At 42.0% G+C, this 133,696-nt stretch overlaps 2 protein-coding genes across 26 annotated transcripts; both read left to right on the forward strand.

Annotated features, from left to right (window-relative positions):
* Positions 1-14,649: 14,649 nt before the first annotated feature.
* On the forward strand, positions 14,650-71,446 carry PTP4A2 (protein tyrosine phosphatase 4A2). 10 transcript variants are annotated; one of them, XM_058195326.1, is made up of 7 exons: positions 14,651-15,000; positions 21,473-22,151; positions 28,446-28,538; positions 59,560-59,695; positions 65,579-65,709; positions 67,081-67,155; positions 69,033-71,446. In XM_058195326.1, the coding sequence occupies exons 3-7, from the start codon at positions 28,489-28,491 to the stop codon at positions 69,139-69,141; spliced, it is 501 nt and encodes a 166-aa protein (XP_058051309.1). In that variant the 5' UTR covers positions 14,651-15,000; positions 21,473-22,151; positions 28,446-28,488; the 3' UTR covers positions 69,142-71,446. The 10 variants fall into 10 exon arrangements, with proteins under 10 accessions (XP_058051311.1, XP_058051309.1, XP_058051314.1 ...); XM_058195325.1 differs by lacking the exon at positions 59,560-59,695 and adding an exon at positions 21,158-21,267 and having other exon boundaries at positions 14,659-15,000; XM_058195328.1 differs by lacking the exon at positions 21,473-22,151 and having other exon boundaries at positions 14,650-15,000.
* Positions 71,447-83,374: 11,928 nt separating this feature from the next.
* SPOCD1 (SPOC domain containing 1) lies at positions 83,375-128,584 on the forward strand. Of its 16 annotated transcripts, XR_009156571.1 has the most exons (16): positions 83,389-83,622; positions 90,440-92,062; positions 95,881-95,934; positions 97,185-97,289; positions 99,739-99,823; positions 102,894-103,017; positions 103,761-103,920; positions 106,563-106,676; positions 108,064-108,189; positions 109,354-109,402; positions 112,867-113,008; positions 114,609-114,762; positions 116,581-116,670; positions 118,322-118,508; positions 125,330-125,884; positions 127,165-127,292. XR_009156571.1 is itself a non-coding variant. In XM_058195403.1 (15 exons), the coding sequence occupies exons 2-15, from the start codon at positions 90,566-90,568 to the stop codon at positions 128,088-128,090; spliced, it is 3,813 nt and encodes a 1,270-aa protein (XP_058051386.1). In that variant the 5' UTR covers positions 83,399-83,622; positions 90,440-90,565; the 3' UTR covers positions 128,091-128,584. The 16 variants fall into 16 exon arrangements, 10 of the variants coding, with proteins under 10 accessions (XP_058051391.1, XP_058051392.1, XP_058051389.1 ...); XM_058195403.1 differs by lacking the exon at positions 125,330-125,884 and having other exon boundaries at positions 83,399-83,622; positions 127,165-128,584; XM_058195405.1 differs by lacking the exon at positions 125,330-125,884 and having other exon boundaries at positions 83,400-83,622; positions 90,440-91,843; positions 127,165-128,584.
* Positions 128,585-133,696: the final 5,112 nt, after the last annotated feature.

The raw sequence follows: 133,696 nt of genomic DNA on the forward strand, positions 1-133,696 counted from the left end.
GCGGCTGGAGTTGGCTCTTTTTGAGATGCGGAAGTGCAGCGGTTATCTTGGCCCAGGACATGATTATGATTTATTTATTTATTTATTTATTTATTTATTTATTTATTTATTTATTTACATTTCTATACATTTCCTTCTCCGAAGACTCAGGGCAGTTTACAGCCAAGTTAAAAAGACATATACAAAAATTAAAACATAATATTTGAAATTTAAAAATCTGAAACCATAAGGCCGAATATTAAAATAACAAGAAATAAAACCACTCAATTAAAAATTACTCTTAGTCCAACCCTGCTCGTTGAAACAAAAAAGTCTTGAGCTCGCGCTTAAAGGCCCGGAGGTCGGGAAGAAGGCGTAGCCCCAGAGGCAGTTCATTCCATAGGGTAGGTGCCCCAACAGAGAAGGCTCTTCCCCTGGGGGCCGCCAGCCGACATTGTTTAGCTGACGGCACCCCGAGGAGACCCTCCCTGTGGGAGCGCACAGGTCGATGGGAGGCTATTGGCGGCAGTAGGCGGTCCCGTAAGTAACCTGGTCCTATGCCATGGAGTGCTTTAAAGGTGATCACCAACACCTTGAATTGCACGCGGAAGACCACCGGCAACCAGTGCAGCTTGCGTAGGAGAGGTGTTATATGGAAGCTCCGAGACGCTCCCTCTATCCCCTGCGCAGCCGCATTCTGTACCAGTTGAAGTCTCCCAGTGCTCTTCAAGGAGAGCCCCATGTAGAGAGCATTGCAGTAATCCAGGTGGGAGGTAACGAGGGCATGAGTGACCGTGCATAACGAATCCCGGTCCAGGAAGGGACGCAGTTGGCGGATCAGGCGAACCTGATAAAAAGCTCCCCTGGCAACGGCCGTCAAATGTTCTTCCAACGACAGCCGTGCATCCAGGAGAACGCCTAAGCTGCGAACTAACTCCTTGGGGGCCAGTGACTCGCCCCCCACAGTCAGCGATGGAACTAGCTGACTGTACCGGGACACCGGCATCCACAGCCACTCCGTCTTGGATGGGTTTAGTCGAAGTCTGTTCGTCCCCATCCTGTGTCAATCTCCATTCTGCATGGGATGCCTTCGATGTAAACAACTGTGAATATCTTTTCCTCTGGGCTGGCAGTGGCTTGGCCGACTCTGACTCTGGTTTGATTAGACTTCGCGCTCTTTTGTGCTCGGCCAATGGGATTTCTCCAGCTGAAAGGTTGCTGCTGATTGGACACATTGTATTCAGCTCTGTTCTTTTGGCGGCAAGGCTGGCTTGCTCGGCATACTCTCGCTAAATGCCCTTTTTTCTCATACCTTCTGCAAATAATGTCTTTAAAACGGCATGAATTTTTATGATGGGCATCTCCACAACTCGCACAGCCTTCTCCCTCATTTTGCCCCCGTTTATCAGTTTTGAATACTTCTGATTCACCGTCACTCTTGGGCTGAATTCCTTCCCGGTGTACTGGGGTTGTTTTTGAAGATTGATTGATCGGGGTTGGCCTCTGTAGCGTTTCGGCAGCTTTTGAAGATAGTTGATGAACTCTGGCTTCATCTAGAACCGCGTGGAGTGTTAGGTTTGATTTAGCGAGTAGTCGCCTCTGTAAATGAATGTCTCTCACTCCACAAATTAGTTGCTGTAGGAGTGCATCATCGAGGTCTTGGTATTCACAGTGCATTGCGGCCTTGCGCAGGGCAACCGTGTAAATGTTGATCGGTTCACTTTCGCGTTGTATTCTTTGGCGGAACTTGTAGCGTTGAACAAACTTCGATGGCACTGGGGTGTAGTATGCTCTGAGGGTTGCCTATAGAACTTGCCAGGGCACAGATTGGACTGGCGTTAGCTCGGATAGCGAATCGGCTGTATCAAAGACTTCCGCCCCGTAATGGCTCAAGAAGTATGCTCGTTTCCAATTGTCTGATAGGCCCTGGAAATTGTTTGCCTTGAGGAAACACTCGAAGCAGGCCATGTATGATACCCATTTCTCTTTGGCCGGATCAAATGGCGCTGGCAGTGTGTTAGTGGATATCTCTCCGGTCCGCCTTTACTTTGACTGCCCTAATACTGGCTAGGTTCAGAAGCTATCAGCTCTTTTAGGGTTTCTCTGCCAGCCTCAATCCCATCCTCCTCACCAATGTTGTGTTGAGTGAATAAGGAGGCAAAATAAGATTGGACTGTTGGACAAAAAGAAATGAATAAAAATAAAAAATGAGGGGAATTTGGGAAGAAATTACATTATTAATTCAGGGTGTTAAAGGCACTTTGACAAGAAGATGTGAGGAGATCTTGAATAAAATGCAGAGAATTTTATGAAAAGCTGGAAATTACAACACAAAAGACAAGGAGAAATCAGGACATTCAGGAGGAGGAGCTAACTGAAAGAGCAGCTGGAAACAGACAAAACAAGTAAGAAGACACGGTGGACGTTGCGGAATGGCGGCCATTTTGTGTGCCAAATTCGAACGAGAAAAAGCAGCAAACATGTCTGCGTTCCACCCGCCTATGCCCTTTGATCCAGAGAAAGGAGAATTGGGCCACCTACATGACCTGGTTCGAGTGCTTCATGGAAGCCAACGATCTCCTGGGATTGTTGGACAACTGGAAAAGGGCACTGTTCCTCAGCCATTGTGGCCACGCGGTGTTCGACACAGCGGAGTCCCTGTCAGAGCCAACGCTGGCACAATCCGTACCGTGGCAAGTCCTTCAGAATGCACTGAAGACACATTACGCTCTGGCTCTGTCAAAGGTGGTTTGTCGATATGAGTTTCGGCATTGGATGCAGAACGGTGGCGAATCTATAAACCAGTACATGGCAGCAGTTCAAAAAGCCGCTGCCCATTGTGAATTCAGAGACTTGGATGATATTAGACCAGCTCATCTTTGGGGTGCAAGACCTCTGCCTACAACAAAGGCTACTGGTTAAAACGAACTTGACTCTGCAAACCGCCTTGGACTAGGCCAGGGCATCAGAGTCCTCCAACAGAGCAGCCGAATTGCTCCAAAACCTTGCCACAATCCCCGCAGTGGTGAAACCCATAGCCACAGTGCATAAGGGGGACTACCAAGAAACTGAAACAGAAGGAAGCAAGGACACGGTCTACCAAACTGACAGGCAGAGGACGCAAGAGCAAAAGAGCAAGAAACTATATTGTGAATGTGAGAGAGAAGGATTATAATTGTGTTAGATTTTAAAAATTTAATGTATGACTGTTTTGTTTAATGAACTATACCTTGTGTTTGCTCCGGGAAGTCCGGGGGGGGAGGGGGGTTTTGGAGGGAGGGGGGGAGGGGGAAAAATTTAATTGTTGTTGTAAAACTTTTTCAATAAAAAAAAAAAAGAAACTATATTGTGACAGTTGTGGGGGACAGTACCTGCGAGCCTCCTGCCACTACCGTGAAGCTGTCTGCAGAAGGGGCAGCTGGAAGGGCACCTAGCAAGAGTCTGTTGAGCACCCCTGCCCAGTGGCTGCCGAGAGATGCCAATGATCACCTCGTCAGAGGTGCCAAAGCCATTTAAACGGGACTTGTGCAGGCCTAAGCAGGTGAGCACCAAATCAAGAACCCCAGTCACCAATCAAACAAGGATCGGCCAAGCCAGCATGCCATCAAAAAAGAAATTAAGTATTTCCATTCAAATTGAGGGGTCGCCCCGCGAAATGGAAATAGATACGGGGTCCTCCGTAACTATCGTGTCTTGGCAGGCATTGAAGAAGGCCGTACCTAAACTAAAAAAGCAACAACTAATATGCCAAAGCTTAAGACTGAATGACTACCAAGTCAATCGGATCCTTGTGCTAGGCTGCGGAACTTTCAACATCAGCTACAACAAGTTCCACGGCCGTCTATCCCTAACTGTCAACGGGAACCTCCCAAACCTGTTCGGCCTGGACTGGTTCAGCACCTTTGGACTGGGGGTTACAGGCATCAACCCCGTTGCCAGCGCTGCTGCGCACAACTTGATCCGGAAGTTCCAGGACGTCTTCAGCCTGGAGCTTGGCAAGTATATGGCCACCCCTATATCCTTTAGTTTGGACCCTAGCATCGCTCCTATACGAATGAAGCCACGAAGAGTTCCCTTTGCATTAAGGCCCAAAATTGACCAGGAATTCGATAAATTAATTAAACAGGGCATTTTGGAACCGGTTGACCATGCGAAATGGGAGACCCCTATAGTGACACCAATAAAAGAGGATGGATCAGTATGCATCTGCGCTAACTATAAGTATACAATTAATAAGGTCTTCCAGCAAAGTGCCTACCCTGTGCCAGTCGTCCAACACTTGCTACATTCCCTAGGCCCTGGCGCCATTTTTGCAAAATTAGACCTCGTGCAGACGTATCAGCAGCTGCCTGTAGATGGCACTACCGCTGACGCGCAGACCATCGTAACACACAGGGAGGCATTCAAATGTCACCGCCGCCAATTTGATGTTAGCATTGCCCCGGCATATTTCAAAGCTTTATGGAGCGGCTCTTGTTAAAAATTCCCGGGGTAGTACCCTATTTTGACGACATGTTGATAACTGCCAGCACGGAACAACAACTGTTTTCCTGTTTACAGGAGGTGCTCACGAAATTCCGTGAAGCAGGGCTCCATGTCAAAGGCAGCAAATGACAAATTGGAGTCAGTGAAGTAGAATTCTTAGGCTATAGAATCACCAGGAAGGGTATTCACCCAAGCAAGAGCAAAATCCAAGCTATTCAAGAGGCACCCCCCACCCTCCTGAAATCAGACTGAGCTAAAGGCGTTCATGGGACTGTTGAACTCCTACAATGTGTTTCTCAAGAACAAGGCTACGGTACCCGAGCCGCTTCACAAACTGCTGTCGAAGCGTTCCCTGTGGGAAACAGAGAGGCTGCTGCTTTCCAGGCTGTCAAGTGGTTGCTCTCTGCTGAGTTTCCTGATCCAATTTAATGACACTCTGCCTATCGTTGATGGTTAGTTAGTTAGTTGATGGTCCCACTCACATTGGGGAAAACACTCTGGACTTAATTTTTGTCTCTGGAAAGTGGCTGAATGATTTGGAATTAAGGGATTTAATTACTCTACCCTTGTCATGGTCAGATCATTCGCTCCTTTGGCTGGATGTTCGAACCACCAACCCTCACCGCAGGGAGACGGAACCGATGCGTTGGTTCCGTCCCAGGCGCCTGATAGACCCGGAGAGTTTCTGACGGAGCTTGGGCCACTTCCTGAGGACCTAGCCCACGACTCGGCTGAAGGACTCGTCTCCGCCTGGGAAAGGGTGGCGGCGGGGGCCTTGGACCGCATTGTGCCTTTGCGGCCTGTGACCCGGCACCGATCTCGACCGGCTCCTTGGTATTCCAAGGAGCTGAGAGCGATGAAGCGCCGGAAAAGACACCTAGAGAGTGGTTGGAGGGCCAGCCGTTCTGAACCTGACCGAACACTAGTAAGGTCTCATATTCAGACCTATCTAGTGGTGATAAGAGCGGCGAAGCGTGAGTATTTCTTCGCTCTTATTGCATCGGCAGATAACCGCCCAGCAGCCTTGTTTAGGGTGACCCGCTCCCTTCTTACTCAGGGAGCTAGGGAAGATCCCTTGCAAGGTCGTGCTGAGGACTTTGGACAATATCTGCACGATAAAATTGCTCAAATTCGGGATGGGCTGGACATAGATTGGGTAGTTTCGGATGGGATGACAGAGGCGGATCTTGAGACGGTCATCTGGGAGGAGTTTGATACTGTGGCTCCCGAGGACATGGACAGGATACTTAGGAGGCTGAATGCAACCACATGTTTATTGGACCCGTGTCCCTCCTGGTTGGTTCTGGCCAAACAGGAGGTTACACGAGGCTGGCTTCAGGGAATTGTTAACGCTTCTCTAAGGGAGAGTGTCTTCCCTACTGCCTTGAAAGAGGCTGTGGTGAGATCCCTCCTCAAGAAGCCCTCCCTGGATCCAGCTGTTTTATCGAACTATCGTCCGGTCTCCAACCTTTGTTTTCTTGTTGCGAAGGTTGTTGAGAGTGTGGTAGTGCACCAGCTTCCTCAGTACCTGGATGAAACTGTCTATCTGGACCCGTTCCAGTCCAGTTTCCGGCCTGGGTACAGCACAGAGACGGCGTTAGTCGTGCTGGTGGATGATCTCTGGAGGGCCTGGGACAGGGGTTGTTCCTCTGCCCTGGTCCTATTAGATCTCTCAGCGGCTTTTGATACCATCGACCATGGTATCTTGCTGCGACGGCTGGAGGGGTTGGGAGTTGGGGGCACCGTTCTTCAGTGGTTCTCCTCCTTCCTCTCTGACCGGTCGCAGACAGTGTTGGCGGGGGGGGGGCGGAAATCGACCGCGAGGTGCCTCATGTGTGCGGTGCCTCAGGGGTCGGTTCTCTCGCCTCTCCTGTTCAACCTCTATATGAAGCCGCTGGGTGAGATCGTCCGTGGTTTTGGGGTGCGGTGTCATCTGTACGCTGATGACACTCAGCTGTACATTTCCACCCCTAACCACCCCAACGAAGCCGTTGAAGTGATGTTCCGGTGCCTGGAGGCCGTGCAGGTCTGAATGGGGAAAAACAGGCTCCGACTCAACCCTGCCAAGACCGAGTGGCTGTGGATGCCGGCGTCCCGGTATAATCAGCTGAGGCCATCGCTGACTATGGGGGACGAGTCATTGGCCCCCACAGAGAGGGTCTGCAATCTGGGCATCCTTCTGGATGCACAGTTGTCGTTGGAAGAGCATATGACGACCGTCGCCAGAGGAGCTTTTTATCAGGTTCGCCTGATTCGCCAGTTGCGGCCCTTCTTAGACTGGGATTCCTTATGCACAGTTACTCATGCCTTCGTCACTTCTCGTCTGGACTATTCACCTTGAAGAGCACCCAAAGACTTCAACTGGTCCAGAATGCGGCCGCGCAAGTGATAGAGGGAGCGACTTGTTGCTCCCATATAACACGCCTTCTGCGCAGGCTGCACTGGCTTCCGGTGGTCTTTCGGGTGCAATTCAAGGTGCTGGTTACCACCTTCAAAGCGCTCCATGGCATAGGACCGGGTTACTTACGGGACCGCCTGCTGCTACCGGCGGCCTCCCATCGACTAGTGCGCTCCCATAGGGAGGGTCTCCTCAGGGTGCCTTCAGCCAGACAATGTCGGCTGGCGACCCTCAGGGGGAGGGCCTTCTCTGTGGGGGCACCAACCCTCTGGAATGAGCTACTACCGGGTATTCGCCAACTCCCTGATCTCCGGACCTTTCGACGTGAGTTGAAAACATTTCTGTTTCATCGCGCAGGACTGGCCTAATGGTTTTTAATGGTTTTAAATGGGGTTTTTATTGGTTTTAAATGGTCTAGCCAACTTTGAATTTTTGCTTTTAAATTGGTTTTAACTTTTATATTGATTGTTTTATTTTGGCTGTAAACTGCCCTGAGTCCTTCAGGGGAAGGGCAGTATAGACATTTAAATAAATAAATAAAAAAAAATAAAATAAATAAATAAATAAATAAATAAATAAATAAATAAATAAATAAATAAATAAATAAATAAATAATAAATAAATAAATAAATAAATAAATAAATAAATAAATAAATAAATAAATATCGTGGTGGTCTGCGATGCTTCCCCGTTCGGGATCGGAGCAGCCACCACCTCCCAAATGGTACTGAGACCCCAGTAGCCTATTTCTCCAGGACGCTATCTAGTGCGGAGAGAACTACAACCAGCTGCACAGGGAAGCGCTGGCTGTGGTTGCCAGGATGAAATGGTTCCACGAGTACTTATTTGGGAGGGATTTTAAGTTGGTGACTGACCATATGCCGCTACTGGGGTTGCTGGCTGGGGATCATCCTAGGCCTGTAGCCATGCCACCAAGGTTCGTGAGGTGGGCCCTTTTTCTCTCAGCCTACAGCTACAAACTTTCTCACCAACCGGGACAAACTATGGGACATACTGACGCCCTTAGCTGCTTCCCCTTATCAGAACTATTGGACGATCCTACCCCGGGTCACCCAGTCCTACTTATTGACTGCCTAGATTCTGGACTTGTGACATGTGCTGAGGTTGCTAAACATTCAGCAAAATAGCCCTTGTTCCGGACTATTTTGAACTGGGAGTGGAGGGGCTGGCCGAAAGGCCCTGTAGGTACAGAATTTGCACTGTACTTTGCAAAACAAAATGAATTATCTGCCCAGGGGGGCTGTTTGCTATGGGGCGATCGGGTTATTATACCCCTCAGCTTACAAGAAGGTGTCTTATGGTGTCATAAGGGCCATCCAGGTATTGTCCGGATGAAAGCCCTCACCTGAAGTTTGTGTGGTGGCCCAAGATGGACCAGTAGGTACATCACGACCCGCACCCCCAAAGGCACCAGCCCTAGAGTGGGAATGACCCCGATCCCCCTGGTCTAGAATCCACATAGATTTTGCAGGGCCCTGCCATGGCCAAACATTCCTAGTCATGGTCGATGCCTACTTGAAGTGGCTAGAAATTATTCTGATGGGCACAACCACTGCCTAAGTTTTAATAAAGGTACTCAGAAAGCTATTCGCCACCCATGGCCTTCCAGACGTCTTAGTATTGGACAACAGGCCACAATTCACTGCCACACCATTCAAGGAGTTTTTAGCTGACCAGGGCATTAGGCATGCCCTCTTGGCACCCTTTCATCCAGCCAGTAGTGGTATGGCTGAAAGGATGGTGAGGTCTGTGAAAGAGGCATTAGGGCGACTAGGGCCAGGTGATTGGCAAAGCAGGGTGGACAAATTCCTCCTCTACCAACATATAACCCCCAGCGCCATGACAGGAAGGAGCCGGACCAAACTCCTCATGGGCCGCCGGCTCCGATCAGTCTTAGACCAACTTTACCCAAACTATGCCCCTGAAACAAAGAAGGCCACACCTGTTGCCACACTTTTAGCATTGGGGACCCGGTGTTCACAAAAAACTTTGCTGACAGACCCCTATGGCTACCAGGGACAATTGAGCAAATAACAGGGCCAAAATCATATGTAATCGGGTTAGATTTTATTTTTATTTATTTATTTTGTCACACAGTATATATAAGCATAAGCATGAAATAACTATACAATATATGAGCATATATAAGCATGAGTATGTAATAACTATATTAATTGGATATAACAAAAGGAAACAATAGGACAGGAACGGTAGGCACGCTTGTGCTCTTATGCACGCCACTTACAGACCTCTTAGGAATGGGGTGAGGTCAACAGTAGACAGTTTTTGGTTGAAGCTTTGGGGATTTTGGGAAGAGACCACAGAGTCAGGTAGTATATTCCAAGTATTAACAACTCTGTTACTGAAGTCATATTTTCTGCAATCAAGATTGGAGCAGTTAACATTAAGCTTAAATCTATTGTGTGCTCGTGTATTGTTGCAATTGAAGCTGAAGTAGTCTTTGACAGGTAGGACTACTTCAGAAAAATTACTTCAAAAAAAAAAAACCTACTTCAGAAAGATGACGGGTGTCTATGGAGGTGGCACATAGACCAGATATACAGCCACCTCTCCCCTATGCTAACAAATCTGATAATATCGAAATCTACTCCCTCCTTAGCAGACTCGAGCCCAATGGAGACAGAGTACATCGAAAAATCGGCAATCCAGCGAAGCGAATCGGTTCTTGTTGATGACCAGGCCCCACCCGAAAACTTCCAGGAGTTTCCATGGACAGACCAAGAGGCAGCAGTAAGCACTACCACCACACCTACTGAGCTGCACAAGTCCACAAGGACCTGCAAGCGCCCCACCTACTTACGTGACTATGTATGTAGATTGGATTGTTCCATCTGAGAAGGGAGGGGTGTTAGATATTGACAGTTTGCATAGTTTTCTATCTGGTCCTCTATTTAAGCAGGAAAAGTTCTCAAACATGATTGGCTGAGCCCTCTGACAGCTCCCTATAAAAGGGCAGGCTGTCAGAGAGGCTAGCTGCTGGATCGTACATAGTTGCTGAATAAAGAGCTGTTGTCTGAAGCCTATCTCCAGTCTCCTCATTCTCCCAACTTAACACTATTGATACTTTGCAAAATTAAGAGTAAAGCAGGAGGGGCTGATTTTGTTTATGATCTGTCCCCCTTTGCCTCCGTCCTAGTGATGGCTTAATTAGCCGGCACTATCAGCTCTGGCAACAAAATAGCGAACGTCTGCCAAGTTCTCTGATATCTCCCTCGACGCTGGTGAGTCACTTCAGCTCTCAGTTAATCAGTTGATTTGCTGGCTATGAAGAGACACAGCAGTGTTCACTGCCTTTATATCCTGTGGGGTGTGGCTCCATGATTCAGCACTTCCTAGGCCTGCCCCACCCTTGCTTCTGTTGTTCCCTCCTCTCCTGCCTATGAAACCTAGGGTTCAACCAAGCCTGATTGCCATCAGCTGGGTCTGCAGGGATGGCCTGGGGGGGGGAAGAGTCAGGGGACGGAGGCCTTGTTATCTCTTCCACCTGGCCTGTTTCTGACTCCTGGAGCTGAGCCAGGGAATCCGATGCTCCCGAGGTAAATCCTGATGGCCCTTCCCCCTCACTGTCCAAGTCACTTTCTGGCAGCAGACCCGACTCCAAGTCACTTTCTGGCAGAAGGGCCAGCTCGGGGGGCGCAGACACAACAGTTTGTATTTATGTATTAGGAGCCCATTTGGTGTAGTGGCTAAGGCATCAGGCTAGAAACTGGGGGACCATGAATTCTAGTCTTGCCTTAGGCACAAAGCCAGCTGGGTGACCTTGAGTCAGGCCCTCTCTTAGCCCCAGGAAGCCAGCAATGGCAAGCACCTTCTGAAAAACCTTGCAAAGAAAACTGCAGTTCAGGCCGGAATCAAGACTGGCTCAAAGGTACAAATATAGAGAGACTCATAAGATTACCACGTTTTTTAAATAGGAAAAATACATACAAAATAGCAACTTACAGAATGTTAAACTGCTGAGATCTGACTTGGAATCACTAAAACATCTAAATGATTATGTAAATAGTATACCCAAACACTATGAGGCCAAAATGTAGCATGATATAATTCATTTTGTGTGGTTTTTTTTCCTTTCCTTTTTTCTGTTTCTTATCAGTTAGAGGCACACTTTAGACGATCCTGTCTCTGTAAGTTGTTATTTACATGCTGGGATCAGCAGCTGCAGGCAAGGCAAAGCATCTCCTGGGAGTTAGATAATGTTTTTAATTCTGGTTATTTTTATGGTTTTTACTGTTGTTTACTTGCTAGTTGCCCAGAGTCATGTCTATGAGATGACCTATAAAGATGAGATGGCCTGTGGGTTTATTAAATAAATAAAAATATCAAATAAATAATTCTCAACCAGTACTAAGGCAGAAATCAGATTGAAGTGTGTCACAATGGCTCAACACTATTCAGTGTTTTTTTCTTTGTTAATTTTCCAGGGGTGTGTGGTGTGTATAGTTTGAGTGCAAAATGGGTCATAAGTCAGCCATGTCTTAGGGCAATGGGGGAAAAAACCCACCTAACTAAAAAAGTTTATAGGCAGTCATTTATAATGGAAATATTTAAATAAATTTAACATCATGATGGTTTTTAGTTGGTAATGCATGATATATTTAAACACACTTTCCTGAATAGCCAATATGAGCTGGGTTTTTAAAATGTAAACTACAGCTTATAAACCACAATGCGAGGCTGTCACACAAACAAAAACAAAAAAAATATGATGAGTGATACTAGCTGATAAATGTCCTTAAAATACATTAAATGCTGTGCATTTAGGAAATTTTGGAGAAAATGAAAGCCTTTTTTGTTCCACTCTTTCTCTCCAACACATGATGTGTTAGTTTGGAAAAGAGGAAGTCTTTGGAAAAAATAATACTTAAGGCAAACCTGTTTTCTACTTATTTACCCAAGTAGGTGCCTTCTGTAATTTTCCATCGATGTCAAAGAGGAAACAGTCTGTCCTGGATTGTAAAGTTTTATGGCAAGAGGAGGAGAAAGGTATTCATTGTCATATGGTAATGCTACAGGACATAATCTCCCACTTTCTTTCCTGGCATATCTGAGCTGGTTTTAGTTTACAGCAATGGTTCTCAACCTGTGGCCTATGCACCCATGTGGGGTGGAGGGTTCCCGATGTTGTCACAGGGGTCTGTGAAGGCTTGAGAAATGCTATGATTTAAATCTTGAGTTAAGTCTTGGAGGTCCATGGCCATGATCCTTGGTCGCAAAAGGTATTTAAAGGGGGTCCATGGTGAAGAAAAGGTTGAGAACTACTGGTTTAGAGTATAGGTAGTCCTCGACATACAACCTCAGTTGGGACCAGAATTTCTGTTCTAAGTAAAATGGTTGTTAAGTGAGTCATGGCCATTGACTTTGCTTGTTGGAAGTCAGATGGGAGAGTGGCATGATTCCAAAATGCTGCAACCATTATTAATGCGCTCTCACAGGGAGGGACTCCTTAGGGTGCCGTCCGCCAGGCAGTGCTGACTGGCGACACCCAGGGGAAGGGCCTTCTCTGTGGGGGCTCCCACCCTCTGGAATGAACTTCCCCCAGGACTCCGTCAACTTCCTGACCTTCGAATCTTTCACCACGAGCTTAAGACACATCTATTTATCTGTGCAGGACTGAACTAGAATTTTAATTTTAAATTTAGTTTTTAACGGGGTTTTATTATTTTAATTATAATTTTAAATTCGGCCTTATTCAATAAGTTTTTTAATCAGTGTTTTATCTTGTATTTATATTTGTGTTTTTACCAGGCTGTAAACCGCCCTGAGTCCCTCGGGAGATAGGGCGGTATAAAAATGTGATTAAATAAATAAATAAATAAATAAATAAATAAATAAATAAATAAATAATAACATGCCAATTTAGCAATAGCAATAGCACTTAGACTTATATACTGTTTCACAGTACTTTACAGCCCTCTCTAAGCAGTTTACAGAGTCAGCATATTGTCCTCAACAATCTGGGTCCTCATTTTACCGACCTCTGAAGGATGGAAGGCTGAATCAACCATGAAACTGGTGAGATTCAAACTGCCAAATTGCAGGCACATGGCAGTCAGCAGAAGTAGCCTGCAGTCCTGCATTCTAATGATTACGCCACCATAACTCTTTCATGGTAGGTTATTTTCCAATTTCCAAGTGTCTGAATTTTGATTATGTGACTATAAGAATGCTGTGATGGTCACAGGTGACCAGCTAAGTTCCTTTTTTCAGTACCATTGCATAATTCTAGTCTATTAGTCTTCTGTGGAGCTGAGATCTATCTAATGGATGTAAATACTGGCTTTTAAACTATGTTTCATCCAAAGATGTGGTCCTACTTGGAGATAATAACAGAAGGAAGCTCCTTGTACACAAGTGGTCCTTGACTTAAAATTATTCATTTAGCAGTTGTTTGAATGAACATGCTGTTCGAATATTGCAATGGTACTGAAAAAAGGAACGTAGCTGGTCACTTGTCACCATCACAGCATTCCTACAGCTCTGACTCTTAACAGAGTGACATGAGTGATGTCATGTTGGTGACGCCACGGTCACATGACCACCAAACCACGTCCACAGAACCAGTGGTGAAAATTTTTAGATTTTCTTGGCAAGATTTTTTTGGCAATTGACTTGCCGTTACCAACTTCCTAGGGTTAAGAGAAAATGACTGGCTCAACATCACCTAGCTGAGTTTCCGCCTAAGGTGGGACTAGAATTCAGGGTCTCCCAGTTTCTAGCCTGATACCTTTATCGCTACACCAAACTGGCTCTCTTTGTGCTGGAGAACAATTCAGCTGCCAAGAATTTCATTTGGTTACTGAAATGGATGCTGGGCAGCCCAAAAAATTCTTACCCAGATTGCAAATGTTTCAATTTTTGCCTTCAGGTTTCAACATTTCCAGAAATTTTTCATCTCTAGGAATACTCGTTGCTCTGTCCACCTGGAGAAGAAGTCTGTGTCTATGAGTGCTTGGAAACTTTCCAGATTTTGTGCTTGAAACAAACAAACAAACAAAATTCTGACTTTGAGATTTGCCAATTAGATAGGTTTGTGATTATAGAAATGGCCAGTATATATTAAGTATGCAAAAATAAAAAGTTGAGGCTGGAATATTATTACTTTTATTTCTACTGCGCTGAAGAGTTGGAACTTAATGCTTTTTTCTGTTCCTCCCCACACTGCTTTCTCCCCAATTTTCCCATTATTTTTATTTTCATTTGTATTTTATATTTGATAAGTTTAATACAAGTATACAGATAGTCCTTGACTTATGACCACAAATGAGCCCCAATATTTTTGTTGTTAAGTGAGATATTTAAGTGAGTTTTGCCCCATTTTACGACATTTCTTGCCACGGTTGTTAAGTGAATATGGCTTCCCCATTGATTTTGCTTATCAAAAACTTGCAAAAATTGATCACGTGACCTTGGGACACAGCCACGGTCATCAGTATGGACTGCTACAAAGGTCCTAAGTGTGCAAAATGGTCATAACTCGCTTTTTTCAATGCTGTTGTAACTTTGAATGGTCACTACCTATATATAGAACCCCACGGCAAAGACCGTTGACACCACCCCCTCCCTCCAGCCGGGATTTCCTCCAGGCGCGCTATCCAAGCCCGGGCCTGCTCCCAGAGCCCCCAGCTAAAGGCGCCCCGTGTCTCCGCCTGAGGAGAAAGGGGCGGGGCGGGCGGAGGCCGCGTGAAAAGTGACGCACAGGCGGGTGGGGGCGGCGCCGAGGCTACTGGGCCCTCCCCTCGGCCAGGGCGCGGCGCAGGCGCACCTGCGCGGCAAGAGCGGGCGAGGCGGCTTTCCCAGCGGGCCTTGGGGTTGGTGAGAGGCCTCCTGCCTGTCTGGGCTGACTGAGGGGAGTCGCAAAAGCGCGGCCGCCGCTTCTGGTGCCGCTGCTGCCATCACTGTCTTCCCGCCGGCCAGCTCTGGTTTCGAGGCTGGGCGGTGACGTCGTGTCGCGGGCAGGCGGCCCGGCCCGGCTCTTCCTCTTCGGCCGCGGCTCTGGCCCGGCTACGCGCCCTGACGCAGGCAGAGGGGCCTCCCCGCCCAGGCCGTGTGGGAGGCGCCCGGCCCGCTCAGCGCCTGGCCGTTCAATGCTGCCGGTGGGTAAGCGCGGCGGCGGGTGCGGGAGGGAGGGAGGCCTCGGCGGACCTCTGGCCCGGGGCGGGGGGGGTTGTGCTCCGACGCCGTTGGTTGTAGGGAATGGGGCCGTGGGGTGACGCCGGGGTGACATTGGAGGCGCGCGAGCTCCGGGAGCAGTTGGGAACTGGCGGGGGCAGGATACGAGCCGGGGGCCTTTGCTGGCCCGAGCCGGCACGTACCTCGCGCGTGGGTCTTTCCTTTCTCTGAGGGGTCCGGCACTAAGGCCGCCGGCCCGGGGTCGGGGTGCTGAAGCCCTGGACGGGGGACGGGAGGGGGACCTTTGTGGAAATCACAACAGCGTTTAGGACATTGGCAGATCCGGTGACCGTCTCTCCCCCTACCTTCCCGAGAGCCAGGCATTCTGAGCGCGGCTGCCCTTGGATGCAAAGATGGCAGCCTGGGTCAACGAGGAAGGCCGGCTGCGTTTTGGCTTAAGAGAACGGGGCCTTGATGGAGGCAAAGGGCACGTGGGGGTGGGGTGGGGGGGGGCTGAGAAACGTTTCACCTGGAGCGCCCCGGGAGGGGACGGGAGGAGAGGAGAGAGCCGCCGAGACCTTGCTCAGCCACCTGTGGCATGGCATCCTAGCTGGGAAGGAGAACAAAATGGAGGCTGGATAGGAGGCAGGTTGGGGAAGAGCTGTGCAGACTTAACTGGAAGCACAGCTGCAATAGGGGACTTAGCTCTAGGGCAATGTAGTAAGAGGCGGTGGTTATGTAACAATAGATGGAGTTTGGAGCTTAAAACGTTGAGGAAGTGAAAGCTGCCCGTATACAGTAGGCATGTGCTGCTTGGTAATTAAAAGACCAAGGAGAGAGTGCAAACAGAACCGTGGATGGGTGGGAGGGGGTAGTTAGAAATGGGATAGCAAAGTTGGGTGAGAAAGCCCAGCAGAGACCAGCTAATCGAGGCAGAAAATTAAGGCTAAAATATTCCCAGGGGTAAGGGTCCTTTAGAAGCCTAGAAAAAATTGTCTGCAAAAAAATATTTGTATTAAGTGGCTGGCTCCCATCCCATTTTTTGTTTGTTTGCTTCAAACTTTTTTTTTTGTCTTGGGAGGGGTCTTTCTGAGATTGATTTCAGTCTCCATGGACAGGTTGCTAGTTTCAGTTCGCACTTGTGTAAATTGAAAATGAAGAGAAGACTTGCCCACTTCCTGTTGAATGAGCAGAAGTGGTTGTGACTCAGAACTGCAGTAGTAAGGAAAACCAGGCACCTCCTCTAGTGACTCAAAGTGCAGAAATGAGCTTTGGTCAGTCCTTCATGAGAAAGGCTTGTTTCTATGAGACTGGAACAGAAGATGATAGGATTTCTTTAGGACACCTTGGCCTGTTGATTCATTTTGGAGGTCTGCTGAAAGTTTTCTATTTATTTATAAAAATAATGAAGTCTGATTTTTTCCCCCACTCTTAACATTTACTCATTAAAAGCATTGTTTTCAATTGCTTACTTAAAGGTCTTTAAAAAAAAATATGGTACTGAAACTGGTGTTGAAAAGTTCCTTTAAAAGTAACCTTCATTCTGTAATCACAGAAAATATATTAATATGAGTTATGCATTTTTGTTCCAAAAATTAGAATATTTAATTCATCAAAAAATTTAGTGTCATTAAGCTTCTTAAATATTTCACTCACAAATCAAAAATATACCTAAATAAAGTGTAATTTGTTAGAGCTGTCAAAACTCTAGGAATTGATTTAAACGACTAGAATTGAGTATGACTCAACAGGTACACTTGTCACAAAAAGTTGTTCCTATAAAGCTAAAGTGCATATAATCTATTTTCTGCCCCTGTCTTTGCCCTTCTTTGCCCTACTGTGGAATGTTATGCTGGTTAACTGATGAGAGCCCAGAAGGAAAGACAGAATATGTGGCTGTAAAGTCATGTAATTTGAATAAAGTCTTTTGGTTCTATCTGAAGGTGAAAAAACTTTTAGGATGCTACAATATACTTTTACTAGCAAGTAATTTATTTGATACTGTACAGATACTGTACTAAAACTATTTTTTAAAAATATCAGTTTTCAAACTTGGAGGGGGTTGGATTTATTTTCAATTCTGTCTTTTTCAAGTGGAATGTTACTGTGATCATTTCTTAAAATGAAGAAATTTTAAGAAAATCCAGTTTTTCTTTCTAAAGAAAGAACTGGAGGAATACCTTTGATCATATAGCACAGAAGTTCTGCATTTTGTTACTGGAAGGAGATGGGATGCAATTTCCTCTGTTTTGGAGGGGATAAGAAACTTTATTCAAATTGGTGGCTAATGTGATTTTTACTAAAGAAATGGGACAAAGCAGCACAAGTATAGATAGAAAGTTGATTTATAAAAAAGCTGCCAAAATTGCATTTAAAGAATTGATACATCTTGAAGTAAATACAACAGTAATGTTTATGTTGGAATAGCGATTTTATAGAAGATTATGTTTACTTGGAGCTACTGACAATGATAGTCCAATGCATGAAATCTGTTTCTATCTAATCACCACACACAGGATACTACAGGGGAAATTTCGTTATTCTATCATACTGACTTCTGATAAAATGCTAAGCTAAATGGACATTTAGTCTGTGGGGTGAATGATAACTTGTCTAATATGATCGTAAATTGCTTGCTTGTTCAGTAAAAATATATAACCTTTTACAATCTTGCTGCATTTTGACCTTTATCTCACAAAGTTCTCTAAACAGTAAACTTAATTTCTGAAAATGGATTTATACTAATGTGTCAGTGATCTGGAGGTATACCAATAATTAGTCATTTGGATAAACAGAATTGTTGGCATTGATCATAGAAGATGGTGGATCATCAGCATCTAGAGGCTGACATGTGAAATATACCTGAGGGGTGACATGTTGAGAGAATCGCTTTTGTAAATATATTTTATTTCCATTCTGCCACATACCTTTCCCCCTGCAAATTGAAACTGCATATACTGGAAACACATTCTCTCAAAATTGTAATTGGAAATCTTACAGTAATTTATTTATGGATCTAAATTATTTGCTTTTGAAATTAATTTGCTCATTTTAGCAAATTCTAGGAACTCTGCAAAATCAGTTCCTTCATTAGAACTAATTTAATGCATTATTTCCATAGTTCAGAAGTGAGTACGGTATTTGCAGTTTCTAGGTTTTTTCCACATCATGTAAGGTTTTTTGAATTCTGTTGATATAGAGGATACATTGAAAACAAATTGATGATGATGATGATAATAATAATAATAATAATAATAATAATAATAATAATAATAATAATAATAATAGTCATAATCATAATAAAAAGTTCCATGCTGCAGTATGGAAAATTCTCCAGTGTTTTTATTTTTCTATGGAAAATTTTCTGTTCTACATCATTGAAGTAGCTAACTTGTATTGCATCATCATTTATATTGCGTCATAAAGTTTCCACTGAATCTGAAAATCGCCTTATGCAAATTATCTTGAACAATTTGCATGGTGTACTTTTCCAAAATACTTCTCTGTTCAGTGTTTTGTAGAAAATGTGCATCATTGCAATGCAAACGTGTTGGGGACAATTCTTTATATTTCTTTTATAAGTATCATAATACTTTAGCTTTGGTGTAGAATCTTAAAAGCTTACTACCTAACCCAGTGATGGAGAACATTTTAGAGACCGAGTGCCTAAACTGCAAAATATACAAATAGAATGAGACTATTGCCTTATACACTGTAAGCCGCCCTGAGTCTTCGGAGAAGGGCGGGGTATAAATGTAAACCAAAAAAAAAATAAAAAATCCAAAACCCACTTATTTATCACAAAGTGCCAATACGGCAATTTAACCTGAATAATGAGGTTTTACTACCTAAAATAATGATAAACAAGGCAGAGTTCAGCTAATTGTTCTAAGAAAAACATGATAAATGCATTTTTATGCGCCTTAAAAGAAATCAGGATATTTTAAAAGATCAAAAAAGGACCTTTTTGCACACGGTTTTCTTCTATATTTATTTAATATATTTTCTTATATATGTTCTATTTTACTTTGATATTTATTAAGCAATCCTCATAAATAAGTAATATAGAACCTTGGACTTTCAACAGTATTTTCTAAAATTTGTGATCCACATCTCAAAGATGGTCTTGAAAAATCATATATAGTCATCTTGATTATTTTTCTATGGGTTACTAACTTTTTTGATGAGGTTACATTATACAGTTTATACATAATATTTTTCTGTGGTTACAATGCTACATATAAACAAATACATTTCTATTTGTGTTTGCTCACCATTGGCCACCTCTTTATTATGGTTTGAATCATTTTTTAAAATCATACAGTAGTTTTAGGCTGTCCTATTGCGACGTAGGCAGTTGGAAAAATGAAAAGTAGAAGAGGTTAAAATTCTGCAGTACTGTATAAACCAGTGATGGCGAACCTATGACACACATGCCACAGGTGGCACCCATAGCCATATCAGTGGGCATGCCAGCTCAGCTCCGGCGCGCACGCACATGCCAGCCAGCTGATTTTCGGACCTTCTGAGCCCACCAGAAGTAGGGAAACAGGCTGTTTCCTGCCTCTGGAAGGCCGGGTTTGGGGGGGGGGCTCGTTTTTCTTTCTCGCCTGGCTCCAGATCCTCTCTATGCATTTAGGGAGGGCGAAAACAGCCTTCCCCAGGCCCTCTGGAAGCCCAAAACAGACTTTCCCAACTTCCGGTTGGACAGGAAGTGATGTTTTTTGCTGTCCCCAGCCTCCAGAGACTCCTAGAGAGGCTTGGGAGGCTGGGGACAGCAAAAAACGTCACTCCCTGTCTAACCGGAAGTTGGGAAACGGGCCATTGAGGGCCTCCGAGGGGGTGGGGAAGGCTGTTTTCGCCCTTCCCAGATATATAGAGAGGATCTGGAGCCAGGTGAGAAAGAAAAACGGGCCTACCAGGCCATCACATGCCAGGAGCGGTGGGGGGGGAGGGGGGTTGCACGTGAATGCAGGGGCAGGGCGCATAGAATTATGGGTCTGGGCACACGTGTGCATGAACCTTCCCCCCCCCATCCTGGCACGTAATGGCAAAAAGGTTAGCCATCTCTGGTATAAACTACCCATTAGAAGTCTATTCCCTTAAGGATTGTTAAGGAGAGCGATAGCAAGAGCATTCCTTTATGCAAGCAGTAGTAGTTTTATAAATCTCTTCTCACTTGTAACTATATTGTTAATTGATTCCCTAGCGTCATTTGATAGTTTCTCTGCATTCAGTGTTGTTACAAGCTGTTTGCCTAGAAAATGGCTTCCCCTCCCTTCCCTGGCTATTGGACCATTTGAGATATTTTGGGGACCTGAATGCTTTTCATGTATTGATAGGCAAGGAGAAAATTGAACAACAGCATTGCAAAGCAGTTTTTATGCCTCAAAATCCTCTTTCACGCTGCCAACAGTTTCTACATTTTATTAAGCTGTCTCCCTTTCAGCTTATCTTTGCCAGTCTGGTATTTTCTATGTATTGAACTTAATCAGCTATAATCTGTAGTCAGCACAATTGAAGATCATGTTACTTGGGACCTGAGCTGTGGTCCCATACATCTAATGATTTAGAGCTTTAAATCCTAGTAGTAGTAATGAAACTGAAAAAGGTGAGGGAATGTTTCTGTTGCACATGGTTTTTGCATATCGGTCTTTCTCTCCTTCAAAGTAGACTTTGAATCTGCACATATCTATACCACCTTCTCCGTAATATGTGGTGGGGATAGAATTGTGAAACCCACTTGGTTGTATTTCCCCAGTAGGTGAGCATGATAGACTGTTGCAGATATTTCTACACCTGCAGAACTCTTTGTAATAGCTAAATTGTTTTCACACATAATCCATAAAATTTAGGTGTTTTCAGCATTTCCAGGACATGGCTAGCTTTTTGTCTTTGATTAAAAAGCTATGTCCATATTCATATTGGGTTGATGGTGCTTACCTGGAAATGTATAAACAGGCTACTGAAGCATTTAGTCCCTTCCTTAGTATATTGTCTTGGGTAATGTACGTCACAACCTTGGTAAAGATCAACACTGAAGTGAGGCAGGTTAGAATTTCCTGGTATTTGTTTTATGTTGTGCGTCATGGAACCACACTGCCTTGTGAAAATGTGAGCTGAACTGTTCTTGGCTTTCAGCTTCCTCCTGACATGACTGCTATACATATGCTTGATGGAAACAGAGCACTTAACGAAGCTCTCAATTCTCATATCTTGATGCTAAATCTTCCATAAGCAGCCTATGAAAGGTAACAATTTTTTAACCATTGCATTAAGTGTCATTAAAAGGCAGAATTAGTTCTAAATCTGCATAAAAGGGGAATTAGTACAGTGTGTCATCTGTAGAAGGCTATATGTGTCAGGTAATATGAAAGTTATCTTTCATACATGCATTCCTTAAAAATCTATTAATGCCTCTCCGTAAGCCTAGATACTTTCTTCCTTGTCTTCTAGGTTTTCCATTTGAATCCAAGCCACACATTTATGGCGATTCTGAGTGTCAGGGCAGATTTCTGCCGGGCCCAGCACAGCACCCTGGCTGAGAAGTGAGCTGGAGGCTGGGGTCCCTCGTGGGGTAACTCAACCTGGCCTTGAAGACTCAAGACACTGAGAGAGAATCTTCAAATATATGGGGTTATCTTCTGTACATTGGAAACCTCTTCCTCGTAGTGACACTAGGGAAGCAAAGCCTGGCTGAACTCTGTTGGAGAGAAGACTTGTCCTTACAATTTTCTTCGTGCCTCACCAGTGCCTAAATGTAGTCAAGGCTGCCTATTTTTTGCATGTAGTAGAAACCTGTAAAATCTGAAGGAGTGCCATCTGCAGTGATTGAGGCTGAAGTTGAATTCCAGCAGATGCTCAAGAAAACCAGTATTTCTTAAAGTGAAAAATTATTTTGAAGAACAAGACCAAGGAAATAAGGAAAGCTCTCACCAATTCCCCACTTTAGCGTCTTTGATGTTTTCTGCTGTGAAACATTGCACAATTTGATTTTTAATTTTTGTTAACCCTCATACACTTTCCTCCCTTCGCCATTATGAACCGTCCTGCTCCAGTGGAGATTACTTATGAGACTATGCGCTTCCTGATTACCCACAACCCAACCAATGCAACCCTCACCAAATTCACAGAGGTAAGAGGGGTATCCATCTATGATGTATAAAGTTTGAAGCGTTAGAAAAAGTATTGAGAGATGGACAAATGGAAATGAGGAAGAAAAGGGCATATCAAAAGAAGAAAAAAGTAATTTTATGTAGCCCATTCATAAAAATCCCTTTGCTGTTGGTTCACAGATTATTGAAAAGAATTCATTCTTTTAAAAGTACAGCCCCCATGGGTTCCTACCAAAAAAGGGGCCCTCTTTCATAGAAACTATATGGAGTAGATAATAGCTATGATGAAACTAATGCACATAGTGATAACAAGAGTTCCTGCCATTGCAGTGTCCCCACAGTCACATGAACAAAATTCAGGCCCACCCACTTTTACAACCACCACTACTACCCCCTTCACTGACTTTCATTGTCTTCACCTGCCTCCCTTATGCTGGGCTATGCATCCTGGCCATTCACTCATAGGTGAAAGCTATAGGAGGAGGGTGTGTGTGCTGCACTATGTTCCATTACCGGCTGGCTCCTTTTTTTGGCAAGATTCCCAGCTGATAGTACCAGCTGGGTGGCAGGGGCATTTGGTGACAGCAATTAAGTAGGTGGCCAAAAGGGCAGAGATAGGTAGGTGGAGATGCATTGAAGTAGAGGCAGTCCCTTTCTTCCAATAATGTCATGGATCTCATTGAGTCCTCATTTAACCATGTGAGATTCGCTCAGCAGCAACTGGGATTGCTGGTACCACCATTGCTAAGCATAGTAGTCAAATGAGAGTTTTGCTTAATGTCTGTGTCACTTAGTGATGAACTTGCCGGTCCCACTTAAGGTGGTTAAGTGAGGAGGAGTTACACTTCACCATATCTAGGTTAGTCACTTTAACTATTCAGTAGTAAAAATAAACGTCAGTCTATTTCAACTTTTAAAATAAAGGAACCATGTCATTCCTTTGACTTGCTTTGAAGAGACCTTTATTGATCCTGTAAAATTGTCAGCGATTGACAGCTTACCTAATAAAGGACTATGATGAAAATACAAAGAAGGGTTTTTTCCCTTTCTTTGGTATGTTTAACACCTAAACACCTAACACAGTCCCACTTTGCAAAACTGACTAATATGTTTTTCTGGTTTCTCCCAAAATCTCTGTCAGATACTGCTCAGGATCTCACAAATTCTCTGAGCTGGTAGACAGATTTGCAGGTTAAAAATGTGTGATGGACATGTCATAAAATGGTTGCAAAATAATCATATGTTAGAATGCACATAGTAGTACTAAGCAGCATTGACCCACTGCTGTTTTTTTATTCTAAAAATGCCTTGAGCATTTAAACTCCATAGTTCTAGTTCTGCCTTAGGCACAAAAGCCAGCTGGATGACTTTGAGCCTGCCACTTTCTCAGCCTTATAAAGTCACTTCTGAAAATGCTGCCAAGAAATTGCAGATTTGTGTAATCACCAGGAATCAGGATTTAATTGATTGACACCTCCCCAAGAATCCCTTTTGCTAATGGGGTCCAGAGGTTTTGTTGGGAATGCAGAACAGGTTTGAGATGAATGTCTTGCTTTGCAGAATGCTAGTTTCCCTTAATTTTTTAATCAAGTTTTTCATTTTATATTACATATATATATATATATCAGTGTGTGAACAGTGTGACACCTGGGTGCCATACATTTCAGTACAGATAAAATATTATTGGTCATAGTTATCACATTCATCCAGTTTATATATTTCTAGTAGTAATACACATTTATATCAAATTATAATCTTTCATTATTTCATATTTTTAAAACATACATAATACTACCGCCGTTCAGTTTCTAAACCTCCCTCTTATCATTGCACTTGTCTTATTTTATAAAAATGTGTATACTAATATTCCCCCTTTCTTTTATTTGTCTTTATTCTAACTTTTATTCATGTCACCATTATATTAAAAGATATTCCCTTTGTATTACGATACTATCCTTCATTATTTCATTGTTCAATATTTAAATATACAATTCTAATACCTATAACAATATTATTTAAACATGCAAATTAATTATATTCATATTCTTTACATTCTTCCAATCTATTTGATTTCATTAATATACCTGTTTATATTAAAATATGTTCTTTCATCATTTTTTACTCATTATTTCACTTTATTATTCCACTGCAAGTCATAATATTAAACACTCAATAATACCATTATTCAATCTCTAATTTTCTCATTTTTAATACTTAGGTCTTATTCATATTTCCCATATTTCATTCAAATCTATTTATATTAAAATACTATCCTTCATTGTTTCACTATTCAGTGTTTCAATATACTATTCTAATACCAATCACGATATTATTTAAACATACAAAATAATTATATTCATATTCTTTGCTTTCGTCCAATTTATATAATTCTAGTATCAATACATATGTTTATATTAAAATATGTTCTTTTCGTTATTTAATTGCTCAATGTTTACCAATCACAATATTATTTAAGCTTACTTAGTAATACCCTCATTCAATCTCTAATTTTCCCATTTTATTATTACTTTTGTTTCATCATGTAAAGGTATATATACAAGTAATCCCTTATTCTTATTGAACACATTCCTAACTCTGTTCTAATTTTTCCTCCTGCCACCATTATAAAAACAAGGAAGAAAAAGATTTTTCTTTCTTCTTTTTCCTATCCACCTTCTATCCATCATCTCTTGCCCGCATCAATACTTTAATTCTTATTCTTTTTTTGACTTTCCTCCCATATTCTTCTCTTAAATCTTTATCTGTCTGTATCTTGTCTACATCCTGCCTAGTCAATCTAAGGTTTCTCCCATCCCTATCCCCTTCCACTGTCTAGCTTTGAAATTATCAGCCCGGACTCCTGTCTTCCTTCCCCAAGTATCTTCCTGCTTCTCCCGTTGTCTTTTCAGATTTATTAGAATGTTTCCCCTCTGGTTTGATTCATCAAATGTTATTAATTTTATTGATGACTCCTCGTTATCTTTTCGTTGATTCCTCAATTCTGTTTTTCCGTCTATTCCTTCTGGTCGCTCCTTCCTTTCCTGGGCATCTTGGTCATTGCTCATTGTCCTTTGTATAACATTTTACAATTTTTGATCTATGCCATCCATTAATTCCATAAGAGCCTTATGTTCTTTCTGTATCATATCCTTTATGCTTTGAAACATCCAGTCCATCTCATTCAAAGTTCTGCTCATTTCCTCCTTATGTTGCATCCTATCTTGTTTTAATAAATTCCACTTTTGGGTAATAGCCCAAGAATCATTTGTTCAAACCTGAGGTTGCTCTTCAAAAGTATACACTAATCACAGTTCTTTATGTACCATAAGTAATCAGTCAGTTCCATTTACATAGTCCAGGGAGTTATCCAAGCCCCTCACCTTAATAAATTCAGTCATATAATGTAACATTCAGGGGTCAATTGTCTTCCTTGTTCTCACATTTAAATCTCCACTGGTCGTAGTGTAGATGTATATAGTCCAGTAAACATTTTCACAGTCCTTTAAATGGGTATACAGGCTTGTACATTTTCCTTTCACCAGCAGGTGGCACTCTCAGGTTAATTTTCAATATTATTACTAATAATCTGGTTTTAATTATTTTAAATTGTAATTCAATTATAAAAGCAGTGTTAATTTTTTAAATCGGTAATTCCAGCATTTTAAATTGCCTTAATGTCACGTCTTCCCAATTTAAGAGTCCAATTTACTACGTTTTTGAAGAATTTTTTTCCCTTTTCTTTAATCCTTTCCTTCCGGCATGGTAATTTTCTCAAAGTGTTTGACAGATCTTTGTGTTTGACAAAGTGCTTTAAAAGATCATTCTGAGTAAATCCTAGATTTCTCTTTTGGGGTTAACTTTCAGGTAAAAAAAAAAAATCCTTTCACCCAGTTCCACACTGTTTACCAAAATCCACTCCAACTCAAAACTTAGATGGTCATCGGTTGTCCCTGCTTTGTGGTAGCCATCTTAGGCTGTCTCTTCTCCTTGTCGTGGTTGAGAGGGAACAAAGCCCCGGGTCAGACAGGAAAGCTGCAACTCTCCTGAGACCTTGCAGGGCATTCATCTTTGCTTCACTGCCCCTCCAAGGTGGCTTTGGCTCCTTTGGGAGCCCACCAATGGGGAGAACTTGGCACAGAGACGCGGAGACCAACTGTCCGTGTCCGATCTTGCCGCAACATCAACCGGAAACTCTCACCCTTAATTTTTTTAATGATAAGATTTACAAGTAAAATGAAATTATTAGCTTACTCTAACAATTATTGCCATAGATTACCATCAGAAAACAAGGCAGTATTTCAGACAAGTAAAACTTGATGGCTGTCCAAACAAGGCAACCAAACATTTCCATGTAAATGAGATTAGTAGAGCTGGAGGTAGTTTTATTTTTCCTCATTGTGGGGCTCTTGTTTATGTTGGGGACATTTATCATTTGTGACCTTTCTTACCTCTGATTAAAAAAAGTCATTCTTAAATATTCTTTCTTTTAGGCTGTTGATAAAGCTTGCTTGTCTGTTTCCTTCTCTATACATAATAAACAATATGTTAAAGCAAAGCAGTTGTCTTGATAAAGTCACTGTAACCTGTGGGCTTCTGTTAAAAGAGAATTTGATGTTTGGCTGTTACTTGTTTAAACAGTTTTTGCCGTCTGTTAAGAGTTTACTCCAGGTTTACAAAAGCTGATGCCTTTGCTTCTGTGTATATGTCCCCTAAAATATAATTAACTAAAAGCCAGATTCTTCACTATAGTCCCCAATTTAGTGCAGATATCTGTAGGATTATTTTTACCATGTCCAGAAAGCAGGAATTTATATTTCTTAAAGTGGTGTGTTAGTTATTAGGATGGTCTTGTCAATGAATTGATCTAATTCCCGTTTAAAATACTCTGTTACTTTTCACTATAGTTACAAGAGCAGCCACATTTCAGTATGTATAACTTAACTCCTCGCAGGGTAGAGTCTCAGAAAAATATTCTGGAGCAATTTAGAGACCATCCCAACCCTTGAATTTGTTTCTTTCTTCTCAAAAGCTTTTGAAAAACAGAAAAAAAAATCTAAAATACTTATGACACAAAAGAAATTAATCCCTGCCTGGAAATGTTCAGATCAAAAATTATATATATGGGGAAGAATTATATGGAACAAAATGTGTACGCCACATTACTTTCTCCCTACTCCTTTTCCTCAGCTTGGTAGTACATCTTATTTTTTTATTGATGGAGGATGAATTCCAGAATATATGAATTTTCTTCTATTTTCAGAGTTAACCTTACTTGACTATTTCTTCTAATAGGGAAAAATGAAGGGATACCACATTCCTGAGGTCCAACAGCCTGTTGCCCCATTTGTAGGAAAATTAGAAACATTTACAGCAGTGCTTAAAAGATGTGAATCCTTTTGGGTTTTCAATATTTCATCATATACATGACCTTAACTATTACCTGTTCTCTAGGCAAATTAAATAAATTAAAAGCATACCTTATTAGGTGTTACAATCAAAGGAATTATACTTTCCCCTTTAAATGAATTTGCATTCCTAGAGGTTCCAATACTTTTGCCACATGCGCAAATAGTTTTTCCTCAATAATAACTAAATGAACAATGTTTTTTACTCATTTAATATCTAGTTTTAGGACTTGTATGGGGAACCGATCACAAGATGATGTAGGTCCTCAACTGTGACTGGTTGAAGTTGCAATGGATTTACCTGGGAGGGGGGTACTTACGACTTTGGATTACAAGTTGCCATGGTCACCTTTCCCTCCCCCATCATGTGATTCCATTTTGAGTGCTTGGCAACTGAACTGCATTTACAGTTGTTTGCAGTGTCCTGTGGTCACATGACTGGATTTTACAACGGTCTTGCCCAAATCCAGTATTTACAGTATTTTCAATTTTTTGCAAAACCATGCCCATAAGCAAATGACTGCTTGCAGCTGCTTTATGACCGTGGTATTTACTTAACAACTGCTGCAAAAAAGGTTATAAAATCAGGTCAGTCAAGTGACTTGACCTGCTTTATGATATCATGAGTTATGACCATGATCGGCAGGCTCCATTACAATCATAATTACCTGTATTGATGTAGAAATACTGAAAATTCCAAAGGGTTCAAAGGGTTTAAATACTTTTTTTTATGCATTATTGATACAGAGGCACCAGGGCAGCCATTTTAGGTTGCAGCAAAAATACTTTCTTTTGATAAGTTGCTGTAAGTTAATAGTTATTAATAAAGCTGCATGTCTCAATAAGTGACACTTTTTGCCCTTTACTCCGAGAAATAAATTGGACATGTTTCCTGTTTGTTCACAAAAGGAGCTGAAGAAATACGGCGTGACCACCTTGGTGCGAGTTTGCGATGCTACCTATGATAAAGCACCTGTTGAAAAAGAAGGAATACAAGTTCTGGTGAGTATTTTTCAATCTTTGGGAAGTACGATCATGAAGAGAATGGAACTGACAATATGGCAATCTTTCAATGTCATTGCTAAATATCTTTTTAATGCTGTGGAATGTTCCTGCATCCTGTGTAAAATTGGTTTGGAATCTGGGCTGTAAAGCAGCTTGCATTTTTCTCCCTGAAGGTCTGTGACCAATCAAGATTTTGACTGTTACTCATTTAGAGGAAGAAGGTATAAGTAGTATCCTGTTCATATCAGAACAGAGAAAGATTTCATTCAAATTGGTCGGTTCAGCCCATAATACTGAACTAAGTTCTTAGATAGACAAGTCACAGAGGAAATAGTCACAGGTAGTTAACTGCCTGTTTTCTCAGCGACCCATGATTATGACCTGAATAGTGTATATTAGCATGTCGCTTTTTAGCAGCTGAGCATATTTTGATGTATTGTAAGTTGCAAACCAGCCGAAAGGTATGAATGAGAAAGTGGCTCAAGTGATATATGTTGCTTGGCATCCTCTGTGTATATAAGTAGTCTTCAGATAATGTCTGTATAGAAAACTGGAATTTTTCCTGCCTGAGAAATCGTGACTCCAGTGCATGGGTATCACTCTGTGTCTTCTGGCTCTATGGACAGGGTTCAAACTTAAGAGACGCCCCCTTTGTAGACCTCCCACTTTCAACTCTGTCCTGAGCTCGTGAGGACATTTTCTGGGTTTACTCCTGTGTGTTTGGATTTAGCAGGAGTTGAAGTTTGGAAATTTGTGCTTTTCTCTTTGAAATGGCATCAACTGAGTAAGTAAATGAGCTATCTTTGAGGGTTTTTTTTTTTTATTAATAGGAGTTTTCTTGGAGCCTCTATGAAAATGTAGAAGCTGAGTGGAATGAGCGAACCTTATTTAAGTGTTTGATGAGTTTAATTACAAGGCTGAGGATCGTTAAAGTGTGTGTGTGTGTGTGTGGAGAGCAGCGGGGGAAACTATTATTTGGAGCTGCAAGGAAAGTTTATTTTGTTTGTCTCCATTTTAACTTGTTTGTACCGGGAGCACATGGTGTGAGTACTGGGAGATTTAAATCAAGCTGCTGATTCCACATGGTTACTCCTTTGGGGGAGAATCAGAGCAGCGGGGGAAGTTTGAGAACACATTGCCTCCAATTTATTTATTTTTTGTTTGTGCTGCTATTTTAAGCTCCGGATTTCAGGTGCCTTTGCTGGAATACCCACCATATGTGGGGAAGGCACAGGAAGGAACAAGCTCTTGAGCACCATGTTGGAAACCACCTGGGGCTAGCCAGGGCGGTGGCCATTTTGGGAGCTGGCTGACTTTATATGTATAGAGAAGATGATGAAAATAAATACATGAATGATATATATATATCCATATATATATGGAAAATAAACAGGAATAATATGATAATAATAATAATAATAAAGAAAAAATAAATAAAAATTAAATAATAATAATACCAGAAAAATAAAAATAAAAATAAAAAAATAAAAGAAATTAAAAAAATAAAAAATAAAAATTGAACTGAAGAAAGAGAAAAGAGGCTGTCATGGGGTTTCGGTGATCGGCCCTCCAGTACAGCATAGGCCTTTGGAGTAAAGAAGTGAAGAGGCCTGATTTAGCCTGAGGCAGCCGTTTCCAGGCTGCATGGCTTTGGAGTTTTGAGCAGGCGTTCTGACCTGCAGAGGGAAAGGACCAACAGTTTAGGGAATTAACCCTTGTAATGCTGCTGAGTTCTTAAGATGGTAACTGGTTATTGAGGCTTGTACATTGACATGTATATGTATTACATAGAATTTGTTATGATAACAATAATAATAAAAAATAATAATAATAATAATAATTTTTAAAAAAATTTTTTTTTTAATTTCATGGAATTATAAAAGGTGCTTACTTATATGTAATTTTATTTCTATATGTGTTCTAGAAATATGGCATCGGATGCCTCACTTAGTGACCAGATTGGAGGTCACTGATGCTTCTCAACCTCAGAGAGCTGCCACTGAAGGCTCGAAGAGCCGTTGTCATAAGACAAGGAGTGGCAGTTCGGAAGCAGCTGCAAAACTTAGAGCAAAAGCCTTGGCGCTTAAAAGGCCCACTAAAGCGCAGGAGAAGGCGGAAAAACGCCGCCAGAAGGCGCTGGAAAGACAGGTACAGAGGAACACCAACAAGGCCACTAAGTCCACATTTATTAGGGATCAGGTACAGCCTATGGAGAAAGATCCAATGGTGGAACCGGATCCTTCTTCCAGTTTTCTGGCCAGGGCCCTGTCGCCCCAGCCATCAGGGAGCGGCTCCAATACAGGGAGGCCCAGTTCTACACCTATCAACTTGGTAGCATCACAAGGGGATAGGCAGACCATAGACCAGGTGACAGAAATGCCTGAGTTAGTGCGGAAATGGATCGCAGAGGCGGTTCACCGGGAACTTGAGGCAGGCAAAAGTCGTAACAGGCAATCTGTTCTTGGGACGGAAGCCCAGTCACAGGATAGGGATCAGGTAGAAACAGAACCAGCAGACGGACACATGGGGTCACGTTCTGACAGCTCTGATTCGCCTTCAGAGGCGGAGAGTTCCCCATCCATGGAGGATGAACAATGGGACCAGGAATTGTCTGAGGAGGAAGGTTTTTTACCGGAGCAGCCCATGTTTAAAGGGCTGTTCAGGCCTCATCTTTTTAAGGCCTTGTTGAGTAAAGCTAAGGTGGTTACTAAACAGGGACTCCTAGGGGAACAAAGTGCCTGTCCAGAGCAAGACCCTGCAGACATGCTTTTTTCTGAACCAACAATGGAGACGGATACAGTTCCTGCTCCTAAATTATTTCTAGATATGATTAAGAAACAGTGGGAAGCCCCGGCCGCATTACCGAACATGTCCTCCCTTGAGAGATGGTTTTTTAACACGGCTTCTGACCTGATGGAACTCCTGAGAGTGCCTGAGGTGGATGACCCGGTTTTGGCCCTGGCTTCCTCTTCAGCCACCTTGGTTGAACCTGAGGAAGTTTTGAAGCCAGAGGATCGGAAGTTGGAGCAGGCCCTCACGAAGACGCATCAGGCGGCAGCCTGGGGTATAAGGGCGGCCACAGCAGCATCCTTCTTCAGCAGGGCCGTCCTCCTGTGGCTTAAACAAATGCAGGAGAAAGTGCCGGTGACTGATCCGAGGACTCATCAGGATTTCAACAAGATAGTGGCAGCTGTGGAATACACAGCGGATGCCACTATGTCCTCTGCGAAATATGTGGCAAAGTCGATTGCGTCCTCGGTCACAGCACGGAGGTTTCTTTGGTTAAAAAATTGGCAAGCAGACACAAAGCGCAGATGGCGATTGGCCTCTGTGCCATTTAAAGGTGCAAAGTTGTTTGGTGAGGCTTTGGAGCCCGTGTTGACGGAAACTAAGGGGAAGAAGAAGGTGTTGACTGCCTTGTCAAGGAGAGGGGATACAAGGTTTCCCCCCTCCTTTCGGAAGTCTTATTTTCGTCCCTATTGGGGGTCGGCCTTTGGCAGATATCAGAGAGGTTTTCAAACACAGGGAGGTCAGTGGGGCCACTATCATCACTCAGAGGAGGGGTCCTCTGACAAAGGCAGGTCCCGCGGTCAGTCGCAGCGTCCTTTTCGGGGGAGGGGCAACCGCTCCTTCCGCAGACACCGCTGACGGCAGGCATCAGGCTCCCATTGGTGGCCGTCTAGGGCTGTTCGCCGACCAGTGGGAGAAAACCACCTCCGATCTATGGATAAGGGAGACCATTTCATCAGGTCTCTCACTAGAATTTCTTGCACCCCCTCCGACGGTCTTATTTCGATGTCCCAGGTCTCGAGATGCGACAAAAAGAGAGATCATGGACACTGCGGTTCAGCACTTGCTGAACATCGGAGCGGTGGAGCCCGTTCCGGTTCACGAACAATGGAGCGGTTATTACTCAATGTTGTTCGTCATCCAGAAGGCCTCGGGGGGGCTGCGACCAATTCTCAACCTAAAAGGATTGAACAGGTATGTGAAGTATCGGAGGTTCAAGATGCACTCCCTGCGGTCAATCCTTACGAATGTCCGGAAGGGGGACTTCTTGACCTCCATAGACCTTACGGAGGCATACCTTCATGTTCCGATAAATCGGAAGCACAGGAGGTTCCTGAGGTTCTTTTACGACGGCAAGCATTTGCAGTACCGAGCGCTTCCATTCGGCCTTGCCTCGGCCCCCAGGGTTTTTACGAAGATCCTGGCGGCGTTAGGAGCGCTTCTCAGGGCTCGTCCAATACGGATTCAGGCATACCTGGACGATATTTTGGTGCAGTCAGTCTCTCACAGACAGGCAATAGAAGATTTGAGGGAGACGATACTTTGTCTGCAGACTCATGGTTTCTCCATAAACATGGGAAAGAGTCACGTCATTCCCACGAACCGGCTGTTACATTTAGGGGCAGTAATAGATACGCTGAAGGGTCAAGTTTTCCTGTCCCCAGACAGACTTCAGAGCATCAAGGACCTGGTAGTGCAGATTCGCTCACAGAGGAGAGTTCCACTGGCATTACTCTCATCTCTGCTGGGCAAGATGATTTCCTGCATAGAGGTGGTCCCATGGGCAAGGTTTCATGCAAGGCCTCTACAATGGTTCATGTTACCGTTTCAGAGGTCAGGCAGGGACACGTCGCAGTTCAAGGTCAGGGTCCCGGGAGACGTTCTAATGTCTCTACGCTGGTGGAAGTCCAGGAACATGGAAAGGGGCTGCCATTTTTTGGAACAGGACCGCATCACGGTGACAACGGACGCCAGTCTGATAGGCTGGGGGGCTCATTGTCAGGACCAGGTGATCCAGGGCTCTTGGTCAAGGGGGGAGACAAAGAGGAGCATAAATTGGCTGGAGCTGAGAGCGGCCAGGTTAGCGCTCAGACATTTCAGGCACTGTTTGAGGGATCGACATGTGCTTCTCCTGACAGACAACATCACAGTGAAGGCCCACATCAACAGGCAGGGAGGCACTCGATCCAGGGGGCTCATGGCGGAGGCGGATCGCCTTTGTCGCTGGGCCGAGCGCAATGTGATTTCCATCAGGGCGGAACACATTGCCGGGATAGACAATGTCAGAGCAGATTGGTTGAGCAGGGCACCTCTGGATCCTGCAGAATGGAGACTGGATCCGGAGTTATTCAAGGAGATTGTGAGGCGATTCGGACAGCCGGTCATCGATCTCTTCGCATCTCCAGCGAACCATCAACTTCCTCGGTATTTCTCCAGGTCCCCAGCGCCAGGGGCGGAAGGTAAACGCCCTCCGTCTTCCTTGGCCCAGGGGTCTACTATATGCCTTCCCGCCGATGGCTATCCTTCCTCGGGTAATTGGTCGGATTCTGCAGACCAGGGCACAGGTCATTCTGGTGGCACCATACTGGCCCAGAAGGCCGTGGTTCGCGGATCTGGTACGTCTGTCGGTCGCCGCACCATGGAGGATTCCACCCGACAGGGTGTCTCTCAGTCAGGGACCGGTTCATCACCCGGGTCCCCAGTGGTTGCACTTGACCGCGTGGCTGTTGAGCGGAGACTGCTAGAAAGACGGAAATTTCCCTCAGATGTGATAACGACAATGCAGGCGGCTAGACGACCGTCTACTACACGAATTTATGATTCCACTTGGAGAACCTTTGTGATTTGGTGCACTGGTAGGAGCATTCAGCCAACCAAGGTAAAGGTTCCACAGTTGTTGCAGTTTTTGCAGGCTGGGTTGAAGAAAGGGCTGGCACCAGGGACGTTACGCAGGCAGGTGGCAGCGATAGCGTCAGTGTTAGGTTCTGCGGGTAGGCGGTCGGTGACAAAGGACCCAGAGGTAAAGAGGTTTTTGAGGGGGGCGACCAACCTGAGACCGGCAGTGGTTCACCGTTATCCCACCTGGGACCTTCAGAAGGTTTTGCAGGCACTTTGCAAGGCTCCTTTGAACCGATTAGGACAGTTCACATCAGTTTTTGACTTACAAGACGCTGTTTTGGTAGCCATCACATCGGCCCGCAGGATTTCGGAACTGGCCGCACTCTCGGTGCGAGAAGACTTGTGTGTGTTCCACTCCGATAGAGTGGTTTTGCGTTTGGACCCAACCTTTGTGCCGAAGGTCAACTCCTGGTTCCACCGGGCCCAGGAGTTGGTTCTTCCGGATTTTTGTCCTAATCCATCACACGCGAAGGAACGTGTGTGGCACACTCTGGATGTAAGACGGGCTCTGAGGGTTTACATCAAAAGAACTAGGGCTTTCCGACGGACAGAGGCACTTTTTGTGTCATTCCAACCATCCACCATGGGACAGAAGCTTTCCGCTTCGGCGGTGGGCAGGTTACTCAGAGCCACCATAGCCAGAGCCTACGAGGCTCAGGCTTTACCAAGGCCTAAGGCTATTACGGCACATTCAACGAGGAGTGCGGCCACATCGGCTGCATGGGCCACACAAGCGTCGGTGGAGGAGATTTGCAGGGCAGCGACCTGGTCGACTCCGTCACCTTTTATACGTCATTATCGGATTGACGCATATGCATCGGCTGAGGCGGCCTTTGGTCGGAGAGTACTACAACGTGTGGTAGAGACGCCGGAAGGAGATGACCAGACGGCTTCCCACCCATGAGGACTGACAGCTTGGGTAAGTCCCATGCACTGGAGTCACGACTTCTCAGGCAGGAAAATGGGTGTTGGTCTTACCTGATACACCCCTTTTCTGATGAGAAGGAGTGACTCCAGCCCCACCCTAATGAAAGGGTCTGGTCAGGGAGGTGTCCGTGGGGTGTTGTTACAGGTACATTATTCGGAACCCTCGTCGAACATCGTTGAAAGTGGGAGGTCTACAAAGGGGGCGTCTCTTAAGTTTGAACCCTGTCCATAGAGCCAGAAGACACAGAGTGATACCCATGCACTGGAGTCACTCCTTCTCGTCAGAAAAGGGGTGTATCAGGTAAGACCAACACCCATTCCATTGTTAAGTGATGCGGTTGGGAAGTGTGACATCATGTGACCACATTGCTTAGTAGCAGCAATCCTGGCAATCTCTATTGGCTACTGTTAGCTAAATCCAACGCAGTCATTAGAAGAGAAACAAATAATCCTTGCTTAACAACCAGCCATTTAATAACCATTTGAATTAATTGTGACCTGTGAAGCACTTCTGATTTGTTGCAAAATGCCTTCCGCAGTAATGTGAACACTGTCTTGCTTAACCACTGCTTCACTCAGTGATTGAGATTCTGGTCCCAATTGTTATACAGCCAGGTATAATGCTAAAGTCATTCCCAGCTTGTTCTCTCCCAGCTCCAAGACTCAGTAAGGTAAGGGACTGCTTCCTTTTCAACTCCCCCCAGCTGCTTATCTCTCCCACCCAACCCATCTCTGCCTTCTTGGCTGCCTGACTATATTCTGCTACCAGCTGCTTCTGCGCTCATCACTACATACTACTACTGTACTGGCCAGGGCCTTTCCCATTGCCTTCTTTTGTACTGGTGCAGCCAGGGCTTGCTTTCATGTGCTGAGGTTATTTTCCATAAGAAGGCCCTAAATAAATAAATGGAGGAGGTCCTGGACAGGTCACAAGAGAAGTCCTGGTTGCACCAGCGTGAAAGAAGGTAGTGCAAAGAAGGTCCTGACTATACAGTAATGATGCATGATGTGGGCAAGGCCAGGTAGCAGGAATACCGGGTGGTAGCAGGTAGGTGGATGGTTAAAAGGCAGCCGTAAATGTGGGTGATCCTGAATTTTGTTTGTGTGACCACAGAGGCATTGCATTGGTCAGAACGTCAAGGACTGGACTTTTAGTCCCTTCATTCAGCACTGATTGAATGGACATTAAACAAGGATTATCTGTAATTAAATTGAGCCAAGAAAGCTATATATTTTTAAAAAACTTTTATCTCCATGCCAAGATCCCTAGACTTGTTGTTTTAGAAACAAGAATTTTAAAAATAAACTGATTTCTGAGAGTTGCTTTAGAAAAAACAAGAATAGCAAATCATAGAAAAACCATGGGAAATCAGTTGAAAAAAATACTTAAGAAATTCTGGTGAGGAAATTCACTGCTTTGGTTAACTTCTTCCACTGGCAGGAGGAACTAAGTGGGAATGATTGAAGCTGCAGGACCTCTATTTCATTACTTATTTAAATTTATCCCTTAACAGTCCCAGTGTTTTGAAGTCTGTATGCTACTGGACCAAGTGTAAATGTGGGTTGAGTACAGATAATATTACACAGGTTATAGGGTTGATTCATTCAGGTTTAATGGAAAAGTGTACTCTAGACTTTCATGTAGCATCTTTGGCAATGCCTTATAGAACTGAAAATTTATGTGTGTGTGTGTCTCTCTATATATATACACACACACATACACACACAGTATGTATATAGAGTAAGATGCAGTGGATATATTTATGCTTAGAAAAACAAGCCCTATATTTCAATAAATGCAACTTTCTAAGGTGAAGTATGTATAATCTTAAATGCAATAAAAATGCAGGGAGTCAGCTTCTCAGATTTTTGTTTTATTTAGAATAAAATGGCATAAAATAGGGATGTGACTAAAACATAAATTATTATGGTATTTTGATTTCAGTTCTTATGTATTGATTAATCATCATGAACCTAAAAGATTTTGGATATCTTTGGCAAGTCTAAATATTCTGAGATCAAAGTTAAGATTTCTTGGACAAGTACAGATAATAGAACATTGTGACTTGGATCCTGCCTTGATGTCAATATTTTCAAATAAGAAAATCTTATTTTCATAGATATTACTACATTTATTAACAACATTTGGGATAATTTATATATAATTAAAGGAAAAAACTTTTCTTGACTAGAAATTATGAAAATAATGAAAAAGAGCAACAAATTACTATTATTATTATTATTATTATTATTATTATTATTATTATTATTATTATTATTATTATTTATTAGATTTTTATACCGCCCTTCTCCCGAAGGACTCAGGGCGGTTTACTATGGAAAGATCTTGGAATTCCTGTGTCTGTTCAGAAAACGATATTTATTTAAGAAATGCTTTAAGCTGGAGGATTAAATGAAATACCTTTTTTTTAAAAAAAAGAAATTAAGTACTGATTTTTCTGAATGAAAACTCAGGGCCCTCTGGTCTTAATAGCCATCCTAATTTATTCCAGGCCAAAGTGTAGTCTTTGTAAAGGTGGAAGTAAAGATATTTTCCAGTGTGGTGTTCTGATAATCCATGCATCAGGTATCTCCTATCCAATTGTCAGAGACTGAGTGAATATATTTTGAACTGCTTAGCCATGCCTCCTGCTCATTAAGCTCCAGTCTTTTTCATTCAGTCCAAAGGAAGAGAGTTTTTGTTGTCTGACAATTTTATGGTCAGATCACTTATATTTGGATTATTTGAACTGCTATGGATTACTTTGGAGGACTAGATTTCATTCAAGGTTCAGGCAAGTGTTTTATGTATTTGTGTTTAGTCATTTGGTGGTGGTGGTTAGTTTAAGGGTTCTGGGGCTCCAGACCATTTGCCAACTGCCCAGGAAGATTGGAAGCAGCGTTTCGGAGTTTTTTGCAGCTGCGCGGGTGATAGAGGGAGCCGCACGTGGCTCCCATGTAACACCACTCCTGCGCAGACTGCACTGGCTACCTGTGGTCTTTCGGGTGCACTTCAAGGTTTTGGTGACTACCTTTAAAGCGCTCCATGGCTTAGGGGTAGGGTACTTACGGGACTGCCTGCTGTTACCGAATGCCTCCCACCGACCCGTACGCTCGCACAGAGAGGGACTCCTCAGGGTGCCGTCCGCAAAGCAATGTCGGCTGGCGGCCCCCAGGGGAAGGGCCTTCTCTGTGGGGGCTCCCACCCTTTGGAACGAACTTCCCCCTGGACTTCGTCAACTACCGGACCTTCGGACCTTCTGCCGCGAGCTGAAGACCTATCTGCGCAGGACTGGCATAGGATTTTTAATAGTTTTAATATTTGATATAATTTTATAAATTTTATGGGGTTTTCTCATTTTAATGTTTTAATTCGGCCATATGTCTAATAAGTTTTTTATTTCATTGTTTTATTTGTATATTATAGTTGTTTTATCTTGGCTGTAAACTGCCCTGAGTCCTTCGGGAAAAGGGCGGTATAAAAATCCAATCAATCAATCAATCAATCAATCAATAAATAAATAAATTTTGTCCCTCAGGAGTACACTTCCGAGCTCTGTTTAGCCGCTGGTGGGTTGGTTGGTTTTTTCTGGCCCCCGGTAAAACCACCATCACCACCTGAAGTGTTTTCGGATCATGGGCGGCTCCAGAGTTAGTGCCTGGTGTTGCCGCGACAGACTGATGACCAGGCTTGCTTCACAGCGCTGAGAAAGCTGTTTGGCTTTTGCACCTTTATTCTGCTGGCTCAGGAGGCTACTGCGGCGGCACGAGGGTGCTTCTGGACTCGTGGCCGCCATTTTCGCTGCTGTTGCAGAGGGGAAGTCGAAGATCGGTGCAGTGGTATTTTCTTTCCCCGATCAGCTATATTTCGGCTTTCTGCCTGTGTGGCAGGTCTAGCCAACATTGGAGAAGCGAAGCTGCTTTTTGTGAGTCCGTTTTGGCTCCCTTGATTGTGCCTGGTGTGTGACTTGCCTTAGCGCTGGGAAAGCAGAGCTGTGCTCTCACACCGCCATTACTGCAGGAGGAGACTATTGCAGAGTAAAAGGCCAGGTTTGACCTCGTTGGGGTTTAAGGCTCTCTGCTGTAACTAGTTTGGCAAACTCTACTCTTTTAAGGGTTTTTGGAGCTTCTCCTCCTTATTCTGGCTCCTGTTGCCATTGCCTGATTTAATTACTTGAATTACTGGACTTTAAGTATCAGTCTTTACTATGGCTGAATCTGATCTTTCTTCAGATACAGAGCAGGCACCTAGCCCCCCCCCAAAAAAAACAACAACGTGAGGGGCATTCATCAAAATCAAAAAATTCAAAGTCAACACGGAGCACAGCTCCTATGACTCAGCCTGAGCCAGCTTTGCCATCTAAAGGGTCCCCAGGTGGAGATAAGGATGCCCAGAGGAGACACAAAGCCTTAGAACACCAGTTTGAAATAGCCCAATGCAATGCACAAGCTTCTGTGCCATAGCGTGATTCTGCCAGAGAGATTGTGTTACAAACTCAGGCAGGAAGGTCTCCCTTGCCTCTTCAGGGATCTGAGGGTGTCCAGGAGGAACCATTGTCATCAGCAACTAGTGGCAGGAACTTCTCATGAGGTTTCCTTTGCTTTTGCCCTCAACATCTGACGCTTCGGCTCATTTGCACTCTTTGGTGCAATGCCATGTGGCAGAGGCAACCTTCACTCCAACCGCTGAGGAGGAACAGTTCCATCAGTGGATTTTCAAGCCTTGCTTTCAGATGCATTTTCTAAATTCCTGGCAGCTGGCATTCAGCAAGGGGCTCAGTTCCAGTACAATGTACCCATGCCTACGGCTCAGGCTCCAATGCTTCGACCTAGGGTAGCTGAGGCATCATCTCATCATGAGTCTTCTCATAGTGAGGATTCTAATTTAGAGGAGGATTGCCCAGTAGAAATAGAATTTTCTGAGGATGAAGGAATTGCTCCTGATAAGCCATCCTTTTCGGGCCTATTCCGCCCTTCTATATTTAAATCATTACTTCATAAAGCAAAATTCACAACGAATATTGGATTGTGGGAGAGTTCTGATTCTCAGCTTCAAGGATCTGAACATCCTCATGAAGGTTTATTCATAGTGCCTAAACCTGAACAGGAATTTATTCCTTGCCTGACCCTGTTTACAGAAGTAGTTCAGAGACCATGGGTGCAACCTGGCTCTCTAGTGGGCCCTAGTGGTCATGATAAGAAATTGTATTGTTCTGATCCTACTCTTGATCAGCTACTCCAGTTACCTATTGCTAGCCTTACATCATCCACTGTTATTTCTAGTGATGTGAGCAAAGGACTTAAGGTTGAAGATAAGAAAGCTGAGATGGCTTTTCGTAAAACTCATCAAGCAGTTGCTTGGGCCATCCGGGCAGCTACTTCGGCTTCCTTTTTCAATAGAGCCCCCTTGATTTGGCTTAGGCAGTTACAGGAACGTATACCACCTGAGGAGGCAAGAGTTCACCAGGACATTAACAAACTGGTGGCTGCTACAGAATATTCTGCTGACATATCTTTAGAGTAGGCAAAGTTCGTTTCCCGGGCTTTGTCTTCCAGTGTCACTTCTCGCAGGCTCCTTTGGCTCCGTCATTGGAAACCGGATATGAAATTGAAATGGAAGCTGGTTGCTGCACCTTACAAGGGGTCCTCTCTTTTTGGAGAGGTGTTGGATCCAATTTTGATTGAGGATAAGGATAAAAGGAAGATCCTGCCCTCATCTTCCTACAGGAGGACAGAGCGCAGATACGTGCCATACTCTCAACGCCAGCCCTTTCGTGCGGATTCAGGATCCAGTGGGTCCTATTTTCAACACCCTCATTCACAAGGATTTGAACAAGCAGCCAGTCGATCAGGCTTTCAGGACCAGAGCCGTCGCCAACCACCATCTAAGAAACCATTTTGGGGGACCAGAAACCAGTCCTTCCGACGTGGTAAATGACTCTTTGCATCGTGCTCCCATTGGCAGTCGTCTCCAGCTATTTCATCATCACTGGGAGACTTCAACAACCGGCACTTGGGTTTTAAGGACTGTGAGGTATGGCCTCACTTTAGAATTTTTCTCCAGTCCTCCCAACCATTTCTTTCAGTGTCTGGTTTCTCAGCACCCTGTCAAGAAACACCTCATGGAGCTGAAATCAGTCATCTTCAACAGAACTGGTGCCAGTTGATCAAGAGAGGACAGGGATTTATTCTTTTTGGAGCTGACTCTGCTTTGATTTCAGCCTCAGCTAAAGTCGATTAGGAATCTGCCATCTTTGAGCCTAGCTTCAGTACACACTTGTCCTTTGTGTTTAATGTCAGCGTTAAATCTCAGGATCTCAGAAAGGTTTTTAATATTCAAAAAACATGTCTCATTTAATCTTCCAGCTCGATAAGTACTATTAAACAATTACAGCCTACTATATTTGAGTACCAACCGCACTCAACGTGTAGTCCTTAATGGAACTACATCCACATGGAGGGAAGTATTCAGTGGAGTACCCCAAGGCTCTGTTTTAGGCCCAGTACTCTTCAACATCTTCATCAATGACTTGGACAAGGGGATAGATGGGGAACTCATCAAATTTACAGGAATAGCCAACACTCCAGAAGATAGGCTCAAGATACAGAAGGATCTTGACAGACTTGAACATTGGGCACTATCTAACAAAATGAAATTCAACAGTGAAAAAAGTAAGGTTCTACATTTAGGCCAAAAAAACAAAATGCACAGGTACTGGATATGTGGTATCTTGCTCAATAGTAGTACCTGTGAGAGGGATCTTGGAGTCCTAGTGGACAACCATTTAGATATGAGCCAGCAGTGTGCAGCAGCTGCTAAAAAAGCCAACACAGTTCTGGGCTGCACAAACAGAGGGATAGAATCAAGATCACGTGAAGTGTTAGTGCCACTTTATAATGCCTTGGTAAGGCCACACTTGGAATACTGCATTCAGTTTTGGTTGCCACGATGTAAAAAAGGTGCTGAGACTCTAGAAAGAATGCAGAGAAGAGCAACAAAGATGATTAGGGGACTGGAGGCTAAAACATATGAAGAACGGTTGCAGGAACTTGGTATGTCTAGTTTAATGAAAAGAAAGACTAGGGGAGACATGATAGCAGTGTTCCAATATCTCAGGGGTCAAAGAAGAGGGAGTCAAACTATTCTCCAAAACACCTGAGGATAGAACAAGAAGCAATGGGTGGAAACTAATCAAGGAGAGAAGCAACTTAGAACTAAGGAGAAATTTCCTGACAGTTAGAACAATCAATAAGTAGAACAACTTGCCTGAAGAAGTTGTGAATGCTCCAACACTGGAAAATTTTAAGAAAATGTTGGATAACCATCTGTCTGAGATGGTGTAGGGTTTCCTGCCTGGGCAGGGGGTTGGACTAGAAGACCTCCAAGGTCCCTTCCAATTCTGTTGTTACATCATCATCATCATCATCCTTATTATTTTCAGCTTTTCATACAGATAAGCTCTGTTCACTTCTTTTACTAGAAAAAGTGAACCAAATAAAAACTAACACAAGACTTCTCAGTTAAACAATACCCCCCGCCAAAAAAAAGCATAGTGTTCGGGAATTGTTTTATTGTTGTGGGACAAATTGCTATTCCAGTCTTGAAGATGCTTTGATTGCTGCTCACATAATGGAATTAAAAAAAAAACTTTCTTCCTGAACTATTTTTTTACATTTTTACTGTGTCCAAAGGAAAAGGTATTACAACCCTTTCCAAAAAAAAGTAAGGAGTTTCTGGATTAATGATTTTTTTTATAGTTTTCTCAGTTATAAAGTACACAGAATTTATTTTCAGAGTATTTATAATTTTTTGTACAGTAGGCTAAAAGTATGGATGAACATTTATATTAAACGACAAACTTTTATAGTTTGTTTCCACAGTTACATATCCAAATGCATGGCTGGAGAATTATGCTTTGATTGATGATAAATGCCATATTCCATTTTCTGGGATTTTGTTTTCTGTTCTGGAACCAAGCCAGAGTATAGTTTAAGTGTTGTTGAAATTTGTGTGGATTAAATAAAGAAAACCAAAAAATTGTCAGCATGGAGACTAAATACGAACCTGAGGGATCACTGAGACCAGATAGAAATGCTGAAGGCTCTGTTTAAATAATCGTAAAGAAAATTAGCTTTTGGTTATGTCTAAAAAAAGTATAATTTTTATTAAGTAGTAATGCAACTTTACAAATAATTTAAAACAATATGTTTTAAATGTACATTTAGCTAGTACATTGTAAAGCTCTTCTTAGTAGTTATGGTGGTGATGAAAAAGTAACTTTCCGACCAATCCTTGCATTTACAACCTTCACAGATCTGTAAAGCAAAGGAAAAGTGGAGTAAGATCATACACACAGTTTCACTTAGCAACAGCTTCGATCAACAACTAAGTAGTTGGTTCAACGTGGTAGTTAAATGAAGACTATGCTATGGAAAAAGTATATTCAATACTATTAGAAGCTTAATTCCTTAATCTCAATTAGCATTGGATTAAGTTAGCTACAGACTGAAATTTTATCATGTAAACCTTCCTTAGAATTTTTTATGCAGACAGTAAAAATACATGGTGTATTCACATTTTAGATGAGATGATGACCTTTCTTGTATTATTGATCTTCTAGTAAAACACACACTTGTTGGTTTTTGTTCCTTTGATCAGCACTTGCCTTTTTCATTAGATTCTGTGGGTCCTTCTCAGGGATGAAATGCTACCAGTTCGGGAGAACCTGTAGCGGAGATTGGGGATGGTTCGCCGTACCGGTAGCAATTGCTGGCTGGTCACGCCCCCAAACGGGTCCACGGCCTGCAGCCCTGCCATGCTTCCTTGCCTTCCACATTGCCAAACTCATTGTTTGGAGCATCTAAGGAAACGTCTTCCAACTGTTCAAGATCGCTCTGAGAAGCCGACAGCAAAAGTAGCGGCAGCAGGGGCAACAGGAGTATGTATGTGTCCCTCCTCGGTCCTCCTCTCCCAGGTGACAGCCAGGGCTTCGCCGCCGCCTCTTTTCCTGAGAGGGGCGGTGTCTGCCTCCAAGTCCTTGCAGAGGGACACACATGCACACACACACGCACACACGACCCTGCTGCCACTACTTTTGCTGTCGGCTTTTTAAAGTCTACCTTAAAGAGCTGGAAGACATTTTCTTAGATCGCCAAACGTCAGCAATCTAAGGAAACATCATTTTACACCTTCTCCCCATTCCCTCCCCCTCGTTTTTCCATTTCTGTGCCTGGATTCTGCTTCTACAAGAGAAGGCTCCAGTGTTTGCATGGGTGGCGGAGAGAAACTCAAAGCATTGGGGGCTTCAGAAGGGCAGAATGTGTTTCAAAATGTGCAGCTCCTGGCTCTAACAGTGAGTGATGTCAAGTTGGCCACGCCCACCCACTCACATGACCACCAAGCCATGCCCATCAAGCCACACCCACAGAACAGATAGCAAACATTTTTACATTTCACCCCTGGTCCTTCTCTATAAAGCAAAACGTTAGTCAATGTCTGGGTTTTTCTTCAGTGTGCTGAAGAGAGAATCCAGGAATAGTAATGGGTTAACTCTGTCTCATAGCTCATTAGACTGAGTCTGTCAAAGTTGTGTGGACACACCTCTGCTGCCTTTGATCCCCAGCTTTTGACTCAGTCTTTCGCTCTTATAGATGTGTCAGAATTCGATTCCAACTTTTAACCTTTACTCAAGCAAATAATATTCCTGGATTCTTCTCAGAAGACAGGAGACGTTCCTGAGAGGTATTGGACTCCTGACTGGCTGGCTCCCGGCTTGGCTGGTGGAGTTGCTGTGCCTTGTTCCAGCTTAAAGAGCCTTAGCTCAAGCCTGCTGAAGGCCGAGGATTTGGCTTAACTGAAAGGAGGTACTCCTTTGAATTGGCCGGTTTAGCGTGAAAGAGTATTGCTCAACGCCGCTAACGGCTAGGGACTTGGTGAATTTGACAGGAGCACTCTTTCACTCCTTGTTGGCCAGCTTAGCGTGAAGAGCAAGGCTCGATTCCACTAAAAGCCAAGGGAGTGCGCAGCTGTCAGGAGATAAGCCCGAACCTTCGCGAAAGGCATGAACGGGTGGCCTGGCTCTTGGACCACCCGGATCAACAGCCTGAAGCCCTATTGGCCTCCCGATGGAGGAGATTTGAGTCCCTGCCTGGCTCCACGCACTCCTCAGCGCCAAGGCATTTTGCCGCGCCAGCAGCAGGATCCCAGACAGAACGAGTCTGCAGTGACGGGCTGATTTTAATATGGAGGAGGCTGCGAAAATACAGCTCATGGGGAGGAATTGGCCTTCCCAGCCGACACCCAAGGCCCTAATGATGGCTCCTCTGCGTCAAGGTTGGCGGTGAAAGGGGCAGCTGCCAAGCTTAAAGAAAGGGATGTTGCCTCACAGAAGGCCTCTAAGGGCGAAGAAAAGGATGCCAGGAGGTATCAGAAGTCCTTAGATCGGCAGATTGCTAAAGAGCAAAAAGAGGCTGAACGGCGGAGACAGGTGTTATCTCCCAGGGGAGAACCTGCCATTTCCTGCCAATTCTCCATGGACAGCAGCCAGGCATGGGTTGTACATGAGAGACTGGGCCTTGCAACAGCCGCTATTGTGGCTGACGATATCAGGAGTCTTGTGCTCCACTTGCTGATGACCGCCATTTTGGGCTCGATGTTATCAGAAGTCTCGCACTCCACGTTCTGGCGGCTGCCAATTTAAATCTGGCCAAGAAGGTGGCAATTAAGATTCATGATATGCTCTCTGAGCTTAGCGATCGGACTTGGAGGCATCCATTCAAGCTTCAGGCTTGACATTCCTTTGGTGCTACTGCGTGGAGCCGCGATACCCACCCTTTACTTGGCTGTCGGTCCGCCTGTCTTGCTGTGGCGTTACAAGTGGATTCAGCACAGAGCGGCCATTTGCAGGCTATCTGCCTTGCTGTAGTATCATCTTGCTTCAAGGGCGGCCATTTGCTGTACCTGCTGCTGTCAAACTATCCTGGTGCAGCAACTGTTTGCCTTCTTTGGCATCAAGACCTTTTGTGACAGGGCGGCCCGGTTCTACTTGGGCTGACAATTTCAGCTACTATGCCTAAGGCATTGAAGAAATCTAAGAACAGCCGCAAGCCTTCAGGGCTGCCTTGCCTCCACTGGATGCTGGTCCTGGAATATCTACGGCCAGCATTCCCATTCCGGAACCCACAGGCAGAGATGATTCCCACAGTCACCAGAAGATGGGTCCGCATACTAAAGCATCTCTTAGAGATGAGGAGAGGAGAGACCGGGCCTTGCAAAAGCTTTGCTGCAAAGGCAATAAAGGCACGGCATCCAATGTTCCGCTCAGGGATAACCTCCCCATCTTGAGTGAGCCTGTTTCCAGGGACCAGCCCCCAGTGGTTACCCCAGATCTGGTCTCTCTCCGAGATTGCCCTCTGCCAATTTTGACATCTGGATTGTGGGGCCCTGCAATTCCACCATTGCACCAGCTGGTGGACAGCATGGCTCCGGTAGTCAATCTACCTGAGGAGGTCACCCACCTGCTCGGTGCAGGATCGGGGGTTTATGCTCTCGAGCAATTTTCACGAAATTGTGGCCAGGGCTATTCAACAATCTCTCTCAACTGGGATTCAGCAGCCCAGCAGAGTGTGTTCTGAGATGTCATTGGCCTCAGGGTCACTAATCAATCATTGTCCGGAGGATCTTCTTTTGTTTCAGGCTCCAGGTTCTCCGGCTCCATCCTACGACAGTCATCCGTCACTCATTGAGTAGGTGGAACGGCAGGATACAGATCTTTTGGATGATGAGGGGTTGGTGCACAGACAACCGGCGTTCACTGGCCTATTCCCACCATTTTTAAATCGCTGCTGTTTAAAGCAACTAATTCAGCACAGCACAGCTCCCCTTCCGTATCTGATGGGCCTGTGCCCTTCCGAGAGGTCTTGGACCCCTTGTTTTCAGAACCTAGCAAAGAGGTGGACGCTGTTCCCGCGCCTCTTTTTTTCATCAATGTTGTCCAATGACAGTGGGCTTTGCCTGAGGTCAGCCACGATACCTTCTTCCGTAGATAGATGGTTCTTCAACGTTGCTCCAGATTTGGCAGAGTTACTCAAGGTCCCAATGGTGGACGTCCCAATAGCTGCCTTATTACCCAACACCTCTATTCCCGGTGAACCGGATGAGGGGCTCCACCCAGCGGAACGCTGATCTGATCAGTCCCTTCAATGGGCCCACCAAGGGGCGGCTTGGGTGATTCGCTCTTCAACTACAGTGTCATTTTTCATATATAAATTTTTTTTATTTCCATTTTCCAACATCATATTTATGTACAATCTGTTACCCATCAGTAATAATTAATTTTTATTTATTGCTGATTTGGGCCTGCCCGACTGCCACTTCCTTTCTTCACAACCTCCCTCTACCCTCTACTGCTTTCCCCTCCTTTATCTCCTTCACTTTACTACTTCCTCTCCTTCTCCACTCCTCCCTTCTTCCACCCTCTCTAACCTTCTTATTCCCCTCGTCCTTCTCAACTCTTTCCTACTTACTTTCTTCCCTCCTCCTACTCCTCTCTCCCTTTCTTTCTGAAATGGCAGCCGGGCAGCCCCCATATCATTTCAAATTTTAATTTCATATCTTCAATCATTACTGTACATAAATAACCAATCCATGTATCATTTTCCCCCCTCTCCCTCCTCCCCCTTTCCCCCCCCCCGGACTTCCCAGAGCAAATACTGGGTATTATGACCAACAATCACAAGCTAAAGTATACAAAATATACATAAACTCCCACCCCTCTCTAAAACTTTAAATCCCCTCACAATAAAAATAAAGAGATAAGAAAGAATAAGAAAAAAGAAAAAAGAAAAGGAACAATACCAATACAATCTTCCCTTCACATATTGCTTCTTCTTACAGTCCATTTTTAAAATTAGTCCATCTTCTCAAATTCAAATTTTTTCCACTTGTATATTCCTTCAAATTTCATAAGTCCATTTCTTAAATTACAGTCCATCTTCTCGAGCTCAAATTTTCATCATATATTTCTTCAATTGTCATAACGTTTAATGTCTGATCTTCCAATATTACTCAGTCAAATATCAGTACGAATAAAGTCTCTCAGATACAATATTTCCAACTTAACTTCATAACTTTTACTGTCTATAAAAGTATCAATTAAAATGAATAATCATTTAAGTTACATCCACAATATAACAGTAAACAATTAACATCATTACCCACAATATTATCTAAATTCATAAATTTTACTTTCCATCCTTCACAATTAAATAGTATCATCCCATAGGTTTATACCTTACAAATAACAAAACCTATAATTTATATCCTAAACAAATCAATTCTAAAAATTAACCATAATCATCATATTCACATCTTAAACATTCCTCCCCTCTCCTATTCTATTTTCCATCATCTCTAAACCAGTTAACTTAGCATCTAACAACAAAGGATTCCCACTCTTTAAAACATCAATATAGAAATGTCTTGCTTTCATAACTGTATTAAGAAAATACTTTCTACCTCTAAAATTCACTGACAAACCCATTGGAACTTCCCATCTAAAATATATCTGATGTTTCTTAAACTCATCCACTAAAAAAGCAAATTCTCTTCTCTTTCTTAACATTTTAGGAGGAATTTCCTTCATCATTTTTATATCTTGTCCCAATATTTGAAATTTATTTTTATAAAAGGCTTGCAAAATTTCATACCTAACCTTTATAGTTGTAAAATAAAGAACCACATCCCTCGGTAATTTATTTTGTCTTGCCCACCAAGAATTAACACGATAAATTCTTTCAATATTAATCTCAAAATCTTCTGGCTCCACACCCTTTATCTGAGCAAAGGCTTGCGTAAAAATCTCCTTTAAATTTTCCTTCCTATTTTGTTTCAACCCCCTCACCCTTATAGCATATTCCATTAATCTATATTGTAATATTACTCTTTCTTCATCTGCCCTATCTATACCTTTGCCTGTATATCTTCCATCTTATTATCTAAGTTCCAATTGTTTTGATTCTTTTGAATTTCCTCTATTTTCCTTTGCAACTCTAAATTAACTTTATTAACTTCTGCCAAACTATCCTCCATCTGAATACAAGACTATAATATCTGTGAAATTGCATCCTTTACCATTTTCATTTCCCTCTTCTGCTCTTCCACCATTTCCTTAAAATCCAACATCTCTTTCTCTATTTCATCAAATTTTTGATCTATTTATGAAAAACGAGTCTCCAGAAACTCCTGTAAAAAATTTCTTAATTCCTCTTTGATTTCTTCTTTTAATTTTTGTATCTGAGCTGAAGAAATTTCAAAGTTTTTAGTGGCTTTTGGTACTATTTGCTTAAAAGCCATTTTTTAAAATATATAACCTACCCAGTAACAGAGGACAAAAAGGGGTTAAAAGGGAAAGATTCAAAAAACTTTTCTTCTAAATCACTATAATCCCAAAGAAGAAGAAAAAATATAAATCATAAAATTCTCATTTCTTCCATTTAGTCAGTATCTTCTTGTATATCTCCTAATTCCACACTAGCTGTTAATAAGCATTTCCTTAACGTTCGTTTCCAATACACAAATCGCCATTTGCTCGCATTCCACAAAACGCCATTTGCTTTCTTCTCTCCTATCTTCGCAACAAATGTATCCTCTATTAGGGGCTTGCAGTCTTCTTACAAACAAATGCTAGAACTCCAGTTTCTGCTCTGTCCGCGTTACAATCCATCACAAATAAATTTCTGCCGCGGAGATTGGACGCTACGTTTTTTTCTTGCCAAAAGGCAGATGCCCTCGGAGTCTGGAGCGTTTTTCAGGCTTTGGAAGGAGCACTCCCCTCAAGCCCCCAGAAACTTTTCTGGGGCTTCTCTGGGTGGCTCAACTTCAGCCTGAATGCTCATCTCTCCCTCTTTGCCCGAGGGAGAGATTTACAAGCTGCCAGACAGCTAAATTACGCTGTCCTGGCAGCTCTACAGACTACGGGGTTAGCAGTCTAAAAAAGACTGCTAACCCGTCAACGAAGCGGAGCCAAACCGGAAGTCCCACAGCGTCATTTTTCAATCTGACAACCTTGTTCTGGTTAAGACAGCTGCAGGATAAGTTGCCAGCAAAGGACACCAGACTGCAGCAGGATCTTAAGATCATCGCTGCAGTCCAGTTCTCGGCCGACACTACCCTCAGTGCTGCCCGTTTCGCCTCCAAATCCATGGTGTCCGCAGAACGCTGTATGCTCTGGCTCAGACATTGGCAGTTGGACACCTGTCACAAGTGGTACCTCACTTCTGTTATGGGGGTCAAACTTTTTGCGCCGGCCTTGGAACCTTTGTTGGTGGAGATGAAGGAAAAGCGTAAAATACTGCCTTCGTCTCAATGGAAGGGCGAATTTTAATTTTCTCCCCTTTTCCGCAGGCCTCTTGTTCGGGGATCTGATTGGGTTTCTGGATCCTTCTGATCTCACGGGTCTTTCGGGCCTAGGCAGAGGGTTCAGCAGGATAAGCCGGCTCGAGTAACTTTTCCTGCCAAATGGCCCTTTCGAAGGGGAGGAAGTCATTTGTTCCGATGCAACAGATAAATGCATATCTGACTCCCTTTGGCGGCAGATTAGCTTTCTTTGCCAACTGATGGGATGAAGTTACTTTGGATTCCTGGGTCCAAGATATGGTAAGATCTGGTCTATCCCTTGAATTCCTCTCCACCCCTCCGAGGTTTTTTATTTGTTGCCCTGTCTCTATGGACAGGAACAAAAAGGTCCTCATGGATTTGGCTGTACAACACCTTCTGGATATTAGAGCTATCCAGAAGATTCCAGAGGATCAGGCAGGGCAGGGGTTTTATTCCCTTCAATTCCTAGTTCCTAAGTCCTCTGGCAGGTGGAGATCTATTCTTGACCTCAGAAGGCTGAACTGATATATTATGCATAAATGGTTCAAAATGCAGTCCTTGCAATCTATTTTGGCTGGCATTAGGAAGGGCGACTTCCTTACCTCTATTGACTTTACTGAGGCATATTTGGACATCCCAATTTTTCCTCCCCATTGCAAGTTTCTTAGATTTTATTATGCCGGTATGCAGTAGCAGTACCACATGTTACCTTTTGGGCTTTCTTCTGCACCCCACACCTTCACTAAGTTGCTAGCCACCTTGGTGGCCCACCTTAGGTCCATACCTGTCCGTGTCCAATGTTACTTGGATGATATTTTAATCCAGTCCTCTTTGAAATTACTTTCCGTTGAGGACCTCCAAGTAACTATTCATTGTCTCAAAGAACATGGTTTCTCTATTAATATGGAGAAAAGCCATTTGACCCCTTCGACTCGAATACTCCATCTTGGGGCAGTGATTGATTCCCTAGAGGGTAAGTTGTACTTGTCTCCAGAATGGCAGGCCAGCCTCAGGGAGGTAGCTTGTAAGATGCAGAACAACAGTAAAGTGTAGGCCAGCCTTTATGCATTTCCGCCCCTACCACTCCTGCCGAGGGTGGTACGAAAGATTTTGGAGGAACGGGCGGAAGTCTTTCTTATTGCACCTCATTGGTCCCGGAGGCCTTGGTTCGCCAACCTCAAGAACCTGTTGGTGGCACCCTGGAGGATCCCTCAAGGCATGGCTTTGCTCAGCCAGAGGGTGTTGGTTCACCTGGACCCACAGTGGCTCCAACTGACTGCATGGCACTTGAGCGGCCAGCTCTTGAATGGGGACAATCTCTCCTCCAGGATCATCCAGACCATCCAGGCTTCCTGAACGCATTTATTCGGCCACTTGGCGGACCTTTTGTACTTGGTGTGACCGTGTGGGTGTTTCTCCCCTTCAGGCCTTGATAGCCCAGATCCTGGAATTTCTCCATTACAGACTAGATAATGGGCTATCGCCAAACAAGTGGTGGCTCTTTCGACTAACTTGTGGCTTCCTTATCCCAGCATCCCACCTTATGGAAGTTCCAGAAGGGTTCCACTAATATATATTCCCCCCGTGGTACATAGGTACTCCATCTGGGACCTGTCTATTGTACTGAACTCTCTTACGGAAGCCCCGTATGAGCCCTTACAAACTGCCAGTCTCCGCCTTTTGTCATGTAAGGTCACCTTTTTTGGTGGCAATTACTTCCGCCATGTGAATTTTGGAGATTGCTGCCCTCTCTGTACGAAGTGACCTTTGCATGTTTCACGCTGATGGCATGGTCCTTCGGCTTGATCCCTCCTTCATTCCTAAGATCAATACTCTGTTTCATTGGATGCAAGAACCGATCCCAATTTTTGCCCTAACCTGGCCCACCCTGAATTGCCACAACCCACTCACCTGAATGGCACATTCTACCACAGTGTGGCCACATCGGTGGCATGGGCCACGCAGGCATTGTTGACGATAATCTGCAGGGCGGTGACTTGGACTTTCCCTTCGCCCTTTATTAAGCACTATAAATTGGACAAATTTGCCTCCACTGAGGCGGCATTTGGCCGTAGGGTGTTGCAGAGGATTCATATGGGAGGAGTCTTCTGACCAGACTGCGCCCGCCCATAATTAGGGACAGTAGCGGCTGGTGTTCCAAGGCAGACATTAACCCCACATCAGTGTCAGTAGCCCAGATTCTGGAGTTCCTCAAAGAAGGGCCAGACAAGGGACTGTTCCCCAATACCATCCATAGACAGGTGGCAGCCCTGTCCTTGGTTTTGTCATGTAGGGATCTGGAATCCCTTGCTCAGCATCCTACTGTGCGCCGGTTTATTAGGGGTGCAACGAACTGAAAACCTCCGGAGGTACATGGGACCTGCCCAAGGTCTTACAGTCTCTCACCGAAGCCCCCTTCGAGCCACTAAGATCGGCCAGCCTGCACTACCTCACCTGCAAGGTGGTCTTCCTTTTAGCCATCATGTCGGCCTGACGAATTTCCGAACTGGCGGCCCTCTCTATAAGAAAGGATTTGTGTATATTTCATCCCAATTGGGTGGTCTTGTGGTTGGACTCCTCCTTTGTGAATTCCTGGTTCCATAGGGCTCAGGAACTAATACTGCCAGACTTCTGCCCGGGACTGACCCATGCCTTGGAGAAAAAGTGGCACACCTTGGACGTTACGAGGGCCCTCCATATATATATTAAGAGGACTTCCTTCCTCAGGAAAACAGAGTCCATATTTGTGTCCTTTCAGCCCTCTACACTGGGCAACAATGTCACACCATCGACCATGGCCCGGTGGATATGGGCGTGCATCGTCAAGGCTTACGAGCTCCAGGCTCTTCCATTGCCTCAGCTGGTAACATCCCATTCCACCAGATGTGCAGCCATGACTGCTGTATGGTGACACAAGTCTCTATCGTGGAGGTCTGTCGAGCAGCAACATGGTCCTCTCCATCCCTGTTCTTAAGGCACTACAAACTGACACCTTCACTTCAGCCAAAGCGGCCTTCAGTAGGCAAGTCCTCCAGAGGGTGCATACAGAACTGGGGACTCCAGACCAGACTGCTGGCCACCTGTAGGACAAGCCAGCTTTGGTATGTCCCATTCCTGGATTCTCTTGTTAGCACACTGGAGAAGGGGCATTGGTTTTACCTGAGATGCTCCTCCTTGGTGTGCTGAGAGAGAATTCAGCCCCACCCTGGAGACTGTCTGGTCCTAAGTCCAGGAGTGGATGCCATTAGAAGAGAAACACGTCAAGTCTGTCACTCAGCCTTTGTCAATAGCTGGGGATTGTAGGCAGCGGAGGCGTGTCCACACAACTTTGACAGACTGTCAAATGAGCTACGAGACAGAGTTAACCCATTCCTATTCCTGGATTCTCTCTCAGCACACCAAAAAGGAGCGTATAAGGCTTACCTAATACTAATGCCCCATCTCACCATTTCATAGGTGAGAGCTATTCAACTTGAGTGGCAAACAATCATAGATGGTATGATGTGGCTGATCTTCTACTTTATGTGTGTCAAACTCTCGGATCAGTTGCGTCACACACTAGACATGCTCATGGCCAGTTTAGTGAAGGAGAAGAAGTCGCAATACGTCACATGATGACGTAAGTTTGACACCCCTGTTCTACTTGATGGCATTTTTCTTGAGGGCAACATGCTTATGGCTGCCTTCCAATATGGGGAAATGGTTCCCCCCAAGTAAGAAAAAAACCCCTAATGAGAAAACTTGGAGAACCAGAAGGAAACAGTTATGCATGAAAAAGTGTTAGCAAATTAGAATCAAGTTTTAAATTTTTATTATGGATTGATCTATGTTGGCTTTCTTTATTTCCTTAGTCTACAGAATCCATGAGAACACCCCCTCCCCACAAATTTTGTTGTCTTCAGTTCATTTTAGGTTGTTTATTTACAGAATAAAAAATTTGTATTTTGTTCTGAAACAAGCATTCTTACTCTCCGGTGTGCTGCTTGGAGAATCCAAGTGTGGGTTATTCCTCGTCTATTTGCCAGAGACTGAGTGTATATTTTTTAAAACATTCTTGACCATGCCGCTCTGCTTGGCTGAGCTTCAGTTTTGTTCAGTCAGTCTGGCTAGAGAGACGTGTGGAGTTTTGCTCTGGCAATTAGACAGTACCTTTCAGCTTGGATTTTCCAACGACGGGAGCTGAAAAAATTGTTTTTCTGTTTGAGGAGTCTGTAACAGCTGGAAAACATTCCGGACTGTTTTTCCATCTCCTCTGCTGTCAGCAGTGTATTGGTCGCCTCTGGGTCCCCAGGCTGACCACCACCGCCCATAGGAAGTATCTGGCAGTGACCAGAGTTCTGTTCCTTCGGGACATCTCTGGACAGCGGGCTATTGATTCTGTTCACTTCTGCCGCCAGGATGTGTGCTGGTTCCCCTGGTCTGCCAGCACAACCACCACCACCTTTGCAGTTCCCACATTACAGGGTGACTCCAGAGTCATTGCCAGTATGCTGCAGCAAACTCTGAAGGATTTGTGATACTTTGCGGCGTGGAGAGAGCGCTTCGGATCTTGCGCCTATTGATTCGGCTGCTAAGCCATGGGGGCACCTGTAGAGTAGGTTTCTGCTCTTGCACTATTTTTTTTCCTTTGGTCGAGCCGCGGCGGCACTGAGAGGGCTTTTATTCTCGCGCCAGTCATCCTTTTACTGTGCAGCCGGGGAGGCTAGTCTGCGGCAAATTTTGCGCTTCCTCGCCTGCCGATAAGGAAAAGGACCTGCAGTGAAGCGGCGCTGAGAGAGTCGGGATTCCACTCCCGCGCATCAGTAACAAAATTTTTGAATAAAGCAGCATTTAAACTACGTTTTTGGCAGCAACCTGCCCGGGATAGCACTGAGGTCTGACCTCCATTTGCACCCTTTTGTCGCAGCTTGCAGAGTCGGAGCCTTCTCCAGAGACGAGCAGTAGAGCCAGGAAAGCTTAATTAGTTCTCATGCAATTTTTGGGAGCAGTCAGGGTGCCTGACTGACGCAGAATAGCTGGTTTCATTCATCTGGGCTTCTGGTGGCAGCGTGCCCTCGACATCCACATCCCTTGGGGTCCATCCCTGATCGGAAGCCTCCAGACTGGTCCATATACTGCGGCAGGGGAGGGGTGTCAAAATGAAGGATTCTGATCTATCCTCCGACATTGATCTGGCTGACAGAACTAGCAGGCCTAAAGCTTCGGAGCTTAAAAGCTCCAAAATCACCACCAGGAGTACTGTGAGCAAAAGCAGGCCTTCCTCTCCTTTGCCTGCAAAGGGAGCCCCTGTCTGGGACAAGGACGCTAAGAGGTGTCATAAGATCTTGGAAAAACACTTTGCCAAGACTCACCAAAAAGCCCAGAATAAGGACCAACAACTTGCTTCTATCACAGAAGCAGTTTTTTCTGGTTCTGACACATCTGTCATTCCACCTCATCTGGTGGTCAACAGAAGGGACAGAGGAACAACGACCCCTTCCTATTGCAGGTCCACAGGATGAGTCTTTTTCTCTGCCTGGCATTATGCCTTCTGGGTTGCAAACTACAATTACTAATAGACGGTTGGCTCCTGAAGCGACCTTCACCCCGTCAGCAGTGGGGATCCGCTCAGGGGAGGGCCTTAGTGCCAGTCTATCCCGAGACATCCAAAATGTGATTGCTGAAGCAATTTCAAGGGGTATAGCAGCAGGGCTCCAATAGGGGGGTCATTTGCAAGTGCAGATCTCTCTTCATATGATTCCATTGCCAGGATCTCCGTCTCATCCGGATTCTATTCATAGCCAAGATTCCTTGCTGGGCGATGAGGAACAAAGAGACCCAGAAATGACGAAGGGATGGTGCCTGATTGACCAGCCTTCTCAGGCCTCTTCCATACTTCCATCTTCAAGTCACTACTTCACAAAGCCAAAGTGACAACTAACATGGGAATTGCCGACACCTCTGTGGAGCAATCTCTGGAGAATCCAAACCCTCATGATGACCTGCTTACAGTCCCTACACCCAAACAGGAGATTATTCCTTGCCCAAAACTCTTCACTGATGTAATCCAGTGACAGTGGAGCCAACCGGGCGCTCTAGCTGCCCAAGCAGCTATGATAAAAGACTATACTGTACGGCACCTGATCTGAAGGAACTTCTTCAGCTTCCTTCTGTGGATGCTCCAGTAGCAAACTTAACATCTTATTCCATCCTTCCCAATGACATTGTAGAAGGATTGAAGACACAGGATCAAAAAGCTGAGATCTCCTTCAGGAAAACCCACCAGATGGCCACCTGGGCCATTAGAGCCGCTACATCAACTTCCTTTTTTTTTTCTTCAACCGCACCTCACTTGTATGGCTTTGTCAACTTCAGGAGAGGTTGCTTATAAGAAAAGAAGACAAGATTGACTTCCCTCAGTCTTTGCATTATTCTGATTATAGATAATAAAAAAGTAAGTCCTGCAATTAGACAGGAAAAACCAAATGTACAGATACAGAATAGCCTGTACCTGGCTCAACAGTAATTCCTGTGAGAAGGATCTTGGTGTCCTAGTGGACCATTAAATAAGTACGGACCAACAATATGCTGTAGCTGACAAAAAGGCCCATGAGGGCTTAGTCTGCATCAGCAGAGAAATAATATCAAGACCACAAGAAGTGACAGTAGCACTCTATATTGCACTTAGTAAGAGCACATTTGAAGGGCTATCACAGGTAAGAGGAGGTCAGTTTATTTTTCAAAGCACCTGAGGGCAGGACAGAAAATGATGGCTGGAAAACTTGTCAGAGGAAAATCCAATCTGGAACTAAGAAGAAATTTCCTGATAGAACAATACATCAGTGGAACAGCTTGCATCTCAAAGTTGTGGGTGCTCCATCACTGAAGGTTTTCATGAAAAAATAGAACAACCATTTGTCTAAAATATAGGAACTTCTGTCTTGGGCAGAGGTGGTCTAAAAGACCTCCAAGGTTCCCTGCAGCCCTATGGTTCTATGACTGCTAAATGAGTTTTGATTTAAGAATCATCTCATTCTCTCTTCCCCTCTGCTAGTTGGGTCATTTCTTTGGTCCTAAAAGAGGCTTCACATATTTTACCACTTTTCAGAAATAGAGCTGAATAGTTAACAGATTAAGGTGGGAAAAATGTATTAGTGAATTCTACAGAGAACTTGTAGGCCAGGGAAATTCAAGTAGAAATCCTTCCAAACCAACAGATGACCTTGGCCTTGCTGTTACCTCCCACTTTTTTAATTACAGGGTAATTTAAAGCAATTTAAAAATTGCAATTCAAAGATGCCCTTGTAATCTTGGAGATTTGTTTGAGAACTCGGATGGATCCAAAATGCCTATAAAATAATTCACCGATCTTGCCTTGGCAGATTACATTTAATTCCAATGCCCTCTTTTATAATGTTGGTAAACAAGCCCTCATAAGGACAGCATTCCATAAAGGAAAAGAGAAGTGGATGGTCATGGGATTTTATTGAGATTAATCCATGGCAGTTGTTGAAACATCACAAGTTCATGTGTTGGCTTCCAAGAATAGCTTGTGCTTGAAAAGCAGGCATGATTAAAGATAACAAAATACTTTTCTCAGAATGGTTTCATTAGAAGGTGTCACAGAGAAGTCACTATGTCTGGAACAAAACATAACTTGACTGGTGCGTTGTGAATGAGTTAAATATGTTTGTGAATTGTATTTACTAGGCTCTGAGAGCAAGCTTTGAGCCGTATGTGAGCCTAATTATTTGCCCGAAAGATAGGTACCAATTTGCAGGTTTGTATTCATATATACCGTACATTGTGGCCCTGAAGAGCTAAAACGCAACGGGGTAAATGTGTTCCCCTCTTTCCTGGAAGCTCCTTTTTCTTTGGAGCATACTTACTCTCTCTGTCCAACCTATTTCTCTGTCCAACCTATTTCTCTGGGGATCTGGGGAAAATGGGAAGAAGGAACACCATATATGGTTCTTTAAGTTTCTGAAGGAAAGACAGGATATAAATTTAACAAACAAATATGTTTAAAAACTGTTCTTCCTGGCTTAGAATCTGTTCCCTAACATGTAAAACAGGGAATAATAACAGCCAGCTCATGGCTGTTTTGGAAGAAAAACAAACATGAAACAAATTTAGCAAGCTATAAATATATTCCTAGTAGCAATGAATGCAGCTCTTGTCCTTTTGGTCTCCTTCAGAATTGAAGGCTGCACTTTATGAGTCTTGCAACTTAGTCAGCTTCCATTGCTGCTTAAAAGACATCTCAATTCCTGTCTCATGACAAGACCTTATCAGTGGCAGCTTCAATTTCAATAGCTTCAGTTTCTGCCCTGAACCACAGCTCTTGTACCTCTTTTTTTTTGGGGGGGGGAGGTCCCTCTGATGCAGGGCATCCATTCTAATAAGGCACTGCAGGAAAGGTCTTAACATAGCTGTCAACCTATGAAATAAAAGGGCTTTTGAGTTCTATACAAATGTTGATTCATGAACTTGAATTAATTTCCAGCAGTAGTATGTGGTAGCTTCTTGCCAATAATACGTTTTCATGTTTGCTTACAACACGATGAAATAAACTCTATAGGACATATTACACAAGGATGCTTGCATCGAGGCTGCTAGTTTTTCCTTTGATATCTCCAGGGACTTCTGTTCATGGTACAGGCTGTGTGGGTCTCTCTGCCCAATTTGCTGTCACAACTTTACTATCTCAGCTTGTTGAGTTTGTTTGCCTTTGGCCCATTCCTGCACCTCTTTTGCTGTTTCTGGACAAAAATGAAGAAATGTGACACTAAATGTTTTAATTGGAAATTAAAAATTTTAAAATTAGCAGCTGCTTTGTTTGGCCAGGTACTGCCTGGCACTGTGTACTAAGGGCCATTATCTCTGGTATGGTGATAATTACTCTTTTAGGTTAACTTTTGGGATCTACTATGGGATTAAAATACAGATTGTACCTTTTTCAGAATGTAAAAGGACAAAAACATTAAAAGATCTGACTCTGGTTTGTCTGACAAAAAATGCTTGAAACTGTTTTCCTGAAAATTAAAGCAGATCTGCTTTCTGGCCATCTCCACTGGCTGCTGTCTTTACTAAGTGGATTGGGATCTTTGGAATCAGATGCTTTGTGAGGAGGAAGAGCAACAGGAACATCTGCCTTGGGTTTGATGAATGTCATCTGGACTGGGTGAGATATTTGTTTAATATGTCCAGATGTTCAGAGTGTCCAGATGCTTATAGATTCTGGGAAGACCTCCAGATGCCACCAGCATAGATTGAGAGCCAATGGTTTCTGATTTTCCTGCATGTGTTTTAGCAAGGTGGGATTTGTGGCTTATTTTTTAGGGGCTTGTTTATGTACTATTGATAGCACAAGCTGCAGATTATCTGTTCTGGAGATTTGATAAAACTTTGAAATCGAAAACTAGTGCCCACATTTGCTCTCTTTCCATGTCAGTCCCTTTTCCTTCTGTGCTATATGCTAGAGCAGGGGTCTGCAACCTTAAACACTCAAAGAGCCATTTGGACCCGTTTCCCACAGAAAAGAAAACACTGGGAGCCACAAAACCTGGGTGGGCGTGACCAACTCAACATCACTCCTACCCAGTCACATGATGTACCCCAGCCACACCTACCCTGGGTTTTGTGTGGGAAATTGGTGTTTTCTGTGGGAAATGGCTCTCTCTCTCCCTCTCTCTTTTCTGTTTTACTCTTTTTCTTCTCCCTCTCTCTCCCTTCCTTCCTTCCTTTCTTTCTCTCCACTTCTCTCTCATTTGTTTCCCTCTTTTCCTCTCTCTCTTTCTTTCCCTCCAGCTCTCTCATTTCTCTCTCTTTCTCTCCCTTCTCTCCTTCATATTTCTCTTTTTTCCCTCTCGTACTCTCCATCATTTTCTCATTTCTCTTTCTCCCCTTTTCTCTCTCATTTTTCTCTCTCCCTTTCATTTCTTTTTTTTCCCCTTCCTTCCTTCCTTCTTTTCTTCCTTCCTTCCTTCTTCCTTCCTTCTCTCCCCCCTTTTCTGTTTCCCTCTCCCCTTCTGTTTCGCTCTCATTCTCTCCCTTCAGCTCATTTCTCTCTCCCTCCCCTTCTCTCTCATTTGTTTCTCTTTTCTCTTTCTCATTCTCTCCCTCCATCATTTTCCCATTTCTCTCTCTTTCTCCCTCTTTCTTTCTCTTCCTTTCATTTCTGTTTTCTCTCTTTCCTCTCCTCTTTTTCTCTTTCTTTCTCTCCCCCTTCTGTTTCCCTCTTTCTTTGTCTCCCTCCAGTTCTCTCTCATTTCTCTCTCCCTTCTCTCTCATTTGTTTCTCTCTCTTTCTCTCCCTCCATCATTTTCTCATTTCTCTCTTTTTCTCCCCTTTTCTCTCTCTCATCTCTTCCCCCCTCGTGTGTGTGTGTGTGTGCGCGCGCGCGCCCGCGCGCGCTCCCTCTTGAACCATTTCCAAAAACAGGCGAGGGTTTTTGTTTCTGGGCTGATGTTCTTCTTTGCGTGCTTTTTACCATACGATTTAAATCAAGAGTCACTTCAGATTCCCAGATAAACGAAGCTCTTTTGTCCCCTTGCTATAGCTCCCTGTTTGCTGGCTGGCCCTGCCCCTCACCCTCTCCTCCCAGTTACTCCTCGCATAGCCTGAGAAGGTAAAGGTGACACGGATGGAGATTTGTTCTGAACGAGAGGGAAGCACCCCTGTACTTGTCTCTCATATCACAGAGGCTTCTTCTGGCACTTCTTAGTGTTGCTCACACCTTAGTCGTTTGGGGAGACGCACAACTTGCTCTCTGCCCCGAGACGTTGGCCTGGACTGGCTGTGGCCGATGCTCCGCATTGTAAACGACGTCCCCTCCTCCCCATTACGATGCTCCGCGCCCATTTCAATGGGGATCATCGGCTGCAGCTGGCCCAGGTCAACATCTTGGGGCAGAGAGCAAATTGCGTGTCTCCCCAAGCAACCAAGATGCGCGCAGCAGAAAGAAGCAACAGTGAGATGAGAGGCAAGTACAGGGGCGCTTCTCTCTTGTTCAGAGCGAGTCTCCATCCTTGCCATTGCCTTATCTTCCCAAGCTATGTGTGGAGTGACTGGGAGGGGAGGGCAAGGGGTGAGGCTAGTCAGATGGCAGGGGGACGAAAAAGCCGCATATGGCTCTGGGGTCGCAGGTTGCCGACACCCGTGCTAGAGTAATGCTGCCATTAACTTATGGATGTTGACAATTCTGACCCATCCTCCTCTTCCCAACCTTCTTATGCTCTTAGAATAGTGTGTTGCATCTGCAGGAGAAGTTTGTAGTTTGTGTTTTGTATGTGGATCAGAAAATAACAAATTTAACAGTATGAGGGAGGCAGTACCTGGCCAAATTTTGTGGCATTATCTTTAAAGTGCATCAGTCTTTGCAGTTAAGCAGTTAACTTAAACAGTTCAAGACGTCCATGGGCTATTCCTGTGCTACAACTTAACTGAAGCTAAAAGAAAGTGACTGATCAAGGATGCCTAATGGCTGAGTAGAATTCTGATCTTCCTGCTTTTAATCTGTTACTACTTCATTACACTAGCTCCTTTCTCGATTGAAGTTACAAGTAGACCCTGGTTTTATTTGACAGCATAGTGATCCCCTGGTTTGGATGAGAGCACTCTTGAGTTACATTTTGGATTGGTTACATTTGAACCTTAGTTTTAATCCTACTGTTTTTCTTTTTTCTTTGGCTGAATAGGCCAATAGGCCAATAGAGTATTCCATTCCTTGTTGGAAATGAAATAAATTTGAATTAATTTAAATTAATTTACTTGATTAAACACAAGGCTATTTTAAACATGCTGTATTCTATTGTTCTTGTTGGTCAAGCAGTAATTAATTCAGATATGCAGTTCCTACTAAATTAGGCTGGAGGCTTCAACGTATTTTCTCCATTGACTCAATTGGTTTCAAAGACCTCTGCTGTCTAGGAGGATTAGTCTGTCTCCTATTTGTACTGTTTCTTCATTTGCAGAACTGGAACAAAAATAGTCTCTCTTTTCCAGTGACAAAAACTCTGGTGAATGTACCCATCATCTCTAGCCAAGCCTTTCCTTTAGCTTTCTGGTTCTGCACATTCTTCTCCATTTCTAATATTCTACTACCCAAAGTCATTTAATTTTAATTGTCTTTCTTTTAAATCTCTTAAATTGGCTTGCTGTTCATTCCAGATTATATTATGCGACCTTTGACCTCTTCAAAGATCTTCATTATCCTTCCTTTTTTCATAACATAACATAACATAACATAACATAACATAACATAACATAACATAACATAACATAACATAACATAACATAACATAACATAACATAACATAACATAACATAACATAACATCAGAGTTGGAAGGGACCTTGGAGGCCTTCTAGTCCAACCCCCTGCCCAGGCAGGAAACCCTACACCATCTCAGTCAGATGGTTATCCAACATTTTCTTAAAAATTTCCAGTGTTGGAGCATTCACAACTTCTGAAGGCAAGTCGTTCCACTTATTAATTGTTCTAACTGTCAGGAAATTTCTCCTTAGTTCTAAGTTGCTTCTTTCTTCGATCAGTTTCCACCCATTGCTTCTTGTTCTACCCTCAGGTGCTTTGGTGAACAGTCTGACTCCCTCTTCTTTGTGGCAGCCAAATCATATCTTGATACTTTCCTGTCTGCAACTCTCATTTCTTCAACTCCGTCAGTTGAAAGTAATCTCTCTTGGGGACTTCATCCTTTCTCCATTGCTTCATTGTATCTTGGAACTCTTGAGGCCATCTTGTTCCCACTCAAAACTAATGGTTCCTTGGAATCCTACTCTTGGTGTAATTCAGACTAAGCACATCCCAAATTACTTTTGCATCCATTTCCTCTCCTGTTTCATATCTTAGGTTATAAGACTGGGACAAATCTGCCTGCCCAGCGAGAAAGATAAGACCCAACCCGAAGATAAGTCCTGTCGTTATTTTTCAGGATACTCATAATATAAGCCTTACCCCAAAAATAAACCCGTTAAGATCATCAGCCAAATGGATGCATTTGGTACCATATTTTCCCCCAAATAAGACCTAAGTGGAAAATAAGCCCTAATGCATCTTTTGGAATAAAAATTAAAGACCCGGTCTTATTTTGGGGGAAACACGGTAGACAGACAGACAGACAGAGACATACATATACACTTTAATAAACTATAAATGTGGGCCAGCATTCAAGTTTTGAATTGTTTTTCCAGTGGATATTTTGGGATGTCAATTTTCATGCTGAATCTACTGCCGCTTTCCAGGGGAAAAAAATCAGGCACTTGAATATTTCAGTTTTGAAAGTGAGTTGTTTTGCTCCTAGTCTCAACTTACACTTGACTATATTACATAGATTCTCAGAAACATGTCCTAAGACTCCTACTTCAAAGTGGAGCTATTCTGAATATGAAGGATGTGGGAATAACTGCCTTAATCTTTCTCCAAAATGTTGTAATGACTAAGCAAACTACCTCCTTCCCAAAAAGCATTTTTTGTTTTCACATTATTAAAATAACACTAATGTATACCTTAAGAGGACAAAAGTATATCTGAAGTTTTTTCTGGACCTCCAATTCAGAACTAAATTTTATTTCATTTACATTTAATAAATATTAAATTTAGCTAAACATATAAACTCTGTGTGTGCATGTGTGATTAAACTCTACTCATTTAATACTTTTTTGTTTCTGGGATATAAAAACAAATTTAGTAGCAGTATTTGCTTTGACCGGGACCGCATCCAAATTTCCTGGGGCCTCATGTTACACAGTTACGAATTAGGAGCCTGATTGTTTCTTCTTCACAGTGTGTGTGCCTCGTGCCTCCTGTTTTAAGTTGTTCCCATCAATTTGCAAGTGGGATTTGATGGAAGCCTTGAAGATATGGGGGTGTTGACACTGTTCTGACTGCTTGGAAGAAAGTTGGTGGTATCCCTCTTCTCTTTAGCCTAGATGGACCTCATTTTTTTTAATTTATATCCAGCCATTATTATTTTTATAAATAACTCAAAACAGTGAAAACATACAATACTCCTTCCTCCTCTTATTTTTTCCACAACAACAACGCTCTGAAGTGAATTGTGCTGAGAGAGAGGGACTGGCCCAAAGTCACCCAGCAGGATTTCATGCCATAAGCTGGATTGTCTTCTGGTATTTCAAAGGTGCTTTTTCCCAAAAACTTTTTTTCCCATTTCTCATCCAAGAAACTTCTTCAGTTCTGAGTGGATAGTGGTGATGGGGGATGGAAATATACCATATTTTTTTGGAGTATAAGACGCACCTTTTTCCCCCACAGAAGAGGGGAAAATCTGGGTGCGTTTTATATTCCAAATGTAGCCCACGCAGCTTCTCAAACAGAGGTTTCAGAGGCTGAAAGAAGCTTCAGAAAAGAAGCCCCCAAACTGACCTTCAGAGGCTTTTTTTCTGAAGTTCTGTTTTGGAGGCTTTCAGAAGCAGAAAGAAGTTTTTTTCTGAAACAGAGTTTCAGAGATGGGGGGGGGGAAGCAAGGCACAGAGCTCACAACCAAGAAACCTGTTGCTAAAATTCACCTCTGGGAACAGCTGATTGGGGGTATTTCTGGAAGCCAATCCACCTGCCAATCAGCTTTTTTCTTATTTTTCTCCCCAAAAACTAAGGTGTGTCTTATACTCCGAAAAATACGGTATATATTTCTTTTCAGTCATCTGGTCATTTGCACTCTCTGAGAGCTGTTGAGGCCACTTGGGGGGCTAGCTCTGCCCTATGGGTCACCTGAATTAGAGTGCAAATAGATGTGGAATCTTCTTGGAACTGCTGAAAGTCCAGTGGTCTTCTGAAAAAGCACCTTTGAGACAACCATGATCTGGATGACTGAGAATCTCTGTAGACATTTCTTCTGGTGATTGGTCCATTCAGATGGCTTTCATGCCTAAACTGGGACTAAAACTCATTGTCTCCTGGTGATTGGCCCAAAGTCACCCAGACGGCTTTCAGGTCTAAGACTGGACTAGAACTTCTGAACTCCCAGTTTCTACCTAAGTGTCTTAACCATTCAGACCAAACTGGATATTCCTCTTCTTCTCTTCCCAAGGACTGGCCGTTTGATGATGGCGCCCCACCCCCTGGTGAAATTGTGGAAGATTGGCTTAACCTGTTGAAAACCAAATTCCGTGAGGAGCCAGGCTGCTGTGTTGCTGTGCACTGCGTAGCAGGATTGGGAAGGTAAACATTGTCTTGCATTAGAGCAGGAAAATTTAATAATGTTTTTGGGGGGAAAAGGTGGATGGGATAGAGCAAAGAGGCAAAGTAGGTGAAGCTGTGCTTACATTAGCAAAGTTGAGATTTATTCCTGTGGTTTTCTTTGAAAGGGGGTCTTATTTTGTAACAGCTGTTTTGACAGGAAATATTCTTGCCCACTTATGTCAGATAAGCTTATCCCTTGTGTCAGATACTACTGTCAACTTGCTTATCCCTTGTGTCAGATACTACTGGATGAGTGTGGCCTAGTCTCTTTTGAGTGAAGGCAGCTGCCTGTCAATAGGCATTTGTCTGCAGAAAGGTGACTAGTCAGCTCCATAAATTTCTGTCCTACCTCTGAGCAGTTGCTCATAAAACGAATGATAAACTAGGCTATTTGTACAGCAATGTGCCTCTTGCAAAGAGATTTTCCCTTAGAAGTGTTCTGGGTCCTGGTGAGGCATACAGTAGATGCATTGTTTTTCCTTCATTAACCTAATCTTTAACCATGTAAAGTCTTTCAGTTTCCAATTTATTCTTTCAAAACATTCATCTTTAGGACATTATAAAGCATGAGAATCAATCTGCCAGTGCTAAAGTGCAGGCATTTGATACTCCTCGGAGGGACACAGATAATTCTCAGGGTTTAGCTTGAAAGTAATTTAGCTTAGTTTAGCTACACCTCTAAATAACCTGTCTGCTCTCAGTAGGTGTTCCTGTGTGTGTGTGTAACAGTGTTTCAAAATGAAACAAGGCTGGTCTGAGGTTCCTGTGGATATCCAGAGCTTGAAACACTCTAGAATTTCCAGTAGAGTCGGACCAACCTGTTTCAAACTTGAAATATCTATTTTGAGCTTGGGATGTTTCAAATGTGAAACATTTTGCACTAATCACGCATTAGTGGCCTGTGATAGTGATATCGCAATCTTAAGATATCAATTTCTTAACTGATAATAACTTTTTGAATGCTTAGTAATACGAAGGATGGATAAGCTAACCCCAGAGTGTCTACAACGGTTAGCATAAGTTCCTTTGTGAGGATTGCCATATGGGTTGCAGTATTAAATTGGCTCATTAAAATTTTTTCTAATTACAAAGCAAAGGTGTCTTTATATTCTTCCCCGTGTTTCATTTATTTGTAAAGAGCTGTTTCAGCAAAATGTACAAACCATAGTTATATCACTTCTGTTTGGTACCTGGAAAACCATTGACTTGGACTTGAATCGCAATCAGAACAGGTGTTCTGTTGCTGCAAGGCAGAAACTGTCTTGGGCCAATGGCTATGCTAATTGGATTTATTTCTGAATGTTTATTGGACCAATTTTAAATCTGTCTTAATATTTCATGTCCTTCCAGAGCTCCAGTTCTGGTTGCCCTTGCACTCATTGAATGTGGAATGAAGTATGAGGACGCTGTGCAGTTTATAAGACAGTGAGTAGGGTTGATCTTCTGGGGTACTCCGTCTCCTCCTCCTTGCTTTCTATTTCAGTTTTTGTCTTGAGGAAGTTTCTGTCACAGTGGTTGAAGTAATTCTGATTTTGTACAGAGGCAGCTGTGAAAAAATCTTAGTTCAGACTTCCTCCCAGCTGATGATTAGAAAAAAAGGATCTGTGTTTGGGATTTCTGCTGGTACTAGAAAACGAGAAATTTTGGTGGTCCGCAGAGAAATCTTTGCATTTCTCTCGAGGAGCCTGGCCGAAGTTCCCGCACCGCTCGTGCTTCAGCGCTTTGACTCCCAGGGACAAGAAGGGGTCCTTTAGGCATTTAGTTTGGCCACCTGTTAGCGGAGAGAAGCACTGCTTAAAATTTTTGGTCCAGGTGATAATGGTACCTTTTCCAGAGAAACTTAAGTTTTCTGTGCAGCAAGTGCCCTTTACAAGATAATTCCTACAGCATTTAACTGAAGAGAGAAGCTGCTGCTAGCAAAGGTAGCCTGCATTTCTCTTAATATGCCACATGTTTTTAACTTATGGATTTATCTCACCAATCCAGCTTGCTTGTAAAATATTTTTTTAAATGCATCTTTCCTGTAAGAAGTTTGGCAAATGAGGTTCCCCCAAAACATCCCATTTTATCCTAACACTTCTGATTTAGATTTGGCTTATGGATACTTCTCTTTCTCCTTGCAAAGAGAGGAAATGTATTTATTAAATTTATATGCCACCAAAATGCGTATAGTCAAGGCTATGGTTTTCCCAGTTGCAATGTATGGCTGTGAAAGTTGGACCATAAGAAAGGCTGAGCACCAAAGAATTGAGGCCTTTGAACTCTGGTGCTGGAGAAGACTTCTGCGAGTACCTTGGACTGCAAGACGAACAAATAAGTCAGTCCTAGAGGAGATCAACCCTGACTGCTCTTTAGAAGGCCAGATCCTGAAGATGAAACTGAAATACTTTGGCCACCTAATGAGAAGGAAGGACTCACTGGAGAAGAGCCTAATGCTGAGAAAGATTGAGGGCAAAAGAAGGGAGACACAGAACGAAGTGGCTCGATGGAGTCACTGAAGCAGTCAGCGTGAGTTTAAATGGACTCCAGAGGATGGTAGAGGACAGGAAGGCCTGGAGGAACGTTGTCCATGAGGTCGCGATGGGTCGGACACGACTTCTCAACTAACAACAGCATGCCACCTGCTTCAAAGTGACTGGGTTGCTTGCAATAATATAAATATATTTATATATGTATATATATAAAATATAAATAGATATAAAAGCATTACAAATAGATTTAACAACAGTTAAATAGATAAATGGTTAAAACCAAGAGTGTGGAGAGTATAGGGATAGACATTTACTCTCTAACTCCATCAACCACCTCCAGCAGCATGCATCCCCAGCAGGGCCCCAAGTCAACTGGCACAGCCAAACTTTAAGACTCCTCTGGAAGGCCAGAAGAGTGGAAATGGATCTCACCTTTGGGGACAAGATGTTCCACTAGCCAAAGCCTCTTCTACTGGAGTGAGTGGAGCGCAGACCATTAGGGTGAGGGGGTTCCCCAGATAATCTCTTCCAATGCCATGAAGGGCTTTAAAGGTGACACTTTGAACCTGGAAGGAAACTGGCAATCAATGCATGTTGAATTAATGCAGGTAGCAATCAATTAAATTGCAGGCTTAATACAATCTGTGGATCCATTTGCTCTTGTGTGCGCATATGCCAGTAACTTTGTCTCATGTCTTGCTGTCATTGGGGTAAAGTGGAAGGGCTGGATAGAAAGCAGTTTTCAATTGTCCACCCTTGGGGCTGTTCTGTTTTAGTCATGGACTCAACCATAATATAAATACTAATGCCCGAAATGCTCTTGTATTTCAGGAAGAGGAGAGGAGCCTTCAATTCTAAACAGCTGCTCTATCTTGAGAAATACCGACCGAAGATGAGGTTACGCTTTAGAGATGCCAATGGGCACTGCATCGTGCAGTAAGCCAAGTCCCTTTGTGATGTCTTTGACGCTATCATGGCTGTCTTTCTGGACTTGTGGAATCTGGAATTGTAATTCTTGCATTGAGCGACATCCTGGCCGTCGTGGAGTCAGGGCTCCTCCGCCTTTCTCCTAATGATAATGATTGTGATAAAAAATAAAATTAAAACGAAACATTTCAGTGCAGGATTGTCTTCTCATGTTACAGTCTGATCATCTGCCAAGTGATGGGAGTTTCCTTTTCTGTATTTTTAACTTTTTTTGGTGGAAGAAAACCAAATTGATTTTATGTTTTGAGGAACACCGGAGTATGTGCAGAAATTAGTAATGGCGGAGTAGGACGGGGAGCCCTAATGAGGTCCTAGCCTGAATTTATTATTATTTTTTAGTTTTAGAAGTGGATTCTCTTTCATTTTGTTGAAACCTGGAAGATAGAATTGGAGTTTGTATGGTCCATGTGAGTGAGCAGCAGCCTTAAACCCTGTGGGGTGCTTTTAGAAATAGTGTGATATATGTATGTATGTACGTTTGCTGGCAACTGGTTGTTTGTACCAGGGAGGGAGAGGCAGCATCAGTAAATCTGATATTCTGGGTTAAAGCCCTTAAACTAGGTAGTATCTACAAGCATCTTTCAGTTCAAACCTGAAGAGGCACCAGGAAGAAGGCTGGGGCATGGGCTCATTTCATAATGCTGGGGGGTTGTGATACATTTAACAGTGACGTTTCATGCTCTTATTATGCAGGTGTCCAAATTATGATGGTGGGTATTTCTGATGTTGTCTTCAGTGCTGAGATATATTGCTCGACATTTGTCTACAGTTACATGTTATCTAAATGTTTTGAGTTAGAAGTTAACTTCCTGCAACTTAAACAGAAAAAAATATCTTCCAGCAAAGAGAGAGACTGTGAATGTTTTTGGTGAAAACATTTAAAATGCCAACTATACTATCATCCAGGATGGATGAAAAGGTGGTACGCTTCCTCCCTGGAGAGATCTTAACAGTTGAATCAAGTCTCGTCTTCTCATGCTGCTTTTCCATCCATTGGCATCTTGAGCTCCCAATGCCTGTAGGCATTTTTCCAGCTTAGCCTCTCATAGAGTTCACCTTAACCACTGATTGCCTTTTTAACTTTTCACCAGGTTCTTAAGGGAGACTTGCTGATCACATACTGTCAATGCCTCATATGTTTATGTTGTCTGTGTAAAATATCGGGAAACTGGGCTCAGTTTTGATTACTGATTTTGATTAGGAAAGGCAGGAAGTTTTGCTTGTATGTTTGTTCATTTTAAGTTACTTCTCTGCCAAATTGCTTCAATTAAACTGAGTTGTTTGTCTTCCAACTCAGTTTTGCTTTTTAAAATGTGTTTGCTGAAGATTTTTAATTTATATTCTTCAGTCTTTGTGCAGCCTCAGGCTCCAGTGGGTTCCTCCAGCTGCTCTATCAGTGAACACAGACAAGGCCTTCCAGCTCTCCAACAGGGTATCTCATGGTATATTGTGCTGAATCACTTGATACACAGTAGTCCTTTTAAATATTTTGAATCTAAAAATCATTAAAGCTTCCTGACAAACTTGTTTGAAAACTGTTTGTGATAACGCCACTCAAATCTCGATGTGGGTGACCTGGAGTGCAATCCTATGCATGTTGATTGAGAACTTCTTTAAATGTAGGGAAACTGACACCCCTGAATGTTTGTAAGATTGCAGTCTTGATTTTAGTTTGTAAATCTATTAAACCCCAAATGCCAGATTCCTTGATATTTTGTTTTTTCACTTTGTTGTAAAACATACAAGTGTTCAGAGTGGCATGTCTTACATTTAAAAAAGATCATGTTTATCTGGAAGCATAATTCTAAGAAGAAGAAGAAATAGAGCTGTCTTTCCTTATTTCCTGCTCTGGCTGTCACACATGTGCATAAAAGCGCACGTCCTGGTAATCAGATCTTATTTCCTCAAAAAATGTTATTTTGACCGAAAAATGCTGCACCATAATGTGTTGAAGTCAGATTTTTAAAAATTCCTAAAGTTGTATCCTAAACCTATAAAATAATTGGATTTCTTTTCCCTATGTATAGTTTTGTTCTTCCCTTTCAGTTTCACTGTATTGTATTACAGTATATTAGCTTGTATTTCAAACCTGACAGAACTGATTGGGGGAGGGTGGGGGGAGCAGTTCGGTATACAGGGCTACACATTCTGTCATAGAATAGAAATGCTGGAGCTTCAATGTGAGCCGAGCTTCATAGGCACAATTTCTGGTTTAGCACTCAAAACATAGTGCAATAAAGTTCTTACTGTAAAGTCTCCTCCTTGCTTCTTAGTGAATTTGTTACAAGGATCAGCTGTCAGGTTAGGACAGAAGTCCAGAAACTGAAAGAACTTAAAAGGTTTGTTGCCTCCTGGAAAATATATGACTTTTATTTTTTTCTGTGTTAGACCCAATGGTGAGCATGCATTTCAGAGAAAATGATCCAGTCCAATCAATTTACTTAATTCCCAAGCTTCTGACTCTGCAAAGCCCTTTTGTTAGGAATTTTTTATTTATTTATTTTATTTTATTTTGTCACAAACAGTATGCACAAACAATTGTCATGTAATAATAATTAATAAATTATTTATGTAATTAATAATAATTACATAAATAATTTATACATAATTATTTATGTAATAAATAATTCATGTAATACATTTTTGGATAGCTATCACCTGACCTTCAGAGGATTGTGGGGAGGAAGGAAGTTTGTGTGCCCATACCTGGTGCTGCCTGAATCTCTTTACTTGAGGAGTAATATGCATATATTGGATGCTGTCAGAAACTCTTCTTTCAAGATTCGGTAACCATTCCATAATGACAGCAGTTACATAAATGCTGTGCTATACAGAGGAATTTATCAGCCTGAGTATTAACCCCAACACATCCTGCTTTAAATGGCTGAACTTTCACTTCAAGATCTGGGCATTCCTTAATTACTGGACTGGTTTGATGCAAACATATATGAAGTGAGCTATGAATTAACCACATGCATTGTGAGATTTAAGCATAAATTAAACAAGCCACAGTTTAGGCCTCACAATCTATAGGGCCTCCCAAAATTTCAGAGATTTTTAAAGAATTTTATGTGGCTTTTATGTGTACTTGCGTAGTAAATGTGTAGCTTTAAAATGACTATATGTAATTAAAACACATTTTCATTTTTTTTTAATTGAAAAAGTTTTAAGAAACAAAAACATTTTTCCCCTTTTCCCCCCTCCCCCCCATAAAACCCCCTTCCCCCCTCCCTTCCCCCCCCCCCGGCTTCCCGGGTCAATCACAAGGTATTGTTATACATAAACCAAACATAGAGTAAAATTTTCCCTTCTAATCCAATTAACCTCATCCAAATCTTTTCATCTCCCAACCCCCCAATTACATAAAATAATACTTCCTAATTATTCAAAGGCAATCTGATATTTCTTAATCTGATATCTGTTTTGTAAATAATCAATCCATTTTTCCATTCAATTAAATATCTTTCCTGCATATTGTCTTTCAAAAAGCTGAGATTTTAGCCATCTCAGCCAAATTAATGACTTTCAATATCCATTCTTCTATTGTAGGTACCTCTTCTTTCTTCCAGTATTGTCCAATTAACAGTCTTGCTGCTGTTATTAAATTCAGAATCAATTTAGTCTCAATCCCTGTACAATCCGTTATAATTCCCAAAAGGAAAAATTGCGGCAGGAACTTTATCTTCTTCTTCAGTACATTTTGAATAATCCACCAAATTCTTATCCAAAAGGCCTTAATTTTCTTGCAAGTCCACCAAATATGAAAATATGTAGCGTCATCACAGTCACACCTCCAACATTTCGCTTGGATATCCGGATACATACATGATAATTTTTTGGGATCTAAGTGCCATCTATAAAACATCTTATAAACATTTTTCCTTAAGTTCTGTGCTTGTGTAAACTTAACATTTCTAACCCAGATTTTCTCCCATGTTTCCAACATTATTGGTTCCTGAATATTCTGTGCCCATTTTATCATACAGTCCTTTACCAAATCCTTTTCCGAATCTATTTCAAGCAACACATTATACAATCTCTTTATATGCTCCTGGGTCTGATTTCTAATTTGCTTTATTAAATTTTCCTCCCTTTGCATTATACCAATTTTTTGATCTTCTTTCCATCTAGCACTTATTTGCCCATATTGAAACCAAGTATAATTCCTCCCTTCTTCATTTAATACCTGTAATGATTTTAATTGCAATCTACCTCCTTCAGCATACAAAAGTTCTTTATAAGTAATCATTTCCTGTTTCTGTTCTATATTTATATTCTCTATTGCATGTCTGGGGCTCGCCCTTATAGGAATCTTATAGTCTAGTTTATAAGAATATTTTTTCCAGACCCACAAAAGAGCACTTCTCAACACATAAAAGCCCTATCCACTTTTTTTTCATAAAATAAATACGAATGCCATCCATATAACAAGTCATAACCTTCTATGTTCAAAATTCTTTCCTCCGTTAAATTACACCAGTCACTTATTACTGAAAGGGCTACTGCTTCATAATATAGTTTAAAATTAGGCATTTTTAAGCCACCTCTTTCCCATGAGTCCTGAATTATTTTCATTTTAACCCTCGCCTTTTTACCTTGCCATATAAATTTATTAATCCCAATCTGCCAATCCTCCAAATTTTTATCTTTCTTAATTATTGGTATCATCTGGAACAGAAACAAAAATCTAGGTAACACATTCATTTTGATAGCCGCAATCCTCCCCAATAGCGACAACTGCAATTTTTTCCAGACACTCATATCATTCTGAACTTTTTGCCATAGCAAGTCATAATTATTCTTATAAAGTTTCTTGTTCGATGAGCTAATATAAACCCCTAAGTATTTAACCTTTTTTACCACCTCAAATCCTGTTATTTCCTCTAGTTTTTGTTTCTGTTGTATAGACGTATTTTGGATTATCACTTTTGTTTTATTCTGATTTATTTTAAATCCTGATACCTTTCCATATTTATCAATTGTTTCCAACAAAGATCTACTTGAATTTATAGGATTTGTTAAAGTAACCACTACATCGTCTGCAAAAGCTCTAACTTTGTACTCATATTGTCTAATTTTAATTCCCTCTATTTTCGTTAACTCTCGTATTTTATCCAATAATGGTTCCAGAGTCAAAACAAACAATAGTGGTGATAAAGGACATCCCTGTCTCGTTCCTTTCGCAATCTTAATAACTTCTGTCAAACTACCATTTATTATAATCTGAGCTGTTTGCTCTCCATAAATCGCTTTAATTATTCTAACAAAACAATCTCCAAATTGCATTTTCTCTATTAATTTAAATAAAAAATCCCAATGCAATCGATCAAAGGCCTTCTCCGCATCCAAAAAAATAAGTGCTGCTGAAGTATTCTTCTTTTCCAAATATTCCAATATATTAATAATCTGTCTAACATTATTCCTAATCTGCCTCCCTTTTATAAAACCAGATTGATCAGTATGAATTCTTTGTTGTAAAACTAACAATCTATTTGCTATTATTTTAACAAAAATCTTATAATCATTATTTAAAAGTGAGATTGGCCTGTAATTACCAGGTTTAGAGCAATCTTGCTCTTCTTTTGGTATCAGTGAAATAAAAGATGTTTTCCATGACGGGGGTATTCCCCCTCCTAGTTGTATCTGATTAAATAATTCTTTAAGTGGGCCTAGTATTTCATCCTGTAGTTTTTTATAATAACTTGCTGTAAGACCATCTGTACCGAGAGTTTTCCCCATTTTTAATTGTTTAATTGCCTCCACTATTTCTCCAGTAGCTATCGGCCGATTCAGCTCCTCCCTTTGTTCTAATGTTAGAGTATTAACCTTATAATCTTTCAAATAATCATAAATGTCCCTATTCGATATTTTATCTTTTGCATATAGAGTAGTGTAAAATTCTGAGAAGGCCTTTTTAATTTTATCCTGTTGATATATCTCTTTACCTTTATATTCTATTTTTTGTATAACACGTGCTTTCTGTTTTTTCCTTAAGTTATATGCCAGCCATCTCCCAGGTTTATTTGCATTACAGAAGGTATTATGTTTAGCATATTGTATATTCGTTGCCACCTGGTCTGCCATTAACATATTAAATTGACTCTGTAATATTCTTATAGCCTCTTTAAGTTTGTGATCTTCTGGGTTTTGAATTAATAACTGTTGTTTCTTTTGAATTTCTTCTTCCAAGTACCTACGCTGCCTTTGTTTATTATTCCTCTGCCTATTGTCCAAATATATCAATATACAATCAGTATAAAAGCTTTACTCGCCTCCCACACAGTTCCTATAGGTGTCCCCTTGTGCATATTAAAATCAAAAAATTCCTTCATCTGTTTCTTACAATGATTTACATTATCCTCATATCTAAACAGATTTTCATTCAGCCTCCGTGTTCTACCACCTTTTTTCCCTTGTAATAATTCCATCCATACTGGGCTATGGTCAATTAAACACCTCGGAAATATCTTCATTTTCTTCACCCTAGAAAGCAAGTCATTAGAAATTAAAATAAAGTCAATACGTGAGAAAGATTGATGCCTATCGGGAAAAAAAGTAAAATCTCTCTCATCTGGATTCCGTAACCTACATATATCTCTAAACTCAAAGTCTTCCATCATTTCAAAGAAGGATTTTGGTAGTTTTGCATGTATAAGTATCTTCTTGGAAGAGGTTCTCTTATCACTTCTTGTATCAATTACTCCATTCCAGTCTCCTAATAAAATAAACGAACTGTAATCCCAGAGGATCAACCTCTCGTGTAACATTTTATAAAACTTTTCTTGTTGCTGATTAGGTGCATAAATACCTATCAGCAAAGTCTTTTTTGCATCTATCACCAGTTCAATAGCAATAAATCTTCCTTGAATATCTGCCTCAATTAACTTAGCTGGTATATCCTTCCTGATATATACAACAATTCCATTTTGTTTCTTATCCAAAGCTGATGCAACAAAATGTTTACCTAATTTTGAGTTTATTAAGTATTTTTGGTCTGATAATTTGATATGTGTCCCTTGCAGGCAAATCACATCATTTTTAAATTGTTTCAAGTAGTGAAATATTTTCCTTCTTTTCTGAGCTGAGTTCAAACCATTAACATTCCATGACAAAATTCTATTTATTTATTTTATTTATTTATTTTGTTTATTTATTTGATTTTTATACCGCCCTTCTCCTGAAGGACTCAGGGCGGTGTACAGGCAAGATAAAACAATACAATATACAGATTAAAATACCGTTTTAAAAAAACTTATTTAAATTAGCCTGAAATTAAGAATTTCCATACTAAAAAACCCCGTTTAAAAAATTGATAAAATTTCACATTAAATCTAATTCAAGCCAGCCCCGCTCGAATAAAGAGATGTGTCTTCAGTTCGCGACGAAATGTCCGAAGGTCAGGTAATTGACGTAAACCCGGGGGAAGCTCGTTCCAGAGTGTGGGCGCCCCCACAGAGAAGGCCCTTCCCCTGGGGGCCGCCAACCGGCATTGTTTGGCGGACAGCACCCTGAGAAGTCCCTCTCTATGGGAGCGTACGGGTCGGTGGGAGGCATGTGGTAGCAGAAGGCGGTCCCGTAAGTACCCAGGTCCTAAGCCATGGAGCGCTTTAAAGGTCATAACCAACACCTTAAAGTGCACTCGGAAGGCCACAGGCAGCCAGTGCAGCCTGCGCAGGATCGGTGTTACATGGGAGCTACGTGTAGCTCCCTCTATCACCCGCGCAGCTGCATTCTGGACTAACTGAAGCCTCCGAGCGCACTTCAAGGGGAGCCCCATGTAGAGAGCATTACAGTAATCCAAGCGAGAGGTAACGAGCGCATGAGTGACTGTGCATAAGGCATCCCGATCAAGGAAGGGGCGCAACTGCCGAACCAGGCGAACCTGGTGGAAGGCCCTCCTGGAGACGGCCGTCAAATGATCTTCAAACGACAGCCGATCATCCAGGAGGACACCTAAGTTGCGCACCCTATCCTTTGGGGCCAATAACTCGCCTCCAACAGCCAGCCGCGGCTGCAGCTGACTGAATCGGGGTGCCGGCATCCACAGCCACTCCGTCTTGGAGGGATTAAGCTTGAGCCTGTTTCTCCCCATCCAGACCCGTACGGCTTCTAAACACCGGGACAGCACTTCAACAACTTCATTGGGGTGGTCCGGGGTGGAAAAGTACAGCTGGGTGTCATCAGCGTACTGCTGGTATCTCACCCCGAAACCACTGATGATCTCACCCAACGGCTTCATGTAGATGTTGAACAGCAGGGGCGAGAGAATCGACCCCTGAGGGACCCCACAAGTGAGGCCCCTTGCGGTCGACCTCTGCCCCCCTGTCAACACCGTCTGCGACCGGTTGGAGAGATAGGAGGAGAACCACCGATATACGGTGCCTCCCACTCCCAATCCCCCCAACCGACGCAGCAAGATACCATGGTCGATGGTATCAAACGCCGCTGAGAGGTCTAATAGGACCAGGGCAGAGGAATAACCCCTGTCCCTAGCCCTCCAGAGATCATCCACCAATGCGACCAAAGCTGTCTCCGTGCTGTATCCGGGTCGGAAGCCGGACTGGAACGGGTCTAGATAGACGTCTTCATCCAGGTATTGGGGTAGCTGTCGCGCCACGGCACTCTCTACAACCTTCGCAACAAAGCGAAGGTTGGAGACTGGACGATAATTACCCAAAATAGCTGGGTCCAGGGAGGGCTTCTTAAGGAGGGGTCTCACCACCGCCTCTTTCAAGGCGGCGGGGAAAACCCCTTCCAACAAAGAAGCATTGATAATCCTCTGGAGCCAGCCTCGTGTCACCGCCTGAGTGGCCAGTACCAGCCAGGAAGGGCACGGGTCCAGTAAACATGTCGTGCCGTGAAGCCTCCCCAACAACCTGTCCACGTCCTCGGGAGCCACAGGGTCAAACTCATCCCAAATGGGCTCAACAAGACGTGCCTCCTCTCCCTCGCTTGGATCATCCCAAATTCGGTCCAGACCGTCCCTCAGCTGAGCGATTTTATCGTATAGATAACCGCTAAACTCCTCGGCTCATCCCTGCAAAGGGTCATCCCGCACCTCCTGATGTAGGAGAGCGGGTCACCCGAAACAGGGTGGCGGGGCGGTTATCTGCCGACGCAATGAGGGTGGAGGCGTAGGAACGCCTCGCTTCCCTCATTGCCACTAGGTAGGTCCTAGAATAGGACCTAACTAGTGTCCGATCAGCTTCGGAGCGACTGGACCTCCAGGTGCTCTCCAGGCGTCTTCTCCGGCGTTTCATCTCCCTCAGCCCCTCGGAGAACCAAGGGGCCGGTCGAGACCTACGCCGGGTCAGAGGCCGCAAAGGCGCGACACGGTCCAAGGCCCGGCGCGGCCTGTTCCCAGCCCACGCCCAGTTCCTCAGTCGTGCCGTGGGCCAGTTCCTCAGGGAATGGCCCAAGCTCCGTCAGGAACCTCTCGGGGTCCATCAGGCGCCTGGGACGGAACCACCGTGTAGGTTCCGTCTCCCTGCGGTGGTGAATGGCGGTTCGGAAGTCTAGGCGAAGGAGAAAATGATCCGACCATGACATTGGTTCTGTTACTAAATCATCTAATACCAGATCATTTAACCACTGTCCAGAGATATAAATCAGATCCAGTGTGCCTCCCCCCGTGTGCGTAGGGCCATCATTTACTCGAATCAGGTCCAAGGCCGTCATGGAAGCCAAGAACTCCCGAGCTGCCGTCGATGACAAGCCGACTGATGGCAGGTTAAAATCCCCCATGACTATAAGTCTGGGGGTCTCAACCGCTACAGCAGCAAGTACCTCCAACAGCTCAGGCAGGGCTGTGGTCACGCAGCAAGGAGCCAGGTACGCGATCACCAAGCCCACCAAGCCCAGCTGATTCCTATAGCCCCACCGCACAGTATTTGCCATTACTGGCCTCCTGAAGCTTTGAAGCAGACAACAAAAGATCCTCCTCCGGTATCTTCCGTCTAGCTCCTCCCACAGCTTCCATTCTGGGGTCCTGACTTTTACTTTGAAGCTGTTGCTCTTCTTTACGCTTAAGAGCTCCTCTTGTCACCCTTTGCTCTTGTGGTTCCTCTGATGCTGGCAGCAATGAAGCCTCTTGGATCACCACGCCTTCTTGGATCTCTTGAAGTTTTTCTATCACTTCTATTTCAACTTTCAAAACTGTAGAAAGAAAATCCTTTGCCTTTAAAACAGTATCAATTCTATATCTCCTTCCTTGATAAAATACTGTCAGACCAACTGGCAGCTCCCATCTGAATTGAATCTGATGTTTTTTAAGTTCTTGTGTAATAAAAACAAATTCCTTCCTATCTCTTAACATCTTGGAAGGAATCTCGTTCAGGACCTTCAGCTCCTGTTCTCCAATTTTCAAAGTTGTCTGATATGAAACTTGCAGAATCTGATTTCTCATAGTCCTTTTCACAAAATAAACCACAATGTCCCGAGGAAGCTTTCTCTGTCTTGCAATCCAGGAATTAACTCTATATATTTTATCAATTTGGTAAGCTACCTCTTGGGGTTCCACTTCAATAAATTCAGCCAATGCTTCTGATATAATTTTTCTTAAGTCTTCTCCTCGCTCTTCTTGCATACCACGAATTCTAAGAGCTCCTTCCATAAGTTTATATTGTAATATCACAACCTGATCTTCATTTTGATCCACTTTTTTCTGAACACCTTTCATTTTGTCTTCTAAATGCTTATTTGACTGAGAGATCTGTTGCATTTCCACTTCCAATCCCTCAATTTTTTTACTCAGTCCTTGAACTGCCATGAGAATATCTTCTCTTATTTTTGCATTAAAATTCTCCATCATCTCTTTTTGCCTATCTTCAGAAAGTTTTAATTGTTCTTTCAATATTTCCTCAAGACTTGGTTCAGATCCCCTTCTTCCAGAAGGCTTTAAAGGTTTAGCTGCCATTCTGTCTTCAAAAGAATCAGGAATTTAAACTTAACAACTTTCCTTCCCTCCTTTCAGTATAAAAAAAACTCCGTTTGTAACAATCCACAAATAACGCTACTTTATCGTACTAAAAAATTTTTACTTTCACTTTCAGACGCCATTTTAAAAGTCAATTAATCAAAGACAAAGAAAGGTTTCAGGTTTCAGAAAGGGAGTTGGTACTTGCTGTGCTGATTCTACATCAAAGATCGAACGCTTGTGAAATTCCCGTCTGCTTAGAAAATCAATCAATTTGACGTCCTTTTGAGCAGAAGTGACTCCTACTCCTTTTTCCTGAAAAAACAGGAGCACGTTTGAAGTCGGAGATAATAAGGTTCGATGGGACCTTAATTTCAGAAAAATTCGCTCTTAAGAGCAAACCCCCTGGAGAGATCTACCACTTCCCCACAGCTCTGCACACCCCCTTATGCCCAAGGGGTATGCTAAGGTCAGTGAACAGTGATTTATACTGTTTCACTGACTTTTACAATCTTCTAATGCGGAGCGCCCTGTTACAGCACCCTGCAGGAGCGGTGACATCACTGGAAGCTTCCACATTTTCATTTTTTGTGGTGACCCAAAATGTTTTGGTACACATCTTTGTGAAACCTTCCAGTGCAGTTTTTTAACAAGCGGCTTTCAAGCTTTATATAGCTTAGGACAGGGGTGTCCAAACTACGGCCCGCGGGCCAACTGCAGCCCGCGGGTCAGTTTTTATTGGCCCGCAGCAAATTCTGAAAATATAATTGAATATGGCCCTTTTCGGCCGCCTCCCGGTGCTTGCCCGGTGGTTTGCTGCGAGGCTCGCGGCTCCTCCCCATGGGCGGGGAATAATGAAGGGAGGGGGCGGAGGAAGCGGTGAGCGGGAAAGAGGCTGCTGGCCGTGCCTGACCCAGCAGTTCTACCCTCACCTTCCTCGGGCCGCCCGGCGAGGCTCCTCGCGCCTCCACCCCATGGGCAGGGAATAATGAAGGGAGGGGGCGGACACGCGTGTCGGCAGTGACAGCCATCGAGAAACAGGTGAGGGCGGCGAGGGGCCGAACAGCGTTGGTGGGGGGAAGTGTGCAGAATGTCTCCAGACAAAAACTATATCGCAAACATAGTTTCAAGTTCATACCAAATACAAAACAAAAGCCAAGATCAGGGGTGTCCAAACTTGGTCTCTTTTAAGACTTGTGGACTTCAATTCCCAGAGTTGCCCGGAGGGACTCTGGGAGTTGAAGTCCACAAGTCTTAAAGGGACCAGGTTTGGACACCCCTGGCCAAGATGAATGAATATGAAACATTTTTCCCCCTTAAATGAAGATGATATCCACATATTGTTGCTTTTTAGTAGACTGACTGTATCCATCTGTATTGTAATGTCCCAGCAGTTAGCCATGCCCACCAGTCACATGACCACCAAGCCACACCCCAAAATAAGCCACGCCCATAGAACTGGTACGGAAAAAAATTAGACCCCTTCCCCCCGTTCAGTGGTGTGGCCCGGGCCTTTGCTTATTTTTCTGTATTTGGCCCTCACCAAAAAAACTTTGGACACCCCTGGCTTAGGACCTCATCAAGTCTAAATCTGGCATTGATCTCATGGGCCAAGTTGCACAACAAACTAAGCTCAAATGTGGTTACCTGTTTTGTGGTTTGATCTGTTATGTATTGTGTCCAGCTGTCTGAGCTGCACTGAGTCTTGGAAACATCTGATTTCTTAAATCTGAACATTTCTTCACAAGAGCCAATTGCAGAACAGGAATTTAGGGTACAGGTCAGAATCTTAATTAGCCAAAGTCAGGGAACTGTAACTATCTTGGGGAACCAAGCTTGTAGATGGAAGTAGATACTTCCATTCTCTGGGAGCATGTCACTGTTTTTGTTCCTTCAGTGCAAGACACCAGGAACTCAGCCAAAAATTGGTGTCTCAGTTATCACTTTGTAGTTTCATTCTCTAGGGGTACATGCAGCTAAATATCCTTCATCCTGTTTTTTCAGGAGAGAAGACATCAAGTAGTGTTAATCTTCTTCAGAAGCTGTCCATTTAAAAGAAAGATTCTCACCGTGCCTCATAAACTGGGCCACTGCAAATACTCCTACTAAGTCAAGTGTTGTGTGTTGTTGTTTTTTTAAAAAAAACATGCTTTGTTGAACAGTTGTAACTAATATAACCTGGGTTAAAGAAACCTAGATGTGTTCATGCCTCACTATGCCAAAACCAAACTCCCTGAATTAGTGTCAATTGGCTGCACGCACACACCCCTATGTAATTTATGGCAGGTGTTTAGGATTGTAAACAACCAACCTTTGCACCAAAGTTACCATTGTTAGATCAGTGTTTAATCTGCTTATTTCATGTCAGAGTTTTCAGACTTGTTTTGTTTGAGGTATGAAGTACTTTATTATCTTGATTATTCATGTTGATGCTCACCAGGCTGTGATGACAAAGGCAGTTGAACAATTCAGGTCAGCTCCTAGTAGGGGGAAACAATCATCCACATTGGATGGAAAAGGCTTTGAGCAGGGTATCCAGACCATTTAAGCAGCAGCATCCTGTTTCCATTATCTCCCAGTGCTTTGAGGCTCCTTTCCAGCTTGGCTCTAGGTCTGTGTTTCAGCCATACCCTAAAAGCAGCAGACCATCTTCCTCTTACCAGCCTTTGCATCATTCTGCCCAAATATTCCCTGGAAGGCCACCTTACTAGAAACCGGATCTTCCAGATCTGGGTTGCAAAGGGGGAGAGGCTTCATCTCTTGGCTGTCATCTGATGATTGTCCGACTTCTACAGCCCCGACCTTTTAATTTAGAGCTCATTATTTTCTTACAAGCCGAGCTCCCCCCCTCTCAATTATGCAAAATTCAAGGGATACCTAAACCCAAATAGCGAGTACAATAGAGGAAACCCTATGGCGGCTCTACTGCGAGATCCAAGCCGTCCCCATTCCTGTGTCTTCCCCGGACCCGTTTCAGCCCATGGCGCGAAGCCCTGTGCAAGCCTTCCCGCTGTCCTTCAGTGTTGTTGAACTACAACGCCAGTCATTCCCTGCCCAGCTGAGGAGTACCAGCTTTCCACTGATGGACGTCGCAGCCCGCCACTCCCAAGCAGAAGAAAGTCCGCTACACTTCCGGCAGGGCAGGCCAGAAGCGCCTCAAGTCCCGCCTCCTCTGCCTCATTGGCTTATCGGGCAGGTCCCGCCCGCCAGCTTGCCAGCAAAAGCCCCGCCCCTTGCCCGCCTACCTCGGTGTGCGAGCTCCCGCGTGGGCGGGGCCTAGGGAAGTAGGCGGGGCGTTCCCAGGTAGGAGCAAACCCCCTTTGCGAGGAGGGGCGTGGAGCGGACGACCGTTGGAAGGATCCTTTAAGCCGCCCGGTTGCGCCCCATCCGCTCCCTGCTCGGCTGGTGGTCTTGGATTCGAAAGGAACGCAGCGAAGAGACAGACCCGCCGGCTCCCCGGGGTTCTGTGGGGCAAGGCCTCAGCCGGAGCGGTGGTAGTGAAGACCACGGGGACAAAGGGTAAAGGGGGTATCTGTCTAAGCCCGTGGAAAGAGACACGCGTGCGGGGACTCCCGACCTGGCCCAGTGCTTAGAACTGATCGTGACGTGTTTTAAAACCTTTTAAACGTTGGAGACAACTTACAATGAAAATCATACCAGTCCTCTTGCTCAGTGCTTGGACTGGCGCTCTCGTTTCCTTCCAGTAGCTCAGTTCCGCTCAGGGAATCGAGCATGAAAGGTTGGTGATACAAGCAAGTAAGAGTATTTCCTAAAATTCGCCCTAACCCCTGGTCTCACACTGAGCAAACCCATCACCAGTTGTGACTGGGCTGGACTGAAACAAAAGACAAGGAATTTCACCTCCATCACACACTCCCTCTCTCTCTCAATTAAAAACAAATATTGTTTCCTTTTCTTAGGATTTGATCATAATGATGTGCTGAAATTAGGAAACATTTTCACTGGAGGAATAAATAAAAAATAGTTCAATTTATGCTGGAGGGGAGTAGTGGGAGTGATGGGAAATCTAATACAATCTGTAAAAAGTATTTTTTTAAAGATTTTTTAATTTTTTTTTAAACAATTCATTAATCAGTGTAACATCTGGGTACAAATTTTTGTGCGTGTCATCATATTCAACATTTATCATTTTCTTAGTGCATATTTATCTTTCCTCTTACATTTAAATTTAATGTATTACAACATATTTTTCCCATATTTTTATTTTTATATTGCCTATTGTCTATATTCAGTCTCTATCCATTGATAAAATTGCCCCCATATGTTGTAATGCTCTGATTCTTCCTTCCCTCTAATTGCTTAATTTGCTCTCCCTTTGTAGGAATTTTTTCTGCTTTCCAATTTAGTGCAAAAACCATTCTTGCTGTCATTATTACATGTATAATCAAATATATATTTTCTTTACTAAATTTCTCCCGTACGATACCCAACAGGAACAGCTCCGGTTTAAGATCAATATGTTGCTGTGTCATTTTTTATAGAATAGAATAGAATAGAATTTTTTATTGGCCAAGTGTGATTGGACACACAAGGAATTTGTCTTGGTGCATATGCTCTCAGTGTACATCTCAATGGGGAAGATTGGCATAAAGCAGGGCTATCAAACTCTCTGCTCGTGGGCCGGATGTGTCATGCGCTGGCTACACCCATCCCCATTTTAGCAAAGGGGAATAAGTCCCAATATGTCACATCACACCACGGTGAGGATGTGAGTTTGACATCCTTGACATAAAGGAATATGTTTAAATTATATATATTGAGGGTGTGATAATCTCACCAAGCATAGAAAGCCTTGATAAGCAAAATTTATAATTAGGAAAACAATACAGTATTTTAAACAGCAAAATGACATTCTAGGACAGTGTTGTTGTTTTTTATTGAAAAAGTTTTAAAAAAACAAAAACATTTCCCCCCCCCTTTTTCCCCCCTCCCTCCCAGAAAACCCCTTCCCCCTCCTTCCCCGGCTTCCCAGGTCAATCACAAGGTATTGTTATACATAAACCAAACATAGAATAAAATTTTCCCTTCCAATCCAATTAACCTCATCCAAAGCTTTTCATCTCCCAACCCCCTCCCCATTACATAAAATAACTTCCTAATTATTCAAAGGCAATCTGATATTTCTTAATCTGATATCTGTTTTGTAGATAATCAGTCCTCTAGGACAATGTTTTTCAACCTCCTAACTTTAAGATGGGTGTGCTTCATCTTCCAGAATTCCCCAGCCAGCATGCATTGTTGCAAACAATGCTGGCTGGGAAATTCTGGGAGTTGAGGTTTACCTGTCTTAAAGTTTTAGGTGTTGATTAACACTATTCTAGAACCTCTGGAAGTTGAGATCCACAGGAAACGTAGGGAGAGAAATAAGCTCTAAAGGATCATAGTAGACAAGTGATAATATTACAATACCTAGGATTTTGATATTGATTTTAGTAGGGAAAAAGTTGCACTTCAAAATGATGTTATACAATCAAATCTTTCGGTTGCTTTTTATCAAAACTGGGAAGGAATATTTTGGTCATAGTCATTTCCACACAATAAAATAGTTGATTAGTATTAGATTTTTTCCTGATAATTCCCATAACTTGAATTTCTAGATCTTTCTGAATTCTCCTAATTAGCAGGTTATAACTGAATCTATTTTCATTTATCAGAACAGTGCTATTCATAGACAAAATTTATTCCAGGAAACACATGTAAAGCTATATAATGCCAGACTGTCACTGCTAAGAACAGGTTGTTTTTTAATTTACTGCCTTTCAAATATTTTGGACCAACTCTTAAGAATTTCCAGATCTTAGCATTTAAAGAAAATTTGTATAAGATGTTTTACAGGTGGCATCTACCCCCGATAAGAATTGCTAGAATGTCTAAGGACAAATCTGAAAACTGTCATCAGATATCTGGATCAAAGGGACACGGTGGCTCAGGGGCTAGGATGTTGAGCTTGTCGATCAAAAGGTCGGCAGCTCAGCGGTTCGAATCCCTAGTGCTACCATGTAACGGGGTGAGCTCCTGTTACTTGTCCCAGCTTCTGCCAATCTAGCAGTTTCTAAAGCACATAAAAATGCAAGTAGAAAAAATAGGGACCACCTTTGGTGGGAAGGTAACAGTGTTCCGTGCGCCTTTGATGTTGAGTCATGCCGGCCACATGACCACGGAGACGTCTTCGGACAACGTAGGCTCTTCGGCTTTGAAACGGAGATGAGCACTGCCCCCTAGAGTCAGCAACGACTAGCACGTATGTACGAGGGGAACCTTTATCTTTACCTGGATCATATTGCCGCATGTGGTGGACATGCATCGACGCTAAAAGATATTGGACTAAAATACACACGTGGTTGGAAAAAAATGATCAAAAAGCATATTGACAGAAATCTTTCTGCTGGGAATTATACCGGAGATATATACTAGAGATATAAAATATTTGATTGTGAATATTATTACAGCAGCTAGGATTGTATTTGTAAAAAATTGGAAAAATGAAAAGTTATCTTCCCAAGATGAAATAATTAGAAAAATGTTGGAATGTGCAGATATGAGTAAATTAACATCTGAAATTAGAGAACAAGAAGATAAGCAATATTATAAAATATGGGATTTATTCTATAACTGGTTAAATGGAAAGATATGTTAGGAAAAATGTGTATAAGATATATGTATGGAAGAGATGATCATTTTGTGAATGCAGAGGAAGATATGTTAACACCCTTACAGCACGTTGTAATGGAATTGATTTGATGATTTTTTTTATTTTATGTTTAAAAATAAATAAAAATTTTCCAAAAAAAAAAAAAAGAATTTCCAGATCCTCACAGCCTTCCTGTGAATTGAAGCTTAACAAATCAAGCTGCCTAATAATGACAAGGAATCTTTGTAATTTCTACAATCAGTTTTAAAATGTGATGAAGCAAACTGGATGATTTTGAGAGCCAGCTTGAGCCAGTTAAGGTGCAGGCTTAGAAACCAGATGTCTGTGAGTTCTAGTACTGCCTTAGGCATGAAAGCTGGCTGAGTGACTTTGGGTCAGTTCCTTTTTGTCAGCCCAATCCACCTCTCAGGGTTGTGGGAAAAATAGGAGAGAAAGAAGTATTATGTATGCTGCCTTGAGTTACTGAAAAAATAATAAAGGCAGGATAAGAATCAGAAAAGATAAGATTAAGATAAGATTAGATTTTTAAGAAGATATTTTTAAGACAACCATTTGACCAGAATGGTATACTGTAGGGCTGTGATGGTGAACCTATGGCATGTGTGCCATAGGTGGCGCGCAGCGCCCTCTCTGTGGGCATGTGAGCCATCGCCCCATTTCAGCTCTGCCACGCATACGTGTGTGCTAGCTGCCCAGTGGGTCTCTACCATGCATGTGTAGGGGCGGGGCATGTTCAGGGGATGCGCATGTATGCATGGAGGGGTGGAACATGTGTGGAGGGGTGTGCACACGCGCACAAGGGGGCACATGCAGGGGTGGGTACACGGGACCATGTGTGCAGCATGCAGGGGGCGGGGCACATGCGTGGGGCCTGCATCCATCTTTTGGGGGTTTGGCCACGTGCATGCGCTTTGGGCACTCAGTCCGGAAAAGATTAGCCATCACTGGTATAGGGTTTCTTGCCTGAGCAGGTGGTTGGACTAGAAGACCTCCAAGATCTCTTCCAACTCTGTTCTGTTCTATTCTATTCTTTAAATGCTTTGAATAATCTAACATTCCTCAGGGACACTTAGCATTTGGTTTCTTGTCAGTTTTAAAATTTCATGTAAATTTTCATTTGCTTATCTTTCCTTATTCTTAAAACACTAAATAGTGTATCTTTTCCTTGGTTTTGTTTTTCTTTTGTGATATATGCTTTGCTTGTAAACTGCTGCCTTTTAAAAAAAAAACACGTTTTTATTGGTTTTTTAATTCCCCCACTACATACATACATAGTTTAAGAACAGAGTATTGGCCATATCATATCTTATACAATTTAATAAATTCAAATATATTTTACTTACCGTATATACTCGAATATAAGCCGATCCGAGTATAAGCCGAGGTCCCCAATTTTACCCCCAAAACTGGGGTAAACTGGGGACTCGAGTATAAGCCGAGGGTGGGAAATGAGGCACCGAAACCTCCCTCCCTCAGCTGAGAAGGCCCCCCGCCCGCCTCACTGCACCGGCAGGGCTTCCCAGAAAAAGAAAAAAAACTCGAAAAAAAACATAAGTTGCCAGAATATTTTTTTTCATAATTTTTATCCATATCCTAATATTTCCTTGCTCATTTCAGTAAGTCACATCTTCTTTCACCCTCAAGTTCTAATTTCTCCATTTTTATTAATATTTATTCTCTTTCATTCTTTTTTTTGTTTCAGTTTTTCTCCTAATGTATTCAAATATATTCGGGGTTGCCTTTCTTCCATTTATCTTTTCCCTTTCACAGCAATCCTTTCTTCTCCTCCTCACTCCTCTTCCTCCCTTCTCTCATTCTACCTATTTTCTTCTCTCCTCTCCTACTCCTTCTCTACTTCCCCTTCGTTTCTCCCCCTCCTCCCTACTTCCTCCCTATCTAACCTTCTCTCCTCTCATTTCCCCTGCCTTTTCTCCTCTTCCCTTTCTTCTTTCTCTCTCCTCCTTCTCCCTTTCCATCTCTCTCCTTCTTCTTATCTCTCTCCATTGCTGTATTCATTTTCATTACAATGTTTCTGGTGTCCAGGCAACCCTGATTTTCTCATTAAGTATATTTCTCAAACCTCCTCTCGTATATTTTAGTTATTAACATTGTCTTCATCTTATTCCATTTGTATCTTTCAGTCAATTAATACAACCTTCCAACTCTTATTTTCTTAGAGTTTTTGTTCACAATTCAATAATTATTAATCTCTTCCAATAATATACATCATTTACTAACATTTCAATTTTATTCCCTTTTACATCTTAATTTCAATCATTTTCACTTATGAACCATACTATCTTTCACATTTCATCTGCTAGACTATTTATTCTTTTTAACAATGTACTACTTCTTTTTTACCTTCTTTTCCCTTTTATATCTTGACTTCAATTAATTTTTCCATCCTTTTATATATTTAAAATTTATTTCCCTACCATCAACTATAATTCTCTCTCATTCCATGCATTCTCAGACATAAAAAGAAAAAGAAAACATATATCCCATTATATCTTCCACATTTCATCTACTTCACCATTTTACATTAAACAATATATTCCTTCTTTTTTACTCCCTTCATTCACTTCATTTCAACCTTTCTTACTACCCTTTTACAATAATCTATATATTTCTTCTAATTTCCATCATTCCTAAAAATTTCTACAACTATTTTAATTTCTTTTCTATTATTCATTTTTCTCCTCCTTTTAACCATTTTCTTTCAGTCTCTCCAAAATCTCATCTCTTAAAATTTTTCTCCTTTTCTCCCATTCTCTTTTCTTCTTTTTTTCCTCTTTCTTGTATCTTCTTTTCCACCTCCTTTCTCTAACTTTTACTCTTTTAATTTCCCCCCTTAATTTTTCTCCATTTCCTCCTCTTCTTTTTATTCTGTCACTACCAATCCCAGTGTAATCATGTATTTTTTTACTCTTTTAATTTTTCCCCTCAATCTTTTCTTCTTTTCTTTCCCTTTCTGTTTTAAAGTATCCTCCCCCTTCTTCATTTCTGTTCTTTCACTATCAATCCCAATAAGATCATCTGTATTTTTATCCTCTCTCATTTCTTTTTCAACATTATATTTTTGTTCCTCTTTTTTCCTCATAATTTCTTTTTTTATTTTTAAGCCACAGCTCTGCTTGTTTATATCCCTTAAAGGATTCTCTTAACATTTGAAGCATCTCCCATAGTTCTTCCTCCCAGCTCTCCATATTTTCAATATAAAGAGAAAGGCTTTTTAAATTTATTTATTTTAACTTATGTATAGTTCAAATTCAAGTCCAAAATACTGTCTCTTTCCCCCCCTTTTTTTCTATTTCCAAATGCAAGCCAGTTCAGATGTTTTTTTCCCTAAGCCACGACTCCCTAAACTGCTGCCTTTTAAGAGGGAAGCAAAGTAGGGAACTGAACGGAGTTACTGGTTACAGTCTGCAGAAGGGAAGGAGCAAGTAGGGAATTTTTTTTTATCTTAAGAAGACCAAAAGAATCTGAAAGACTGAAATAATGTGCTTTTGATGCACCCTCATTTAAACCCTCATTAAAGACTTGACTCTGATTTTATCCTCAGAGCTGCTAAAGATGATGGGGAGGGGGCAAAATAGATAAAAGAAATAAGGGAGAAAGACTGTGCTGTATCTATATTTGATTTTTCTTCTTTTCACAATACAGAATTCATAATCTTTGAAGGATTGTGCAGAGAAAAGAACATGAAATAACAATTGCCTTGCAAGGAAAGAATACACTGAGGAACCTTTTCTTTTTCACTACGAAAAGCATCAGTTGGTGAAATTACAAATGGAATCTACAACATATCATTCTAAAAAAGCAGGAACCAAGAAAAAAACCAGTAGAAAACAGATTGGTTTGACCTCAGAAATATTATCAACATCTTGCAGAAGCCGAAATAAATCTCTAAAGCAGAATACAATAATAAAGGCCTCTTTTGTACTGTTGAAAAACATCAACTGTGGAAGAAAAGAAAAGCATGATTATTGTTTAACGGCTACACATGGAAAGCAGTTGGCACCACAGACACAGCACAAGAAGTTTCCAGCTTTTAGAAAACTGCAAGTCTCACTGTATGACATATTGGATAAAAATTGTGTTCCCACTGTAAAGAAGTCCTTCCAAATTTCAAATATTGGGGCATTGCTAGAAAAAGAAAAAAAGAACACAACAGGAAGGGGCGCCACAGAGGTGAATAATTCTATGGAAGCAGGGGGATTTTCTGGAGACTTGGACCCTGGGCAAACAAATTCAGATTGTAACATTAGAAAATCTGGAAATGGAGACAAATCTTCAAAATTCTTGGCCTTGAGTGATCAGAGGTTGTTTGCAACATTATCTTTTATTGAACCAAACCATGGAAATGCAGTAATGGATCCTTGTCATGCCCAAACAGATGAAGAAATGAAAAGAAGCTTTCAAAAGGCTTCTGTTCTGATTTTTGATGCAGAAAAATTGAATACTAAATGTCTTGAACCAATTGAAAAATGTATGGAATCTGGGAGCCATGTGGTTAAAGAAACAGAGAAGGAAGGTGCCTATTATAAAACAGAAGATGATCAAGATGTAGAAATAATGGTCTCAAGAGGTTCAAGTGAAACAGCTATTAGTGATGTAAGCCAACCCTACAGCCTACATTCCATCTCTATCTCTGATAAAGGAGTTTTGCAGAGTAAGGAAATGATCCCTGCCTTTAGCAGGGACACCTCCTCCAAAACATCAATTAGCAGAATGATCTTGACTGATAAAAAATCTCATGAAGGAGGCAGATGCCAGGTATCCGAACTGCTCTCATCGTTTTCAGAAATCAACCTTAAATTAGACCTACAGACTCTAACTTCCAACAAGAGTGAAATTAAGCTGCCAATAAAGGAAATGATGGCTCTCAATCTGAGCACATTAACTGAAAAGATCAGTGAAGATCAAATGACCCTTGAAGAGGAGGAACGTAATAGCAGGGATAGCAGTAAAAATATAGAAAGATTCTGGCTCCTGCTAAAAAACAATGAAATTCGATACGATGAAGCTCCGGTGTGTGTAGCTGATGAAACAGTGGCTGGAGATTTGGTATGTGGAGATTATGGCCTTTCAGATCACGGTGCTGAATGTTTACTATCTGATGGCAATTTAGCAAATCAGACATGTCCAGATGATAACGATGGAGCCTTCATATACACTGAGATCAAAAAATCAACAATGCCAGTTGAAGACAAAGAAGTCAGTTTCTTCAGTGATGAAAAAGAAAATATGGATTGTCCGCCAGCAGAAGAAAACATTTCTATGGGAGTATGATTATAGTTATTCTTTTTATGGAGGGTAACAATCAGGGGTGAAATGCTCCCAGTTTGGATCGGATTACCCGATCCGGTAGTGATGGTGGTTCGGAGAACTGGTAGCAAAAATCCCTTCCCCTCCCCACCCCATGCCCAGCTGAGCAGCGCGATCATTAGAGGCTTTTTTTTAACTTTTAAAAGCATTTTTTCTTCGGCCAAAAAAAATGCTTTTAAAAGTTAAAAAAATAGCCTTTTGATGATTGCCCAAAGAAGTTGTTTAAAAATGCTTTTAAAAGGCTCTAATGATCCCAGCTAAGTTGCCTGATCGTCAGAGGCTTTTTTTTCTTTTAAAGGCAAAAAAAACCCCGCTTTTAAAAGAAAACAAAAGCCTTTGACGATCAGGCAACTCATCTGGGATAGTCAGAGCCTTTTAAAAGCATTTTTTATATAACCTCTTCGGCCACTCCCATAGAACCGGCAATAACAAATTTTACATTTCACTACTGGTAACAATTCAATTTAGGAAAATGTCCCCTAGGCTGCATCAAATGTGACCAGATTCTTAATATGGGAATAATATATTTAAGAAAATAATGGTAGTTCTTGACTTATGACAACAACTGGAACTAGAATTTCTCTTGCTAAGCAAGTTAAATGAGTCAGGCCCATTTTTATGACCTTTTGTTGCCATGGTTGTTAAGTAAATCTCTGCAGTTGTTAAGTGAATCATGTGGTCATGAAGCCAATGTGGCTTTTCCCCGTGATTTTGCTTGTCAAAATCTGTCTGGGTAGGTCTGAAATGACGTCCCAAAGGTGCTTTTCCAAAAAGCAACTGTATTTTCTTGTTTTTCCCCTTGAAAATGGGAAGCTGCTTCAGTTTTAGTTTCTTGAATGAGAAGCAAAATAAGTTCAAGGAAAAAAACCCAAGAAAGTCAAGTTGCCTTTTGGAAAAGCACCTTTGGGACAACCATGACACCTGGATGACAGAGAATCTCCATCGACGTCCCAAATGGGGATTATACAACCCTGGGACAATGCAGCCATTGTAAGTACATGCTGGTTGCCAAGCACCAACCTTTGATGACGTGACCATAGGGATGCTGCAATGGTTATAAGTGTGAGGACTGAACATAAATCACTTATTTCAGTGCTTTTGTAACTTTGAACAGTTGCTAAACAAAAGGTCATAAGTTAAGGACTACCTTTGTACTCTCTTTCTGCGCTTTCCCAGTTCCTTATTGCTCCCACTTTTGTGGGAGCAATACCCACCAGGGTATGTGTGTTTGTGTGTTAAAATATTAAAAAAGGTTTAGAGGGCAACATTGATCACATAATTATGGCTTCCATTTTGACTCTGAGTTCCTTGCATATGCCCCTGGTAAACCCCATTAAGTGTTAACAATCTTTTACATTATCCATTATTAGTGCCAGTATTTAAAGTCATTATTTGCTTTCCTAGGTTTAGTGAGACAATTACATTTAAATGTTTAAGATCAGTGGTGGGATTCAAATAATTTAACAACCGGTTCTCTCCCCTAAGGACTGGCTGGGTAGGCGTGGACGGGTGGTCATGTGACTTGGTGGGCATGACCAACTCGATGTCACTCATCACACCTAGCCCTGCCTCCCAGCCACTCGCCTCAAAGGCACAGGTGGGATTCAGCTGGTCCAGGCTAATCCCACCACTGGCCGGCCCTGCCCTCGCCCATTTTTTGGCCCATTTTGAAGTCTACAAGTCTTAAACTTGCCAAGGTTATATACCCCTGAGTTAGATGTTCTTATAGATAAGCATTTTTCAAATTTGGCAACTTTTAAGATATCTAGATTTCAACTTCCAGAATGGTGTCCAGGCAATTCTGGAAGGCCACACATTTTAGGATTGCAAGCTTAAAAATACTGTCAAAAATGGGCAAATTAAGACCCTTTTTAGGGATCTGTGCTTCGGTCTCCTTAAAAAAATATTGCAGATTATCCTGAGCAGTATATCTATGAAGGAAGATTCTAATAGAAACATGGACCTTAATTTATGAGAAAAAATTCACAATGATCTCAACAGAAGTTTTCCTCAGCTCTGCTTTGCCTGAATATGCAATATCTATGTTCTGTCATTGATCATTGTGGCCCTAAAACTAGACACAAAGTTCTCTCAATCACAAGAATTGTCCTCCATTCTCTTTATTTATATTCTGGAATAGTCAGATAATGAGGAAAAGCTGAGCTGGAGAGATATATGGACAGACATTAATATTGATTAACTGTTATCACTGGAAAAAAGGGACTTTTATACTTATACTTAAGATTCTTTCCCTACCCCACCCCATTACTTTTTTGGGGGGGGAAGTCTCTTGGTTTTTTCCTCCTCCTTTCCTTGATTTCTTTTCAAAGAGTCTGCTTGTTGTCCAATTAAATGTGCTAGAGACAAATGTGTGTTTTAAAGCGCAAGAGATGTATTGATATGAGGAAAAGATCCAAATGGGTGGAAAGATTTTTGACCCTCTTTCAAGCTTATTTTCTCAGAATTGGTTCTAAAACGATGTAAAGTTTATTAGTACACAAATCGTAATTGGAGCAAAGAAGGAAGCAGGGGGCTTTAGGAAGACAACATCATGGCAGTTCAAGTTTTTGATGAAGTTTTCTTGTTTTCCTTATTTTCATATCTTGGCTTTAAATCAACCCAAAGACATTACATTTGTTCAACATAATCTATGTATGGGGTATGGAAACTTATATCAATTTTTTTCACAAAGTTTTGCTGTAGTACAGGTGTTACTGTTAGTAGTGCAATTTTATAATATTTCATATGGTTGTATAATAATCCAAATTCAGAAGGGGTGAAGACTCACTTTATGTTTTCCAGCAAATGTTTAAAAGATGTGTGCAGAGGGGCAGGAAAAAGCACAATGGATGGTGAGGTATTGAGAGGTCTGAAGTGTGTGCCCACACAAGCTATGAATTTCTCTTCCCCTTTCAAATCCAGATTGTTGTACAGCTTTTTCGGGCCGTCTTCTGGGCCATTTCATGGGTTGTTTTTTTGGGCTGTGTTTTGGGCATTTTCAGGTGGTTTTGGGGGCCATTTTTGGGGCCACTTTGGAACTTCAGTAGTAGTAAATAAATAGAGAGGGAAATTGTACTTTGTTGAGGCCTTTTGACTCAATTTCTCTCTCTATTTACTACTACTAAACATCCAAAACAGCCCAGAAAACGGCCAAAAGCAGCTCGAAAAACAGCCAGAAACAGCCTGAAAATGGGCTAAAAAACAGGTCAGAAACAGCTGAAAAACAGGCCGAAAAATGGGTGGGGACAGGGCCAACCAATGGTGGGATTAGCCGGTTTGCCAAACTGGACAGAATTTTAACCAGTTTGCTCGAACCGGTCCTAACTGGCTGAAGCCCACCCCTGCTTAAGATCCTAAATGCCAAAAATCAGCATAAATAATGAAAGCTGGGTCTTTGTTACAAAACACACCCAACAAAATATGCTAATATTACTCATCAGCCTAAACATTCTAGCACCTGTTTCTCTGTTCAGGTTTTGCCTACATTTGGTTGGTAAAAGAGTGTCTCCAATGGAGAATTCAGTGTGCCATTTCTTAGATGCAAATTTCAGTCCCAACTTCCAGAGAAGGGAAATTTAAAACCAAGAGCAGTCTAGGAAATATCTTTATTTGGACGTAGTGCTTAATGGAATAGTCAGAAGCATGTTTGTGCTTGATTTTGATGATGGATTTGAGGGAAAAAGATCAGGAGATGATCCTTTTGTGTTAACTGGTCACTAAAAATGAGATAAAGCTAATCTGAAAAGATAATTTAAGATTTGTATGTTCTTTCTAAGGAAGAAGAAAGCTTTCCGCTGTGTCAGTCTCAGAGCGTTAAAATGGTCTTTTATGTAAGTTCCTTTTCTTATTGCAGCATAATAGATAGAAATTGTCTTTGATTAAACTTCTCCACTGGAGAAATTGCTCAGTGTGCAGCACAGATGTCTTGTTCCAGGTTCAAACTGCTATCTCTAGAGTGCAAATTCTGAAATTATTAGTTCTTAGTGGTCTTGGTGTTACAATGACAACAATGATCCCATCTGGAGTCAAGAGTTCCAAAACAATTTAAAGAGCCAAATGTTCACAAGTAGTCCTCAGCTTTTGACTATAATTGAGCCAGAATTACTTTTGTAAGTCATGCTGTTCATTAAGAAGATCATCACATGATCGATCCAATTTTATGATTTTTTTTTGTGGTGGATCTGAAAGGATATTGTAGCGTCCCATGATCACGTGGCCAAAACTTACGATATTTTGGCATTTATTTCCACTTAATGGCAAAAACATCCCATAGAAACTAATTGGTTCATTTAAAAATGAAATTGCAAAAAGAGTCATAAAATGTGATAACCCGCTAATGGGCAGGAGTACCTGTACTGTACCTGTTATATTTATGTTATAGGTGAAAGAACAGAGAAAGAATTGCTATGAGTGTTTTCATGTGTAAGTTTTGAAACAGTTAATGAGTCTTGACATCCTTGTCTGTTAAGATTCACAGATGCAGGAAACAGGTATTTATAATAAAACTGATAAAAATCTGAAGTTACTTGGAACCTCACTTAGGCATTTACTTCTGGATCTAGTATAATTATTTTAGATTTGCTCTCTAGAAACTAAAAATTTCCTCTTTCCCTAAAGTCTTATATTTACAGAGTTTTTTTTTACAAAACAACATGAATTTACAATCTATAGTACTAATATATTGTCCTTTTAAAATAACATTGCTCTTTTTGTCATTAGTTTTAAAATAATTCAGAAGAATTTTTTATAAGACATTTTTATTAAATAGGTAATCCTCGACTTAAAACCACATTTGAACCCAAAATTTCTGTTGCTAAGTAAGACAGTTGTTAAATAAATTTCCCCCCCATTTTATGACCTTCCTTGCCACAACTGTTAAGTGAATCACTGCTATTGTTAAGTTAATAATTTGGTTGTAAAGTGAATCTGATTCCCCGTTGACTTCGCTTGTCAGAAGGTTGCAAAAGGTGATCCCATCTCCTTGAGGCACTGCAACAGTCATAAATACAAGTCAGTTGTCAAGTGTCTGAATTTTGATCAGACTTTTGAATTTTGATTTTTTTGGGGGGGTTTCCTCTAGGAACTGTTTGGGTCATTAGTGAAACTTCTTGGAAGCCCCAGCGTTAATCAGAAAAAGTCCAGATTGGGAAGACTTACAGAGCTGGAGGATTCTTCAAATGCTGAGGTGAATCATTCCATAGTTTCATTCAATATTGTTATTTTTCATCTTCCTTTGCAACTTCATGGAATCTATATATATAAAAGCGAAATACCACTCACTCATCATCCCAAAATCAGAACCATAAAGCCTACAAACTTGAAATTTGCCACGTATGTCCCTCTTGGCTTCCAGGTGCTCACTAAGAAATGACCATCAGAGCATTAGTATTTCCTATATTATTATTAACATGCTCTGATGCTAAGGAGTTCTACTCACCCTCCCCACCTGAAAAGAAATCTGTTCCAAATGCAAAACACAAGCAGAGGAGAGGAGTTTCAGTTTTACTTTCACAGCAGCAAGCAGCTTTTATATTATTATTAATATGCTCCCATGCTAAGGAGTTCTACTCCCCCTCCCCACCTGAAAAGAAATCTTCCAAATGCAAAACACAAGCAGAGGAGAGGAGTTTCAGTTTTACTTTCACAGCAGCAAGCAGCTTTACTACAGAATAGTTGAGCTAAGCCATGCCCAGGCTCCTTCCTGTCTCATTGCTCATACAGCAAATACTATTTCACTTTCCAAGCAGCCCTCTGATGCTAAGGAGTTCTATTCCCCCTCCCCGCCTGAAAAGAAATCTGTTCCAAATTCAAAACACAAGCAGAGGAGACAAGTTTCAGTTTCAGTTTTATTTTCACAGCAGCAAGCAAGGGATAGGATAGGGGAGGCTTCTGTGGGGCAAGCCTGAGGGAGAAAAGGGGAAAGGTGAGGCCGATCGTAACTATTCATTAATTTTCAAGCTGTAAGTGTTGATTTATCAAACCTGATTACATAGTTTCGTAGCGGAGCGCGGGTATTCAGCTAGTCATTGAATAAATGATAGAATAGAACAGTTGTGAATGAAAGAAGATGGAATAGAATGCACGCATCATTCAGGCAAAAAATTAATAATTTGTGCCAAGAAGAATTCTGATAAATTTCCATCCAGAGCAATTGATATTGCAGGAAAAAAAGGCCCCTCTCAGCAATGCAATAACTAATGTTATTGGTTCAATAACTTTTTTTTCCTCCTTAGCTTTCTGGTGGTCTTGAGTGGATTTTCAGGTTCAAAACCAGAGCATTCAGCCAAAAGAGTACTTATATAACAAAATCATTTATTTTGAACATACTTTCCAGGACTCATTGCCGTGAAATAATTTTCAAAGTACAAAAGCAAAATTTCCTTTGGATTCTTGCTTTTTTTCTTTTTGGATATCTGAAAGTTTGATGCACAACCAATATTGATTTATTTAGAAATTCCTAGTGAAGGAAAGGTCCAAAGACCCCCTTCCCATAAAAATTTCAAGTCTGCTAGAAATTTTTGTTTTTGCTTTTCAAATATTTTGCAATCAGTTGCTAATGTATAAGGGGATAATGAAAACAGCTTGATCAGTAAAACCCTCCGAAATGCTTGCTCTGATAAAACCACAAATATTGCCATGGGGTAAGATGCAGGGGTGGAATCCAGCAGGTCCTGACAGGTTCTGGAGAACTGGTATCAGAACTTTTGATTAGTTTAGAGAACCGGCAAGACCACCTCTGGCTGGCCTCAGTGGGGTGGAAATGGAGATTTTGCAGTATTCTTCCCCTGCCACACCCAGCAAGCCACACCACACCTAGCAAGTCACACCCACAGAACTGGGTGTGATACAGATAGTAAAAATCCGGCCTAGTAGGAGTGATCCCCCTGTGTCCTTTTGTGCAGAATAAAGTCTTTTAAAATCTCCACCTCAGTGTATATTTCCATTAGGTGTTGCCTATAGGGCAGGACCAGCCTTCTAAGTTAGTGTTATTTATTAAAAAATAGAATTGTTATTGTTTCTAAAGTAAATGTTTAACTTGTGTTCTACATGGAAAATTCTGAGCTGTTTCAATAAGCAGCTAACAATTAAATATTAGTTGACACTGCAAGTAGAGGAAACAGAAAGATAAAAATAGAGCCTATGCTAGCAAAAACTAGGTTATGGCTAAACTGTTAAACTGGAGATATGACACAGGTGAGGGGGCTCTTTTGGGGGGGAGTAAGTACCATATAAGGTCTTCGATAAGATGCTGTGCCAAAGCGGGGGGAGGGGTTTAACTTGTGTAAGGGAATAAAAAACTGGTGAACGCTTCATGCTGGGTCCACCTTGTGTGCAGCCGTATTTGCAACTACGTGAATAAATTTTTGCTGCTTCCAAGCTATTGTCTCGAGTAGTTCCGTCTGTGAACTCATACTGTTTCTAACAATGGCAATAGTTATACAATCCATGGATTGATGTGATGCCTGAGCCCACTCATTGAGTAAACTTCCTTTTTCTCCTATGCAACTGTGGCCTGCATACTAATAATGACAATAACCAATGGATAATTTAATTCAAATTCAAGTCTGCAAGAGGCCATTAATTTAATCCTGGTTGTTTTCCTTGCATGATTGTCATAATTCCTATAATGCAAGAAACGTGAAGGCAGTGATACCAGGCTCTCTTCAAAGAGAAAAAAAGAAGATAGACTCTGTTTAGCAAACAGAGCCATGTGTTTAGGTACGTTGCTGCTAGTTTATTTATTTACAGTATTTATAGCCAGCCAAAGGATCTGGGCATCTTATAAAAAAGTAAATGTGTCTTATGCTTTCAGATATCAGTTCTGACTTCAGCCTTTCCCAAAGATAATTTTTCAAAAGGCAACTGTACTTTTTTTTCCCTTGAAGACATTTCACTTCTCATACAAGAAGTTTCTCCAGTTCTGATTGAATGGTGGAAAATGGAAGCATTTCATATTCCTTGCAGTAACTTAGTGCTAGTGACCAGAGGACTGCAAGGAATATAAATCCTTTCATTCTCCACCATTCAGTCAGAACTGAAGAAGCCTTTTGAATGAGAAGCAAAAATGACCTGGATGACTGAGAATCTCCATAGACACTTCAGTCCCTTATATTATAGTAAAAAGGAGTTGAGGATTTGTTTATTTTATCTGTTCAGGAGCAAATTAATAGAGTGGATTAAGGTTAACCCCATTATCAGTGACTCCCAGTTCAAGGGCTGGTGACAACACTAGAAATTTTGAAATTGCATTTTGGTGTGTTACCCACACTTACTATGGCTGGCTTCCAGTTCTAAAAAACAAAAAAGAAAAACTGAGGATGCTTCCCATCCAGGGGTGAAATGCTCCCGGTTTGGACCAGATTGGTCAATCCGGTAGCGATAGTGGCAGGCGGTTCAGAGAACCGGTAGCAAAAATCCCTGGCCCCTCCACCCATGCCCACCCAGTGCCCAGTAGCCTGCTTCGCCGCTTGTTGCTTCTATTAAAAACTGCTTTTAAAAGGTAAAAAAAGAGGCTCTGATGATCACAGCTGAGCCGCGGGATCATCAGAGTCTTTTTTTTTTACTTTTAAAAGCATTTTTTTACAACCTATTTGCCAAATAGGTTGTAAAAAAATGCTTTTAAAAGTAAAAAAAAATCAGGCGCCACAGCTGATCACTCCCCCCATGCGCTGTTCTACTTACCCCAGGCCTCCTTTTGGCGTGCACTGCATGCATGTGCACCTCGCATTTGGTGCGTGGCGCACACTGTGCATGTGTGCACAGAGCGTGCATGCGCAGTCAGTGAACCAGTATTAAATTGGTTCAGATGTCACCACTGTTCCCACCAATATTGTAGAATATGCCATTTGGCTCCGCAGCTTATTTTTACTGTAGTTCTTAGCAAAGAGGCAGATTTCCAAACAAAATAACTCCATTTATTTTTATTGTATAGGAATGTTATGGCCCCCAGAGGCATTTTTGAAATACGGATATTGCTAGAAGCTGGTGCTTTCCTTTATAACTTCCCCATTTCTTCCTTAATTTTGTTTATAATTATTTTTTAATTAAACATCCTGTTCTGTGCAGAGCCTGGAGGGTGCAAACTAAATTGTCTGTAGACATATTGGTGTTTTTAAACCCTGCCCTGGGGACTTGCATGATAAACTTTATGGTGGAGTAAGAGTTTGAATAAATGTCAGCTTGCTGTGGGCCTCTCCCCTCTATCACATTGATGATCAACTGTGAATTGTGAAATTTATTGGTAATAAAGAGCAAATAGAACATATGAGAGCTCTCAGTTTGATCCATTGCAATACAATAATGGGATAATTTATGGGATGGGCAAGACTGTCTTGTTGGGTGGGAGAAGGTTTTTAGATGCTGGTCCAAAATCATGATTGGCTAAGGATTAATATCTTGAAAAAATGTCTTCCTCATATACAATATTTTACAGATTATGAGGATACGCACACACACGCACACACACGCACACATACACACACATTGAGGGAAGAATTGGAGGGGCAGCTGTTGGTGAAACAGCTTCCCTGAAGAAGGAGCTATGAAGAAGATAACATCCTTCTTGCTAGAATGTTTATTGCAATGTCAGCAATAATTCAGGAGTGCTCATTATGGTCTATAAAATGTTGAAAACCCTGATAGTCTCTGAAGAATATCTGTCATGCATTAATGGGTCATGCATTTCATGCATTTCATTTGGTTCATTCATTTTAAACTCCTCTGTTTTATTTCTAGAATCAGTTAGAAATGTATATGGAAAAAACCAAAATTCTATGTGATTCAGGGCTGATACCTTGTAAAAAGCATTAGTAACTGCACTGGAAGTGAATGGCAGGCTGTGAGTTTCCAAGTCAGAAAAGTTAGAATCCATATCTTCATGTCACTTAGACAAACAGATGTGTAATTAGTCCTGTTTCCCAGAGCTTGAAAGCAAAGCTTGGAATTTTCAGAGAAAAATAGTCCAGGAAAATTGAAGCGGAGAAGCAGAATGAAGAGGTGCTTCAGATAATGAGCTCAATAATTTCTGTTTTGAATCTTTTGTGATTTGAAATGGCAATTTGAATTCCTGCTCTAATCTCTTTACAGCAGTGTTTTTCAAACTTGGCAAGTTTAAAATGAGTAGACTTCAACTCCCAGAATTCCTTGGCCGGCATTTTATTATTTATTTATTTATTTATTTGATTTCTATACCGCCCTTCTCCCGAAGGACTCAGGGTGGTTTACAGCCAGGATAAAACAATATAAATAAAAATTAAAACATTTCTAAAAAACTGATTCTAAAATTTGGCCACAATAGTTAAAACTGTCATAAAACCCACATAAAAATCCCCACATTTAAAAACTGCGTTATGGTGTTTGAAGAATTCTGGGAGTTAATGTCCACCTATTTTAAAGATGCCAATTTGAAAAATGTGGCTTTACAGCAAGTTCTTTTTTATTACGTGAAAACAAAGAACTAAAGTGCCCCAACCTAATTCTCTCATTTAGTTTTGAGATTATTTTAATTTTTGAATCTGGGTTGATAATTAGAGCTTTTGAATTAGTACCTGTCTCCACACAAGATATCTTAGTTGGGGCAAATTTCATTAAACTGATTGGAAGATTGAGAACGAAGGTTTTTGTTTTGTTTTGTTTTGAGAAGTTAGGGAGGCATTCTTCTATTTGCTAAATGTGTACATACAAATTGCCAAAAAGCAGAGCTTTTAGCAAGGAAGTAATAGGCCTTTCTCAAATTTCCTTCTGCAAATTCTCTGTTGTATGTCTCAAGTCTTTTCTATTATTTTAAAAGACTGCAGAACAAAAAAGAAGATAACACCAAAAAAGACTCCCAAACCAATATCTAGGTCTTGGCTCTCTCAAGAACAAAGTCGCATTAAAGTTATGGAAGCCTTGACAGAAACTCTCCAGAAAAGGTAGGTCAGTATGGCTGGACATCCTTGGTATACAGGAGGACAAACTTGATGAAATTAATTTTAATTACCATTGTTAATTAAATTGGGATTTCAAATTCAATAAATAATGGCAATTAAAAGTGAACTGATGTGTGGAATCAAATGCAGGACCCAAAAACCAATAATCAATGCTCACTGAAGAATTTACTTATTTAATAGTGTGCACTGGAGATTATACTGTTACTGTCTTCAAGAAAGAATTATTGTCTTAATAGAAGCCTATCAGTTGGCAATAAAAATTTTGATAAAGCTTACTAAGAACCAGACACTTCGAAGAATACTTGAATTAGCACACATTCTATTTTGCTAACACAGTAGCACTTTACAATGTGGCAAATGGAAGTCCCATTTGTTTTACTTATACCTGTGATAGTATAAATAGCATCCCTTCTTAAAGATAGGTTAAGAAAAGGAGGATTGGCAGCATTCATCTAGCATGCTTTAGAATTGAGTGGTAGCTTGAGTTGGCCTCTGTTTGATTCACAGAACTCCAAAGCAAAGATTCTTCCTTGGTGTTTTCCAGTATCTTTAAATAGAATAGAATAGAATAGAATAAAAATAATGTGCTTAATTGAAAAATCTTAAGAGAACAGCATTCTAAATGGTCTGTTTGCTAATTTTTGGTGGAAATGAAAAGTACACACGTTATTTAGTGCAAGCGATTAACTGGTTACACCAACTTATATTCTGCCTCTGTATTTCAGGCTGAATGATTTGGTTGACATGGATGTGCAGAAAAATATAGCATCGAAAATAGCAAAGAAAGTGGAGACAGAGATATTCAAACATTTTGGCCGTGTGGATCAGCTTTATAAAAATAAGTATCGCAGTCTGCTCTTCAATCTGAAATCAAAAGACAACCAGGTCATAAATACCAAAAAAAAAAAAAAAAGCAAGCTAAGTTGCCTCACAATTCATTTCACAACATTAAAGAGAATCTTAACTATGAAGCAAGGAACTTAAAGTATGGCTTGCTTTATTACCATCCTAGGTTGTCATTCATTTTTTTTTGTTCCATTTAAAATTACATTTAAACAGAAAGGGTACTTTTAAACCAATATCTAGTGAGCAGGATAAAGTATTCTTATAAATTATAATGGTTAATAAAGTAAATTATACATTATAAGATAAATTATAAATTATTCTTGCCCAGTTTTTATTCAATATAGTATAAAAGGAAGGCTAAGGAGACTACAGTTTAGTAGCTTATGGCTCCTCCAAATTCTGCTAGAATTTGGTTCATATAATTTGCGATTTAGGTAAGGTTTAAAGGAGCTTTTCATGCAATTCTTGAGTTTAACTCTGTACTGAGTGATAGTACAGGTAACAACTTCGTTTAGCAACTTCTGTGTTTAATGACTGCTCACAGATGATAGTGATGAAAAAGTAACTTTATGGCCAATCCTTGCATTTATGATCTTTGCAAGTCTGTAAAGCAAAGAAAAGTTGAAATAGAACTGTAGGCACTGTTAAAACTCTACTTAACAACCATTTTGCTTAATGACCAAGTTGCCAGTTCCAACTGTGGTTGCTAAACGAGGACTGCTGGTAATATGTAATCAATCTCGAGTTGCCAGAGCACTGTATCAGCATGAAATTTGCTATCACCCTTGTTGGTCCATCTGCTGCCTCTACAGGTAGTCCTTGACTTATGATCACAATTGGGACCAAAATTTCAATCTCTAAGCTATGTGATCATTAAATGAGTCGCACCTGGTTTTATGATATATTTTTTTTGCTACAGATAAGTCAATTGCGTAGTTGTTAAGCAAATCTGACTTCTTCCATGGACTTTGCTTCTCAGAAACCAGCTGGGAAATTAAAAATGGCATTCATACCATGCTGGCTGCCAAGTGCCCAAATTTCGATCATGTGACTGCAGGGACAGTTGTAATTCTTTTTTCAGTGCCGTTGTAACTGCAGCAGTTTTCAAAGTGAGAAAACCAAAAGTACACATATAGTAGTACAGTCATCTGTGAGAGGGATCTTGGAGTCTTAGTGGACAACCAATTAAATATGAGTCAGCAATGTGCGGCGGCAGCCAAAAAAAGCCAACACAACCCTAAGTTGCATTAACAGAGGGATTCAATCAAGATCACATGAGGTTCTAATACCACTCTGTAAAGCCATAGTAAGACCACACCTAGAATATAGCATCCAGTTTTGGTCACTACACTATAAAAAGATGTTGATACTCTAGAAAGAGTAGAGAGAAGAGCAACCAGGATGATTGGGGGACTGGAGACCTAAACATACGAAGAGCGGTTACATGAACTAGGCATGGCTAGTCCAGTGAAGAGAAAAACCAGGGGAGACATGATAGCAGTCTTCCAATATTTGAGGGGCTGCCACAGAGAGGAGAGGGTCAGCCTACTTCCCAAAGCACCCAAAGGCCAGACAAGGAATAATGAATGGAAAGTGGTCAAGGAGAGATTCAACCTAGAGATAAGGACAAATTTTCTGACATGAGAACAATCAACCAATGGAACAGCTTGTCTTCAGAAGTGGGAGCTTCATCACTGGAAGCTTTCAAGAAGAGACTGGACTGCCATATGTCAGAAATGGTGAAGGGTTTTCTGCTTGGGTGGGGGTTTGGACTAGATGACCTACAAGGACCCTTTCAAGTCTGTTATTCTGAGATGAGTGACATATTAGTCAAATAAATAGATAAACAAAAATAAAATTCAAACATTAAACAATCAGTTGTAAGTTGAGAACTAATTACATTGACTCACTTCCCAACCTTTCCTGGAAAGTTATATAGCTGATGAAATGAACAGATATGACATATTTGGAGGCCACCCTTGAACAGTGCTGGAATAAGTAGCGAATATTACCTTAACATTTCTACAGCTAAGCACAACTTAAGGGTGTTTGTGGGCTGGGAGTGAGGTAAAAGCAATTCACAGGACAGAAAAGACTTGCTGTCCATGTATGGTGATATGCAAATGGGAGCCCACCCACCAATTTGAAAGAAAGAAGTTTATCCATTTTGAATTAGAGAAATCTAATTTCACACAGGGCCTCTGGTGGCTCAGACTGCTAAGACAGTCTGTTATTAACAGCAGCTGCTTGCAATTACTGCAGGTTCAAGTCCCACCAGGCCCAAGGTTGACTCAGCCTTCCATCCTTTATAAGGTAGGTAAAATGAGGACCCAGATTGTTGGGGGCAATAAGTTGACTTTGTATATAATATACAAATGGATGAAGACTATTGCTTGACATAGTGTAAGCCGCCCTGAGTCTTTGGAGAAGGGCGGGATATAAATGCAAATAATAATTAAAAAAAGAAACTAGAGAAGGCAGTGAGAGACTGGCTGACCCAGTCAGCTTGCTAGAATATTGTATTACAGATCCTGGTTTGCAATCTATGACTATTTGTTTCAAAGGCATTGCTGGTTTCTTGTACTCTTTCACAGAAAGGAAAATAAGGCTATTTTAGGCCAGTCATTATTGTTTTAATTACAGCTCTCATGCAAAACATATTTTGCTTGTGTTTTCCCCAGCTGTTCCACAAGTTGATGCTTGGAAAAATCACCCCAAGGAGACTTGTTCAGATGAACTCTTTAGAGATGGCCTCCGAGGAACTAGCAGAGTGGAGAGCCAAGAAGAACAAACATGTAAGTTGAGGTCCCTCTGCCCTTTTCAGCTTGGTTGACATATTTGGAAGGGTAAGAATTTGCTGCAAGTACAAATCCAGTCTTGTTTCCCCCATCTGCAAAAGTTAATATTGGCAGCTAAGTTTGTTTGTTTTAGTAAATTTATATGCCACCCGTCTTCCTTTCAAGGACTCTTGCCACCAGTAGAAGGAGGAGAGTGTGTTGAATATGTTCATTGCCTTGAGTTATTTGTGAAAAGAATAAAGGCAGGATATAAATGAATAAATAAATATAAAAATCAATACCTTACATTGTATAATTGCCTTATACAATGTAAGCCGCCCTGAGTCTTCGGAGAAGGGCGGGGTATAAATATAAATTAAAAAAAAATACAGCTAAGTCAAGGACAACAACAACAATTTATTTAATGGCTAAACTTACAATGGCTCTGAAAAAAGTGACCTATGACCATTTTTCACACTTATGACCATTGTAGCATTCCCATAGTCACGTGATCAAAATTCAGATGCTTGGTAGTTGATTCATACTTGTAATGGCTGTAGTGTCCTCGGGTCATGTGATCCCCTCTTGCAACTTTCTGATAAGCAAAGTCAATGGGGAAGCCAGATTCACTTAACAGTTGTGTTATTAACTGAACAACTGCAGTGATTCTCCTAACTCTGGCAAGAAAGGTCATAAAATGAGGCAAAACTCACTTAACAAATGTCTCACTTAGCAACAAAAATTTTGGGTCAATTGTGGTCATAAGTCGAGGACTACCTGTATTTCTGCAGCCACAAGGCAAGCCGCCTGGAAATGTTTAGCGATATAGTTGTTAGGGGTGGTACTAAGAGCTTGATCCAGGAGGTTACCTACCTGCTTCCATCCTTCTGAAGTTGGTAAAATGAGGACCCAGATTGTTTGGGGACAATATACTAACTCTGTAAACTGCTTAGAGAGCGCTATAAAGCACTGTGAAACGGGATATAAGTCTAAGTGTTATTGCTATTGCTATAATCTTTGGAGGTGTAAAAAAATCCTGGTGGATCCATTGTTCATGTTTTAGTTGCTTCTGCGGTGGGGAGATAGGCGTTGAGATTCATCTGTTTTACTGCTTAGTTAGATTTATGGGTCCTATGTTGCTGGGGCTAGTTCAGGTACTTTTTATTTTATTTATCAAACTTCTATACCGCCCTTCTCCCGCCCTTTTTTTATCCTTGAGTGGCATTTTGGGGTTGTCTGATTAAGCCAAAAATGGTAAGGCCTGTCACAAGCCAGCAACTTATTTCAGAAGCCGCTGGTCTGTCACCAAACATCTTGACTCCCATATCCCATATGTACCTTTGAATGTCATGTGTGAAATGATCCTCCTCCTTGGAGCCATGTCTGTGTCATTCTCTTGTTACAGGAATTGGAGATGATTGAGAAAGAAGAGCGAGAAATGCCAAGGCATTGCACTGAAAAGTTCACCCACAAAGGAATTGTTGAGATAGACAAACAAGCAGATATAGATGTGGCATCTGAAGAAATAATTGTGAGTAGATGGTAGTGTTCAGGCCAGGGCAACCAACTGAACCTTGCTGTAGGCAATTCTCTTGAGTTTGAAAGATGAAATATCAAAGGTTACCCCCAATTGGATTGTTAAGGTCTAAAGAAGAGGCCCTTGTGAAGATACATTCTGGTCAGAGACCCATCTTCCTGCCTTGGAGGTCTTCTCGTGCATTGCTACATAACTTGGGGATTGCCTTTGGACTCTGTTTTTCATTGCAATGAATTTATAGAGATTTCATCAGCAGTTTAGTTCTGGGTGGTTTCAGTATTTATTATTATTTTAATGTATTTACAACTTTTTATGCTGATTTGCTTTTGGTTTTGCTTGCTGCCTCCCTTCTTCCCCCAGACCATAAAGGCAGTAGCAGATCAACCAAATAAGGAAAGGTTTGCATTCATGTTATATATGGTGAAATTCTTGGGATTCTGTATAATTAGTCATAGACAGTGGAGCTAACATTGCAAAAGGTGTCTGGATTAGTTGATTTTCCAAGTTCCTTTTTGACTCTTATCATCCTACATGCAACCTTGCTTTATTTGGTATTAATATTTCCTTTAATTGCCATATAAATTAACTAAAATTAACTGAAAATCAAACTCTTGAGTTCTGTCTATGTTTAGATTTTTCTTAGTGACTTCCTTTCCTAATATTGTTAAAGGTAGTCCTCAACTTACAATCATTTGTAAGCTATTTTATAGCAAATGACTTACAGCTGTCCGCACACAACAGTTGGAGCAGCCCTACAGTCACCTGATCAAAATTTGAAGTTTTGACAACCAGGGGTTATTATTGCAGTGTCCCACCAGGGTCATGCGATTGCTATTTGCAACCTTCTCAGCCAGCTACTGACAAGTAAGCCTAATGGGGGAAGCTGGATTTGCCCAATGATTGCATGATTCACTTAACAACTGTGATAAAAAAAGTGATGTAAAATCAGGTATAATCCAATTATCAGCTGCCTTGCTTAGCATTCTGGTCATAAGTTGAGGTCGACCTGTAGCAAACTCTATTCCTCAGCTTTATTGGCTACCCCACCCCCAGCAAATAATATTAAAGCTGCAGCTTCATTGACTTTGTCATAGATGTCAATTGGTGAGGCTAAACATTAAAAGCACAGTAACTCTCCTGGTGGTACGTTATTTTTAGGAATCATCGCTGCTTGAGGTGCCATCCTTAGTTGGGAGCAACCAAATAAGTAAGTAATTTATTTGGTTAATATTTTATTGATTGAAAGCATTTATCTAGCTGCCCATTTTCTCATCAAATCTTGGCTGCTCCCATTCAAAATCAATTAAAATCATATTAAATCTATAAAACTAAACAGGTTAAAAACAACTACAATGTTTTCCCGAAATTATGACCCACCTCAAAAATAAGTCCTAGCCTGATTTTTTGGGGTGGGTCTAATATAAGCCCTACCCCAAAAACTATCCCTAGTGAAGGGGTGGGCATGGCCATCACAGGAGGCAGCCCTTCCCTTCCCCAGTCACCTCATGGAAGCTCGGCACCTTAATTGCGGCCCCGGATCAGCAGTTTTGCAGCCGGATTGCCAGCAGTTGCACTGCCCTGCACGAGCTCCATGGTGGTCCTGTAGCAGGAGGGAGGGGGAGATCACCCCTTCCTTCTTTGCACCCCAAAACTCCATCTTCCATGGCCACCGAGCCCCCTGCCTGCACCTCTCACTGGATCAAGATATGCAATTCCATACCGGTATTACCTGTGGAGGCCTCCCAGTGCTACGCTCTGCAGTAGCTTCGGAACAATCCTCCTCTTTCCCTGCACAGGAAAATTCCCCTCCTCCCTTTTCCTACCGATTGTTCTTTATTTGGGATTGCAGGGGACACACATCCCCAAAATGCTTCATCCATAGGCTTCAGCCTTGCAATCCTTGGATGTGTGTCTGTGTTGCAATCCTAAAGAAAGGATGGTGTGTGTCTGTCTGTCTGTGTGTATGTGCGTGCGCGTGTGCACGCAGGGCAACAAAAGTTTAAAAAAATAGTTCAGACCTTCCAACTTCTCATGAAAAACAAAAATCTCACGAGGTGAGTTTTTTTTTACTGTAGTTCCAGAGACTACTTTTGCTGGAAGATTGTGGGAAGTGTTGTCGTGTCCCACTCCTCCGCTGACGGCCGGGTCAGGGAAATCCGAATCAGGCGTGCCTCTGCAGCTCTGCCAAAGTCCTAGCAAAGTCCTCAGGGCAGGCAGGAGACCAGAAAGTGACTTCAGCAAGATATGTTTAGACTTTGCCTGACTCAGAGAATGCCAGAAAGCAGATCCTTTATATAGGCCATGGGGTGTGGCTCCATGACTCAGCACTTATCCAGGCCTGCCCCTCCCTTCCTTCTGTTGCCTCCGCCTATCAAGTCTTCTGACGCGAGGGTCATTCCAGTCGGCAGCTGTTGGCAATAGACCTCCCTCAGGCTCACATGCTGTGGAGGAGGGGGAGGGGTCTAGTTGCTCCGTTTGCCTGGGCATGGAGCCAGGGCTGGGGGCTGGAGATATTTCCTCCTCTTCAGCCTGTCTGGGCATGGAGCCAGGGCTGGGGCCAGGAGGCATACTAGGACATTCCTCCGTGTTCGGGAGCAGATAAGAAGTCTCCGGCTGTGGTGAGATTGGGCGAGACACAACAAGTGTGTGCTTACGATACTGTAGAAGCAAAGAGCAGCCCGTCCCTTTAAAGCAATGAAATGTCTGTGCGTGAGTGAGAGAGAAAGAGAAACAGCAGAGGGGAGTAATGAGAATTGCAGGCAATGCTGTTTGAAAGGATTTCCTCTTTGCCATTTCTCTTTCTGTCTCTCTCTCTCTCACACACACAGAGATTTGATGAGAAAAGGCAGAGAAAAGGCAACCGGGTAAGGGGACTGAGCCTCCCCTGCCCAGAAGCAGCGTGCAGCCTCTCTCAGTAGCAGGTTCTGCAGTGCAAAGGAGGAAGGTGTGATCTCCACTCCCTCCTCCATCCCACTGCAGGGCTACCACAGAGGTCTCTCAGGGCAGTGCGACCGCTGGCAAAGAGGGCCCTGGCAGCCCGGAGATCTTTGCTGAGTTGCCCCATTCCAGCAGGAGCAGCCCAGCCGGGCTGCTGAGAGCAGCACAGCCAGAAGAATGATGAAGGCCCCACGAGGCCAGCAGCAATAGGCGCAGTAGGCCCAGCAGCTGGGGAGAGGCAGGTGGGGAAGAACTTATTCCGATGCACTTCAGGGCCGTCTGTCTCATCATGGCAGCAGCCTGAGCAACATCCAAGCTCCAGGTCTGAGGGAGCACAAACCGTCGTTGCTGCCTGCTCCAGAGCCACAAGATTAGCTGCAGAAGAGAGGGGCCCTCGGCTGCGAGGTTGCCTGGTTCCGCAGGCAGGACTGGGGCTGGCAAAAGTGCGCCAGAAACATCTCCAGGTGCCTGGAGAGAAAGAATGAGAGGCAGCTCCTGGCCCTCGCTGGCTCAGCTGATCCACGGGCTGCAATTAAGGGGCGCTCACCCTCCTGCACCTCAAAAAAAAAAAAAAAAGACCTCCCTGAAAATAAGCCCAAGTGCTTATTTTTAAGGTTAAAAGAAAATAAGAATAAGACCTGGTCTTATTTTTGGGGAAACACAGTATATAAGCAATCTCAATTGTCCAAGTGATTCTAAGTACTCCTGTGGTTTAAAGGATTTGGATCTATTTTATTTGTATTTGCAACTTAGAGTAGGGGAGACTTTGGTGCTTCTAAATTTTGCATTCAAGCCAATCTGGATTCTGTAAGAAACACCTGGCTCCAGGCTTTGGTGTAAAATCTACGGGCTGTTTTTCCAGTGAACATCATTCTGAAATGAATGAATGGAACTGAATGTTGATTTTCAAATAGTTTCTTTTCCATCACTGCTGAGGAGTCTGCAAACCTTCAGGTGATGGGACGACCAACCTTAACTTTCTTAGGCTGTGTTACCACTTCATTTCAGAATTAGTTTTTTCACTAGGGAATGGTAATGTCAGAGGGAGCCGTAGGATGATTTGGAGGAGAAAAACCAACCATACAAGAGTCCAGCCCTTTTAACCAGAAAGACATACTGATTTTGAGATTTTTGAATAAATAATACATAGAGCATGGAATCTAAGTGACACAATCAAACCCAAACTTCAGGGCTTGCTGTTTGTGTGTTTGTTTATTAGCTTTTTATGTTAGAGTTGTGAACATGGGTTTTGAAAACTCGACCGAGAATCATTTAAAATGCCCAGGTAGTCCTTGACTTACAATCATTTGTTTAACAAGTGTTGAAAGTTTTGACTGATCTTTGCCCTTAACAATGGTTGTAGGGTACTCGAAGTCATGTGCTCGAAATTTGTACCTTTGGCAACCAGCATGTATTTACAATGGTTGCTGAATCCCTGGGTCATGTGATCACTATTTGCGACCTTCCCAACTTGTTTCTGACAGGCAGTCAATGGGGGAAAGCTGGATTCACTTACTAACCATGTATTCACTTAATGTGATTTACTCACAATGTATTCACAACATGTGATCTGCTTAATAACTATGGCAAAAAAAATTGTAAAATTAGGCACAACTCACTTAACAACCACCTTTGTTAGCAGTGGAAATTGTGGTCCCAGTTGTAATCATAAGTTGAGAACTTCTTGTAAATTGAAAACAACACTTACAAGTATCTTTCTTTCTGGCCCTGCAGGAGAGTTGGCTGCTGACAGTGAGCGGCTGTTTGAGCCAGCCACATATAAATTTACTTTTAAGCAGGAGGTAAATCCCTCTCAGATTTTGCATCAAAACGTCACATGCTCGGAGATTGACAAGAGACCTCAGGATGAGGGCAGGTCTGTCTGAATTTATGATTTTCAAATCATGAAGAATTTATGATTTTCAAATCACGTGTTCACATTCTGTGAACATAAAGTACGGAGTATCTTGACCTTTTCAATAAAAGCTTCCAGAAATCTTAAGGAACGTTATGTAAATATTCCAGCCTCTTGGGTGATTAACAAGCAAGTACTGGAGTACTTGGAGTGATACGAGAATATCACTAAAAGGTAAAACAATGAAACTGCATCTCACTTACTATGGCCATGTCATGTGGGGGAATTCCCTGCAGAAAACAATTATGTTTGGAAGAGTTAGTGGTAAAAGGAAACCAGGCTGCCAAAGAACATGGTGGCTGGACACCATCAAAGCTGACTCTAGGCAGAGTTTTGTAATGACAAAACTTCTCCCTGCCTCCAAATTTCCAATCGCTATTACATTCAGGAGAAGAACACATACTGAAAGTCAAAGGCAGTGAAGGCAGAGCAAAATTTGGCACTGTTATTTTCATCTAATGTTCATCTCTAAATTATTTGAGTTTCTAGCAGATAAGGTTGTGTTTTGCATTTTGCAAATTTATTCTCCTAATTTATGGCTGATTGCCTTCCCGATTCTTTTCTGGACAGCAAGAAGCATGTTTAATGGAGATTTAAGAGCCTAGAGTGTTTCCTTTTTCCATCCCATGCAAATTGGTCTGTCTTCTCTCTGAAAGAAGATATTTGAGCTGAGAAAATGTAGGGCCTATTTATTTCTTGTCTCCAGGCTTTGAATAGGAGAATAAAGTAAGTGTTCGTCCTTTGGCCAAAGCAGCCCAATGCATTTCATTTCGGCAAAAGAAGGTATCAGCAAAATCAGGAATAAACTGATTAGATCCTTTTGGTCAATGCCAAGCAGTCGGCAGCTAGATATTAAACCCATCTTTAATCTCGTTTGCTTGTTTGCTCTGTGACCATCTCTCAAGTACATCTGTTGTGCATTTCTTTATTAAGTTTTAATTTTATTCAATCATTAAATGTATATGCTGCCCATCTCACAATCAAAATGTGTCAGTGTATAAGAATTTATGAACTGGAATAGCCATAAAAACAAGTCAGCCAATGGGTAATGTTTGATCTCAGTCACAGACACAGGATTTGTTGTGATCCATGTCAGAGGGCTCAGAGCCTGGGTATGGGTTAGCTTAACCGTTCTGTATATATAAGAGTTCATTTTTCTTTGATTGAGTGTTCTGCCTTCTTGTCCTTGTCCTTGCTACCTTGTCTCTACCACGTTGCAAGAGCTGCATGGGTATTGTACCCATGCATCATGTTGTATATTATTGTATCTAAAGAAGTTTCTTCTGTAAATGAATCCTGCTGAATGTGTGCTTGTGTGCTGGCTGGATTACTACAAACTGTGACAAAGTGATTCTTTCAACTGGATCCATGTCAGATAATCTCTATTAAACGTGCTTTGGCTTTCAGTAGTAATTTCTATTCGAAATGTATTATGTAGGAATATTAGCATATTAAAATTGAGTGGAAATCCATAGTGATTAATTAAGACATGAAATAGGAAGACCCAAAGTAGCTAGTGTGCAACAGACCATAATCTGCAGATTTCTTTCTCTTTCTTTAGGTCTGCCTTTGCTAGCACTGCAAACAGAAATCGACCAGTGGCAAAACAATCCAGCTACTCAGTCATCTGGAATGGGCTTATCCAGATGTTCAGTGTGAAGCAGTTTGTAGCCAAAGCATATCCTGTTTCTGGTTTTGGTCCTCATCTCTGTCAGGTAGGGTAATTATAGAAGAGAATATTTGTAGCTCAGAGTTGAGCTGTGTGGTCCTTGGTGCTCTCTGAGTACCAAGCTGTTGCTTTAGTTGTTTTCTTGCTGATGTTTCATTACCCAACTAGGTAACATCATCAGTGCTAGGACAGCACTGAAGATGTTACCTAGTTGAGTAATGAAATGTTTGTAGAAAACAACCAAGTTCAGAGTGCTCTGAAGACCCCACTGGTAGTGGTAGCTTTAAGTAACTGAATCAGCTGTGGGTTACCTGTGAGATGCACACCTGACACCCCATTCTCAGCCTCTCAGCACCTCCAGACCTGACCTGTTGCTGAAATTCGGCCACAGAATGGTCAGTTTTGTCAATGTAATTTTGGGCATCTATCTTCAAAGTTGAAATGGTAATTACCTTCTGATTCCTTTTCTTGCCCATAACACCACCAAAAAGGGCAAAATATTTTAGTGCTATTCCACCTTGGGATGCAGTGATGGCAGCAGACAATTTCCTGATGTCCTGACTTACATAATATTAGCACAGCTACTCTTGTGCTTCTTAGAAGGAATGTGCAATTTCTCCATTTTTCCACTTCTGTCATTAGAACATTACCCAGCATAGCTAAATGTTAAATACATAACTACATAATGCATTACAATGCATTTAGTTGCAAGAAGTGGTGTCTGGAAAGAGAAACAAACTGCAGTGAATTCATTCATTCGTTCATTCAGTTTTGATAGCACCACATCTCAAATAAGTGATTTGAATTTTTTTTTAATGAATGCTGGATGGGGAATTGTGGAAGATGAAATCACACAGTTTAAAGTTGCTGAGACTGAGAGACAGTGGTTGCAGCCAGTCATGTGACTGCAATTTTTTGCCAGTTTCCAGAATTTTTTGCTGGTTTTTGGCATTTGAAATTTGGAATACATCATTACACCCATTCAGGAGAATGGATTTGCTTTTTGACCATCATAAAAATGATGACCCACTTAATGCAACTACTTATGACAGAAATTCTGGGTTCAGTTGTGGTTGTTAAGTGAAGACTCACTGTATACATCTCTGATGCACCCATGTTTAGAATAATGTATACTATTTGGTCACTGAATTCCTGGAGGGATATTGCAAAACTGAGAAAAGAAGGAGCAATCAGATTGGTTATGATTACAGAAATGGACCACAGTTATTCTTATGCAGAGGTCTTCAAGCATAGCTGGCTGGAGAATTCTTGGTGTTGAAGTCCACAAGTCTTAAAGCTGCCAAGTTTGAAGAGCTCTGTTCTTCTGGGTAGGGCAGGAATGTTCTGCTTCCATCAGGAGCTTATTAGACAGCCTCAAACATATCTGTGTGGTTTTGCTATAGGATTTTGGCCCTATTGGTTTTCTTATTTTATTATAGTCCATAAGTAATGGGTGGTGTGGCTCAGCACATGGTTAAGGTGCTGTGCTTTTTGGTTGGAAAGCTGGCAGTCCTGTTTGAGACCCGAGTGCCATGTGATGTGAGTTTTCATCCTCGCCCCAGTTCCAGCCAATCAAGCAGTTTGAAAGCATGCAAATGTGAGTACCACTTTGGTGGGAAGGTAAGAGCGGTCTGGGACATCATGCTGGCCACATGACCAGAGAAATGTCTTCAGACAGCACTGGCTCAATGGCCTTGAAATGGAGATGAACCCTATGGTTGGCAAGGATTAGCAAAATAAAAACTGCAGGGACTTCTTTATCTTTAAGGAATGCTGATAAAGAGTGCATCCATTGGATTAGCTACCAAATATGGAGCTTTCTTTTTTGCAACACTGAAAATTTGCCTCTTTTATTTTCTTGTAGGCTTTACCAACAGTTCTTCAGTCAGAAGGATGTATTCTCCCCAAGGATGTCTGGGTTTATGTAGACAGCATATGGCCAACAAAGAGAGAGGTATTTTCATTCTTCCCAAATTCTTCCTTAGTTTAGGGATGGTTATTCATATCCTAACAAACCAACTTCCACTTCCAAATATAGGATGTGAGGGACATTGGAGGCCATCTAATCCAACCTTCTCCCAATAGCTGGAGTCCCACAATTTGGCTGAAAGTGTCTGGCTGTCCTAAAGTCACACAGGAAGCTTGGATGCTGAAGGAAAGACTCACAGGGTCTGTTCCTAGTCTATCTTTCCATCTTTTCCAACCAGCAGACTCCCTTTTGCCTTGACTTTTGTTCTGAACATTCTTCAAAGAAGCCTTGTTCGTTCTTTATTTATTTTTTGGATTCATCACTAGCCTCAATTCATTCTCAGTTTTAGCCTTCCTGACCCCATCTTTGGGCTGTATTCTAGTTTCATTAGTTGTATAATGAAACTAGAATACAGCCCAAAGATGGGGTCAGGAAATTTGTTCCATTTTTTAAAAAGTTGTCCTTTGTGATTCTGAATTTATAAGAGAGCATCTTTTGAAACGATGCTGGTCTTATCAGCTATCTCATTTTTCTTTCTCTCTGGCACTGTTTGTGTTTGGGCTTTAATTAAGTTGTTTTTCAGACTCTCCCGAACCTCCTCCAGGATTTCCATTCTTGAAATCCTCTCCGTTTAGCTTATGAAGTCAGCTGGCTCTGTTGAAATCTGGAGCACCCCCTGGGTGTAAATTCTACACTCACATAGTCAAAGCTTTTGCAGTTTCTAGTTCTTCAGTTAAGGGTGGCTCAGGGGTAGGACGTTCAGCTTGTCGATCAAAAGGTTGGCAGCTCAGCGGTTCAAATCCCTAGTGCTGCCATGTAACGGGGTGAGCTCCTGTTACTTGTCCCAGTTTCTGCCAACCTAGCAGTTTCGAAAGCACGTAAAAATGCAAGTAGAAAAAATAGGGACCAGCTTTGGTGGGAAGGTAACAGAATTCCATGCGCCTTTGCGTTGAGTCATGCTGGCCACATGACCATGGAGATGTCTTTGGACAGCGCTGGCTCTTCGGCTTTGAAACGGAGATGAGCACTGCCCCCTAGAGTCGGCAACAACTAGCAGGTATGTGCGAGGGGAACCTTTAGCTTTACGTTTTACTTCTTCAGTTATTTCTTAGGTTAGGCTTAATTTGCCAATGTAACTCTTAATATAAAGTTTTTTTTTGTTTTTTGTTTTTTTGTTTACATTTATACCCCGCCCTTCTCCGAAGACTCAGGGCGGCTTACAATGTATAAGGCAATAGTCTCATTCTATCTGTATATTTTTTTTTACAAAGTCAACTTATTGCCCCCCCAACAATCTGGATCCTCATTTTACCTACCTTATAAAGGGTGGAAGGCTAAGTCAACCTTGGGCCGGGCTCGAACCTGCAGTAATTGCAGGCTCTGTGTTCTAATAACAGGCTTCTCTATTGCCTGAGCTATCCCGGCCCAAAGTACAGTAAGTCTCTGAACACACACACAAAGACACACACACACACAGAGTCCACAAAGAGTTTGCCTATTCCTGTAGTGTGCTGGTGGTATAGGCAACTCCTGCTTTAATTCTTGCAAGAAAAACCATAAATTATATGGACAGATGTTTATGTTGCAAAAATTTTTTCCCATCAGCTAATGGCCTTTCTCTTACCTTTCCATTAAGGAAATGGGGGTGATACGATTCCGCCCCAGTTTATCCAGAGATTTCAATTCTTACCACACATTGTATACCTATCTGAACAACAGACAGAGATACGGCATTGTGGAAAGCAGTCAGATGGAGATATTCCTGGTGCCATTACCAGCCTATCAATTGGTGCCTTCCCAATTCCACCCAGTAGGTGGACCAGGTAGGAACCAGACCAGGTCTCTTTTATGTTGTTGGTTCTTAGGAAGCTGGACAGCTTAAAACCAGGACAAATATTTTTTTTAAGGAAAAGAATATTTCCTGGCAAGGAAAATTGATGTGTTTTTTTTGTTTTTATTTCTTTGGCTATTGTAATTTAATACAACCTTTCCATTATGGGTTCTCTTTCAAGCAAACTTCTCTTTGTTTCAGCAGTTTTTGTAGAGTTGCCATTTTTGGACTGCAGACATTGGAATGGCTACTAGATGACAGGAAAGAGAGTAGTCTCCATCTTTTTGCTGCCATCTAGGAGCACCTGAACTTTTGCAGCTGAGGTATGAGAGCTCAAGTGAAATCAGTGAAATGGAAAAAAGGCTGAAGAAGAAAGAAATCAGCTGCCTCCCCCCACCCCCATGCCTCTGCCTGCTGCCAGTGCTACTGTGTGTTGGAATCGCCTGTCTCCATTAAATTGGGTGTCAATCTGTCCCACCATCTCTCAGCTTGCCTGTGTTTTATTATTATTTATTTATTTATTTGATTTCTATACCGCCCTTCTCCCGAAGGACTCAGGGCGGTGTACAGGCAAAAATAAAACAGACGGTACAATATACAAATTTAAAATGCAGTTAAAAAACTTATTTTAAAATTAGCCTGACAAGTAAAAATATGCAATAAGCTAAAAAACCCCATTTAAAATTAGTTAATAAGAATTTAAAAATTTGTTAAAATCAATTTAAGCCAGCCCCGCGCGAATAAAAAGATGTGTCTTCAGTTCGCGACGAAATGTCCGAAGGTCAGGTATTTGGCGTAAACCCGGGGGAAGTTCGTTCCAGAGTGTGGGAGCCCCCACAGAGAAGGACCTTCCCCTGGGGGCCGCCAGCCGACATTGCTTGGCGGACGGTACCCTGAGAAGTCCCTCTCTGTGAGAGCGTACGGGTCGGTGGGAGGCATGTGGTAACAGCAGGCGGTCCCGTAAGTACCCAGGCCCTAAGCCATGGAGCGCTTTAAAGGTAGTAACCAGCACCTTAAAGTGCACTCGAGAGGCCACAGGTAGCCAGTGCAGTCTGCACAGGAGCGGTGTTATATGGGAGCTACATGTTGTACATGTTTCCCCAAAAATAAGTCCTAATGCATCTTCCCCCCTCCCCTCAAATATGAGTCCAGGTTTTATTTTCGGGGAAACATGGTAGATGATAGGAAAGAGAGTTTCTGTATTTTTTTTTGCTGCCATCTAGTGGCACCTCAACTTTTGCAGCTGAAATATGAGAGCTCAAGTGAAATCAGAGAAATGAAAAAAAAAAAAAAGATGAGAAGAAGAAAAGGAATGGCAGAAAGCTGCTAGTACTGATGATGTTACCTAGTTGGGTCATGAAACTCCTACAAGAAAACAACTAAGCTCAGAGAGCATCAAGGACCACACAGATAATTGCTAGGATTATTGGTATCTGGAAGAGCAGGAGTAACCAAAAGAAAATATCATTTTGCCCAGGGTTGACAAGAGTTCTCTGATTACATGTCAAAAGAACATACAAGACAAGTGGAGAGTGGAAGTAGAAGAAAAATTGAACCCAGATTCCCAGTCAATGGTAATCAACCTGGCCAAAGTAGATGGCACTTCTAGTGTTGCAGTTCGAACTCAACCCAAAGAAAAAGAAACAGGATTCAGGAAAGCTGACATGAGAAACCCTGAGAAGACACAAGATACTGGAAGGTATAGAAATGAAGTTTTCTGTGGGAAGATGCATTAAATGGGGTCAAGACCTTTTGCAGTTAGCAAGATTGACAGGGAAGTCTATGTGATATCACTCTGATAAAGCAATTCCAGATTAAGATAACATTGAAGCAAATGATAGTTGGCAAAGGAGACACTACTCAGAAATGTTAGCTCTGGTATATGCACCAAGGAGGATATCATCTATGTCAAGGATGTCCAACCTGCAGCTTTGAATCATAAAAACTCCTCTAAAAGTTGCCAATAATTTGTTATGTTTATTGTGACCGGAGAGGGAAACCACTGAGAATTATAGCAGAGAAATAACATAAAATTCATATTTCACATTTGTCAATATAAGTAATTATAAGCTGGAATAGACATAGTAACAGGTCAGCCAATGGCGACTGTTTGGAAACTGAAACATAATATTTGTTTGTATGGGGCCATAAGAGACAGTTTGGAGTCTGGCCGTGGCTTAGACTTGCTGAACTGTATATAAGAGTTGGTTTGGCCTTTGTACCTCTTTATTCTGTAATGACTTGCTTCTATGAACATTGCTTCTGTGTTCCTGATATTGTATGCTGAATTCTGCTGTATGATATTGTACATAAAGTTTCTTGTATAATTTGAATCCTGCTGAATTGTCTGTCTGTGTGTGCTGCAGCAAACTTTGACAGGTTATTGGCCAGAGCACACCAGACACAGTAAGACTGAACTGTAATTAAACTGAAGGACTGCCTATGTTATAGTAAAAGAGAACAAGGCAGAGAAAGACTGCAGGATGGGTGTTGAATTCAGGGAGAGCTCTCTGCCTCATTTGGGACAGAAGAATTATATTATTTGGGCTGCAAAATTGGAATGTTTCCTGAAGGCTAAGGAGCTCTGGGATATTGTGTTTAATCCACCCCAGACACCATTAGCAGCTGTAAATCAAAGGCAGCATAATAAGGCGCTCACCTACATCATCTCAAGTTTAGAAGATGAACAATTCTTGAATGTAGCTGATTTAAAGACTGCAAAGGAGGTCTGGCTGAAATTAAAAAGTGTGCATGTGAGTGCATCAGCATGCAATATTGTGCAATTATCAAGAGAGTTGTACAGAGCCAGGCTGCAAGCACAAGTGAGTATGGAGCAGCATTTGTTACACATGCAGACTTTATTCATTGAGCTGGAGCAGTGTGGGATACAGATTCCTGAATCTCAAAAGGTGCTGTTGTGTTAAACAGCCTTGATGAAACGTGGGACATTGTTGCAGCAGTATTTGAATGCAAACTAGAACAAGAGTTACATTTGGAGGCCCTTAAAGACTGTTTTATTTCTGAGGAGAACAAACACCATTTTAGAAAAAGCCACAAGAAATTCCTGAAGTGGGGGTCCAAGGAGCAGAGAGAGAAAAACAACATACAAGATGTCTTCAGAGACCAGAATACAGCCCAGCGGCAGAGACGGTGCTTCATCTGTGGTGATAAGACTCATTTGAAGAAAGACTGTTTGCAAAGAAAAGGGACAACAGATGGACAGGCTGCTTTTGCAAAAGTTGGCTATTGTAATAGCAGGGACAAATGGTTAATAGACAGTGAGGCTAGTCAAAAAATTCTTAACAATTCAAAACTGTTTTTCAGGATGGATCCGGCTGGAAGAGATGCAATAGCCTTGGTGAATGGCCAGAAGGCTAAAGTTATGGGAAAAGGCAATGTCCTGGTTCCATGTTTGAAGCAAAGGTTTAATGATATATTATGTGTGCCTGAAATGGAGCATAATTTACTGAGTGTCTCTAGCTTAGACAAACAAGGATTTGAGACTACATTTGTAAATGGGAGGTGTCTCATAAAGAGAAATGGAAGTGTATGAGCACATGGCATAAAGCAGGATAATCTTTATGTGTTGCAGGGGCAAAAGGTTCAATGTGCATGAACATTTGGGAATGTAGCACAACATGATTCATGTGTTCATCTCTTGCATAGAAAGCTTGGCCATGCCAGCTTCAGAGTTTTGCAAAAGAGGCAACAGTTTGCAGAAGGTATAAACTTAAAAGGGTGAAAGCAGGAATGAAATGCTCCCAGTTTGGACCGGATCGGGCAATCCGGTAGCAATGGGGGCAGGTAGTTCGGAGAACCAGTAGCAAAAATCCCTGCCCCACCCATCCATTCCCACCCAGTCGCCTGGTCCCCATTTGCTTACTTGCTGCTTCTTTCGGGCTCGCCCACTGTTCTTGCCTTGCTTCGGCTGCTGCAATCAATTGCGTCAGCTAGCAACTCAATCTGCCTGCCTGCCTGCAATCCATCTCATTGGTAAGCAACTCAATCTGCCTGCCTTGTTTCTTCAGTTGGGTAAGTAGCGGGGTAGGGGGTGAGGGGGAGCTTTAAAAAATAGTTAATTGGGGTTCTTTTTAGGAGTTTTTTTTTTAGACATAGCAATTTAAAGTTAAGGAAGTTTTAAATTTAGCTGCTTTTATCTAAAAATATAAATAAAATAAAATAAAATAATAAAATATTTGTGCAACTTTCTGAGATTTGGTGTGTTTTTGTAATGTTTCACTCTAACTACACAAGCACACAAAATCTCATAAAGCTTTTATGTGGCATATTGTGTGTGAGTGAGTCAGTTGTGTTGTGTGTGTGTGTGTGTAAAGTGTGAAAGTTGGTTTTTGAGCTTTTTGTGGCTGTGTGAGGTTCCTGCTTGTTGCAGGGGCCATTTTGAGTGAAGTGCAGCTGCTTTTACATTGTGTGTGAGTCAGTTGTGCTGTGTGTGTGTAAAGTGTGAAAGTTGGTTTTTGGTACCTCTTACTTTGTGTACTTTGTTTATTATTTTTATTATTTATTGTTATTGGCCACGTCCACCTGATCACCTGACCACCAAGGCATGCCCACCAATTAAGCCACTCCCACAGAACCAGTAGGGAAAATTTTTAGATTTCACCCCTGGACGTAAGGCATATTTGGATTGTGCAGTATGTAAATCATCAAAGTCTAAGGCATTCCCAGTGTGCAAAAGTAGCACAAGGCAGACAACTAGAGCTCTAGAGCTGGTACATGCAGATTTGGTGGGGCCAATGCAAGCCAGTTTGGGAGGAGCGAAGTATGCACTGGTCATTGTAGATGACTACAGCAGGTTTGGGTTCTGATATTTACTGAAAAGAAAAAAGAGATGCTACAGAAATTTAAGCAATGGGTATGCTTTGTAGAAAGGAGATATAAACAACAGGCATGTCAACTGCAAACTGACAGAGGTTCAGAATTCATGTCAGCAAATTTTCAACAGTGGTTGGGATAGTTAGGAATAAAACACAGATGTACAAATCCATACCCAGCAGCTGAGAATGGTGGTGTTGAGAGGCGGAATGGAGTCTTACAAACGATGAAGGACTCACTGTTGGAGGATTGTGGTCATATTGGGGTGAAGCCATGTTGACTGCCAATTATTTAATCAATAGGCTATGGAGTTCATCAATTAATGATACTCCATATGCCGTATTATATGGGAGAAAGCCATCTCTGGCACATTTAAGGGTATTTGGAAGCATGGCATGGGTGCATATTCAAAAAGCAATTAGAAGAAAGGGATAACCAAAGGCTAGAAAGCTAAGATTTACAGGCGATGAGCCTGGCTCAAAGGGCTATTGCTTTAGCAATGGAAGCAAGAGAATAGTGATTTCCAGGTCTGCTAGCTTTGCAGAGCAAAATTGGAACAGAGTTGATGCCAATTTTTTGAATGATCTACCTAGTGACAGTAACTCACTTAGTAATGGTGTCAGCATTCAATGAGAAGAAACTGAAAAAGTACAAATAAAGAAGTCAAAAGATGGCTGAGGTATGAAGCTAGAGAGGGTTAACAGAGAAGAGCAGCCAATGTCATGAAGGTCACAGTGATGGAACAAGGGGATTCCACCTGACAGGTATTCTACTAGTAAAATAGAAGTGTGAAATGTATGGTATGAGCCAAGGAACTATAAGGAAATATTGGCATACCTAAAATTGAACAAGTAAAGTGGAAAGAAGCCATGAACAAGAAAAAAAAATCCATGTGTGAACATAGAGTGTTCACATCTATGACTTTGCCACAGGGTTGCAAAGCCATAGGATGCAAATGGGTGTACAAAAGGAAGATACTATCCAACAATGAGGTCCTGTTTTGACGGAGGCCCAAGTAGATAGTAGGAAACTCAGTCCATGAAAAAACAAACAAACTTTATTCGAACAGCTAAGAATTACTTCATTCCCAGTGTAGTTCAACTAAATTAAAATAAATTCCTCTGAACACAAATTCCCCAGTCCTATCGCAAACCTTGGTCCAATTAGGCAAACTGCCAAAGGCCGTTCTTGGCAAACATTCAGAAGTCACAAAAATGAATGCAAGACGTAGACGAAGCTACCTACGTTGTTTTCCGGCAAAGCCCAAACACTATTACTGGTCTGTTTTAAGCCTTATGGGAGGGGCCAATCATCTCTTGGCCCTAGTCCTGAGTTGTCCTTTTTGCTTGAGCTGCTCTTGCCTTCTGGCAGCTCTTCTCATGCATGCATTAGGAACAGGCTCCTCCTCTTCCTCTGCCTCACTACTATCAGTCTCTGGAGGCTCTGGAGTCCGCACCTCACTCCTTGATGGCCCTGGCCGGTTCCGTTGCCAGCTCCGCAGGCTGCTGGCAGACCACAACAGGTCCAGACCAGACATAGCTTGTGCAGTAAGCAGTCTAAGTCGCTTTACTTCTACACCAACCCAATTGTGTTAAGAAATTCTTAAGTATTTGAAGGGAACTGTGAATTTGGGTCTTCAAATACAGTTCTGGGAAGAATATTAAATTATTCGGTTTTCTGTCTATTCCAGTCATAAAGGGAGTAGTGTCAATATAAGTAATTATGAGCTGGAATAAACATGGCAACAGGTCAGCCAATGGGGACTGTTTGGATAGACATGGTAACAGGTCAGCCAATAGGGACTGTTTGGAAACTGAAACAGTATTTGTTTGTATGATGTTCTAAGGGCAAAGATGGACTTAGCCCAAAAAGGTGATGCAACTTTGTATTATGTCGATGGGTTCAATTTTGATTTTGCTGGGTGTGATGCATACCAGGCCCTTTGGATGATTCAGTGTCCTATACTTTTGTATGTTCCAGGGGCAAATATAGGGATGTTTGATCTTTTATTGAACTTCATTGAATCTCCAATGCATGGGACGGATTACAATCAACCTCCACATTAGCCGAGACTATTCTGCACTGTTGCAGAATCTTTAATGATTGGACCTTTCAAGATGTCTGCTTTCCTCAGCTGTCATCTCCCACCTCCCCCACAATGCTGTCATTTTCCCTGACTTTGTTATGATGACCTTTGCATGCCTGTTTGGAGACAACATGGTATTTGATTGTCCTGCGGCAACTGGAACAGGATATTAAAATTCTCCATCGACATTTGGAATTGGCCTTGTCCTTTCGTTTCGCATTGCAAAATGCCAGAGAATCATATGTACAGCTACCAAGTGTGCTATTTACTTAGATCCGGGGTGAGGGATGAAGAGAAACAGGCAAGGGAGTGCATACCAGTTGGTCAAAGCAATTCATCCCGTCATTTTCTAAAGAAAGCAGATTAGTCTCCTTCACTGCATTGGTTTGTTTCAGATCTAAGCAAAAGATTCCGAGTATTGTACTTCAGACTGTCTATAGGACACTAAGGTAAAGCATTGTACAGCACCTATATAATGTTAGTTAACTCTTTTGGATAAATAAGGGCCAACAAGTTTAAAGACTTGTTTTAAAATTCCAAGATTACCAAAAAGTTTGCTTTTCCTCCCCCCCTCCCCCCCGGTCAAGTTTGACTTCCAAACTGTTAGGATGTATTGATAATATCTGACAGGCTTCTTATATGTAGAGCAGTAGATCACGACTCTTCAGACTCTTACAGAATGTCCATATTCAGGAAACTGCTTATAGCAAAAGTTTGAGGACACGACACCCCTAGATTAATTGCTTCAGTGGAGACAGGAAGAAAACCATATAGTTTTGCTTACGGCAGTCCACCAAAATAAATATCTTTAAATGCTATACACTAAATAAATAAATATCTCCATCTCTATATCTCATCTATATAATCTATATATATCTATATCAGTGATGGGAACCTATGACATGTATGTCCAAAGTGATACACCATGACATTTTGGGTGACATGCCAGTATTCATCAACATCTGACAACAACTGTTCTCCCTGTTTGAATTACCAAAGAAACTGAATGAATACAAACACAAGAAATATGTGTGACCCTCCACCACCCAAAGCTTAAAATGGATTCTTCCTATCCATATCAGCATATTTGTCATCTTCAAAGGTGTGATTGATAATGACACAAAAGAGAGTGCAGCTTGCAAAATGCAATGGGAACAGCTGCACAGTTCAGTTGTCTCCCAACTGCTGCACGGGGTGTAGGGGGTGTTTGCACACAAAGATCATTTCCGAGGAGCAAGCGTAGAGAGTATCTGCAACCATAGTCTGCAAAATGATCAGCGATTGTGTGAACCAGAAGTGCATTGGATTATGAATGAATATGTAAAGAGTTGCTTCTCTTTTGTTCAGGATGTATGTGTGTATGTAAGAGAGGCATGCCTGTGGAGTCAAGTTAGGCATTTTCCAAATTTTTGACATGCCAAGCCCAAAAGATTCACCATCACATTGCCATATATATGCATGAATTAAACTGTAGGCTTTTACTTCCTGCAGAAAAGACAGTAGAAAATTGGCTGTTCTCTTCACAGCCTTGATATTGGGAAGGATATGCTTAAGGTTGACATTATGTTTCTGTCTGGCTTGAGAACCATAAGTTCCTGCCCCACAAACTTCATTCTTTTCAGTATTGGCAACCAGCGAAGAGAAAGTGTTTCTTTTAAAAATGGCTGAGACTTGTGAAGTTGTCCCTGGGCATGTCCTTTTAATTCCACGGCTTTGTTTCTTTCCGCAGGGCTTGATCGATGCCACCCAGCTTTGCTGTTAGGGCTGATTTTGCCCAAAAGAACTCGTCTGGACATTCTGAAGACAAGTCATGATCTTCCACCTAAAGCCAAGAGAAAGAGAGTCACTTCTAAGGTCAGCCCGGAAAACAGCTGCTTCACTGTCCCATCACATTTACAGGTAGCTGTTGGTCAGGAACAGATCCCGCAGCCTCTGTGCACAGAAGGGCTTCCCTCTGGGGAAGGTCTGACAAGCCTTCCAAAGCAAGAGGAGCTGACAGTTAATAGTCTTCTCAGTCTCATAGAACTGCTCAAAAGAGAAATACTGTGTAGAGCGCCTTCCTCTTCTTGCCATCAAGATGCAAGAGATGAAGTCAATCAAATTTCTTTGGGTGATACTTTCCATTCAACAGCAGATTCTGCTTCAACTGGAGAACAATTGGGCAATTCAATTCTGGAAATTTTGGGAGCGCAGCCATGTCAGAGTGGGGAAGAGATACAGTTTTGCATCGATTCTCATCCATCAGATTTCTGTAGCATGCTTGGGCCTCTTTTACCTTCTGGGGTTTTACATCCAGATCAACATGGAACTCATATGGCATTACCATATGGAGCCCAAGGGATAAACACCTTTGAAAATCCGCTTTCACCTAGTGTCCTTTGTGCTGAAGTTGTGACACCTGTTGAAGAATGTCAGGCTCAACTTTCACCCCAGGTTCCTTATAGCAACATGATCAGAGAACATAACCCATCTGTACAGGAAACTTTATGTCTCATCCAATATGTGACACAGATGCAGTCCAGCATTCAAAATCTGGAAGCTCAACCATTTAGTCTCCTTACACAGAAAATGATCCCTGCATTGTCTCAGATTCCAGCAGGAATAGAGTCATTTCCAGTCCAGCGAGACGGTGGATACTACATAGGGCCAACTTGAGATGCTTGGGAGGATGACAGATGTGATGGTGGCAGTTTAAAGCTGCAAAATAGAGGACAACTCCTCTTTGAGAGCAAACAGGGTAGAAATAGGGGTAGAATAAGCTGCAGGTAAGGGAAGTTTCATTACTTTCTTAACCTGCTTGCATATTTATTCCTTATCATTCTAAGAGACTGGGGCTCTTAGAATTGGCTCACCAGAAACCATTGTCAATTCAAGATTTAAAATGAGCATTTTCCATGAAGTTAATGGAATGGCATTTGGTAATTTCCAGGGCAAAAAGAGATGGATAGTTTTATGGTTTTATGTTATATGCTGATGATTTTGAATATGTATGTTGGGCAAGAGGCAGATTCCATGAGGAAAATGAGAATTGTATTGGGGGTTGAAATTATTGTCTGAATAGAAGACAACTGTTCCTAAAGTTTATTTCCATGTTAAGAAACCATTCAAAAGTGTTTTTTTTAAATAAAGGTTTTATTACTTTTGTAAGATTATAGGGTTTTGATGTTTTTTAAAAAAATCTTTTTTTTTATCTGTGCTGAGTTAAGGAAAAAGTTGGAATAGTTTTCTGAATAGAATCTCAGAGTTATAAGAGGGCTTTGAGCAATTTCATCTTACTTTAGGATGTGTGGGTTTCAGTTCCCAGAATTCCCTAGACAGCATGCTGTGAGTTGCAATCCACCTCTTAAAGTTGCCAAGACTGAGAAACACTGGTCTAATCCAGGGGTAGTCAACCTTTTTATGCCTACTGCCCACTTTTGTATCTCTGTTAGTAGTAAAATTTTCTAACCGCCCACTGGTTCCACAGTAATGTGCCGTGTATCGTCATCTGCGCATGCCTCTCGCACATTGTGGATTGGGTTTGGGGGGGGGGGCGCCAACTACCAGTTCTGCTTGTCTGTTACAGCTGGGTGGTGTGGGGGGAGATGCGCGAGCTATTCTGGGACAAGGCTGTTTTCTTTGCGGTCACACTATAGCGCCTCTGGTGGCTCAGCAGACTAAGTCTGTCTGTTATTAACACAGCTGCTTGCAATTACTGCAAGTTCAAGTCCCACCAGGCCCAAGGTTGACTCAGCCTTCCATCCTTTATAAGGTAGGTAAAATGAGGATCCAGATTGTTGGGGGCAATAAAAGTTGACTTTGTATATAATATACAAATGGATGAAGACTATTGCTTAACACTGTGTAACACTGTGTAAGCCGCCCTGAGTCTTCGGAGAAGGGCGGGATATAAATTCAAATAATTTTTTTTTTAAAAAGCGCCATTTAGTTTCACTTACGTAACGTGAACTAAACTTATGTGCGGGCAATACAAATAGTATATTTTCAGAAATTTAAATTGTCACAGGGAATTTTATGAAAACCTAATGAAAATGTTTTTAAAATAATGCTATGAATTTTTTTTAAAAAAGTCAATTAAATTAAAAAAAAGGAAAGTGCTTCAGTATCGGACAAACCCCTACTGCCCACCATGAAAGCTGGAATGCCCAGTAGTGGGCAGTATGGACCAGGTTGACTAGACTACCACTAGTCTAGTCCAACTCCCTTGTCATTGTAGGATGCATTAGAACAGCGGCCCCCAACCTTTTGGGTACCAGGGACCCCTGGTTTTGCATGCTGCCTGCATCCCACGGATGGGGCTTCATTTGTTTGCGTGACCCGGTCTCTGGCATGCCATGGCCCGGTGCCGGTCCACATACCAGTGGTTGGGGACCCCTGCATTAGAACAACGTCTCTCAATTTGGGAAACTTTAAGATGGCTGGACTGCAATTCCAAATATGCTGACTGAGGAATTGAAGTCCACACTACTTCTTTTTTTAAAATAGTTTTTATTGAACATTTTCCAACTTTAAAAAACACAAGTACAAAAGAAAAAAGGAAAAAAAAACCAAATACCAATACAAACAAATAAAAACACAAGCAATACAACAGTGTAATATAATTTTACAGCTTTCCGTATCAGCATGTATATTCTGTTTTTGTAATTCACTATTCAATATTTGCCTTCTCATAAATTTTAACAATTCTAGTAATAGTATAATAATTATAATAATAATAATATATGTTCTGATTATACACATATATACATTTATATTCAGTGGCTTTTGAACTTTTATTTCTTGTTTTGGCTTCTATTCTCTAGCCACTTGTACAGTCTACTCCAAATTTTATAATAGTCTGACTCTTCTCTTTCTTTTAACTCCATAGTCATCCTGTCCATTTCGAAGTCCACATATCTTAAAGTTGCTAAGAATGAGATACACTGCAACAGACCATCTCTGAAACAGGCCTATTTAGCCTCTGTTTGAAGGCTACTAGTTGGGTGCTACTATTGTTAAGGAAATGCTAAATAATTGCACCAGGAAAAATTTCTCACATTCAGTCAAAAGTTTTGAAGCACTATATCTTCCTTACTTTTTGTAAGACAAGACTCTCTTGTCTGTAAGTAGAGGTAGTCCTTGACCTCGCAACAGTTTGTTTAGTGATTATTGTTATACCAGCAGTGAAAACCATTTTTCACAGAACTATTGCAGCAGGCCCACATGATCAAACTTCAAAAACTTGGAAACTAACTCATATTTATGACGGTTGCAATGTCCCCGGGTTATGTCATCACCTTGCAACTTTCCGACAAGCAGTCAATGGAGAAGCTAGAATCACTTTAACAACCGTGTTACTAATTTAACAACTGCAGTGATTCATTTAACAACTATGGCAAGAAGGGTCATAAAATGGGGAAAACTCATTTAACAACCGTCTTGCTCAGCAAGAGAAATGTTGGGCTCAAGTGTGGTCACATATCAAAGACTCTATATAGCCGTGTGAATGACAAACTGGGAGTAGAAAGCAGGTTTGCTGATGGAGCGAATTGTGGCCTTCAGCAACTAATGTTGTCCAAGGGCAGGAAGCAGTGGTGAAATCCAATTTTTTTTTCTACCGGTTCTGTGGGCGTGGCTTGGTGTGCGTGGCAGGGAAAAGATACTGCAAAATCTCCATTCCCTCCCCACTCCAAGGAAAGGATATTGCAAAATCTCTATCTCCACCCCACTCGGGGGCCAACCAGAGGTGGTATTTGCCGGTTCTCCAAACTGCTCAAAATTTCCATTACCAGTTCTCCAGAGCCTGTCAGTCAGAACCTGCTGGATTTCACCCCTGGCAGGACAGCTATAAGGTGGTTTCTGAAAGTAATTTGACTTCCTGGTGCTGAAAATATGCAGCAGTCATATAAGCCACCCATTGCTTCTATATCATCTGATAAGTAGCTTCTCCAGGCTTCCCTCCCCACTTTTCTCATTGCCTTTCTTCTATCTCTTTTCTCTTTCTGCAAAACAAATCTCCCCCCCACACACCAATTTTTTTCATGGTTTTTTTTCTGTTTCCATTATGGGCAAAGTCTTCTACAGGTAGTCCTCAACTTGAACCCCACATTTCTATTGCTAAGCGAGACACCTGTTAGCTGAGTTTTGGCCCATTTTATGACCTTTCTTGCCACAGTTGTTATGGGGATCATATGACCCCAGGATACTGAAACCATCATAAATATGAACCAATTGCGAAGCATCTGAATTTTGATCATGTTACCACCTGGATGCTGCAGCACTTGACTGTATGTGGAAAATGTTCCTAAGTCACTTCAAACAGTCAGTAAATGAACTGTTGTAAGTCGAGGACTGCCTGTAATGCGGAGGCACTTTGGAAGACTACCAGAGAGTGTTTTTGAGCATCTGCTTCTGTGAGTTTCTACCAGCAAAAGAAATTGATGCCAACAACTGGCCTTGTCAGCTGTCCCCCACCAAGAGAAATGGAAGCTGTGGAGTGATGGTAAAGGGAAAGGGGTGTCAAACTGACATCGTCACGGCAGCGTGACGTGACATATTGGGACTCCCCCCCCCCCGCTTCGCTAAACTAGGCGTGGGTGTAGCCACTGTGTGATGCATCTGGTCCATGGGCTGGGAGTTTGACAGCCTTGCTCTAGAAAATCTCTCTTGTCCAGTTGTTTTCAGTGTCCAAATGAGGCAGGCACTTGTTTGGGCCGATGCTGAGGCAGCAACCTCTTACTCTGCCCACCAGACGGTGCAGTTTAATAGAAAATGACACTTGTTTCTTTCAGTGGACACTGTCATGGGCCATCTTGACATCTTCTCCTTGAGAAAATGCTCTAGGCCTGTTTTTCCAAGCCAGAAGTCTCAAGAATTCTTGAAGATCAATTTATTTTCAGGTTTGTGGAGTAATAATAAATAATAATAATAAAATCCTTGACTTACAGCAGTTCATTTAGTGACCATTCAAAGTTACAACAGCCCTGAGAAAAGTGACTTATGACTGTTTTTCACACAAGCGTTGCAGCATCCCAATGGTCACATGATCAACATTCAGACACTTGGCAACTGGTTCATATTTATGATGGTCACAATGTCCCTGGGTCACATGATCCCCTTTTGCGACCTGACCAGCAGAGTCAATACGGAAGCCAGATTCACTTAACAACTGTGTTATTAACTGAACAACTGCAGTGATTCCCTTAACAATAATAGCAAGAAAAATCGTAAAATGGGTCAAAACTCACAACAAATTTTCACTTAGTAACATAAGTTTTCGGTTCAATTGTCGCAAGTCAAGGACTACCTGTCTGTAGAGATTCTCAGTCATTCAAGGTCATACTTGTCCCAAAGGTGTTTTTTCAGGAGGCAACTGGACTTTCTTGTTTTGGTTTTCTTTGAAGACCTTTCGCTTCTCATCCAAGAAGCTCCTTCAATTCTGACAGGATAGTGGGGAATGGAAGGATTTATACTCCTTGCAGACAGCTGATCATTTGCATCCTTTCAGAGGGTTGTTGAAGCCCTTGGAGGTTGATCTGTGTCCTCAGGGTCACCCGAGTAGTGCAAATGGTTCCTGTAGTCTGCAATTTTTTCTCTGGAAATCCATTCCTACTCCCACACCACTCAGAGGGTATTCATCCTACAGATTTTTAGCTATACAATCTTGGATGAGAAGTGAAAGGTCTACAAAGAAAAAACAACAAACCCTACGGTGTAGGGTTTCCTGCCTGGGCAGGGGGTTGGACTAGAAGACCTCCAAGGTCCCTTCCAATTCTGATATTATTATTATTATTATTATTATTATTATTATTATTATTATTATTATTATTATTATTATTATTAAGAAGAAAGTTCAGTTGCCTCCTTGAAAAAGCACCTCTGGGTCAAGGACTACCTGTATTGACACTACTGAATTATTTCAAATGTAAATAACATGATTTTAAATTCAGGTGTTTTTTTTTCCTCCTGACATCTTACATGTTTTGGAGAACTGCCTCAGGTGCACCACTCAAAGACCATCCTCCTGAAAAAATGTATTCTACATCCATTCTAGAATCTGACACTGTAGAAAGCATGTAAGGTTTACATAGCAACAGATATACCAGAAGTAGGTTTGCCAGATCTAACTGCAGAGACCAGGATTACTATTAGAGGATAGCACTGAGGTACAGAAAACTCCTTGCTGCTTCTGGATTTCAAGGCCAAATTTGGAAACTCTACAACAAAATGTGTTTTGGCCTCAAACTCTTTCAACAAACTTTGAACAAAACATTTTTTTTTGA

Source organism: Ahaetulla prasina, chromosome 10, assembly GCF_028640845.1.
Source record: "Ahaetulla prasina isolate Xishuangbanna chromosome 10, ASM2864084v1, whole genome shotgun sequence".
Taxonomy (NCBI): Eukaryota; Metazoa; Chordata; class Lepidosauria; order Squamata; family Colubridae; genus Ahaetulla; species Ahaetulla prasina.

Excerpts from the sequence above, each read along its gene's own strand:
- PTP4A2 (XM_058195321.1), top strand. The coding sequence starts at position 30,918 with ATGCCTGAGTTAGTGCGGAAATGGATCGCAGAGGCGGTTCACCGGGAA.
- SPOCD1 (XM_058195403.1), top strand. The coding sequence starts at position 90,566 with ATGGAATCTACAACATATCATTCTAAAAAAGCAGGAACCAAGAAAAAA. Across the intron at positions 113,009-114,608 it reads AGACCTCAGGATGAGGGCAG|GTCTGCCTTTGCTAGCACTG; the intron begins GTCTGTCTGAAT and ends CTCTTTCTTTAG. Across the intron at positions 114,763-116,580 it reads TTGGTCCTCATCTCTGTCAG|GCTTTACCAACAGTTCTTCA; the intron begins GTAGGGTAATTA and ends ATTTTCTTGTAG.